This window comes from Monodelphis domestica, chromosome 1 (assembly GCF_027887165.1).
Source record: "Monodelphis domestica isolate mMonDom1 chromosome 1, mMonDom1.pri, whole genome shotgun sequence".
Taxonomy (NCBI): Eukaryota; Metazoa; Chordata; class Mammalia; order Didelphimorphia; family Didelphidae; genus Monodelphis; species Monodelphis domestica.
In genome coordinates this window covers 484,971,348-485,101,999 of record NC_077227.1, presented here as the reverse complement: position 1 = coordinate 485,101,999, position 130,652 = coordinate 484,971,348, and the positions used below count along the sequence as shown (strand labels likewise).

Below are 130,652 nucleotides of genomic sequence, written 5' to 3'. Positions count from 1 at the left end.
TAGGTATTACCTGTGTCCTTGATCAGAACCTATTTGTTATTGATGTTTGCACTAGGGTGATCATTTAGAGTCTATATCCCCAATCATATCCCCCTCAGCCCATGTAATCAAGCAGTTGTTTTTCTTCTGTGTTTCTACTCCCACAGTTTTTCCTCTGAATGTGGATAGTGTTCTTCCTCATAGATCCCTCAGAGTTGTTCAGGATCACTGCATTGCCACTAATGGAGAAGTCCATTACATTGGATTGTATCACAGTGTATCTCTCTCTGTGTACAATGTTCTCCTGGTTCTGCTCCTTTCATTCTGCATCAATTCCCGGAAGTCATTACATTGAGGAGTTATTTTAAAGTTGTTTGGAGGGGAATGTTGAGAGGACTAAATAAACTGAATGCTTTCTCATCTCTGCCATTTTGGCTCCAGCCCTGCAAATCCCATATTCTGCTTTCTGAACAACCACTCCAGAGTAGCTCCCTTGTTCCTAATCATTCCTCCTCAATTCTGTAATCTCATGATCAAGATGAATAACATTTGTGCTCTTGCAGTATAAATGTTAGGGTATATGAAAACCATAATTGCTGAGCATGTGCATCATCTTGAGACCATCATGAACTATCATAAATATTCCACCGAAATGGACCTTATATTGCTATTTCTTGTAGTATTAAAGCTCTTTTCTGATTTAAACATCCTTATGCTTTTTATAAAACATATCCTTTGCTTACTTTTCTTCTATTTGCTTGATTTCTAGATCAACTTGGCTGCTCTGGTCAGCCATTCAGCTATGTGGCTCAGTGTATAGAGCAATGGGTTTGGAGTCAGGAAGATCTGAGTTTTAAATCTCTTCTACTTACTAGCTACATGACCTTGGGCAAGTCACTTAACCTGTTTGCCTGGATTGCTTCAAATATAAAATGGGGATAAAAACAGCATCTGCCTCCTAGGGTTGTTGTGAGGATAAAATGACATCACATTTGTAAAGTACTTAGTACAACAGTGCCTGGCATGTGATCATTCCTTTCTTTCCCCTCTTGTCCTCTTTTCCACTTGTCCCTCCTAACCCTGCATATACTCAGCAGAGTTTCTGCCAGTGTGTAATTTATGTGTTGATGGGAAAAGAGAAGAAAATAACATCTGAAATGATTCTTTCCTTACAAAAGGCTAGTTTATATTTGAAATCTTCCAGATAATAGTATGCATATGAAATCTTGTGGGATTTTAATTCTCATAGTGTCCCACATAACATCTTAATAATTATTTTATAATCAGTTTTATGAGCTTTAGTTTTCATAATTATAGGTATAAATTTTATAATTTATACATAATAGAAATTTTAATTTGGAGGCAAAAGTTACCACTACTGTTATTGTAAACACTTAATGAATAAATCTAAAAGAATAAAATGGGAGATATATTAAATTGCCCTGGGGGCTTCCAATATGTTTTTTCAAAGTGTTAGGAACTATTGCTTTATGGGCTTGTAAATGTAAATGGGAAGCAGAAACCATCCACACACGTCCAGACAAGGAGATTAAGACATCCTGTGTCCTAATGCAGATCTCCACAGATGGATTCTAGCATTTGGAAATTATGATGATGAAACTCTGCTTCAAGTTAATTGATTCTATCAGTATAGCAATCTAATTGGCACCGTTCTCATCCTCCAGGGATCTCTGTAAGGAGGGTGCTCAGGGGTTACAAATCCTGAGAGCAGAACCCTACAAAAATGAGACAACAGGGCTATAATGAATGAATGGATAAATTGTTATGGTAGGATTTGGGGTGAGGAAAGAACAAGAGGAAAACATATAAATAAATTCTGATTTATTGTTTGGGAAGGGTAAGAAGGAATAAGGGTTTAGGAATAAACTTATACTTAATTTAAAAGCTAATATCTATAACTAACTACACTATATTACTAAGCTAAACATTAACTTCCCAATATAAAAGTCTTACACCAGGAGTCCAATTCAAATAGGGCCAGGATCTTAAGTTGGTAGATGTCCAAGTAGGTCCAGAGATCTTCTCAGCAGCCAGCAGCCAGATCCCAAACCTCTTTTCTCTGCTGGTCACGGGGAAAATCCTCTTCAAGCCCTAGGTCCTTCCAGGAGAGCAGACTATGAGATGAAACTGTTGGGCAATAGAATTTTGTCAGATCCCAAGGCTCAGGCTCCCATGTGACCCTAAGTCACATGCTTCTGTCAATCAATCTCTAAGGTTTGCATCTCTCAGTTTTTGCAACAGTTTTTACAAACCTTTCATCCTTTATCACAAAGTGAATTGGAGAGCATGTGGGAGTACATCATATCATCTTGTCAGGGTCCCATGACTGCTGACATGACCATATGAGAGTCTAGAGGAGGGTGAAGAAGAGCTTGACAAAGGTATGGTTGTCACTGACTGTACCACAGCAGCAGCATCCTTTAACATTCTTTATGCCTGAGGTCCTGGAGAACCTGGACCATGGCCTGACACATAATTTGCTAAGGGGCACACAGTACAGGGGAACACGAGAAGGGTTCAGAAAGTCAGGAAGCCTAGATGTTCAGCCCTGTAATCTTTACCGTGTCTCTCCCCTCTTTTCCATTTCCAAAACATTGAACTCTGCAAACAGTAGCATGAGCTAGTTTTAGAAATTCTAGTCTTTAAATACTGATATCTATCTAAAAAAAAATAAATCTCCCTCCTTCAGACACCCTCAGAATGGAGGAGAACTGGGTGCCTTCTTGGGACTTAATCCTGGCAGTTGGTACTTGCTTTCACAAGTCAGCTACCTTGGTTTCCTTGACGTGGTCGTGCCCTTCCTGAGCCCTTCCTTTCTTCCCCACTGCCAATGAAAACCAGCTTGGTTCCATTTTATCAGGACTCTGATGGCAGCTAGCTAAAAACATAGAGTTCTCTCTGGTCTTATTTTTTCCAGAGCCCTGCTCTTGGGTAGCTTTCCTTGAATCATACTGTTAATAGGTGATAATGGCTTAATGAGCTACACCTCTAGGGAATTTAGTTGTCCTGGAGACACAATCCAAAAGAATGTAGCTGTAGTGGAGAAATTACAGGCACAATCGCAGAACACTGCAGAAGATCTTTGTTAGAGAAGCTGTAAAGGAAGGGGATGTGAACTTTGGGTGGTGGTGGTGGGATGACCTGTGGATTAGTTTGAATAAATTAATGAATGAAAACACATTGTGTATGATTTCAAAATGTGCCAGGCACTGTGCTAAGATTTAGAAGTGCAAATACAAACCCAGAGAGACAGTTCCTGCCCTCAAGGAGCTTACATTGCAATAGGAGATACCACATAAAGAAGATCTAGAAAGGTGCCTGGGCATACTACGCATGGTGGTGTGGTTTGGAAATGGTCTAGAAGTATCATGGAAGTCTGATTTGTGGGCAAGATAAGTCAAGAGCTCGTCTATCAGATCCTAGGGTTCTTATGGGAGAGAAATGAGAAGTCCAGGTGGCATGATTTGGAAATAGTTGAATTTTGATTGTGAGGTGATGGAAATGGTTCTATTTTTTTTGTTTGTATTTCCTTGTTTTTTCTTTGATAGAAGAGGTGAAGTTCACTAGAGAGTTACAATAACTTAAGGTTTACTTAACTATATAGGCAGGCCACTAGAGTCTGCCCTTTCCATCAGGATACTGCTGAAAATTGCTGAGGATAATCCTTGGATTGGAAAAATGGGCCAAAAAAATTGGTCCAGGGAGCCCAGTTGGATGAATCTCAAATTTGACAGGGGTGGATAAACATGAAGACAGAATACTCCAAAGTGGCATCCCTTAGCAGAGCATTGGGGGTAGTCACAGACCTCCAAATGGATTTGAACCCTATCTCCCAGATGAGGATTCTGCAAATATCTCTCTTAATGGGTAGAAGGGTTCAGTTGTCTCTTCTCTTGCAAAGATTGTTATTTTTCCACTTTGAGGAAAAGATACCTTTTGGGGCAATAAGGGAATAGACGCAAAGTGTGTCAATCACAGTGGAAGAGAATCTGGAAACAGGTTAAACCTGGGGAATTATCCAGCAGGGTAAATTAAGAAGTTTAGAGTCATGGGGGCAGCTGGGTGGCTCAGTGGACTGAGAGTCAGGCCTAGAGATGGGAGGTTCAAATCCAGCCTTAGACACTTCCTAGCTGTGTGACCCTGGGCAAGTCATTGCCTAGCCCTTACCACTCTTCTGACTTGGAACCAATACATGGTATTGATTTTGAAACAGAAGGTACGGGTTTAAAAAAAAAGAAAAGAAGTTTAGAGTTAGGACAAAGTGGTCTTCATTTCTGTGCTTTACTAATGACCTTACTCATTTTAATTCTGAATTTTTATATTCTTTTTAATTTTATAATTAAACCCCAGAGAGCACTGCCCTATGATCTGGAAACAAGGAGAAGGAAGGTGGATGTTTGGAACAGAGACAGGAAGCACAGGTAATTATGGTTGAGGTGTGGCAGATCTGAGTCTAGGAAGCCAAGCTAATGTGGTCCAGGAAAATTCACTGGTCTCAGGGACTTGCATGTTATGATGCAGGAGTGTCCTGGAGTGAAAGTATATAGGCTCCTGAGGGTTGACTGCTAAATTTTCAGTGTGAATATTTATACCTCAGAAAGCAAACTTTGCAAACCAGGTTTTGACTTTCTGTTTATTGTCCATACTTAAGAAAGTGCCAGAGAAAATGTTAATACAGATTAAATTTACCTGTGTCTGCATATGTATATTTTTGAAAGTCTATTATTGATAATTTATCAATATACTCCTAGGTTTATGAATTGTGGATATTTAGTTTAGGGTATAAAGTATAACTAAAGACAAAGACCCTTGGACCAGCTTTGAGGGAAGCAATTAAGCTTCTGGGTATCTGATGCATGCATGAATGAGAGAAAGAATGAATGAATGAATGAAAATGACTTTATTAAGCACTTATTATGTGCTAAGCAGTAAGATAAGTCTCCAAGCCTGGAGTCAGGAAGACCTGAGTTGAAATCTGACCTTGGGATGCTGACTAGCTGTGTGACTCTGGACAAGTCACTTTACCCTGCTTACCTCAGTTTTATCATCTGTAAAATGAGCTAGAGAAGGAAACGACAAATCACTCTAGAATCTTTGCTAAGAAAACCCCAAATGGGGCCATGAAGAGACCTATGAGTCTGGAGTTACTGAACAACAAATGTGCCAAGCACTTTGCTTAGTTCTGGGGAAAAAGCTCCCAGGGAGCTCACACTCTAAAAGAGAATTCAACTGCAGAGCATATATAAGGAAAGGTTGAGAAATCCTAAGGGCAGTAGGACAAATGGCAAGGTCTAGCAAGCCAGATGAGTGTTAGGGGGTCTGGAGGGTGTAGAGGCAGCATATATGATTTTTGATGCCCCATCTCACTGAAAGAATTAGAGCTGGGAATTTCCAGATCATTCCAGCAATGTGAGTAGGCTTCCTGCGTGACTTTGTAGGAAGGGGTCTGGGCTACCCAAAGATTTAGGGAGAGAGTGAGGGAAAAGGAAAGTAAGGGGAGAGGCCATCCTTGGTGGTGGGTTATGCAGATCAGTAAGGTCCAGGACCTAATGATGAATCTTTGCTTCCATTAAGGTAATGCCCTCCTGAGTGACCTAATACCCTAACCTTTCAAGAGCACACTCTACTCACTGAAGAACCACTTAACAAGGAATTTAGAGGAATATTTGCACTCATTGTTGTCCTGCTTTGTTTATAAACCTTTCTTCCAAAGATTTCAAAGTGCTGTAATGGTTAGCATCTCATTTGTCTTTATAGTAACTTTGTAAATGGAAGAAAGAGTTGACCTTATTGTTGTTATTTACTAGATGGGATAACTGAGGCGTAGATGAGATAGATCACATGGGACCTGCCGGGAGAGGAAAGATGTTAAAGAGGATCTAAGAAGAATTTAAGAATCTACACACCAGGCTGTAGTATGGGAGTGAGTAACCAAATGGAACAATGACTTGTATGAAACCAAAAGTCTAACATGAAAACCATATTTTAGACTCTGGCAATATAAGATCATTCCTAGCATCTGTTTGGTTTTCCTTATGTGGAATTCATAGTTTCATTGCTTTTGTTTTGGTTCTTATACTCTTTTTATAACTGAGATTTCTGACCGTTAATATTTCTAATCTCTTCAATTTAAAACTGGCCTGTGTAGTTAATGACAGTTTAGGGGCCCTGCCTTCTAGGCTCCGACTCCCACTGGACTACCCTCATTAGCTCCCTGGCCTCACTGATCATGACTCCGTTGCTTCTGGGAGCTTTGGTGAGTCAGAGAGGACCAGATGTGTTCTGTGCTTTTAGGAGGTCTTTGTTGCAATTGCTTCCTCATCACTCGGGGTAAAACTTCCTGTATGTGCTTTGAAGATTGGCGCAAAACTCTTCAAGATTTGCTATTAGGGAATAGCCCTTTTTTACTCATAACCTCAAATTCCCAGCTCTGTGGATTTCTCTGGAAATCTCCCACTGTCCTGTGGTGGCTCTGGATTGTGGAAAATAGAGGTTGTTTTCAAGTTATGGACCTGTGGGGGAAGCTGGTAGTTGTGTTTGCATCTTTACAAAGAAAAAACTTTTTCTTGAAAGACAAAATGGTCCCAAATGGCAATGACCAAGTCAGGTAATCCTTAGACCTTCAAAATGGATTTGGTCATTACATCCCAGATGAAGATCTCTTCATGGCCAGAAGGTCCAATTGTCCTTTTCCCCTTGCAAAGACTGGCTACTTTTCTACTGTGGGAATGACATTTGATTCTCTGGATCTCAGCCTATAGATACCTCAATGCTTCAGTGAATCCATGATGCTATTGGTGTAACTATTTCTTTGATTTGTGTAGCTCACAACTTCTCCATACCTTTTCATTTTGTGCAATTCTCATCTGTCTGTTTAGCTATAAATCCTCCAAAGAGACTCTGTTCTATGCACCAAAGGACTTCTGGTTCTTTTAACATTTCCCAAATAGGCAATCCAGCTCCCACCTACATGATTCCTTTTGGGCTTTAATGAAGACTTTTGCTTTTACATTTTACATACAAGTTACTGTTGATGACCTGTTATAGCCTATTGATACCTTATCTAGGTTTTGGGGACACTTTTCTCCCTGGACTCTTCTCCCAACTCTTTGATCACTTCTCACTCTTCTTTGTTGGAGCTTCATCTACTTCATGCCTGTTACCAGGGCTCTGTCTCTTTTCTAATTGTACTCTTTCATTTGCTGATTTCATCTGCTCCCACAGATTCAACAATCATCTCAAGGCTGATGATTCTCAAATCCATTTGTCCTATGCTGATCTCCAGGCTTGTACCTCCACCTGCCTAGTAGACACCTTGAACCCTTTGTCCTATGGGAGTTTTAAATTCAGCTTGTTCAAAACTGAAATTGTCTTTCCTCAAAAGTCACTCCTTCCAAATGTCTTACTGTGGAGGGCACCATTATCCTCCGAGGCACCCAGATTCATAACTTAGGTATCATCCTCAACTTCTCACTCTCCCCTCACCCCCATAATCAAATTTGTTGCCAAGACTTAAAGTTATTAACTTTGTAACATCTCATATGTCCCCTTCTCTCTACTGACCCTGCCACTGCCCTGTTCAAGCCCTTCTTACTTACCTCATGCCTGAATTATTGTAATAGGCTACTGACTGGTCCACCTGCCTCATGTCTTTACTCTAGCTTATCCTCCATCAGATATAAAAGCGATCTTTAATATGCAGGTTTAACCATGCCATTCCCCCATTCAACAAACTCTAGTGGTTCCCTATCACCTTCAAGATCAAATAAAAATACTTTGGCATTCAAAGCTCTTTATAACCTGCACTATCACCTTTCTAGTCTTTTTAACTCTTATAATCTCCTTCCCTGTCCCCTGCATGCACTCTTTAATCCAGTGACACTGGCCTTCTTGCTGATTCTAGAACAATATACTCCATTTTCCAACTCCTAGTATTTTCACTAGTTGTCTCTCATGCATGGAAGGCTTTCCCTTCTCATCTCTGTGTCCTGACTTCCCTGGCTGCCTTCAGCTCTGAGCTAAAACCCTATCTTCTACAGCAGGCCTTGCCCAAATCTCCCTGAAGGCTGGTGCCTTCCCTCCAATGACAGTCTCTAATTTATCCTGTACATATTTTATTTGAACAGAGTTGTTTTTATGTTGTCTTCCCCATTAGACTGTGAGCTGCTTGAGAGCAAGGACTGTCTTTTACCTTTCTTTCCATCCTCAACACTTAGCAGAGTGCCTGTCACATAGTGGGTGCTTAATAAATGTTTGTTGACTTACTGACCACGTGTCCGTCCATCGTTTTTGGAGCAATAGGATCACATGATAGATTTAGAGCTGGAAGGAACCTTGGAAGTCATTGAGTTCAATTCCATTTTACAAATGAGGTAATTGAGGCTCAAAGAAGTCAAGGGATTTGACCAAGGCCACACAGATAATATATTACTGATCAGGGATTTGAACCTAGATCTTCTACAAATCTAATCCCCTTCCCACTGTACCAAGTGCCTGCAATTGTGGTTATTCTGAAAGCATGATTTTCTGTGACAAATATACTATATATGTATTTAGATTTTTTTACTTTTTATTTCTGGTATTATAAGGCTATACCAGCAGAGCCCAAGCTCTAGTGACTTCTACCATATTGGAAAGGCTTTGAATACTCTCTTGACCACAGAATATGTTGGTTTTCCAAGGACTGCCCTCACTAAGTATGGAGAGCCCCAACATCCACATACTTGTCACTTGGTGATGATTTCTTTGGTCAATGCAACCATAAATCAAAGCTTTCTCACAGCACCAACAGGATTCACATTATACTTTTGCCTTTATTAGAGTGTCTGTTAAGTTAGTACTTCTTATGTGTACATTTTAATTAATTTTAGTTGTGATATTTTGATGTTTTGCCATGTTTTTATATAAACAACTCTGATGTTTGTGCTTTGATCTCCATGAGTATAAGGTCCCATCTTTGGTTTGTTTCCCTTTCGTGTCTAGGAGAGTGCAGGGCATAGGAAGGAATTTAGCTGAAGATGTGAATAGCCTGACTATATCTTCCAAGCAGGCTCCAATGGATCTGAAGGTCTTCAGACCTTTTCCCAGAAAAATTGGTCACCATCCTTCAGAGCATGCTGTTACAAGTATCTCTTGATAGGTACAGGAGCAAAGACATTCCATCTTTGCCCATGTTTATCAGTGCCAGCTCCATCTAATCCCACCCATTCAGTTTTCTTCACAACTGACTGAAGGGAGACTATTCTACAAGGAGCTACTCTGATGAAATCCAGATGAAGAAGAGAAAGAAGGTGCACCACCTGCTTTGGAAAACCATAGCCTGGTGTGTGTGAAGACATGTATCTTTGTGATGTGAGTTGTCAGGATTGAATTTAACCTTGGTCATATCATGAAACTAAATAACATGAAATCCCTCTCCATTTTCTTACTAGGTCATTCTCTCTCAAAGTTCTTCCTTCCTGCTCCCAAAATGTATTGTGACATCCAAAAAAGCTAATTCTATCTTGGACTGTATTAAAAGAAGTCTTATTTGTTTCTCAAATGAGGGAAGCTCTGCTGCCTTCTGCTTTTGTTTGTCTACCACTGGAGTTTCAAATTCTGTTCTGGATACCATATTTTCAAAAGGACACTGGTAAATTTTGATAATTGTGGCTGGGATGGTGAAGAAGGCCACTAGAAACCATGTCATAGCAAGAAGGTTTGAAGGAATTGGAAGTGTTTACCTGGCAGATAGGGTAAGGAACATTGGCTCATAGATTTGGAGCTAGTATAAATCTTAGACGTTATCATATCCAATTTCTTCATTTTTTTACGAGGAAGACTGAGGCCCATAGATTTTCTCAGGGTCATATAGTTATTAAATAGAGCTGAGATTCAATTCCAAATCCTTTGACTCAAAATCTATTGTTCTTCCTCCCACACTGCATTTCTGCCTTCAGATAGTTGAAGGCTTTTCCTTAGATTTACCTCTCCATGTACTCTGACAATTATAATTTTTATTGAATTATGATATGAAAAATTGCATTTATTATTTCTGCTTTTTTGCATTTGTTTGCCATGTTTTTATGCCCTGGTACATGGTCAATCTTGTGAGTGTACCATGTACTGCTGAAAAGGTGTATTCCTTTTTGTCCCTATTTATTTTTCTCCATATATCTATTAACTCTATTTTTTCCCAAGATTTACTCACCTCTTTCTTATTTATTTTTTGGTTTGATTTATCAAGATCTGGTAGAGGAAGGTAAGGTTTTCCATTGGAAAAGGTAGCAAGTAGACATTCCGTGTAGCTCTTGAGGACAAGACTTATACAGAGAGGTGGCAGTCACAGGAAAGCAGATTTCGTTTCAGCATAAAGAAGAGCTTTCTAACCACCATAAGGGACCAGCAATGGAATGGGCTGACTCTTGGGATACTGCCCTTCCCATCACTGGATGTATTCAAGCAAAGACTGAATGAGCTACTGTTGGACATGTCAGAGATGACTCTCATATGGAATGGGAGGATGAAGTTGGTGGCCTGTAATATTCCTTCCAACCTGGAGATTCTAGGAATCACACTGACTTCCATTTGAAATTTTATTTTCACAAAACTTTTCACATCATTTCAATGGTAAGAACATAGTGCAGAATTGAGTTTCATATCACAGTGTTTTGAATTGAGAAAAATGCTCAACAAGGAGGATTCTTGGATATCCTCCAAGCCTAGGGACCAGGAAGATTAATTAAAAAAACCCCAGAATTACTGTCTAATGCCCACCATTTTTTGGAATTAAGTGCATTTTATCTATTGATTCCCCTTTCTGATTAACTGTAAGTCTTGTCTGATTAGTTGGTCTATGACTTTTCTCTCTTGCCATCTTTCTTTTGTAAACTATAGTATTACCATGCTTCCCCACTAGGTGGTAGACCTAGACTATGAGAAAAAAAACCCAACTTCTTAAAGTGTGTAGAATTCAGGCTAGGCTTTTTTTTTTTTCAATTTCAGCACCCTGGCTGCCCCAATTTTTGCTATTTACAGGAGACCTTTCATCTACACAAAAGAACTGTTGCTTAAATGTTACATGCAAATTGAATTTTTGAAACCAAATCATTTTTAAATACACAAGAACACTTTAACCTCTCTTTAGAAGACTGTGTCCAAGCAAAGGCTGGGTATCCCTTGTCAGGATTGTAGTAGAAAAGAGGGTTGTGGTTTGTTTTGGGACTACATGAGGTGACTTCAGAGGTTTCTTGTAATTAGAAATCCACGCGATTTTTTTGTATAACAAAATTTAGTTCTTAACGTAATTTTTTTTTAATAAACTCACGTTTTTTTACCTCAAATCAGAGACATCTGGGTACCACATACCCCATTCCAAACAAAATCACAGAGTTTCACTTAGAGTGGAACTCAGAGGTTGTCTAGTTCAATTCATAACCAAACAATAATCTTGTTTTAAATGCCTAATCAATGGTCATCTAACTTTTGTTGGAAGATCTCCAGTGAGGAAACTTTCTTTACTTTCTTGCATATTTATACCAAGATGTTCTGCTAGCACTTCTAACTCAACAAATCCAAAATTGAACTCATCATTTCTCTCCCTTCCCCCAAATTGACCCTCTTCCTAACTTTTCAATTTCACCTGGTGGTATTTCATCCTCCTAGGCTTCCAGGCACAAACCCCTCAGGATCATCTTTGACTGAACCCTTTCTCTGCCTTCTGTGATAGAGTTCCTGAGAGGTTCGGAGAACAAAAATGAGGGTAGAAGATCTGGCCAATATAAAAATCCAGGGAGCCCAAATCCTCTGAAATGCAGCTCTCATCAATAAGAACTTCTTTTTTTGGCCAAGGAGATGAACCATCACATTGTGGTTTTCATTGTAGGTTTGAAAACTTATCTAACAATTCCAGCCCTCATTAACCTGCCTTCCATTGCACTCCTTAGAGCCCACACCACATAGTTTAGCCTTTAGTTTGTTGAAATGAAATTGTATTGTATCTTGATTCTTTCTTTTTCCCCCCACATGAGTCTTGTTTCACCAGTCAGACGATGAGCTTCCTAAGGGTAAGGCCCCTGTCTTATGTCTCTCTTAGAATGTAGGCTAGCACAGGGCCATGAATATTACTACGCACATGGAAGGTGTATAATCAAGACTTGTTGACTTTATGGGAGAGAGTCTAAATTGTTGGCTTCAATGAGGCTTTTGGACTCTGTGGATTTTATTAGTCTCTACTCTCAAATAGTACCTTTGGATAATTGAGAGTTGGTAGAATCAATAAGGTGCGAGGAGCAAATTGCAGCCTCAGATGCTGTCATAGGATCCTTTTCTTGTAGAATGATGGTGAAGTTTTGGAGCCAGAAGCCATCTCTATGTCTGACCAGTGGCCACTATGCTCTTGTTGACTCTCTTCTCTGAGAGGAAGGCAGATGGGTGTCTCTAAGCTCAAAGAATAGCAGGGATGTGAATAGCAGCACTTTCTCTTCTCTTTTCTTTCTCCTTTCTTTTTCTGTCTCAGATTTACCTAGTCAGAAGCCTTGGACCATCTACCTCCCAAATCCATTCAATTGCTATTTGACTTTTCCCTAAGGGAAGAGAAGACTCTAATTACTGATTCCATGAATTAGACTCCAAATCTTCAGCACCCTGAAGGCTGGACATAGATGTTGGTGGAAAAAAAAGCTCTCTACTTTGAGAGAAGGGTTGAGTCTCATACATCCTTTGCAGACCTTTCTATTCCTAATGCTCTTTGCTCAGTTATCATACTGTTTCTTCTTCACACAAGAATCTCCCTGTTATATGCTCATAGTCCTCAGAGTTTACAATCAAAGACTGGTCGTTTTCATTTTACTTAAGGATGGAGGCCAGCGGTATTACTGAATTTTTGTGCCATCTCTTTTTTGCTGAGCTGGTTTGTGTTTTAGGACTAGTTAAGATTTACTCTGCTTATCCTTTCCTTCCTACAAACCAAGTATTCATAATGCCCTCTACTAACCTTTCTCTGTTCCCTTGGGAGAAGTGTGTAGTGATACTGAAATCCAGAGGGGATGGAACTCACACAGTCCGAGATTGCTGGCACTTTTGGGTCTGGAGATGCTGGACTTGGTCACTTGACCATTTTATGTCAAGTTGCTTTTTCTGTATCTTTATAGAAACAAAATTTCCCAAATTCCCATTCATGGCCCACTCATAGATGTCTCTTCTGAGGTCCCATTGCTTGAAGTAGGGCTGGGATTGTCTTCTTCCTTTGGACTTCCCTCTTCTTCACTTGGAGCAGAGACCCCTTTCAGTCTCCTCCTTCCTCTTGGTGACTTCTTGGCTACTGCAAACAAGAACCAGACACTGGAATTAACATCAGGGTAAGTGGAATCGTTCAGAATAGGGGTTATGTGGGTCATCATATATGAGAGACACTGGGAAGATTGGATGCTAAGCTAAATCAGATCTGAAATCAGGGTCTTCCCCAAGCAAATTGCTGAGCAGGTACCTGTCACATACCTTCTCTACTGTCTGGCAACCCCCACCTTCCATTCTCCAGAAGTCCTGGGCTTTCTGCTACTCCAAAGCAACCTACCTAGGACTGTCTTCTCTCACCGTTTCCACTATTCTATTTTTTCAAATTACCTCCTCAGTCACAACTCCTAGACTCTCTAAATAGAAACTCAGCCAAATATCAGGAGAAAAGCCTTTGATAATGTCTTGCTAAGTTGTGAATGATCTATTATCCAATTCTTCCACGAGTATTTGAAGATAGGAGGCTTGTTAACTTAAAGAGCTTCATAACTGGTACCACTTAAGGCTAGAAAAGTATAAAGAATATCAAGCATTGTGGAGGAGATCCTTTTGAGAAGTGCAACCAGATATTTAGTTCCATGTTTCCAGCCAATAAGCATCATTAAGTCTTCTGAATTGGGGAGGCAGCCATTTCTGGAAGGGCTTTAAAAACTGTCCAGGGATGGAAGCATTGACTCAGGGCAATGTATTTTCCTGAGGTAGGAGTATAAGAGGAAGAAAGGAACAGTAGAATCTTTGCATTTTAGAGCTGGGAGAGTCCTGAGAGGCCTTTAAATTCAGCCCAGACCAGAGCAGAAATCTCCTTCCCTCAAATGTACTAAGTCAGTCTGGTCTGGATTTGGTTTTATTGCCTTAGTTTGGATATCAGTTCCAAATTTGGGGGCTGGATATGTGGACAATTGTATGGTAAGTTTCCAAAGAAAGAGATGACAAGAAAACCCATTCAATGTTTAAACTCTACTCAAAACAAGTCATTTTTCTTTGCATAATTGCAAAGACAAAGAATAATTCCAAAGGTCATCTTTCTAAAGACCACACAAAACACACAAAAGCAACCTAATATAGTGGGAAATAATGCTGGATTCAGAATCAGAAGACCTACCTCTGCCATTTTCTGGGTGACCCTGGATAAGTCACTTAACCTCTTTGTCTTAGGTTGGGCTAGATGACTCTTTTAGTCCCTTCCTGATATAGTCAGATTATCCAATCTGAACTTTCTAGTTATTTGGATTTTGGATAAATGATAGTTTTGCTGTCAAAAAAGCCCTTGGGGCCACCAAAAACATAGTGAGGTACTTTCTCTGGAGGTTGGGCCTGTCCCTTTGGTGCTAGGCCCAGGCTAATTTTCCATTGGCTTAGGTAACTTGTTTTCCTCCTTATCATAAAATTTCCCTTTTTTGGAGTAAGGGACATCCTTACTCAATCCCAGATTGAGAGTCTTTTTAGTGAGCCCTGTTATTGATTTACATGATGTAGAGAAGTAATAATTTCCCCTGGCCACTTAGGGAATAAGAGGTGTAGGGCAGTTAGCATTTATTTTTCTGCTGCTATATGTCTAGGGTGTCTGTGCAGGAAGAATTTTTTTGAAGGTTTGCCTAACTTTGGAGATGTATCTAGGGGATTAGTGGCATCTGCTGACTCTTTATGCTTCCTGTGTGGCAAGCCAGGGCCCCTCTGTCTCAGGGTGAAGGCATCTACTTCCATGTCTGTGGTTACCTCAGAATTTAATTACAGCTCCTGACTCCAGAGTCCCTTATAACCAGGGAAATGGTGAAGAATGCTTGTTGGTAAGACATTAGAGAAGACTCCCTCATAGTGCAAGGGGGCACATACTAGGGGCTTGTGTGGCTAAGGACATGGTATGGGCCCTTCCTCAGCAAGAAGGAGCAGCCGTGGCCTGGGCCCAGGGACACTGCTTCATGGTGCGGTTTTCAGGGGATATGTCAAGCTAGCTCTATGGGAATCCTACCTGGTGGTACCCAATTATCTTTTTCTCTTAATAATATTTAGTTTAAATGAGAAGCAAATAAGAGGTAGTAGATTGAGAGCTACTCTATATTAAAATCTTGTCCCTGTTCCATAGAAGCTGGGTGGTAAATCATATAATTTGTCATTGCCCCTGGAAGCTTTCTAGGATTACTAGGTTTTCTAGGTTACTGATGAATTGTTCATCTCTACCAATGGAGGATGTTTCCAAACTGGGAATTACCCTCACTGATGAAAAATACCCATCTGGACCCCAAAAGAAAATACTTCAAATACTCAGAGGGGAGTTATAAGCAAGTCAAAGGGTAACCCCACATCAGAGGCTGACCCCAATTGCTATCACTGTGCAATCAAGAAACTCCATCATGACCAAGATTTCCCAGATTGAACCAGGAATATCTTGTCGGTATCCCATCCTGAATTGTACCAAAGCAAAAAACTGGCTCAATAAACCCACAGCTTCCCTACCCACGGCCCCTCATGGCTCGTCTGTATCATTCTGCAAAACATCTGGTTTGCATGACAAGGCAGGATACGGCCACTGAGCTCGGGACTGCTCAAAGCTTGGTCTTATCAAGGCCAATTTTCTGCTTATTCACCAGTAGGAAATAGCTGTACAACCCATGCCATTGTTGGAAAGTCCAACTGCTACAGCCGGTCTGGAAAATAAACAGAAGTTGCATAAAAGCTTTCTCCAAATGTCAATAGCTTATTGTGGAGTGTGTGGCCTCTGCTGTCAATCCATGTTTCTGGGTATTGCTTGGATAAACACTGAGGGACTCGTATATATTAGCTTATGTGTGAAAAAGGGCCCTTTTAGAACTCTGGTTACCAAGCCTGGGTGGCTAACCATTAGCAGGAAGTTCCCTGGGCTGGAGAGATACGTGGGGTTCCCAATGTACAGGGGACCGTGTCTTATCACAGGGAACTCAAACCCCAATAGTATCACCCTAGGCAAATGTTTGAGCAGCATGAACTTCATGCGGTGGGAACAAACAGTCAGGCTTTGCCCTCTGTAGCTCTTCCGCTTTTAAATGGAAGTTTAGATCCTAATCCATCAAGCCCAGGGTCTGGGCCCCAGACTTCTGGGAAGGGACGACAATAGTTTCTGACACTTGATTTGGAACCTTTGTTACAGAGCAGGGTAATGGTAGCAGTGATGACAATAAATCTCTTTGATGCCTTGACGTTTTGGTCTTAGAAAGATTATTTCCATCCATTTTTTCCCTCCCTTCCATAATACTTTATATCCCTCCAGGTGGAAGTAATCATTCAGGCAAAACTTCTTTTCTAGGTAAGGAAACTGAGACCCAGGGAAGAGAAAGGGCAGCCTGGCATGATGTGTCTTGCTTGGTAGAATGCAGTTTCCTTGAGGATTGGGTGTGTCTTGTTTTTGCAGTGTGTATCTCCAGTGCACGTGCTTATTAAGAGGTCTACTATATACTAGTTCCACAAACACAAAAGTGAGACAGTGCCTTTCCTCACAGCATTTATATTCTACCAAAGGGGATAGACTCTGCTTAAAGTGATTTATAGCTGATGAAGTTTGAACTCCTCAGCCCTGGCCCAGGATTCAGTTGACAATGCATGCTGGGCTGCCTCACAGTGATTCAGGTGGTTTTAGCCATACCTTTGAGCAGGCAGATAATAAGCATACCCAGAATCTCTATAGGGTAAATTCAAACATGATTAGAAACCAGAAATAACATTTGCACCTGAGGCCTAGCTCTTCTTTCCCCATCTGATCCCCTCCTCTCTCTTCCATAATGCTCTTTACTCGCTTGGGGAAGTCAGCTCTCTGCACTTGGCCCTTTTCCCTTATACCTTTACTCCATGGATCTTGTTCACGTTTGCGTTTCTTGGGCAATCCCTGTATTTTATCCTTTACACAAAAATACCTGAGGTCTTCTCCCTGGATTTCTTGCTTGGTTTCTGGGTCATAATTAGGAGCCACCTGGAGCAGATGAGAGACATTGCTTAGTTCAGGACAGAGTACCCTTTAGCCCAAGACATAGTATTAGAAAATTTGAGCTAGATGAATTTAGAGATCAAGGAGTCCAACCATAAACTATGGTTTGGAAAGGGTAAATATTCCAGGGTTACAGAGCTGGGATCTGAACTGTTCTTCTGGCTTCAGATCTATTGCTTGGTTCCATCCTTTCTTTCATGTTATCTTCCCAAGTCATTCTCATTCAACTCTCTTCCCTTTTGGTATCCCTAAGTCCCAGGAGGCAGGTACAAACCTCACTGTCTGAGGTATCCAGCTCATCAGACTCTGTCTTTGTGGACTCCATATGGTTGGTATCTGTAAGGAATGAGAAAGAAAGTCAGGCTCTTGCTTTTAGTGAATAATGGCTTACAAGGTCAACTCTTCAGGTCCCCATCCTATTTCATTGCAACAACAGTCTTTAACTTCATCAGAATCATTTACTATAGAAATCTCCACTGTAAAAGATCCAACAAGTAGTTGGTGAGAATCAGGGAACCTCTCTAGGTCAAGCAGGATAAGTCTAATTTTTATTCCATATGACAGTCTTTGAAATAATTGACCACAGCTCTTATGTCTCTCTGGGCTTTTCTTCTCCAGACTAAACATTCTTCAACTGATCCTCATATAAAGTGGACTCAAGACCTTCACCATCCTAATTTCTCTCTTCTGGACAGTCCAAAGCTTACCAATGTCCTTCTTAAGCCACAGAGCCCAGGGTACTCTAGTGACCTGACCAGGGCACAGTAGAAGGTGCTATCATCTTCTTCCTGGAAGCTATGCCTGTCTTTTTTTTTAACCTTTATCTTCCATCTTAGAATCAATACTGGGTATTGGTTCTAAGTCAGAAGAACGATAAGGGCCAGGCAATGGGGGTTAAGTGACTTGCCTAGGGTCACACAGCTAGGAAGTGTCTGAGGTCAGATTTGATGCCAGGACCACCTGTCTCTGGGTCTGACTCTCAATCCACTGAGCCATCAAGCTGCTCCCAATGCCTATCTTAATGGAACCCAAAGCTAATGCATTAACTTTTTAGTTCCCCCATTATATTGTTGACTCATATAGAGCTTGTAGTCCACAAAACTACCTATTTCAATTTTCAATCAGACTATTATCTATCTGACATATTTATATCTATATGTCATATGTCATATATCTCTATATCTCAGACTATATCTCTCTGTTCTTGTGCTTGTGAAGTTTGAATGATCCCCTCACCATTGCAGGCTATGCTGGATGGTAACCTTTATCTCTATCCTTCTGTAAGCCTATTTCCAAGTAGGGTCCACTCGACATACAGAAGGTTCTCCTCTCATTGCTTCTGTATCTGGGGTAGAATAGTTATTATGTCATGACATGTCCAAAATGGAATTCATCATGTTCCCCCACAAAACTCTTCTTCCTTCCTAACTTCCCTGTTACCAAAAGTGCTTCTATCCTCTCAGTCACCCAGGATGACCATCTAGGTATCATCCTTGAGTCTTCACTTTCTCTCAATGCCCCAAGCCCCTATCAAATCTATTGCCAAACTATTTAAATTTGAAGTACTTCTCATTTTATAGTCTCCTCTCCATTGATTCTGTCACCTTTGACAATGTCTCCACTGATAATTCATGTTCTCTCCATTGATACTATAAACACCCTAGAGTGGATACCCATAATTTCATGTCTGGATTATTAAAATAAGCTGCTGGCTGGTCTCCTTGCCTCTAACCTCCCCTTCTCTCAGTTGTCAAATAAGTCTTCCTAATGACTTCCCAAAGAGTGATCGTATCAGCACCCTGCTTGAAAAGCCAAATGATTCCACATTATCCCTACTTCCGTATTCTAGTTCCAGTTGTGTTGGTTCCCTCCAGGGGAGGGATCACCACCATGATCAAATGTAAAATATATTCTGGCATTCAAAACCCTATATATCCTGACCCCTTTCTACCTTTCTAGTCTTCTTACATCTTAATTCTTCCCCATACCCTCTGTGATCCAATGACATTGCCCTCCTTGCTGTTCCTCAGCCGAGACCTTCTAATTCCCTACTCCATATTTTTTTTTAACTAGCTGTCCCCTTTGCCTGGAATTCTCTTTCTCTTTTCACTCCCTCCTCCTGTTTTTTTTTTTAAGTATTAGTTAAAAGAGTGTGATAAAGGATGGAAAGGTTATTGCAAACATTTCAATCCCTTATCACAAGAGGCAGCTAGGTGGTTCAATGGAAAGAAAGCCAATCCTAAAGATGGGAGGATCTTGGGTTCAAATGTGAACTCAGATACTTCCTAGCTGTGTGACCTTGGGCAAATCACTTCACCCCAATTGTCTAGCCCCGACCACTTTTCTGCCTTGGAACCAGCGCTTAATATCAATTCCTAGGCAGAAGGTAAAAGTTTTATTTAAAAAATTAAAAAAGGGGGCAGCTGGCTCAGTGGATTGAGAGTCAGGCCTAGAGATGGGAGGTCCTAGGTTCAAATCTGGCCTCAGACACTTCTCAGCTGTGTGACCCTGGGCAAGTCACTTGATCCCCATTGCCTAGCCCTTACCACTCTTCTGCCTTGGAGCTGTAAACCTCAAAATTTCTTAGACTTATAAATGTTGGAAATTTCATCATTGGGAAATTTCATACTTGAAAAATTTCCTATTGATAGTGGGTCTTGACTATTGGAATGTGAACCCCATTGGCATGGGAGGTTCCTTCTCCTCCCTTCTTAAGATTACTTTAGGACAGAAACCTTTTGCTGAACAATGGAAAGGACTTTGACCTATGCTTAAGCATAGAACAGGAATTTCTTTGAGTCATGATTGATTTTAGAATTGATACAATGGAGATACTTGTAATCAATCTCCACCCTACTCAGTCCTAACAGGATTGAATAAGGGCTGCAGCCTAGATCAAAATTTAATTATTCCAATCTCTACCCTACTCAGGTTAACAGGATTTAGAAAGGGCTGTAGCAAAGGATCAAAGATTTAATTATTTGAAAATATGACCTTCAACAGACATGTGCAAAGCCAGAGACCTCTGGGAGGTCCTGGGTTAAGCTAGAGCCTCCATTGGCACAGGGAAATTGATGGACAGGTGATTGGTAGATGTGAGGACTGAGGGGAGGGAACTTGGATGGTTTCCCTAAGGATAGGGGGGTCTGAAGACTGGAGGGGTGGAGGAGTTTGTGGGAGTGGTTGCGGTGTGCTCTGAGAAGCTTGCTCTGAAGGAAGCTGAAGGTGGGGGCCCGGGAGACTGTTTCTCCATTTTTGGTCACGTGAGTAATAGGGACTGATCTCCTTTCATTGCCCCAGCTATCTAAGGGCTTGGGCCGTTTGGCCCAGCCTAAACAGAAGGGGTATTTAAGCCCTATTCCCTTCTCTCCCCTTTCTCTCTCCCTCTATCTCTCTATCTCTAATTCCTTTCTTCCTCCTGTTTGTAATTAAAACTCCATAAAAGGTTGACTGCTGACTTGAGTTTTCATTAAGGAATTACATAGCTGAATTCCTTGGCGACCTTAAATTAATATATATCAGTCTTTTAAAAGTGATTTCCTTGTCACAGAGCCAATACACAGTATTGACTCCAAGATGGAAGGTAAGGGTTTAAAAAAAATTTAAAAAATACTGTCTTAGCTAAAGTCTTACCTTTTGCAAGGTTATTCTCAGTTCTCTTTAATTTTAGTTCCTAAGATGACTGCCAGTTCCTCCTGTATATGTATCTTGTTTGTACATAGTTGTTACAAATTGTTTCTCCTTTTAGACTGGGAACTTCTTGAAAGCAAGGGCTGGGGTTTATTAATATTATTATTTGTCTTTCTTTGTAACAGTAGTTCTTAGTACAGTGTGTTTCAATGGAAGTGCTTAATAAATGCTTGTTGACTTCAATTATAGGGTCTCCTAAATAAGATTCACAACCATTCATGAGAGTCCAACCTAATAATCTCCACAGTAATACCTTGAGAGTATGAAGAAACACTTCTTATCCGGGTTAATATGTAGCTGGAAGAACTACCAATTGAGTTGGTTCGGCAGTATAAATACCACAGATGGACATTTAATTAGGTCCAGAATTGAGTAGCAGGAAGAATAGACTGGATTTCATTTGGGAAATTGCCCAGCCTTTTAAATGCCCTTGTCTTCCTTTTGAAACAAAAATCAACAAGTTAAGTCAACAAACATTGATTTGGTTCCTATGATGTGTTGTATTATGTGCCAGGGATAGAAAGGAGGGCAAAACCAGCCCCTGCCCGCAAGGAGCTGACTCACAATTTAATGCAATTTAATGGGGAGAAAATATACAAACAATTAAATATTAACAGGATACCTACACCATAAATCAGAGATACCCAGAAGAGGGGAGACTTCAACATTAAGGAGGCTTGGTAAAGGCTCCTTACAGAAGGTGAGATTTTAACTGATCCTTGAAGAAATAGAGGGAGGCTAGAAGGCAGGGGCTGAGACAGAATTCCAGGCCTGGGAAGGGGGCAACCAGTGAAAATTCATGGAGTTGAGAGACTAGAGTGGTTTGAGGGAGGAATGGCATCTATCATGGCTAGAAGAGTATGTGGAAGGCAGAAAAATGTAAGAGGACTAGAGAAATAGGAATGAAGGTGATGAAGGGCTTTAGAAGTCAAACAGAGGAATTTATATTCTATTTTGGAGGCAATGGGGAATTACTGGAGTCCATTGAACAGGGAAGAGGGAGTGACATTATGAGATCTTCACATTAGGAAGGCCAGTTAGACAGATGAGTAGAAGATGGACTAGAGAAGAGAGAGACTTTAGACAGCTTTTGCAATAGTTCAGGTGTGAGATGATGAAGGCTTACATCAGAGTGATGTTGCAACAACAGTGTCAAAGCAGTCTTATTCCTAGAAGCAGTGACTAGAGGAAGGCACCAGCACACTTGGTCAAACGCTGGAAAACAGCTGTTTTATCACCCTTGAATCTTTTCCTCTTCAGCTTAACTAGTTAGAGCTCCTTCAGAAGATCATGATTGCAAAATTTCAAATCCCTTTATTACCTTTGGTGTCTGTCGCCAGTTTATACTACAATTACATATACAATGACAACTACAATGTCAAAGTAATTACTAAAATGAACCTAGAACTGAAGCTAATAGTCTTGATTCACCTGGTTTTAAGTCTCAGTTTCCCATGAGACTTTTTAAAACTGATGCAAAGTGAAGTGGGCAGAACCAGGAAAACACAGTAACAGTGGTTATTGTATGATGATCAACTATGAATGACTTGGTTATTCTCTGTAATACAGTGATCTAAGACAATTCCAAAGGACTTATGATAGAAACTATTACCTACCTCCAGAGAATGAATTGATGGAATCTGAATGCAGATTGAAGTATACCTTTTTTAGGCTTTCTTTTTCTTTTTTTAAAGTCTGTTTTCTTTTATAATGTAGTTAATATGGAAATATGTTTTATATGACTGCACATGTATAATATATATAAAATTGCTTACCCTCCCATGGAGAGGAGAAGAGAGGGAGAGAATTAGAAACTCAAATTTAAAAAATTACCTTCTGTCTTAGAATTGATATGAAGTATTGGTTCCAAGGCAGAAGAGTAGTAAGGACTAGGCAATGGGGGTTAAGTGGCTTGCCCAGGGTCATACAGCAAAGAATGGAACTCAAGACAAAAAAATGTTTAAAACTACATATAATTGAATAAAAAGAAAAAAAGTATTTTCTACACCACCTTCTTAATGCTGATGCCTTTCCTCTGTTGACAATCACCAATATATCCTGCATCCTGTAGGTATCTTGTGTACATAGTTGTTTCTATGCTGTCTTCCTCACTAGACTATGAGTTCCTTGAGAGCAAGAATTGTCTTTTACCTTTCTTAGCATCTTCAGTGCTTAGTACAATACCTGGCGTATGTTGACTACTTTCTCTCACTCTTACTACATAACCAGCCCACCTCCCTTTCCAGTCATCCTTATCCTAGGCTATGTCTTATTATTCTTTCATAACCAGAATGTCAATATGGATGTGGTTCATTTCCTCCAGCAATATGTCAATTCACTGACCGTTGGCCAAGTAGCTCACATTAAAAATATGAACAATTAAATTAATGTTTGTATACTGTATAAGAACCGTGTAAATAGTACCTTCTGTACCCTGATTCATCATTATAGAAGCCAAAGGGAGAGAGGAGCACCTAAGACTGAGGACTATTTTGTATTCTATTTCCTAGGTTTCAGTGCTCTCCCCTGCTCCCTGCAAACAGTCATCATCTAGTGGGATGCCAACTCTGGCAGTGCTTCTCCCTGCATGTAGCTAGGATGGCAGATACAGTCTCTAGGTTCATAGTATATCTGGATAATAATAACAGCCTTTCTCTCTGTCTTGTAAGGGTATAGATCTTGATAATGGTTTGCAAAATGTCTTAGAATGAATGTGTATTCTTTACTAGTCACAGTGTCACCTGATCTACACTGAAGTAGACAGGATAGAGATAATTATCCTAATTTTACAGTCACTCTTCTACCATCCATCTCTTAGGGAATCCAGCCTTTTGCTTTTAGACACCTTGCTAGATTGGAATGGGATTCATCCCTCTCTTGGGAAATATAAAGCCAGACCAAAGAAAATCTGTAACTCAGGAGAGGAGCTTCCTCATTGACTTGCCATTCACTTGACCTCAGTATAAAATGACATATCATTCCCATTCCTCAGAGTGGCTTTTGGTATAGGAAGAGGGAGGGCACCTGGAGAACAGGGGGCAAAGGCCCAGCACCTAGGAAAGGGGGACCTAGGAAAGTCAAAGTCAAGTTTTCCTGATTTCCCAGTTTGCTAAGTGTTGATACAACTCATGACCTGACATCCAGGCAGATGGCGTGGGGGATTCTACTAACAGGAGGAAATCTCAAAGATGGGAGAGGCAGAAAGAGTATTCTAGAGTCTTGGTCATATAACATAATGCTGAAATCCAAAGCTGAAAGGCCATCTGATCTAGCTCCCTACTAGCCTGGCTAAGCTACTCAGGCTACCCTTAATGAGTTGTATCTTCGTCCTCTAGTCACATGGTATTTGTATAGTACTTTATGTTTTTCAAGCAATTCTACTTACAAAAAATACTCATTGCTTTCCAAATACATTTATTTACCTCTCTGTTATCCAATCTTCCCAGTACCTACATGAGACAGGCAAGATAGATTTGTTCTTTTTCCCATTTTACAGATGATGAAAGAGGCTTAAAGAGTCAACTTGTCCAAGATCAGTGTTCTTTCTGATATTACTCCTGCATTACTTTTCAATTTTATCAGGGTCATTTGGAATCTTATCCTCTGTGAATGTGTGAACTATTATTCTTTATGCCATTGTTTTCATCACCAATAAACAGATTGAATAAGGTAGTTATTACTTTAGTTAATTTCAGATATTCCTCTAGGTTGACCATGACTCACTACTAATACTTCATCCATGACATGAATGCAGTAGTAATATAATTGTCAAGAATATTAGATTTAAATCAGGAGACAAGATTCTTATTCTAACTCCACCATTTTCTACCTTCAGCAAATCACTTTATTTTTCTGAGCTTTAGCTTCCTCATCTGTAAAATGGGGATGATTATAATTGTACAACCTAGGAAGGTAGCAAACCACAGCAGATGGAGTGGTGGACTTAGGATCAAGAACACCATGGACTCATGGGCATGTTGTTTGACCCTTGGACATGTTGCTGTCTTTTTGAGGTTCAATTTCCTCATCTCTATAATGGGGATAATACCTCTAGTATCTAGAATGTGGTTGTGAGGTCAGATGAAATAATATATGACAAGCACTCAGTGAGCTTGAAAATTCTAAATCAATTCTTATTATTATCTATTTCTAAGGGATCCAGTGAAATCATGTATATAAATTGCTACAGAAATATAAACATTATTATTACTATGATACTTTCAATCAATATCAGTTCTTTAATGCATAGATTTCTTAGGATCATAGGATATCAAAATTTCAAGACACTGTAGAGATCACTTGGTCCATTTTATAGTTGAAGAAACTGAGTTCCAGAGAGAGAAGACAGGTGGATTGTCCATGGTCATCTAAGGAGTAAGTGGCAAAGACTATCCTCTAAGCAATTGTTTTACATTTTAGCAAAAGATCATGGTTTGGCAGAGGGAGGCAGAGCTGTCCCGGAAATGGAACTATAACCAAAAGGGTACCAAGCAATGAATTTTTTATTGTTGTCCAATAAATATACTAAATAAAGCTATTTAAAATAACTAACATATCCACAATATTTGAAAATAATTTGAAAAGAGATTTACATTTGTCATCTCATTTTGACCTCACTCCAACTGGTCATGAAGACATAATTATTTCCATTATTTAAATTTGGAGGCAAGTGGTGGCTTAGTAGATTTAGCTCCAGGACAGGAGTCAGGAAGATGTGAGTTTGAATCCATCCTCAGACACTTACTAGCTATATGATCCTGGGCAAGTCACTTAATCTTTCTCAGTCTCATTTTTCCCAGGTTTATTGTGAGGATCAAATGAAATGATAATAAAATGCTTAGCAGTTACCTGACACATAATAAGCTCTATATAATAAACATTGGTTATTATTTTGGGGCAACTGCAGCTCCTATAGGTTAAGTGACTTGCCCAGGATCACACAACTAGTGTCAGAGGTGGAATTCTGAACCCAGGTCTTCCAGACTCCCAGTCCAGCAATCTGTCTGCTGTGTCCCTTTATTTGTTACTCTGATGACTATTAGTAGGATTACCTGGTTGTCCATCTGCTTCTTGTTTCCCGAGAGATAACCGCAGCCTGATTCCGGGTTCTTGTTCAGCCTCATCTGAAGCTAGCTTGCTGGGATGATGACCTTGTGGGGAAGGCATTTGCTCCTATGAGATGACACAGAGGACAACAGTACTTAGCACTTCTGGTGCTTTGCGAATCCCCCCCAAACTGGAACTTACAGAAGTGTTCCCTGATCTTCCTGCCACCCCAATCCTTATTGCATAGCAGGAAATCCCTGGGCTTCAGACCCAGACAGTATTTAGTCCCATACTTGATATTATTTCAATGACTGTCCCTTGTTATAAGATATTTCATAGGTTTTTCATGGAATTTTACAAGTCATAATCCTTAACTGTTATAGGTGATCAAAGAGATAATAAAAATGGTTGTATAAAATATTCATAGCTGAGCTCTGTGGTGGCAACAATTGGAAAATGAGGGGGTGTCCTTCAATTAGGGAATGGCTGAACAAATTTTGGTATCTGATAGTGATGGAATACTATTGTGCTGTAAACTGTAACTGCTTGATTTCTATATGAACTGGAAAGACTTCCATGAACTGATGGGGAGTGAAATGAGCAGAACCAGGAGAACATTGTGCACAGTAACTGAAACATGATGGCACAATCAAATGTAGTTGACTTTGTTACTAAGAGCAATGATCCAGGACAACCCTGAGGGACTTAAGAGAAAGAATCCTATCCTCCTCTAGAGAAAGAATTGTGGGAGTAGAAACGCAGAAGAAAAACATATGATTTATCATTGTTTATATGGGCATATGATTTGGTTTTAAAAGATTACTCTATTACAAAAATGAATAATATGGAAATAGGTTGTGAGTGATAACACATGTATAACCCAATAGAATTGCTTGTCAGCTCTGAGAGTGTCAAGGGAAGAGGGGAGAGAGAGAACATGGATCATGTAACCATAGAAAAAATATTTTTAAAAATGAATTGTTATAGGTGACAAAGCAGATTGACTGAGGCAAATGGCAAAGTTGAGGTTTGAACTTTTGTCTTCTGACTTTAGTCCTACCACTCTTTCCACCAGGGTGACTTGTAAGTTCTCTCTCCAAGGACTAGATGATCACCAAGGGATTTTCTAACTCTGTGTAGCCATGCTCCTTTGGTTCTTGGTCTTAGTCATTTTGCTTTTCAGTGATGTGGTCATATTTTTTTAAAGCTCTTACTTTCTCTCTTGGAATCAATACTGTATATTGGCTCCAAGGCAGAAGAGTGGTAAGGGCTAGGCAATGAGGGTTAAGTGACTTGCCCAGGGTCACATAGCTGGGAAGTGTCTGAGGTCAGATTTGAACCCAGGACCTCCCATCTCTAGGCCTGAGCTACCCAACTGCCCCATGTTTTTAAGGAGCCTTATGAGATGCTGTTTTAGGCACAGGAAATTATACTTACTTAGAGAACAATCAATACAATAGTCTAGAAATCACAGTGTATAATTTAAGAAACTTAGAGGCCCTAAGGCACAGCAGGATTATTTTTTTTCAACAGAGCTACCATTTAGCTGTGGTAGTCTCTAAACCAGTCCCTAAGTCTCATAGCTATTATAGCAAGGAGAATAAGGAGGGTGGCAAGCAATGAACACTTTTTCATATACTATCTAATTCTCTAATATTTCCTGTATGTGGGAAGCTTGTCTCATGGTTAGAGAGACAAGGACTTCCCATATACTTCCCAAGGACAGAGAACATGGATTCTTCTGAGTGCAGGTTCTGTAGATTTCTGAGCACATGTCAATGGGGTGGGGTTGCAGGTTGTGGAAAAACTTGGCTGGCTGATCAAACAGGCCAAGAAGAACACGAGACTTGAAGTCAAAAGGCCTAGGTTCTCTTTCTAGCTCTGCCACATAATAACAGAATCCCCTCCCCCCTTTTTTCCAAATCTCTTAAAAACAAAGCATTTTCTTTTCAGCTACTCCTATGAGGCAAGTCGTGTGCTATTCTCATTTTATAAAGGAGGAATCTAAGACTAAGAAAGATTAAATTGCTTGTCCAAGATCACACAATTAAAAAGTAGTAGACCAGGGATTTGAATACATGTCTTCTCACTCCAAGTCCAGCAAGACTAGCTTCATAACATTTTACTTTGTGCCTCAGTATCCATCACTGTAAAATAAGTGAATTGGTCTATTTGACCTCTCAGGACTTTCCTCTTTGCAAAATTCTATTATTCTATAAATTAGATTAGTCTAAAATTCTATTATTCTATAAGCTAGGCCTAAACTACAAGGGGTGAGGTCTTAGATCCCATGACAAACTTGTGGATCAGTTGGATGACAGTGGAACATGGATCACAATGGGAGCTTGATGGGGAGAGAAACTCCACTTAGAATGGCTTCTTTTTTTATTCTTTACCCATCCTTTAAAGTTTGAATCTCCCAAAATTACTCTAGCCCACACTAAACTTTCCACTCTCTAAGCTCTTATGGTACCTGGAGTTAATACCCATAGCACGTCATTGTTCTTTGTGTGTGTGTGTGTGTGTGTGTGTGTGTGTGTGTGTGTGTGTGTGTATCTCTTTTTTCCTAACTAGATAGTTGAAGCCATACTTGAATTCTCCTACAATGTCCCCAACAAATGGTCAAGTCTTTGCCTGAAGACATCTAGGGATGGAGGAGATCCACTACCTCCAGAGGCAGCCCTTGGCATCTTTGGATAACATTTATTGTTATAAGGTTTTCCTTTTTATCAAGACTGAGTCCTATCCTCTGAAGCCTGACAGAAAAGTTAAATCTATCATCTGAGTGATAGCCCTTCATATATGGGGTGACAGTGTTCCAAGTTCCTTGATCTCAGATTCTGTTTTCCCTAGTATCAGCCTGTCATTCTGTCAGCATTCCTGCTACTTGTCTTGTCTATGGATCACCCATGTGATGTGCCTTAAGGATGCTTTGAGACAAGATTCTGAAATGTATTATAAATGGATGGTTTGTGGACCTCTCAAAATAGAAGGCATGGTCATGAAGAGTCAGAATGGCTGTACTCAAAATGAGGTCATTTAAAAAAACCTAACTGCCCTTTTTGTGATGATAAGAAAACAGAAAGAAACTAGGGACCCATTGATTGGGTAACAAATATCCAAACAAGTTGTGGGAAATGAATGTAATAAATATTATTTGTTAAATAATATTTTTAAAAGTATGCTTTAAGCATTTTAAGAAATGACAAGTATGGGGAAATTCAGAAAAGTATGGGAAAACTTGTATGAATTAATGTAAAATTAAAAAATAGAACCAGGAAAATTATTTCTAGGACTTCAATAAAGTTTAAAAATGCTAAAAGAAAGCTCAACAGCGTGTTAAATGAAATGACCTATATTGTTTCCAGAGGACAGATAATGAAGCACATTTCCCTTTTTCAGTGGAGAGGTGATGGATTATGGGTTGCCACATGTTACATAGCCTGGCAGATGAGGAGGCCACCCTGCAGGTTCATTTTGCTTCTCTGTTTTAAATTGTTACAAGGAAGGCCTCTGTCATGAAGTGATAGTGATGTACAAAGCAAAAGGCATTAATAAAACATTAAAAAAGGTCATGTCACACTAAAATTACTTGCCTATTGACAGGAGAATGTAGTGGATATATTAACCTAGCTATTAGCAGAGTGTCTGATAAAGTCTCATGTCATCTTGTGGAAAAGATGGAGAAACATGACTAGATGATACTACAATTAGAAGTATTTAGAATAGACTGAATGAATAAACCCCCAAAATAGCCATCTTGCCAATGTCATCTTGGAAGGAGATATGCAGGGGAGTATCTGGACATCTCTTCCTGGACTTGGGTGGATAAATATATATATTTTTTAACCAATGATTTGCATAGAGGTTTACTAAGTGGCTATAGATGGCTAAAGGGAAAGGGCTGGCTTTCAGTAACAGACAAGCATTAATTTTCTGTGCCATTCAATTAAACAAATGTTGACAAATACTGAAGCCATAGAAGTAAAAGTCCCAGGGACTATCTCTAGAGTTTGCAGCCACACAAGAAAAGTGAATATAATATAGGGGGGGAAAAAGGACATTAAAGGCTGCCTGTTACCTAAAAATCTCTAGAAATTCCATTACCTCTAGAATAAAGTAATCTGGTGTGTAAAACTCCTTATAGTGTTCTCCAATCATTTTTGTTTCCTTACATTTTACGCATCTCCTGGCACTCTGAGGTCCACACCTACTTGCTGTTCTTCACTGCCCCTCCTCCCCTCCAATGATGCTCCACATCCTATCTCTGTGACTTTGTACTAGGTTGCCTCCCCTGTCTGGATTGTTCTCCTGCTCTTGGGCCTCTTCGAATCCCTGGCTTCCTTCAAGATTCAGCTCAAGCAGTCACCTTCTGAGGGAGGACTTTCCAGTCTTCACCCTCTTCTCCTGTTCCCACCTCAGGTGCTAATGTCTTCTTTTCCTACCATGCCTTGTATAATGTCTTCTTTGTATGCATCTTGTATATGCCTATTTTGGCACGAATTGTCCCCTCCATTAGACTATAAGTTCCTTGAGGTCAGGAACTGTTTCACTTCTCTTTGTGGCCCCAGTGCTTTAGCAGGGTACCTGGCACTTGAAAAACGAACAGCTGCTAGCTTGTTGATTGATTTGGAATGTAGTCTTACAGAATAGGTAGGGAGAGAGTTGTATCCAGGAAGACTTCTTAGGCAAACAGATATTAAGCTTGGAGTCCTTTGTAGGGGTGAGGGTGGTCCAGGGTTGGAGGAAGCTCAGCAAGGAGGAGAAAACTTGAGGCCCCTGGTTTCTGAGCTCCTGGATGGACAGGAACCAATCACACTCTAGTCTGAACCAGTTGGCTAGCTCTTTAGCCTTAGCTGATTATGCTGAGGCATAGGCTGCTAAGTTCACTCTGCTGGAAGGCACAATGCCAGGCTCCTTGAGGCCTCTTTGAAAGGCAAAAAATACTTTTGATGGGTTGCATCTCCTTTGGGGACTCCTGTGCTCTTGCCCTGAAGAATCTGTTTTGGTTTTAGAGAAAAAAAAAATTGACCCAGGTTTGTTTCAAAAGACTGGGAGTTACTGAATAGTTTTTCTAGCATTCATCAAGGTGCCTGGGGCAGTATCATAGCTGCCATATGCCATCTCCACCCCACCAGGTGGTTCAGACTAGAGTGTGATTGATTCCAGGAGCTCAGGTACCAGGGGCCTCAGGCTTTTTTCTCCCTCCTGAGATTCCTCTAACTCTGGACCACCCACTTCCCAGGGCTCCAGCTCAAGGTCCATTTCCCTAAGAAGTCTTCCTGGATACTGCTAGAGCATTTTACTAATATAAATGAAAATGGAAAAAGGTCTTGATCTATGACACATGTAAAACCCAGTGGAATTGTGCTTCTGCTATGGGAGGGGATTTGGGGGAGGGGAGGGAAAGAACATGATTTTTGTAACCCTGGAAAAATACTCTAAATTAATCAATTAAATAAAAATTTAAAAACCTAGATATATTAAAAATAAAGCATAATTAGAAAATAAATGAAAGTTTTATTCTTGGGTTAAAAAATCAACTTCACAAGTACAAAAAGACAATGGTGTGGCTAGATAGCAATCAATCTGAAAACTAGGTGTTTTAGTGCCCAGTGAGCTTACTAAGGAGTCAACTGCATTATATAGTAGGGAAGAAACATTATAAATGCAACCTTAAGTTTCATTAACATAGGTCTGGTATCTTATTTAAATAGGGTCTGACTTTTGTGCAGATATAGCCAAACCACACATATCTCTTCAATGGATTGTTTCCTGATTGCTTAATGCAGCCAGAATCTTGGACAGTGCAAAGCACATGATAGGTGCTTGATAGAGCTTGCTGATTCATTGATAGAGGGTACTTGATTAATGTTTGTGCAATTTACTTTGGTTAAGCTTCTGTCTCTCATCAAAGCACAAATATATGTTTAACATATCTGTTCCCAATTGCCAAGTATACAAAGTACTTGTCAGCATTATTAGGCATTGACATTGACATTAGTTTATCACTCATTCCTGCTAGCTGACCAAAACAGGGAGGGAGAGGTGTCAGGCTGAATCAAGGGGGAGGAGGGGATCCTATTTCAGCAGATGAGTGGCAGTGGGTAGGTACCTGGAAGGGGGTGTTAGGGTAAAAGGATACTCTTAAATCAGGCCTGAAGACCTCAGCGATCTGAACTGGTCCACCCTCTGGCTTGTGAGTGACACTTAAAAGGGGAGCTGAACTCTGTCAATCACCGGGTTGCTTAACAAGGCTTTTTCCAGAGGCAGGATGTAGAGAAGAGACACCAAGTTCTGGGCACTTACCAGAGTTGCAGGGGGCTCATCTCTCTCCTGGCTGCAAACTCGATCTGCACCTCTACGGACATCTTGGGGGTTGGAAGCTGGAAATTTGCTTAAGGTCTCCGGAGCCAGAAGTGGGTAAATCCCTTTGCTCTTCTGTGCTGGAGGTCTTTCGCCCAACCTTGGACTTGGACTGCGAGTCTCCGGGGAACTAGGGGATTTGAGCCAGCCCGGGAGTCTAGAGCCTTCCCGACACCGGCCATAGTCGGAGAGGTCCAAAGGCTTGTCCAGGGCATAATTCCGGATCATCTCCTCCTTCTCCCTTGGCTCTGAGCAGTCGCTGCCCACTAGAAGTGGAGGTCTCACTGTCTCTGGGCAAGGCTCCCTGAGCGCATGCTTCTCTTCCCGCCTTGTCTCTTTCCCCCCGGAGTCTGCAGCCTGCTGGGGCGGAGAGGACTGCTTCTCCTCCAGCTCCGAATCTCGGTCTCTAGTGCTCTCCACTCGAACTCGGAGCCCGCGAAGCTGCTGCTGGGCCAGGAGGTACTGAAGCTTTTCCCTCTGCTCCAGGAACTGGAGCGTGCCCTCCAGTCGCTGGTCCCGCATGTACACGATGGCTCCAGGCAGGTCCAAGAAGGCCTGGCGGTCCTCCCAGTCCTCCTGCAGCCGACTTCGGACTTCCTCGCCCTCTCCTCCCTTCAGCCCGCCACGCGAAAAGCTCTGAGCCCCGGTGGGCGAAGGGCAGTGACTCCGGAGGCCAAAGCGATGTAGGGACAGGTGGCGGTTGAGAAGACAGAGGTGCTCACTGCGTGCTGTCAGCTTCAGGGATTCGTAGGAAGAAGCTGTCTCCCGGGAGTCCTCCTTGTTCGTTTTCAGGTAGCTGAGCCCAGCACGGAGAGAAAAATACAACACAGGGCATTTGACCAAGTGGATATGAGGAGAAAAATGGATGTAAGCCCCCTGTTCTCAGTTTCTCCTTCCGTAAAGTGAAAGCCTTGAGGTTCCTCTCAGCTCGGACACTGTGTTAGAGGAGTGTGATATGAAAGGCACTTCTCTTCACTACCTACCCTTGTGGACTATATCTATCCAAAGCCAGAAGGGACCTCAGAGGTCAACCCTCACATTTGACAGATGGAGAAACTGAGGCTCAGGGAGTTCAAGTGACTTACATTACACAGCGATTAAGTGAGATTTGAGCCTCCGTACTCTCTGATTTCAAGGCCCATGCATTTATAAAGTACTGTATTCTAGGTACCTGCAAGGTCGTGAATCTCAAAGCTATCCGTGCCCTCCCTCTAAATCATCCTTCATAAGGTTGCCAGGCCTTTGGTCATGCTGCTCTGCTGAAAAATATGTATTAAACAGAATTCTGTGATTCTAGGTTCAGGATTCAAGGAAGTTAGTACTGTTCACCCCTGTTGGGAGTCTATTGAAGGCTCAACAAGCACATTAATGAGTGTCTCCACCCCAATAAATATTCCATCCTCCTAAAGTATGAGAAAACACAGTTGATACTTTTTTTTTTTTTTCTGTATGCCTAGTGTACTGGCTAGAAGGTTAGCATTGGAGTCAGGAAGTTCTGGGTTCAAGTTCTGCCTCTGACAAATGCTGGCTATCTTTTGCTGGGTATGTCATTTGACATCTCATTATTCCAGACATCTCCTTAAGCAGGGGGCTGTAAGTTGCAGATCTGGAGGGAGTTTCTGAGGAGACCTTCACTCTGACGAAATCTCAGGTCTAGACTTCTGTTGCCTTCCCACACATCCTACCTCTGGGGTATTGTAAAATGACAGAATATTAGATAGAGGGAACACAGAGTGATGAGTTGCTACTGCCACATGTAACTTCTCTCAGATTAGAATGTCTTCCCTGTTCCTTTCTTTCTCTTCAGAACCTATTACATTCCTTAAGAATCTACCCAAGACCCATAAAGCCTTTTCTAGGAAACCCTTAATGTTCTCTCCCACCGCTGAGTTTTTAGAATTCTTAGGGGGCATTTATTGTCCTTACTGTTCTTTTATTATTAGCTCTTTTTTTACTAGTGAGATTTTTTTCCCCTCCAAGTAGACTTTGAGGCCCCTGAGGGCAGGAACTGTGTTTTCTCTTTCTCCTTTCTCCCCCTACACAGGACCTTGAATTCAATAAATATTTGTTAATTGGTATTAACCGAGTTTGCAGTCTCTGAATCCATTTGAGGGCTGCATCAACTTGAGGTTGTGGAAACTGTATGTTGGGGAAGTGTTACCGGGGAAAGAGCTTATAGGTAAATTGTCTTTTCATAAAAAATACCTCCAAGGAGGAACTAGATGTAGATAACTGAGAACTGAGAATACAAAGAGAAAGAAAAAGAATTTTTTTTGGGGTGGTGGTGGGAATCCATTTAAGTTCAACTCTCATTTCTGCCAATACCTTAATCTTTTCAAACAACTAATTATAGAAAACAAACATCTAGTTTCTGGTGGTAGACTTGGAGGAATGTAGAGCAACAGGAATGTTTACTTTCATTGGGAACAATTTTTACCACAGATGTAATTTACATCTCTGCATCCCTGATGGATTCTACAGACATAATTTCTTTCTTTCTTTCTTTTTTTTTTTTTTGGTGTGTCTGTCCCTTTCTCCCAGGGGGACAGCTCACAGGAAGGAGTCATCAGGGATGCTGTCTAATGAGAAACAGCAGCCTGGGCTTTCCCCATAATTTAGTTCTTAGTTATGCAATGTGGCATCATAGGGTCAAAGGGGAAGGAAGTAGACTTGTGATTTCATTGGTACAGGGAACTCCAAGGTGGGGACACCACCTCTATGAATTCAGGTCAGACCTTTTTGTAACTTATAATATTATGGTGTAGCCTACATAAATAGCTTGCATAGGGGCACACAGTCAATATGTGTCAGGGGCAAAACTTAATATTTAAGTCTTATTGGCTAAGGATAATTGCCCCCACTCTGCACCAGTGCTTTTCCACGGGATTATAGATCAGAAAGTAGAAGGTTAGAGCTGGGGGGAGACTTTGAAGGTCACCTAGTCCAAGCCCCTCATTCTATAAATTAGAAAACTGACATCCAGCAAGAGGAAGTGACTTGCTTAAAGTAACACAACTGATTAGCAAAATCCAGTATGGTGGCAGCCTCATCACATTTAAAACAGGCTCTTTCCTCAAGGGCAGAAAAATTAATTTGGTTATTTGATCACAGGTGACTTCTCTGCTCATTCAGAACTTCTCTGCCACTGTATAAATTCCCCAGAATTGGTTGGAAGTGATTGAGGCCAGCTCAGTGGAGGTAACAGTCTTTCAGTCAATAAATATTTACTGAGTACTTCCTGCATGCTCTGGTCTTTTCATGGTGCCATGTGTTTGACAAGAAAAGAGAATGGTCTTTGCCTTTGGAGAGCTCACTGGCTAATTGGGGATAGAATATGTACTCATACAGGGAACTAGTTTGTAGTATGCAGTGTAAAGAGTAGTGGGCTGAGAGAAAGGAGATTTGGGTTCTCATCTTAGCTCACATACAGCCTCAACATGGCCTCAAGAGATAGGAGATCTCTGGGAAGGAGGGAGGTGAAGAAGATAGTTTCTAGAAATCTCAAACAGTCTTGGTTTGATTTGGAGAACCTTGTTTTAAAGTCTCAGACTATGAAGGAATTGACATAAGGACAAAAGAGGCAGTTATTTCAGGCTCCCAGGTGTTGGGGGCTCCAAAGGCCCTCTTGGAATTAGTGTGTTCTGGGGGGCTGGTTCTGCTTCTGATCTCCCCTCCATTTTCATTTATTCATTCTTCCCTACTCCTTCATCTAATCCCCAACCCCTCAACTCAATCAACTTCATCAACCTAGGGACTAATAGACAACACAAGATACTATTAGATTAGGTTTACTTTGTGTAGTCTGGAATACCAGGTCTTTTGGGAGAGAACAGGGACTGCTCCACCAAAGGGATAGAAGCTTGGCTCAGGGCTGAGATGGAGATTCCTATTCAGGAGAGTGGAAATGATGGTGGATATGCTACAAGAGGCAGCTTCTGGGAGACTCCTAGGAATGAGCAGTTCCTTCAGCATTTCCTCCTGCTGTCTTGTTCCCTATTTGGATAAAGCAGCACTTCTTCTGAGGCCTTGGCTTTTCTGATCTTCTCTCACCCCAATACTCCCTCCTAAACCTAGGTTAGGTGCTCCTTTAGTGCTTTCAAACTAATTGCCATGGAGGTGACAGTCTACTTTGGCCTGGACATTTGGGATAACAACTGGATTGCTGTGGGGATGGGACCCTCACCCTCAGAAGTGTGTAGGGGGCAGGTCAAACCCTTCCCCACCCCGATTCACTCCATTTAATATATGGGAGGGGGTCCCAGATAGTAACTGGGTGGTTTCAGGATCTTAGTTACAAGATTAAAGATTGAGGTCAGCTGACAGAGACCTTAGGGTTATCTAGTTCAGTTCCTTTATTTTAGAGGCAAAGAAACTGAGTGCCAGAGGTTAAGCAATTGGTCCAAGGTCTCTCAGATAGAAAATGGCAGAGCTGGGATTTGAACCCTTGTCCTCTGATCCAGTGATTTTTCTGATGTGACTTGGCTGTGATCTGCTCAGAGACAGAGATAGGTGTGTGTGTGTGCTTGCAGAGGAGATTGAGGAAGGGGAGTTCCACTTACCTGTCCAGGGTGTGATTTCGGTCATAGGGTGGGGATGGAGGGCTGCTTCTTGGAGGGGGTGGAGTGGGTGCCTCTGAAGAGCTCTTTTCAGAGAGGCAAGCCCGGGAGCCTGGCCTGACCACAGCTATGGTCCCATGTAGCTGATTAGAAATCCGCTGGGGATTCTGAAGAGAATATGGGAATAGCAGCAGGGTTATGATATTCATTATATTAACCAAAGGCACATGGAATCCCATGCAGACATGCTCCACTTAAGAGACCTTGGTATATGCAACTAAGACAGAAACTGCTTATTCACATTACAAAAGGAACTTATACTACAAAAGAGAATGATCTAATCCTTACACTACTGACTTATGATGTGATTTTGGACAATCATTTAACCTCACTGGCCCTAAGTTTTCTCATCTATTAAATGGGCATAATGCCTGCTGTATCTCAAAAAAGTTTTGTGAGAATAAAATATGAAATTTCTTTGAAAGGTACAGAGCTCTATAAAACTTGGGCTTTCATCATTAATATTATTCTTTAAATTGTAAGTTCCTCATTGCATTTAAGTGTTTGTTTACAGATTACATCATAGAATCACTGAATCTTGGAGCTGGATAAGACCATAAATCTCATCCAGTACAACCTGTACTCAAATAATGAATTCTATCTGTAACATCCTTGGCAAGTGGTCATTCAGCTTCCACAGGAAAACCTCCAATGATGTACAGGATAAATGGTTGAAAATGTCCAACTGGTAGCAGTTGGTGGGGTGGAACTAGAATTCAGGACATAGATTAGGGCCGGAAATAGAGACCTAAGTTATCTATAAAGAAATGTTAGTTGAACCTAAATAGAGATTACCAAGAAAGGAAAGAAAAGAAGAGGAAAGTCCCAGGATAGAACCTTGAGGGTTGGGCATGTATGACTAGGGAGAGAGAAGAGGATGGGGATCTAGCAAAGGAGATTAATAGTCAGGGTAGTGAGAAGAGAACCAGGAGAAGGCAATGTCATGAAAGCTGAGGAATAAGAGAATTTAGTAGGAGAGAATGATCAATATTGTAAGAGCTTCAGAGAAGAAGCAAAAAGACTAAGAAAAGGCTGTGAGATTTAGCGACGAAGAGTTCCTTGGTTGGAGAGGGCAGTTTCATTCAGTGGAGGGATGGCCTGAAAGTCAGGGGTGATATGGGAGTGAAAGGAGAGGAAGTGATAGAGATAAGTGTACATCATTTTTGTTTTCTAAGTGTTTGTTAAAGGGAAGAGAGATATAGGACAATATAGCTAGTTTCCAATTAGTGAGAATAAAGAATTCCCTGAAGTTTAACACAGGCTTAAGTTTGCACTTTTCAAAGTTAAGTTATGTCTCACACTTTGTGAGTGCATGGATAATAGTTATCCATGGCATTTTCTTGGCAAGAATATTGGAGGGGAGAAATTTGCCATATCCTTCTCCAGGGCATCCTTTTGTCAGATAATCAGAAGTTAAGCAACTTGCCAAGGCTTGCACAGCTAGGAAGTGTCTGCAACTGGATTTAAACTCAGGTCTTCTTACTTCCAGATCGAGTACTCTATCCATTGAGCCACCTAGCAGCTTTCTTTTTCAAAGTTATAAAGTTATAATTATATAAAATATGATCCTTAGTTCCAGCTTAGTGGAAATATTGGGACCAAGCCATAGCTTTCTATTTTATTATTTATTATTTCTATTTTAACTATTCTTGCTAACTGTTAGATATGTAGGTTTGTGTGGTAAGTCCAGTTGTACTCTTGACTTCCAGTCTCTTCTTTCTAATAATCCATCTTCCACTAGATGTAATACTAGTCGGCCAAAAGCACAAGTCTGAACACATTGTCCCCTCAATCTGGAATCTTCATGAACTCTCTATTGCCTTTTTGGATAAAATACAAACTCCTCCATTTGGTATTTAAAACTCTTCCCAATCTGGCTTCAGCCTATCTTTCCAGGCTTATTTCACATACTTCTCTTTTGTATATGCCGGATTACTTGCTATTTCCTATTCTCTCCAGTCTATCTTTTCCCTAGGTAATCAATATACAGGCTGTCCTATTCTTTAAAAAACCCCTTCTTCACTGCTGCCTCTTAGAATCTCTTTCTCCAAGGTTCTAGCTAATGTGCCGCCTTCTATAGGAAGACTTAATTTATCCTTCTAGTTATTAATGATTCTTCCTTCCTTAACGAATGCTTCCTTCCTTGTTATTTCTATACTTATCTATTTACATTTCATTTTTCTTCCCCAGTGAAATTAGATCCCTCCAAGACAAGGTCTTATTTTACATTTTGTTTTTGTAGCCTCAACCTCTACATGAATGCTGTTCACATAGTAGGTACTTTTATTTATGCTCGTTGGCTTTAAATGGATTGGGGAACTCATCATTTAAAATTTTAAAAAATAATCCTTACCTTCTATCTTAGAGTCACTGCTAAGTATTGGTTCCAAGGTAGAAGAGTGGTAAGGGCTAGGCAATGGGTATTAAGTGACTTGCTCAGGGTCACACAGCCAGGAAGTATCTGAAGCCAGATTTTAGCGTAGGACCATCCCATCTCTAGGCCTGGATCTCAATCCACTGAGTCACCTAGCTGCCCCAAACTCATCATTTTTTAAAGCAGCACATTCCAATTTACAATAATTTTAACCATTAGAATGTTTTCCCCTTTGCTGATCCCAAATTTGTTTTCTGGTAGTTTTTAACTATCATCTCTCTTTGTGTATTGTGAGGAGAGGTCTAATTACCTTCTATATGAAAATCCTTCAAAGATTTGAAGATAGTTATTATGTCTACCAGTTAAGCCTTCTCTTGTCCAGGCTAAACATCCATAGTTTTTGTTTTGTTCTTTTTTGTTTGTTTGTTTGCTTTAACCCTTACCTTCCATCATAGAATCAATACTATGTATTGGATCCAAGGCAGAAGAGCAGTAAGGGCTAGGCAATGGGGGTTAAGTGACTTGTTCAGGGTCACACAGGAAGTGTCTGAGGTCAAATTTGAACACAGGGTCACATCCATAGTTTCTTCAAGTCTTTTTTGTATAGCATGGTTTAGATATCTTGCTATTGTGATTGTCTTCACCTGGATATTCTTGAACTTGTCACTCTCTTTCCTCAAATGTGATTCTCCAGACTGCTATACCTCTGGTAAAGGTGAGTGGGACTTTAACTTCACAAGTTATCACAGATAGATGGGTTCTTGTCTAGTCCCTGACATTTTACAGGAAAGAGAATTGGGGCTAGAATTCATGCTTCCTGATTCCTAATGGTGTGATAGAACTTTTGGATTTGGAACTGGGAAGACCTGTTTAGGTCTTGCTGTAGATACTTCTTAGCTATGTGACCCTGGCCAAGTCATTTAATTTCTTTTGGTGTTGGTTTCTTCATTTGTAAAATGAAACTTTATTGTTGTGAGAATTAAATGAGATATTATATGCAAAGTGCTGTGGAAATACTAGCAACTCTTCTTCATTCTACTATATCACATTACCCCAGTCTAGTTCACTCATTCATTCATTCTTTCAACAAATAGTTAATTTAATTAATAATAATTTGAAATAACTATTTGTTCAGTCAACAAATAAATAATTTAAATGTATAAGAATTTGTGTAAAGTGCTGAGGAGCAGACAAAACTGAATAACTCTCAAGGAGCTTACTCTTTTGTTAGTCTCCCTAACTGCTTTTCAGGGTAACTGAGTTAAGGAATCTAGTTTAACTTTCAGTATTGGGGCAGAGCTAAGGCACAGTTACCTTGGATGGGGTTCCATTTAGGCACTGGTTCTAGCATCAATTGATAGCATTTAAGGATTATGAAGGTCTTCTGTGTGCCACCATCTTTCCTTTTGGTCACATGGTACATTGTGAGCACAACAGTCTTAGACCAAAAAGATGGACTTCTTGGAGGATGAGGCCACCTGGACAGCTCTTTTAGCTCTGGGGAAGGGGGTTATAAAAGATGGCTTTGATTAAAGGGCACCATTTTGCTAGTCCAGAAGAAGAGGTATCATTCCAACTTTCCCATTCCTCACCATGTCCAGAACCCGCTGCTCCTGCAAGTTTGAGCCAGGAGGGATTTTAGGGATTGGAGAAGTCTGGTATCCTGTTGACTTTTCTGTAAGGAAAGAAAAGGTAAGAGAAATGGTGAAAGAGGGTATCTGAGTTTCTAATGTGTGTGACCAGCTAGATTTTAATTAGTTCTCCCCAGTGCATAAATGTGTATATTTATGTCCTGAACTTCTCGTGGATTATGTGTAGAAGATGTGCTTTTGGTGGGCAAAAATTTCCCAATTGAAATCTCTCTCTCCTCCCCACCAGTCTCCAGTGGGGTAGAACTAGTGAGCTTAACTGAAAGGAAGGAAGCTCCTTCCTCAGTGCCTCTTGTACCTAGCTAGGATCCCATCCATTTCTCTCTGTGCCCACATCCTCAGACTCTGTGTGTTCACTCTTTCTTTGCTCTATCTGCTGTATGGTCTACACTGTACCTTCTCCCAGGGGAGTGTGGGGAAGATAGTCCTCTTCTGTCTCTCGGCTTGGTGGTGGTTTCTCAGTGCTAGACTTTCGCCCCGCTGGGGACAATAAGGGCACCGGTGAGTCTGGACTGGAGCTGCTTTCCCTGGACATAGCCCGGTGGTGCTTGGGTCTGTCTCTAGGATGAGAGAGACAAAGAAGAACGAGGATGACACCAAACTATCATGGGGTAATTGGGGAAGGTAGACTAACCTGAGGCCTCAGCATAGTTATGTATGTGGTGGCACACATAGCACAGTTTTATGAATGTTGTTGGGAAGGTACGTCTGCCTACAATGTCATAGACTCAGGGCTTTAGAAGGATCATAGGGAGCACTAATATAATTACCATAATTTACAAATAATGTAGTTCAAAGCCAAAGAGGTGAAGTAATTTATCCAAGGCAGGGTGGTGGCACAGTGGATAGAGCTCTGAGGTCAGGAAGTCCTGAGTTCCAATTTGGCATTAGACACTGTGAAGATTGGATTTGGCTCTCTCCTGATTGTAACAATGAAGGTACTTAACTCTTCCTTGATTGTGGAGATTAAATTGTAATCCCCTGTATATTTTTATATTTTAATCACCAAAGTATAAAGCACAGTACTTAAAGTTGAGTGTGGAGATCTACCCATTTTGGAATTTAACCACAAAAAGATGTGAACACCCATTTCATACATTGAGTGGGAGGTCTGTGACCCATGTGTGAAAGAGTGGGCAGTCCTGGAGAGGAGCATCTGCTATGATTGGTAAACATAAAAATTTAGGGGAAGTGATACAAGAGAAAAAGGTTTTTAAAAGTGGAAACAGAGACACACACACACAGATTTGAAGGGAATCACTTGGAGTGAAGAGAGACTTGGAGTGAAGACGGACACTTGGAGTTTGAAAGAGACACATTTGGAGTGGAGCCTGCTGGAGTTGAGGCTGATAAAAGAATCTGCTGATTGAACTGACAACTTGGTGAGTGTAAAGGCTGACTTCCTTCCTTGACCTTTCAGAAAGGTCCATTGTCTTTCCCCTGACTGGGACCTTAGAATTTCTACCTGGCTTAGAGGAAGCCAGGGATCTCTCTGTCTCTCTGTCTCTCTGTCGTCTCTCTGTCTCTCTGTCTCTCTGTCTCTCTGTCTCTCTGTCTCTCTGTCTCTCTGTCTCTCTCTCCTCTCTCTGTCTCTCTCTCTCTCTCTCTCTCTCTGTCTCTCTGTCTCTGTCTCTCTCTCTCCTTCTCTCTCTCTCTCTCTCTCTCTCTCTCTCTCTCTCTCTCTCTCTCTCTCTCTCCTCTCTTTCTCTCTCCTCTCTCCCCCCTCTTCCCCCCCTCTCTCTCCTTTCTCTCTCTTCCCTTTTCTCTCTTCCTTAAGATCTTCTCTCTATTGTAAAAATAAACTATCATAAATTTAATTTTACTTTAGTAATTCATTTTTGGGATTTAGAAATTAAATCCCTGATGACCAATTAAATATTCAGTCCAACCATAAAACTAACAACATTTACCAGTTGGGTGATGTTGGTCAAATCACTTATCCTCTGTTTGCCTCAGTTTCCTCAACTATAAAACAGGGACAATAATAGTACACCCCCCCCACCCCGGTTGTGAGATAATGTATAAAAGTGCTTAATATAGTACCTGGCACATAGTAGGTATTATATAAATGCTTATTCTTTTTCAAGTTCACACAAGTAGTAAGGTGAAATGTCAGAATTCAAATCTAGGTTTTCTGACACTAAATCCAATTGTTCAGTAATTAGTTGTTTCAGACTCTTCATGACCCCATCTGGAGTTTCTTTTGGCAAAGATACTGGAGTGGTCTGCGATTTCTTTATCTGACCTATTTTACAGATGAGGAAATTGAGGCAAACAGGGTGAAGTGACTTGCTTAGGGTCACCCAGTTAGTAAGAGTCTGAGGCCAGATTTGAACCCAGGAAGATGTCACCCTGACTCTAGGCTAGGCACTCTATTCACTGCAGCACCTAGCTGCCCACCATTATTATAATCTTAACAAATTCATGGTTAATGGCAGCTAATGAGGTGACTAAGGCACTGTCTCCCAGGATGGTGGTTCAGGGTCATTTTGCCCAGATGTTGATGAATTTGAGGGAGGGTGGCTCAGCCAGTACTCACTCAAGGCTTCGAAGTCTCTTCAGTTCTTCCTTCAGGGCTTTGTTTTCTTCCTTTAACCCGTTCATTTCATTGGCTATGGATAAAGAGGGACAAGGTCAGCTTGGCTTGGGGAGGTAGCAGAAGTGGAGAAACTCTGACCTCTCTGGCTCAAGGAGTGAACTGTCCACTGGGATCAGTCATATACTTTGAAAGGCACCATCACTCTCTATTACAGGTCATTTGCCAGAGAGTATGACAGCAGCACTCAATCAGTGGGATGGTATCCATTATTTTGTCTTGGGCTCTGAGCCTCAGTTTCCATATTTATGCAATGAGCATTGATTTTACCCATTGTGGGGACCATATTGAGCTAGATTCTCTTTTCTTTTTTTTTTTTCTGAGTAAATCATGGCAAGTGGGGTGAGCCAATGGTTGAGATGATCTTAGAGGGCAAATGGCAATTCCAGTAAAGAAGATTTCTAGAGAAGCCAGGAATCACAGAACTGTAGAGTTGGAAGTTGTCTAGTCCAGCTCTTATATAGTTTCCTCTTGTCTGACTCCTATTGAAACTCTTGCTATCTTTTAATCCCAATCCCAACACGTTCTCCTATACGAAGTCTCTCTTGATCCCCTACCACTAGAAACGGTCTGTTTATCCTTTAAAATATACTTGCACTCATTTTTATCTTTCCTGTGGATTCAACATGCTCTACTTTTATTGGAGTTATATGTGATGATACCTTATCCCCCTGATTTCCCTGGGAGCTCCTTGAGAACGGGGCCCATTGCTTTCATTGTCTTCCTCATGAATGTTTTTGCTCATTTTGAATTCTCAATAAATATCTAAAGAGTCAAGGGGCTAAAAAAGTATATAGAGACAGAATGAAGAAAAAAAGACATGACTCCAGCAGCCAAGCGACTTCCTCTTATTTTTTGTTCTTTTTTTTTGTCTATTACACAAATGCTCCATGATGTATACAAGACACATACTTATGTATGCTTATATACATGCAGACACACACACACATATATGTGTGGACATATACCTGGCATACTCACCTATTTTCACACATCCATTCTCCACTCTCTCTTTGTTTCCCATAGACACATAGGCATAGATTTATATACACAGACACACACAAATAGGCACTCACAGGGTTATCAAAATTGTATGCATGGGGCAGCTGGATGACTCAGTGGATAGAGAGCCAGGCCTGGAGATGGGACATCCTGGGTTCAAATTGGGCCTGACACTTCCTAGCTGTGTGACCCTGGGCAAGTCACAACTCCAATTGCCTAACTCTTACCGCTCTTCTGCCTTGGAACTGATTATCAGTACTGAATCTAAGACAAAGGTAAAGGTTTTTTAAAAAAGAAATAATATGCATATGACAATACCATAATTATAGATATACATATATGTAAATAAATGCTTTATATTCGTGATTTTATTTGAACCTCATAACTCCACGAGGTATGTGTTACAGGTATTTCTTATACAGATGAAGAAACATGCTCAAGGAGATTATAGGATTCATTCAGGGTCCCAGAACTATTAAGTGGCAGAATTTGAATACAGGTCTTCCTGACTCCACATCCATTTATCTTTCTACCTCATTCTGCCCCCTCTCTACAAACGAACCCTTCTATAATTGCAAGCACTAATAACATGCCATGAGCATCCAGTTATACACAGGCACACCATCACAATACAGCCCCTTATACTTAAGCACACAAAGCCGTATGCCCTTAGAGCCTCACACATGCAGATGTGGGCTTATTTGTACTTATATAAGCAGGATACAGGCTCATATCTACACTGATGGCATACTCACACCCTTGCACACATCTTTGCCAATGGGTACGCCAACAGAAGTTTTACTTTCTCAACCAAGACTTTTCAGAGAAGCAGCACAAAGTCATGACTTCTGTGGAGGATGGTTGGGAGTTGAGGAGAAGATCCAGACCTATCTTCACCCCTCACATCCTGTGCATGAGGTTCTTCTTTCAGCTGACATTCCTGGGAATCTCCTCTCAGCTTAGGCAGAGTCTTAGTTGCACAGGGAGCCTGCCTAAGCTTCCCTTTTCCTTTGCCCTTCTTCAGCAAGGACTTTCTCAAAACACGGGCCCGTGACCGTGTTTGTGGGATCAAGTCAGAATGGAATGTCTTCCCAAGTTGGGGCTTGGAAGATTTTTTCCTGGTCCCTGGATCATCTGGGCTTTTGACTAGAGAATGTTACATGACAGAGGGGAGACCAATAAAGACAGAGAACAGCCCTTGGCATATTTTTTAGAAAATACTGAAACTAGAAAGCTTCCAGGAAGGTTGGCTGCACTGTCAAAGTGGTCTTCCAAAATCACAAATCTGAGCACTTCTCTCCTACTCAATAAGCTCTCATGTCTCCCCGTTACCTCTAGGAAATAAAATTCTTGTTTGACATTTAAAACACTTGACAACTTAGCACTGATCTATCTTTTAGGACTTAGTGTATATTATTCTATATATGTGATAGTTTGGTCAAACTGGCCTTCTTACTGTTTCTTGTGCATCACACTCCATCCCTCCTTCTCTGTGCCTTTGCATAGATTTCCCCTTTTGCCTGGAGTGTAGTCACCTCTGCCTCTTAGAAGCCCTTGTTTTATTTAAAACTCAGTTCAGACACCGCCGAGTCTGCCTCACAAGTCCCAGCTCTGAGTGCCCTCATTCCAAAATTATTTTTTTAAAACAATCTTTATCTTCTGTCTTAGAATCAATTCTAAGTATGGGTTCCAAGACTGAAGACTGGTAAAGACTAGGCAATTTAGCGACTTGCCCAGGGTTACACAGCTAGGAAGTGTCAGGTCAAATTTGAACCCAGGGCTCCTATCTCCTGACTCTCTATATAGTGAGCCACCCAGCTGCCCCACTTTGTGTTTATTTTATATAATCTTACATTCACACGTTAATACCCGCAATGTTTCACTGTACAGAATAACTTGAGGGTAGGGACAATTTAATTGTATTATTTATTTTCTGATCTCCCAGCACAGTGACTGGCACTTAGTAAGCACTTAATAAATTCTTTTTGATTGATTGATTGACTTACTGAGGATGAAGATGTGCTGCAGACTCTGGAGATGAGAATTCTCATATTCATGTTGTTTCTTCTTGGCCAGCTCCTGGGTCACCATACACCGGTCACAGAGTCCGGCCCTCAGCCTGAAATGGGATTAGCCACCTAGCTGAGTTCCTCTATCCCAAGGCTGTACCTATCTTCCCTCCCTCCCTTCTTCTCAGGTCTGGTCCATTGGGTGCACCTTTGTCTGTGACCATTTCAGTCTGGGAGGAATCCCAGGTTGGGACAACCCAAATACAGTCTGGAACTGGAAAGGGTCCTAGAGTGTGTCATATTGAATTTTGGTTGTTCTTGATAAAGAGGAAGGCAAGAAGGGGCACTGTCCTAGCTGGGTGACCCTGGACATGTCACAGCCCCAGGTGCCTGTCCCTTACCACTCCTTCAGCCTTGGGACCAATACTTAATATCAATGCTAAAATGGAAGGTAAAGGTTTTTTGTTTTTGTTTTTTAAAAGGAAGGCAAGACATGAAAGGAAACCTTACTGGATGGGTTTCCTCACTGTATGTTCTATAGGTGTCTGAAAAGCTATGTGTAAATGGATCTCTCTGTCTCTGTCTGTCTGTCTGTCTCTGTCTCTGTCTCTCTCTTCATTGAATGAATTCTATTTAAAATACAACCAGAGTTCTTAAGTGATAACATTTGTACAACCCAGTGAGAGGGAAGAGGTAAGGGAAAGAAATAAGTCATGTAAACATGGAATATTATTAAAAAAAATAAAATCACATAAATATGGAAAGATCTGAATAAATACATAAATTAAAAGAAAATTTAAAAATAGATAAAAATAAATATAGGTAAATAAATGAAAATAAATAAAAATTAGAAAGATTTCTTTGGAAAATTTTCCTCCAGGGAATCCACTTGTATTCTGACTAAGCTAATCACAGAGAGAGGGTGGTGCAATTGAAGCTTGAATTTGATTTCTGAGTCTGCCACTTACTCTCTGGGCATTTTCATCTTGTCAATATTCTCATCTATAAAATGGGAATTACTACTACTTGGACTACCAGCTTCACAAAGTAGTTGTGGGGATTAAGTGAAATTATGTATTTATTTACTAGCATTTTGAATCCCTAAAATGCTACATAAATTATTTATGTTGTTATTTAGCCATTTCAATTTTGTCTGACTCAAGATCTCATTTGGGGTTTTCTTGGCAGAGATTTGGAGTGGTTTGTCATTTCCTTCTCAAACTCATTTTGCAGATGAGGAAACTGACATAAACAGGATTAAGTGACTTCCCTAGGGTCACATGGCTAGTGTCTGAGGCCAGAATTGAATTTAGGAAGATATTTCTTCTTAATATCAGGCCTGGAACTCTATCCACTGTAACACCTAGCTGCTCTGTAGATTATTTATAGGCAACTTTCTATATATATGATAATAATTGTAAACAATAATTAGAATCACCTTTATTTAACTGATAAAGTTGGATTTTCATGTATGAAAATTATTGGAGAGAGCCCTGAATTAAGAATTAGTAGACCAGAATTCTAGTCCTTTCTTGTCTGATGATGTAACCTTGGACAAATTGTTTATCTTTGGGACCATAGTGTCTTCTTTTGTTTAAAAAAAAAAAAGAAAAAGAAAAAGAAAAAGGATAATATGTTTACTATCCTCACAGGGGATAGTAGAGATCATATAAGTGGAATAGCATTTTTAAATGGTAAAGCTCTATACAAAGATGAGGTATAAAATCAGATTGTTAGAGCTAGAAGGACTTAAATTATGGTTATATATCAGAGTTCCTTAAAGTGAAGCCCATCAGGCCTTTTTTTAAAAAATGTTTTCCTTTAAACATTTTTTTATTCAAAGATATTTTATTTATCCAATTAAAAGGAATAACAATTTTCACCATATGTTTTCCAAAATTATAAGCTCCAAATATAAAATCCCTCCCCCTTTGAGATGGTAAACAATTTGATTTGGGCTATACAGGTATTGTTATGCAAAACATACTTCCATATTGGTCATTGTTGTGTACAGTTAGAACTGTCTCCCCAGAAACTCTCTTTCCTAGTTTCCCATGTTCCTTCTCTACATTAGGTGCTAATGTAGGGAGGATATAAGTTTTGTGGGGTTCTGAGAACATGGTTGGGAAAACTTTCTTTACTCAGGCTTTAACCTTTGTTCTTTTATCTCTTCTACTTCAAGTGATTATTAATAAATCTTATAAAATATGATACTTGGAGTTATTGGATATTACTTTTAATCTTACATTTTAAAAGGATACTCCTAGAAAACCCAAACCTCAGAATAAAACCATAAATCCATCACTGCTTTCAAGAGGCTTTGTGTTCTTAGAAATCCCTCATGAGAAATCATTTCCTGGTCATGTTCTTCCTAATAAATAGAGATCACTTTCTTTAAATAGAAGGACCCTGTGGGGGGCCGCTCATTCTGCTGGGTCCTCTCAGTAAAAGGTTTGTGTTCAGGACTTACCTGTTCTCTAACACCTTCACATTCTCTTTCAGGGCTTTCTGTTGTTCCCGAAGTTGGTGGTTTTTGGCAAATAGTTCTTCAATTCTCTGGGCATCTCTAATTCGAGAAACAGAAGGAGACAATGAAAATGATCCTTTGCCTTCAGTAGGGAAAATTACCCTGGAGAGGAGGAGGACTAAAGACTGGGATTGGGGTGGGGGAGAAAAAAAAGAGGGGGATCTACCTATGAGGCAATCCCAGTAGCTCAGGCAAGGAGTGAGCAAGGCCTGAACTGAAACCAGAGGATTTTTGAATTGGGAAGGATCTTAGAGACCATCAGAATTAGAGGGATGGTAATGGAGAAGGTAAGAAAGGGATGAATAAGCGAGATCTTTTTTTAAGAAAGCATGTACAGGACTTGGTGATTGTGGAGATGTGGCAGTTGAAGGGGAGAGAAGAGGCAATAATGAAGCTGAGGAAGTATGGTATAATGGGCAGGTAGGTAGCACATTGGATTAGAAGCAGGAAGACTTGAGTTCAAATGTGACCTCAGATACTTATTGGCTGTGTGATCCTGGAGAAATCACTTTACTCTGTTTACTTTAGTTTTCTCATTTCTAATATGATCTGGAGAAGGAAATGGCAAACCATTCTATCGTCTTTGCTAAGAAAACCCCAAATGGACTCATGGAAAGTCAGACACAATGGAAATGATAGAACAACAACAAATGGCATTATGGAAAGACCACTGTCCTAGGAGTCAGAGAATTGGGATTCAAATTTTAACTCTGCCACTAACTTGCTGTATGACTTTACCCAAGTTGCTTAGTAGCATGGAATGTAGAGCTATAAAGAAATCATTTAATTCAACCATTGGCAGATGAAGGAGCTGACATGGAGAATAATTAAGTGACTTGTGCCAGGTCATGCACAAAGTAATTGGCAGTGCTGGGATTCAAACCAGAAATTCTACTTTTGCACCCAGGATTCCTGCCACTACACCACAAACTGTCTTTTCTTAATTTCTCTGGTCCTCAGTTTCCTCATCTGGAGAATGAGCAGATTGGAGTAGATGATCTGTAAGGTCCTGACTTACTTAGAGGTCTTATGATTTCTATGTGGTTCATATGAAGGATAGAGGACTATTTCCAATTTGCAAAGGATGGTTTGTCTCTTCTGATTTCCTATCCCTACATGTCTTCCCCCCCTTCATTATATTATATTATGTTGAGCTTGGGACCCCCAGACTACACCTTGAGTCATAAAACTGAGGGACCAGCTAAGTACCCTGTTTTTTTGTCTTTTCAGTCTGATTCTTCATGACCCTATTTGGGCTTTCTTGGCAAAGATACTGGTGTGGTTTGCCATTACTTTCTCCAGCTTATTTTACAGATGAAGAAACTGAGACCAGATTTGAACTCAGAAAGATGTCTTCCTGACTCTATACCTAGTGCTCTATTGACTGCATCACCTAGTTGTTCCCAGCATCTTACAGGCTTCATATATCTTCTGGGACTGGGTGAGGCACCATATAGAGGGAAGGGTTTTTCTAGATCCTGACAAATATTTCCTTTGAAAATTTCCTCTGGATCTTTGGAGAGAACATCAAGGCTCAGCCCATACATCAATAGGGGGCCCCCTGCACTGTTGAACTCACCGGCACTTCTCTGTGTTGAGCTCCAACAATTTGTTCTGCAATCCTACAAGAAGGAGAGGATATTAGGACACTGGGTGTTCCATTATAAAACCAAGACACTGTCTGCTAAGTGTATGGGCACCTCAGTTGGTAGAGGGGCCATGGAAATGAAGAAACTCTGTCTCTTTTTATGGAAGGAGCTTTGAGCTGAAAAGGGGTACTAGATTAGCAATGACTTTTCCTTTTCTTCTCACGGATGGCAGGGACCTTTTCTGATTGTCTTTTACAATGAATTACTGTGCTCACCTATCAAGGTCCTGCCTGGGCATTTTCAGAGGCCTCCCTTACCATTCCTCCACTTATCCCTTCAGCTCAGGTACTTAGGGAGGCTTCTTGCTACAGTGATAAGGGTCCTGGAATTCAGTGATGGGAGAGAGACCCACACAGGGAAGGTGTGTTCTCTTTTTATAGGAGAGCTGTTTATTTTATAACTAACAAATGACTTTATGAGAGGTTAGCTTGGGGCCCAATCCTTTTGACTCCCCTGTATATGACACGGGCATTTAGAACCATCTTTTAGTCAAGGTGCCATGGGATCAGGAATAGCTTAGATGTTTCAGCCCTAATGATTGCACAGCCCACCCTGTGAACTTGCTCTTGTCTCCCTGGAGGCTGGTCATACCAAGGACTTCTTTCTCGTGGACATCCTTCAGCTTGTTCAAACTTTCGGTGAAACTGTCCATGGCCAGGATCTGGTCCTGGGAAGCAGGGGACCTTTCTTCCCCCACTCTTCCTATGGCAGTAGGAACTTTCTCCTTGGGTCTTATTTCATGGTAGTCTCTGACCTTAAAAAAACAAAAGAAAACCAAGTCAGTCATTACATACAGAGAATGTGAAGGGTAGGAGCCACCCAGAACTCAAATGAAATTTTTCTTGACTTCATATGAGATTAAAAGTGAGAATCTAGAGAAAGGAAATATTACTTCTGGTGCTGATGATCAGCAAAGATTTCTGGGAAGATAAGGCTTTCTAGCTATGCCTGTCTACACAGGCAACGTGAAGTGGATGGTGAACTCTATTTCCAAGGCCCTCCTATCTCCCCTCTTTATCCCCAAATTCCTGAGTGTAACCCATGAATCACTGAAATGGGGAGTTGTAAGATTAGCTTTAAATAGCAACTCCACCCCCCCCCCCCATTACCTGTGTGACTGTAGACAAGTCCTTTAACCTTTTTTCTTTAGTTTTCTCATCTTTAAAATGAGAGGATTAGGTTCTGATCTCTGAGGTCTTTTTAAAACTCCAAATGCTATTTTCCTATGGTCCTCTGATAGAAAACCAAGCTCTTGGTCATGTTATTAGCTAAACATAGAGAGGATGGATCTGACTGGTAGGCTCATTGGCATGATAAGTCTCATAGAGGGAAGAAAAGGCATGCCCTATTTCTTAGGTAATGAGACTTCTCATTAAGAAAGAAAACATGTCACACACACATACACACACATTTAAATGCTCTGCTGCCAACTTTAGTGGTGTATAGTAGGGGAAGACTGAAGTAATGTCTGTTCATCCTACTGGATCAAGGCACCAAAACCTTGCCATGGGTCATGGCTGATCTTTTTACTTCAAGTTCTTAGTTCAATGGGGTTCAAAACAGGCTTGTGACTTGATTGTTGAACCTAATTAACTAGTATTTGACAACACAGAGAAGTCAGCTTATAAAATCTCTTTTTCAAGGCTCCTTTTGGAAACCCACACTGAAATAATGCCAAATTATAGCAGATATATGTGGGAAGCTGTTTTATAAGAGTGGGGATCATTTTGGTCTAGTTCAGACTTCATTGTGGCCATTCATTTATTCATTCATCTATTCATTTACTGAAGAAAACATTATTGAATACCTCCTATATTCACAGATTAATGCTCTTAGAAGGGGGAAAGTCGGAAGGAAAAGATACAATCTCTGTCCTCAGAGAGTTCACATCTAGTAAAGAAAGACATAGTTTGGTAGAAAGAACACTCTTAGCCCTAGTTGTTTGGCCCTGGACAAGTCACTTAACCCCAATTGCCTATCCCTTACCACTCTCTGCCTTGGTACTAATACATGGCATTGATTCCAAGTTGGAAGGTCAGGATTAAAAATGATATTCTGTAGCCAACCCACATCTTTTCAGTGATACAATTGAAAGTTGCAGATCTCACTGAACTTATTTTTAGTAGATATAAAAATACCACTTGATTAAGAAGAACAAAAAGCTACATTGAAAGTATTCTTCTAACAAGCTGTCCTTCACATATATTTTTAAATCCATACATAGCTTCCTAAAAGAAATTAATGGCAGTAATAACTTTGACACCTTTCTGATTAATATTAAGTAAGGCATAAAACAGGTATGTACTCACCAAATATATTTGTTACAATGAGGTTAAAGATCAAATCAAAGAAAGATTCTATAGATTGTAGAATCTTCCAGATTTCCTGGCTGTAGATGACAGTGTGTTGATTGCATTAAAATCCAGAGCATTGCAGAATCTCCTCAGTGAGACTCATAATCTGGTAAAAGAGTATGGTCTAACTATTCACATAGGAAAAACCAAGTGGATGAAGAATGCCTATTATAAAGATCATTATATGTAATCAGCCCATCAGATGGTATATTATATGCAGTTGGTCCATTCAAAGGTCCATTGGTAATATGTGTATACATGAGTATGCATGCATGCACACACATAAATATGTATATATGTGTATATATGCATATATCTATAGATGTAGATATAGTATATGTCTTCTTTAGACACTTTGTATGGACAATGATCTGAATCTAGAATTAAACAAGAATAATAGAGGAAGATGGATTAAATTTAGGAAACTGAACAGCGCTTTTAAAGACTCCAAACTCAAGGAAACTAAAGAATATATGGTAGTAATATGAGTCATGGGATATCATGTTATCTGAAGAATTAAATTTGAACCTTATCCAAGTGGCAATAGAGAGGACCATGGTGGGTACAAATAGGCTATAACATATCACCAATGAAAGAATTATACAATAAGACATTTCTAAAGGACATTATTTGATGAACAAAGGTGGTAATCTTTCATATAACCTAAGGACAGTCTGCCTTACTTATTTCATTCATAATTGTATGAATTAAGAGAACTAGAGTTAGGCACCCTTAACATTGGTAGAAGCCCTAATGGAGGACTTGTTGAAAGACATATTTGTAAAGGATGAGCAAGCATTTTTGGGTTACCACCTTTATCATTGGAACAAAAATAATGACATCAATGAAGTCACAGATCCATTTAAGTAAGGGACTATCCCTCCTCTTTCTCACCATCTTCCCCTATCCTCTGTGAACACTGCTTCTTCCCATCCCCACTGCTTTAGGAAGAAACCCCAAATTCCTATTCTACCAGGATCCTTAGGACTACTCCTTTCTTCTCAGTGGTGGCAGACTGGGCTCTTCCAGGTTCTCTGCCCTGCAATACAAAATATTACTGCTTACAACATTTGGATGGGTTGGGAATAATCAACCATAATCCTTCTGAGAAGATGGAAGACTGTCAAGTTTTACCATGCCCAGCCACTATGTCCTCAGAGCCTTCTGATCTTACAAATTGCCCTGTCGTTATGCCATTCTGATGCCCCACCACTTCCACCTGAAAAAGAATCCTCAAGACCAACAGTCCTTGGCATCTATCCAGCTCCTGCAGCTGTAGTGTTTATGAACCTTCCTAGCCATCTTGGAGTTGCATCCTCCTATGTTGTCTTTACCACCTGGAGTATGAGTTAGAGAGGAGGGACTGTCTCATTTTGTATTTCTATCTTCAATATTTAGCACAGTGTTTTGTACCAAATAAATATTTAATAAATCAATTTTCTTTCAGTCATTCATTCTGTAAGTTATTGTTATTATTAATACTACTATTAAACAATTATATATTTTTTTCTTCTTAATTGGTCCTATGGTTTCATGGAAACTTTCATTGAGGAAACTCCTACCTAAGCACATCACCTCATCCTTTTAATTTAGGGTCTTAGAGAGTTGACTGCAGTACTAAGATGTCAAATGACACACAGCCAGTTCCTGTCAGAGATGGCCTTGAAACCAGTTTTACCTGACTCTGAGTCCATGTCTCTATCTGCTATGCTATGCTCCCTCCACAATGCCAATATAAGCCAAATGTAGATGTTTGGGGTCTCTATTTTATCTATGCTATTGGAAGTCCCTTTTTCACAACTGAATTCCAGGTTCAGCAGGCTAGAAAATCCACTGGGAGACTATCTAGTTCACTCTCCATATCCCCAAAGATATCAGAGAATCATAGATTTAGAACTGGAAGGGACCTTAGAGGTCATCTAGTACATCTTCATTTACAGGGATGAAACTGGAGCTCAAAGAACTACAATGACTAGTCTAAAGTCATAGATAGCAATCAGCAGAGTCGAGATTTGAATGTAGCGCCTCTGACTAGAGGAAGTTAGGTGGCACAGTAGATAGAGTACCAGGCCTAAAGTCAGGAATACTCATCTTTCTGAGTTCAAATCTAACCTTACTCTTACTAGCTGTGTGATCCTGGGCAAATCACTCTACTCTATTTGCCTTAGTTTCCTCACCTATAAAATGACCTGGAGAAAGATATGACAAACTATTGCAGTGTCTTTGCTAAGAAAACCCCAAATGGGGTCACAAAGAGTCAGACAAGACTGAACAATGACCTCTGACTCCAAACTCAGTACTCTTTCCACTATAGCATATGTTTGAGTCTCACTTTACTCAGACATAACTATCTTTTCTTTTAACAAATGTCCAAACTAGAAGTGGAAGAACTTAGAACAGACTTGAAGGGGACACTAGAGCAGCAGCATTTTCTTTCTTTCTTAATTAATTTGACTAGTAAGACCTTATTAAAGAATGAAAGTGGATTGTTAGATTTTTTTTTTGCCTCTTATTTTGTATGTTTTTCTGCTTGCTTTTGTTGATGGTCAAGTCTACAATTAAAACCCAACACTTTAAAAAAAGAGTCTAGAGATCCACTGTCTAATTTAGCGTAGGTGGTTTTAAGTTTGTGGTCTTCAGCTCACTCTGGGTCAGAATTTTGGAGCTCTGCTTTGAAATGGTACAGTCCTAAAATAACTCGATGTTGCCATAGGTCTTTTCTTCTGAGTATCTCAAAGTACTTTACAGATTGATTTCCTTGATCTTCCCACTGACCTTCTGTAAGGAGGAAGGGAGGTGCCAAATACACAGTCCCTACTTTTCCTTTGAACTTTTTCAAAGGTAGACTTCCTTCATTATAAATGCAAGGTGTGATCCTTATTAATTTTATAGCCTAAAATGCCTGACCATATACCTCCTTCAAGTATAGCATTTTAAAGTTCACAAAACACTTTCATATCCATTAACTCACTTGATCCCCACAATACTTCTTTGGGATAGTTAGCTAGGGCAGGAATTATTATCCCCACTTGATAGGTGAGGAAGTTGAGGCTAGGAGAAGTGGAATGACTTGGCTAATTTCATATGGTTGTGATAGATCTGGTCCTACCTCATTGCCGCTACTGACTAAGCACAGATCAATTGGGGTACTTTAGAAGAGGACAAACCAGAGAAGGCACAGTTCTTCAGTTATTATCTGGGCAGGAAACTTTTATAAGTAATGGCACCCTCCTTTAAACTGACCACTGCATGCATGTAATCTAGCTGTCACCAACTATTGGTTGAAGTATGTAACTTCACTAAATCAGATTTTGGGGGGTACAGAAATTCCTTAGCTCCAAGAATTATAAATCTCAGAGCTGAAAAGGCCTTTAAAAATCACCTAAACTGATTTGTTCTCCCAAATAGCAATTTCCTGTAGAACTCCAAAATGTGTTTGAAGTTCTCCTTTGGTGTGGATCTCACAAACCCACCTCCAGTAGCCCCTTCCTTTCACTTTTGGGAAACTCAAATTGTTAGGAAGTTTCTCCTTTCCTTGAGCCAAAGCCTGACTGCAAATGTTCACCTTCTGGTTCTAGTTCTATCTGAAGAGGTGTGGTGGTGGAATTTTTGTTGAGACAAAGGAAAGGAATCTGCGTGAGGTAGGCAAGTTATAAAGAAGTGATAATTGCCCGTAAAAAGTTTTAACTAGGTGTTTAAGGTTGAGGTAGAAACATTCATGAGTAGTTTCGAGAGACCTCAATCATGATGGGGCATTTGTGAAGTAACTTGTATTGAGTATGAAATGCTTTTCTTTCCATCACAGCCTTGTGTCTGTTATCTGTGTGATTCCAGAGGAAGCTGAACTTTCTCCCAGAAGGGAAGGTAAAGAAGTTGGAAGAATGTCTTTGTATATCCCTGGTTGTTAGAATGAAGATTAACCAAAGTAACAGATACAATGCTTCTAAGGGGAGAGGGCAGGTGGGAAGAACCAGAGGTGGAGAATGGGAACTAGCACATACTATCTGGTATAGGTTGGAGAAAGAAGAGTAGTAGCAGTTGGTGATTCCTTGCTCAAGGATATGAAGGCAGTTGTTGTGGAACCTACTAACAAAAATAGAGAAGTCTATTGTCTTTCTGGAACTATTAAACAAGGTGTAACAGAGACTTATCCACATAGATAACATCTATCCACTATGGGGGGACAGCTAGGTGGCATGGTAAATAGAGCACTGGGGTTAGTCAGGAAAACTCATCATTGAAAGATGGCCTCAGACACTTACTTGCTGTGTGACCCTGGGAAAATCACTTAACCCTGCTGGCCTCAGTTTCTTTATCTGTAAAATGAACTTGAGAAGGAAATGTCAAACCACTCCAGTATCTTGCCCAAGAAAACCCCAAATGGGGTCACAAAGAATCAGAGATGACTGAACAACAACAATAATAGCACCTACTATGGGAAGTACAACTCAAGCACAAATGATGTATCAGAAGAACCTTGAAAAGTATTACCAAATGATTATAAATCCTTGGCAAGAAACAGAATATGACAGGGGTATGGATTATATTTTTCTCACTGTTATCTATCAAGGTTAAGGAATGAAGAAGAGAAAAATTAACTTGGGAAGTGAACAGCTGTCTGCAAAGGCATTTCTGAGAATGAGATTTGGATTTTTCCATCATGGGTTTACAATATAAGGTTGACAGATTCTTGGCCAGAGACTAAGTATATTTAACAAAGACTGATGAGGATGTTTTTGTCAGATGTCTTGCAACTTTAATCAACAAGCCCTTAAACCAAAAAGGATGGGGTGGTTTGGGTATGGATTGTGTATATATCCTTGAAAATTTGATAGGATAGAGAGAAGCCTCAAAGAAGGCAGCCAGTCAGTTGGCAAACTAACTCAAATCAAGCATGTACTACATGTCAAGTATTGTGTTAAGTGCTGGGAATACAAAGAAAGGCAAAACAATAGTCTTTGCTATTAAGGAATTCATAGTCTAATGGGGAGGTGATGTGCAAATAATCATGCACAAAAAGATATATACTGTACAGGATAAGGAAGGTATTAAGATTAAGGAGAATTGGGAAAGACTTCTTGCAGAAGGTAGGACTTTTGCTGAGACTTAAAGGAAATCTGGGAAGCTAATTGGTGGAGATGGGGAAAGAAAGTGTTCTCAGTATGGGAAATCTTCAGTGAAAACACCCAAGAGTCAGGAGATGGAGTGCTGTGTGTGAGGAACAGCAAGGAGGACAATGTCACTTTGGAGAAGAATAGTGAAGTTAAGATCTACAAATCAGTAGGAAAACCCATGGCCTCAAGTTTCTATCTGTAAATATCTGAAGTTTGGGCAATTAACAAGAAAAGCCAGTGTTCCTAATTCAAGTGGGCAAATTTGACCTCAAAGATGTTACTATTAATTGATGTACTGAAACTTGTGACTGGACTATGGCTTCAGAAGAAGCACTTTTGGTAAACCAGACAAACATTACATATTTAGAAGGAATACATATATGTAGAAATCTTGGAACCAGAGTTGGGAAGTATGATGGAGCATTTTGGGTGACGGTCAAAGGCGGAAGAAGAAATGATTTTTGTCACCAAAGTATCATACAGACTACCTTGACAGAAATAAGAAATAAATGAAGAGTTTGGGAAACTAATCACACAATGTAGCAGTGATGGGAGACTTCAACTATTCAGACACTTTCTGGAACTCTCTGACAAAAGCAGATTAGCTAATAGTATTTAGACTTGCCTTAGTGATGATTTCATTCTTCAAAAGGTAGAGGAAATGATAATCTGCATCTATTTTTCACTTATAGAGAAGAACTACTTACTGGGGAGGAAATGATGGAAATATATGATAAGTGACCACTAGGATTCCATTCTAGAATTTATTCACTTATTTCAGTTGTGTTCAATCTTTGTGACCCCATTTGGGGTTTTCTTGGTAAAGATACTGGAGTGATTTACCATTTCTTCCTCTAGTTCATTTTACAGATTTGGAAACTGAGACAAACAAACTTGCCCAGGGTCATACAGCTAGTAAATGCTGGAGGTCAGATTTGAACTCAGGTTTTGTTGATTTCAAGTGTGGCACTATCCACTGTACTACCTAGCTGCATTTATCGTAGTAAAGAGGAAACTTGGGTATAGTCGATGCATGCTTGATTTTGGAAAAGCAGATTGCAGAAGTTCAGAGAAAAAGTAGTTAAAATGTTTCAGGGGAAGTCAGCCCAGGAGGGATGGGAATGCTCAAGAATGAAATTCTGAAAACACAAATGGAAATATAGTAATTCAAAAAGGAAAAAAAATGGCATTTGTTTGAAGAGACTCATGTATGCATGAAGAACTCATGAACCAACTTAGTTTTAAAAAAATGTACAGGAAGGGATACCTGGGTGGCTCAATGGATGGAGAGCTAGACTTAGAAGCAAGAAGTCCTGGGTTCAAAACTGACCTCAGGCACTTCCTAGCTAGGTGACCCTGGGCAAGTCACTTAACCCCCATTGTCTAACCTTTATTGCTTGTCTGTTTTAGAACCAATATATGGTATTGATTCTAAGGTGGAAGGTAAGGGTTTATTTTTTAAAAGAAGAAAATAAAATAGAAAAAGTGTACCAAAAATAGAAGTTGGGCCAGACAACCGAGGGTGAATATGAGTTTAATGCAGATGTATGAAAATGGTGGCAGTAATGCTAATGTTCACTTGGTTAAGGAATCTAAGGAAAATATAACTTAAAAGTTATTTTGGAAGAAAAATGAGGATCACAAAAGGGATAGATCTTTTGCTTGGGATGGTTTAGGTGATGATAATAAAGAGGAGGTAGAGTTACTCAATTCTAATTTTCTTTCTGTTTTCTAGGCAATGTAGAATTATATCTACATTGAAAACATTACAAAGACACCCAAGATAAGTAAGGAGATAATAAGAGGACGCTTTTATCTGCCTTTGCTAAAGTCAAGTGATCTTGCCCAGTACATCTCTATCCTTCAGTCCTGAAAGAATTGTCAAATAGGATTGCTGAACTGTTATTAGTGATATCTGAAAGATCATGGAGATTGGGAGAAGTGCCACAAGACTGAAGAAGGGCATATATCCTATTTTTCAAAAAAGGAAAGGGAACAGAATCTTCAAACTATGGGCCTGTGAGTTTGACTTTGACTCCTGGGAAGATTCCAGAAAAGATAATTTAAAAAATGATAGACTTGGGGGCAGCCAGGTGGCTTAGTGGATTGAGAGCCAGGCCTAGAGACAGGAGGTGCTAGGTTCAAATTTGACCTCAGACACTTCCTAGCTGTGTGACCCTGGGCAAGTCACTTGACTCCCATTGCCTAGCCCTTACCACTCTTCTGCCTTGGAGCCAATACACAGTATTGATTCTAAGATGAAGGCAAGGGTTAAAAAAAAAGATGGACAAAAAGGGAATCAATGATTACAAAAATCCAGCATGGCTTTGTTAAGAATAAATCAACTAGACTTTGCTTTTTTTAAAAAAATAGATTCCTAATGAAGCAGATGAAGGAAATACTGTGGATACAGTTTATCTAGTCTTTTCCAAAGGTTTTGAGCAAGTATCTCATGCAATTATGGAAAAGATGTTTTTTCCATGCAGTTATGGAAAAGAGGTGTTATATGATAATATAATCACATAGATCAGAACTGCTTGGATGGTTGGACTCAGAGCTGTTGGTAACGTTTTAATTTTAGCAAGGCAGAAGAGCTCCAGTGTAGTGCTCTAGGCATCTGTACTTGGCCCTGTACATTTTTGTTAATGACTTGGATAAAGATGTATAAGGTATGTTTTATTTATTTTTTTAAACCCTTACCTTCCGTCTTGGAGTCAATACTATGTATTGGCTCCAAGGCAGAAGAGTGGTAAGGGCTAGGCAATGGGGTTAAGTGACTTGCCCAGGGTCACCCAGCTGGGAAGTGTCTGAGGCCAGATTTGAACCCAGGACCTCCCATCTCTGGGCCTGGCTCTCAATCCACTGAGCTACCCAGCTGTATCCTCAGGTATGTTTTATTGCATTTTCAGATAATAAAAAGCTGAGAGGGATAGCTAACACTCCAGCTAACAGTCAGACTCCAAAAGGACTTTGACAGGCATCAGAACAACTCTAATCAAATGAAATTCAAAAGGGATTAATGTAAATTGCTGCATTTTAGTACAAACATCAACTCCATAAGCCTAAAATAAAGAAGACCTGGATTGACAGCTCTTGGTTTGAAAGATGGCTGAGGCCTGAGGTGGATTGCAAGGTCATTAAGAATCAACAGAATGATGGGACAGCCAGAAAAAGCTACCTTAATCTTGGGCAACTTAAGAAGGGGCCATAGATTCCACAAACAGGGAGATGATTGTTAGATGTCATCTGTGGCGTTGTGTTCAATTCTGAGTGCCACAGTTTAAGAAGGACATTGACAAACTGGAGAGTATCCAGAGAAGGCAAACCGGAATGGTGAAAGGTCTTGAAGCTCCTGAAATATGAGAATCTGTTAAAGCAACTGGGTGTGTTTAACCAGGAGAAAAAAAGACTGGGGAGGGGTTGAGATGGGACATGATTGTCTTGTTCAAGAATTTAAAGGGCTCCCAGGTGGAAGAGGATTATATTTGTTCTGTTTGGCTCCAGGGGACAGAACTGGAGCCATAATAGGCAGAATTTGTTAGAGGCAGATTTTATATCAGGAAGAACTGCTAACAATTAGAGCTGTACGAAAAGGGAATGGGCTGCCTAGAGAGCTGGTGGTTTTCTCTCCATTCTAGGTCATTAAGCAGAGATTAGATGACTACTTGTTGGGTGTGTTACAGTAGATATTCCTTTCATGTATGGATTAATCAAGATGACTTCTAAAGTCCCTTCCAACTCTCAGTGTCTGTGATTTTGTGATTCTGGAGGCAAATAAAAAAGTCCAGTCTTACTTCCCCATGACACCCCTTCAGATATTTGACAATAATCATGTCCTCCTTAAATGACTTCTCCAAGTTAAGCATTCTTAATTTCTTAAACTGTTCCTGCTTATCAATATCTTTTTTAAAATGGTGCTCAAGAACCAGAAGAGCATTGTGCACAGTAATACCAATATTGTATGATGATCAACTATGAAAACTTGGTTACTCTCAGCAATGCAATGACTGGGACAATTCTGAAGGACTAATGACAGGGAATGCTATCCACCCCCAGAGAAAGAACTGTTGGTGTCAGAGGGGTGTGGATCAAAACATCCTGTCTTTCACATCAATGTATTTTGGGTTATATTTTGAGGTTTTGGTTTTGTTGGAGTGTTCTTACAACAATGACCAATATGGATTTTGCATGACAATAAAAAATTCTGGTGCTCAGAACAGAGCCTGGACCCATTGGAATCTCAGGGACAGTATGCATTATAAACTGTTATCAACTAGAACAAAGAAGTAGAATGAGATCAGTCAGGATATTTTGACTTGAATGTTTTCAAAAATTCACTGGTGAGGTAGAAATGGATGAAATCTTTATTTATTTATTTTTTTAACCCTTACCTTCCATCTTGGAGTCAATACTGTGTATTGGCTCCAAGGCAGAAGAGTGGTAAGGGCTAGGCAATGGAGGTCAAGTGACTTGCCCAGGGTCACACAGCTGGGAAGTGTCTGAGGTCAGATTTGAACCTAGGACCTCCCATCTCTAGGTGGATGAAATCCTTATTGAAGAAACTACTAGTTGATTTTAAACTGGATTCCTTTTTCTCATGAGAGAAAGCCTGATTTCTAATTCTGTCCTTTGTAAGGATCGAATAATTTTCAGAGCAATCTCAACTTTTGAGACCATGTCAGTTAGTAGAGGTCTGTGTACTACCTTGCAATTTTGAGATCAAATAAGATGATATATGTGAAACAGGTTGCAAACTTGAAAGCACTATGTAAATGCTATTATTATAATTTTCTTCTTGGTGTTATAATTGCAAGAGTAATAGGTTTGGGTTTGAGTTTTAGCTTGATTACTTATTGGTTGTGTGGTTTTAGGCAAATCACTTCCTGATAATTTCTAATGTATATTCTAATTTTTAAGGATATAGCTCCACATTCTTCTTAATTTCCACCTTCACTGGTCTCTTTTTCAAAAAGAACAATAAATATTTTTTACTTTTGGCTCTGTTCCTGACCAATTGTGTGACCTTGGATAAATCATGTCTCCTTCTTGGATTTCTGTTTCCCCCTCTCTAAAATGAGAAAGAAGATGTCAGAAGACATTATTTTAAAGAATTCTTCCAGTTCTGTCATTCAATAGATAAATGATTTTTGACAGTTAATCAACAAACAAACTTTCATTAACTTTGTCCAGCCCTGTGCTGGATTCTGTGGCAATTTCAAAAAAATAAGCTCAAGTATAGGTCCTACTAGACCATCCCCTAATCAAGAAGCTTCAAAGACTCCCTTTTGCCTCAAGGATTAAATATTGAGTTCCCTGTTAAAGCCCTTCCCCTGGGGTCTTAATAATTAGTCTTAGTTTTGCCACCTATGTACCCTATATAAGACAAGAGGCAAAGGGATACAGTTGAAAGAGCACTGGCAAGGGCTTAGTCTCCAAGCCTGGAGGTGGTCCTGGTTTAAATTTGACCTCAGATACTTTTTAGCTGTGTGACCCTGGGCAAGTCACTTAATCCCCAAAGCCTAGCCCTTATCACTCTTCTGCTAGAACCCATACTTAGTATTGATTCTTTTTTTTTAATTTTAATTTTTAAAAAATTTTATTTAGTCAATTTAGAACATTATTCCTTGGATACAAGAATCATATTCTTCCCCTCCTCCTCTCACCCGTTCCCATAGCTGACTTGCAATTCCACGGGGTTTTAAATGTGTCCTTGATCAGAACCTAGTTCCATGTTGATGTTTGCACTTAGTATTGATTCTAAGACAGAAGATAAAGGTTAAGAAAGAAAGAAAGAAAGAAAGAAAGAAAGAAAGAAAGAAAGAAAGAAAGAGCATTGGTCATATCAAGAGACCTGGATTTGAGTTCCAGTTCTAATACTGTCTGCCTTTGAGTAAGTCTGAGGATTTCCCTGAGCTTTAGCTTCTTAATCCACAAAATAAAAGACAATAAATTTTTCACTAGAGAGGCAACATGAAGGAATGTCCAAAGGGCCAGCAAGCCTGGAAATCAGGAAGGTGTGGGATCGAGTCTTAGCTTTGGTACCTATATACTAGCTGTGTGATCATAGGAAAGTCACTTAACTTTTCAATATCACTGGCAACTTTTAAAGACTAAATTTCAATGTAAATTTAAAGACAATTAAAAAAATTTAAAGACAAATTTCAGATGAGATGCTGATTTTGTTAGGACAAAATAAATAAGTAAATCTTTGCATTAAGTGCCTCATGGGGTTATTGTGAAGAAAGCATTTATAAACTGCAAAGTGCCAGTCAACTAGGTTTTATTAATTACCTCTTGTGCTAAGTGCTGGAGATACAAAGAAAGACAAAAAACAGTACTGAATCTTAAAGAGCACATGATCTTAATGGAGGTGCCAACTTGCAAACAATTATCTGCAAGCAAGATATAGACAGGAAAAATTGGACATAGTCTCAGAAGGAAGGCACTGAGATTTAAGAGTCCTGGGAAAGACTTCTTACAGCAGGTTTTTAGCTGGGACTTAAAGGAAGCCAGGCAACCCAGGAGGTGGAGATGGAGGGAGATCTTTTGGTATTCCTTAATGGAGAGCCAGGAATGTTAGATAGTTAGAAATAATCTATTTCAGTCCCTTAGTATTACAGATGAGGAAACTGGGATGGAGAGAGGTCCAGAGATGTATTTAGCATCATACCACGAGTCAATGGCAGAGTGAGGTTTTTTTTTTTTTCTTAAACCTTTACTTTCCATATTGGAATCAATAATGTATACATGTATGTATATTGGTTCTAAGGCAGAAGAGTGGTATGGGCTAGGCAATGGGGGTTAAGTGACTTTCCCAGGGTCAATTTGAACCCAGGACCTCCCATCTCTGGACCTGGCTCTCAATTCCCTGAGCTATCCAGCTGGCCCTGAAGAGTGAGTTTTTAAAGCTAAGGGTTTGGATTCCTGGTCCAGTGGAATTTTCACTATATCAGACTGCCACTGACAGTCTGAATTTCTTCATATGAATTCTTTCTGGGCATGGAAACCTCATGAATCTTAGAACTAGAACTGAGTTAAATGCAAGAGTCTTAAACTTACTAGGTTTGTAGGAGTTTTTAGTCTGCCTGAATTAAGTCACTTAGCTTTTCTGTGCCTCAGTTTACTAATTTTTTTTTTTAAAGAGGAGGCTGGACTTGATGGCCTTTAAAATCTTTTCTACCTCTAAATCTATGATCCTATCTAAGATCAGATGTTCTAGGGAAATTCCCTTGACATTTTCCACAGCCTCAGAGCTTTACAAATAACTTAATTTCCAGATAATACCTTATGGCTGAGAATAATTCCCATTTTTCTCCTCCTCTATTTCTTTCTTCTCTATTTCTCAGAATCCCTAAGTCTATAGGTTTGGGGTGACTAAATCGTGGTCTCTAACACCACCCTTTGTGCCTGGAACCCCCTCTCTATTCCAGATATCAGAAGGTCATATGGGAAACTTCTCCATGGTTTATGGGCTAATTCCTTTAAGAAAGTGGCCTGCGGCTGAGTTCCTAGCTGCTGGGAGGTGATGGAAGCTATAACATGCTTAACTGGGATATCAGGGTGATTGCTGTCCCCTAACGATGGAGCTGAGAACAACACCCACCAGTCAAAGACCTGAAAGAGTCTCAGCTGGGAGCTTAGCCCCATAGGGGATAGGGCAATATGCACACATCATGCCTCTGCTTGCATTCACAGGCAACCCAGTCTTACAGAGCAAAAGACCTGCATGTGAGCAGATCCTTAAAGGTATCTGAACCATGGAGAACCCTCTAGAGCAACTGTATGATTCTAGAGAAATGCTTCTTCCAGTTTTCCTTTTTTAAATTCAAGGTCCCTGTTAGAGAACATTCATTCATTCATTCATTCATTCACTCAACAGGCATATTTGTTAAATATCTGTTATGTGTATTCTAAGAATACAAAGACAGATTAATTGGATCATTATTTAAAACGGGAAGGGACCTTAACTGTAGAAATTTTCCATCTAACCCCCTTATTTTATAGATGAGGAAACTGAGACCTAAAGAGCTGTAATGACTTACCCAAAGTGACATAGGTAGTAAGTTAACAGAGAGAAGATTTGAATACAGAACAGGTTTTTTCACTTTAAACTTGGAAGGAGTCAAAGGATTATTGTATAGGGCATAGAAAACTCTTCATTGGAAGATCCTTTTTTCTCCCTCTTTTTTTTTCCTGAGGTAAGCAGTTTCTCAAGCACCCCAAGATCTAGAAGGGGACATTTCTGCAACCCCTCCCTCATATTTAGTTTATAGATGTAAGCGGCTAGATGGTACAGTAGATAGAACCAGGATTTGGTGTCAGGAAGACCTGTGTTCAAATCTTGCCTCAGGCACTTAACAGCCATGTGATTTTGGGGTAAGTTTGTCTGCCTCAGTGTCCTCATCTATAAAATGGGAATAATAAAAGTAACTTCTCCCCAGGATTGTTGTGAGGATCAAATGAGATAATATTTGTTAAGTGATTTGCAAACCTTAAATTCTATTTAAATACAGACAACTCTTTGTTCACCTAAATAGTATTTAAGCTAAGTTTGATTTAGTCCTGGGGCTTATAGACAATAACAATGGAAAGGACCTTAGGGATCATGTAGTCTTGTGGTTAGAAACATTTTTTTGTTGTTGTTGTTTTATATCCCCTTTCAACAACAACATGTTGTGAACCCCTAGGGTAATTTAATATACTATTTGTAGTATTCTGCAATTATTTATTGCATAAAGTACCATTAAAGAATTTTTTCTTTAGTTCCTTGGACCATCATCCCTAAACCAAGCAGTTGGACAACCACTCCATGGGAACCACTGGTCTAGTCCAACCCTTTTCATGAAGGTAGTGTCTTGGGAAAGCTCACAGAGTTAGCTGCTGGTAAGCACTAGGGCCAGAATTGGAATCCCAGTCTTTGGTTCTAGGTCCCATAGTCTTTCCACCAGTATATGCTGCTGCCTTGTACTTCCTCTCCAGGGTTTTTCAGGATGTCATCACTGAGCACCCGTGTGGCTCAGAGGAAAGAATATTGGATTTAGTCAAAGGATCCAGGTTTGAATTCTGCCCTTGCCCCTTTCTACCTTTAGGCAAGGTACTTATCTACCATGGCCCTGAATGTCTTAATTTATAAATGTTATAAAAATATTTATAAAATGTTGTTATTGTCATTGTTGGTGGTGTTGGTGTGCTTGATGGTATGGGTGGTATGGGAGGTGTTGGTGGTGTTCAGTCATGACTCTTTGTGACTCCATTCACTGTTTTCTTGGCAAAGATACTGGACTGGTTTGCCATTTCGTTCTCATTTGACAGATGAGGAAACTGAGGCAAACAGCTCTCTATGCACTTCACCACTTAGCTGTCCTCTATAAAATGAGCTAGCTGACCTTTGTCCTCTTTAATAACTGTGAGATTGCTCCTGAAGGACCAGTATGTTATCAAACTATTTTACAGATGAGCAAACTGAACCTTGTCTAATAAATATCAGAGGCAGAATTTGAGCCTGTCACTCCTACTCCAAAGCCCACTGCACCGTGCAATCTGTCACATTGCCTTCCATCCTCTATGCTGTGGGGAATAACACAGACGCTGAAAACAGTCTTTGGTAGGGGTGTGTTGGGCCAGCGCCTTTGGGCAAGTCACTTAACCCCAATTACTGAGTCCTTACCACTCTTCTGCCTTGGAACTGATCCTCCGTCTATATACTAAGGCAGAAGGTAAGGGTTTGAACAAAAATAATGAAGAATAAACTTAAAAGTGTGTTCTGCAGTAAATCCCCTTCCTCTCGCCCCTCTCCCGGAAAGCCACTTGTTTACTAATATGCCCGTGGGGAGGATTCATTTCCAGCAAAGCTCGGGTGGCAAGAATAAACCTGGCTCCTCTGTCAAATCACAAATTGAAAGGTCCTAGGAGGCTACCTCATCCAACCCCCTAATTTTCTGGGTAAGGAAGCTGAGGCTCAGGAGAGCTGAGCGAGTTGCCTAAAGTCACACAGGTGGTGAGGGGCAGAGTCAGGAGAGTTGCCAGAGAATAGAAAGCTGGTTAAATGTCAGACTGAGGAAAAAATAAATATCACGAGGATCCTTTTTGGGGGGATGCCCAGGTCCGGCGGGTAATTGGGTCCCGGCTTGCCCGGCCCTGGCTTTTGGCGTGTCTGTTTAGCTGAGTCTTTGCCCCTGTGTCTGTCCGCGCCCATCTCTTGGATATCCCCGGAAACATCTCTGAGTTCCAGTCCAGGTTTAGTTGGTGCCGGGGGCAAAGTCTCCACTTCAGCACTATTTGCTTATAGAAAGAAGTTTATTAGTTATGGGTTGAATGAACCCAAGTCATTAAAAAAAAAAAAAAGCCTCCGCCCTTTCCATCCTCCTGCTTGAAGGAACAGCCTAACCAGTTTGGCAGAGCTTGGCGGGTTTTTCCTCTCCAGGCATGTTCCGATCAGCTTTGCAGGATCTGGGGCCTTGCAGAGGGTGTGACTGGTGTGGCCATGTCCATGAGCTAAGTTAGGCAGAGTGGGGGTGGGGTATAGCCCTGGGGCTGGAGCTTTTAAAAGGGCAAAGGGATTTATAGATATATATGTATTTTATATATTTATTTTAAAATACTTAAATATTTATTTTTATTTTATAGACTTATTTTCTTTTCTATACATATATTCTATATTTTAAATATTTCTGTATTTATTTTATTTCTATATTTATATATAAATCCCCATATACATTATATATAAATCTCTTTACATATATAAAAATCCCCTTATATATTATATATCTTTGTATATATATATAATCCCTTTATATATTTATATATATGTGTATATATATATATATATATATATTTTTTTTTTTCTTTCTGGGCTCTCAGTGTTCTCAGCTAATTAGAAAGATCATTGAAGGCTTAATTTCTGCCCTCAGCTCTGCTACTTTCTGGCTCTGTGACCTTAGAAAAGTAATTTCTTCTCTCTGGGTCTCAGCTTCCTTCTCTGTAAAATGAGGAATTGAAATGATCTCTGAGTCTTCTTCCAGTTCTAATATTGCATGGCCTGTGTGCTCTAAAAGCTTTAGTCTATCCAGTGTATATTCAATTTGTGGAACCTGGACCTAGCTCAGGTTCAGTCCCCCTGGCCTGGACAAAATGATCCTAGACAGAGGAGGATATACCCTGGGAGAGGGCAGGCTTTGTGTTGGCTTATCTTGGCTCCCCATTCTCTCCTTTAAAGCCCTCTATTCACCCCCTTCGTCCCCTACCTTCCCTGGGCTGTGTTGTGCTCTAGGAGACAGTCTGGAGGATACAATGTAAAGCCCTGATGTAACAGAAGGGGTCTAGGACAGGATTGATTTTCCCTCCTTGTGTTCCAAATATTATTACTGTGGGCTTTAGGGTATGAGACCTTTCCTAGATTGAAGGGGGCTCCCGTGGGCTCAGATCTAAATGGAAGAAGCATGCAGGGCTATTTAGATGTAAACAAGGAAAAATTATTAGTCTAGAGATTCAGATCCCTGTTGGTAGGCTGGGTATAAGAACAATGGAGTGAGGAGACCTGGGTTTTAGTCAGCTAGTCAACAAGTATTTATTCAGGGGCTTAGTTGTGTTTCATACTTTATACTTGTACTCCCTGAGCAAGTAGCTCAGTAGCAGAGTGGATAGAGTACTACATTTGGATTCAAGAAGACTTATAGTCATGAGTTCAAATCTATCCTGGGGACAACTGGGTAGCTCAGTGGATTGAGAGCCAGGCCTAGAGATGGGAGGTTCTGGGTTCAAATTTGACCTCAGACACTTCCCAGCTGTGTGACCCTGGGCAAGTCACTTAACCCCCATTGCCTAGACCTTGCTATTCTTCTTCTGCTTGGAACAAATACACAGTATTTTTTCTAAAATGGAAGGTAAGAATTTTTTTAAAAAGTATTTATTTAGGGTCAACTATGTGCTAAGTTTGTGTTCAGCTCTGCTAGTTACCTTGGTTGAAGCATTTCTTTAAGCTCCCCAGTTACCTCATTTTTTCCTATCCTTCAGGAATCAGTTTAAATGGATTAACCAATCTCTCAGGAAGCATTTGTAAATAATTTACAATGTGCTAGGGAATGCTCTCAGTGGTAGGGGGTACAAATTATTGTTGTTCAGGATTTTCAGTCAGGTCTGACTCTTTGTGACCTTATTTGGGGTTTTTGGGGCAAAGACACTGGAGTGGTTTGCCATTATTTTAGTCAGGTCATTTTTACAGATGAGGAAACTGAGACCAAAGGGTTAATTAATTTGGACAGAATCACACAGCTAGTAAGTATCTGAGGTCAAATTTGAACTCATGAGGATGGGTCTTCCTGATTCTAAACCTAGTGCTCTATCCACTATGCCACTGAGCTGCCCAGGGAGTACAAATATAAAGTATGAAACAGTCTCTACTCCCTAGGAACCTCTGTATCTTCTCCTCCATGGTGAGGCCTTCTTTGAAGCCTTCCTCTTCATAAATCCTTTTGTAGTTCATACCCTTTTTCTTTATCCCACCATCTAAATACCAATGAAAACTTTGGATAAAAATAAATCTATGGTACTGAATGTTATAGCTTATGCTATAGTTATCTCTGTTCTACCTCTCCTACTAGTATGAGAAATCTCTGAAGAATGAGTTTGACACATTGGGAAGGCCATGAAGAATAGAGTAAGAAGTCCAGGGTTCAAATCCCACTCTGCTACCTGCCTGATCTCAGAAGTCACTTGCCTCCCTGGCCTTCAATGTCCTCATTTATAAAATGATTAATTTCAATGGGATGACCCTCAAAGTCCTTTCCAACCTTAAGTCCTATGGGTTTATGAAAGTAAGAGTCTCATTCTATGTGTTGAGCTTGGGTCCCCAACTCATCAGTAATTGATCATCAGTCATCAGAATGAATGAACAAATCTTCTCACTAAGGGACTTGGACTAGATCTCTAAGTTATTTTTAGCTGTAACATGTTGAGATTCTAAAAAGCACGATGTCTGGCCTCTTCATTCCTTTCTCCCTACCACCTCAGAGATTTTCCTTGGGTTGGGAAAGGAGACTGAAAACTCCTTTTGAAACTGGCCATTTAGAAGCTGGCCATTTCACCTTGAGGCTGGTCAGTGGCTGCAGCCTGTCCTGTTTCTTTGCATGCTCACCAGCCATGAAGGCCAATGGGGGATTGGGAGTTTCAGAGCCTCCCAGCTCAAGTAACTGAGCTGGGTCTTGGTTTCAGATTTCCTGCCCTTCAGGTTCTCTTCTGGAATCCTCCTCCTCCTTCTACTCAGCCCACTATTGTTTTGCTCTAAGTTCTTTGGGTTCTCCTTTTAAACCCCCCATTTCCCAGCTGCCTTGGCTCTTGGGAGGGGTGTGTGTTGGACTTGTGGAATGTTGTGGGGGGTGGATCATCCCCAGTACAGCCTCCTTAGGCAACAGGATCCTCATCTTAGTGGGCACTCCTGCAAACCTCCTGCTCTGCCAGACTGCCTTAGCCCAGGCTGGCTGGGAGTTCATGCAAAGTCTGCCCACAGATATCTGGAGACTTGGTTCTCATTGGCTGCTTTTTGTCCCATTCCTGGGGCCTGGAGCAGTTTAACCTTTAATGAAAAAATTCACCTTAGCCCTGGGAGCACTACACAGCTTACTGAAGGCTTGGTGGCTGGATTTTCATCTTTTTTTTAAACTTTCCTTGAACCAACGGAAGATTTTTGTTTTTGTTTCAAAGTCACCAAAATCTCAGACTGGGATGGAATGACCATAATAGGAGACAGGCAGGCTCACCCCAAGAAGGTCAATTATCTAGGTGGCCAAAGGAAAGAATCCATAGGATTCATTCATTCATCAACTATTTGTTTGTCCTTGACTCTTGAATGATCCATTGTTCTATCTTCTTTACCAACCCAGACTTGATTTAGGAGTATAGAACCTATTCTCTGGTAATCTGCCTTTTCCTGGGTCAGATTTATAGGTCATTTCCAGAAAGAATCACATTAAAAAATAATAATCAAACAGTACAGCTAATAATAGGGCACTGAGACTTAAGTCAGGAAAACAAGAATTCAAATCCAGTCTCAGATGTTTTCTAGCTGTGTGATCCTGGGCAAGCCATTTAAATCTGTCTTTCTCCGTTTTTTTCATAAAATGAGGATGATAATAACACCTCCCAGGATTGTTGTGAGGATCAGTTGATAGAATCTGGTATATAGTGGTGCTTAATAAATGCTTATTCCCTTCCTTTTCCCTTTCCTTCAATGACCTTCAATGCTCCGTATATTTTTCAGCTGTACTCTTCCCAATGGCTTTCTCCATTTATTTTGGGATGTGAATATTTTGCAGTTTGGCTTTAGTTCCTTTGGGCCTCTTAGGTTCTCCTAAATTTGTTTCATCTATATAGGAGCATGTGTATTATGAGCCAGGGCCCTAAAATTTCTTGGAAATGTATTTAATTTAAATTAATTTACATATAATAAATTTAAATAAATTTAAATTTTAATTTACTCAATATCTGTTTCTTAAAGATACCAAAGAATCTCAGAGCTAGATGGACCCCAGAGGTCATCTAGTTTGGCTCATGTCTGAGCATAAATCCCTCCTTTAAGTTTCTACTTGATGACCTCTGGTGATGGAGAACTTGTTTTAATATGGAAACTTATTGTTAGAGGTGGTCTATTTTTGGACAGCTATACTTACTAGGAAGCTTTTTTTTTTTAATCTATATTGAGCTGAAATCCGTGTCCCTGAAGCTTCCACCTATTTCTTCATTTCTGTTTTATGGGACTAAGACAAGCTTACTCACTCTCCATATGATAGCTCTTCAAATGCTTGGAGACAGACAACAGTGGGTAATAATCATAGCCTATATTTATATAGATGTTTATAGCTTACAAAATTCCTTGGATGACAATTTTCAATGCCCTCACACCATTCTTATCAATTCGGGCTTTGAATACTTCTTGGCCTTTTTAATGTTCGGTATCAATATCCTGCCCTCTAGTCTTCTCCTTTTTCTTTTAGGGAATTCCACACTTGCCCTCAAGACTCAGAAGATTCTGAACAGGAGTCATCAGGGGCTCAAATCTCCACATTACAGAAAGCTTTCAAGTCCCAGTGGACCACTCTCTTATTTCAACACAACAACATCCCAACATGAAGAAAGACATTTCGATGGTCCCTTGGAATTTGCTGTAGCAAAATAAGGACTGACTTTTTGACACAAAAGCACATTGAGTCAGCAGGTGAACCAGGAATAGACCCAAGAAGTCTATTCCTCTGCTTTGTCTCCCTAATGTGTTCAACAAAGTTCTGTTCCCTTTAATAAAAGGGAAAGTACAGAAAAGCTCCATCCTCTTTGCACCAGGGAGGCTCTGTTTGTTAGACAAGTGTGAAGTCTGTCTGAGAATAGACAATAGCAGCAGTATCCTGGCCCTACAAAGCCCTTCACTGTATTTGGATCCCTATGTGTGTGAAGTGTTCCAATGCGCCTCTCAATAGGGCCCTGTATTTGCCTGCTGGAGTCTGTATTTGCTTAGGAAGAAGAAAGGTTTCTAATTACCCTTTCTTGCCCTGTCCCTTAGTTGTAATATTTTTCCTAAACCAAAAACTAGAAAGCCAAGACAAGTTTTTTTTTTTGTGCTTTACTGTCTTGAAGCAAAGGGAAGACAATTTAGTGAATTCAATCTGTTTAGCTCTCACCTACCTTCCTCTCATTCTTCCTCTCCTTCTCCTTTTTTAAAAATCTCTTTCCTTTTCCTGCTTACTCTTTTCTTCTTCTCCTTCTTCTCCTTCTTCTCCTTCTTCTCCTTCTTCTTCTTCTTCTTCTTCTTCTTCTTCTTCTTCTTCTTCTTCTTCTTCTTCTTCTTCTTCTTCTTCTTCTTCTTCTTCTTCTTCTTCTTCTTCTTCTTCTTCTTCTTCTTCTTTCTTTTTCTCCTTCTCCTTCTCCTTCTCCTTTACCTTCTCCTCCTCCTTCTCCTCCTCCTCTTTCTCCTCCTCTTCCCTGCTTCCTCCTCCTTCTCTTCTTCTTCTTCCTCCTCCTCCTCTCTCAGTCTCCACTCTTTCTTTGTCTGTCTCTATTTTCTCTCTTCTCTTTCTCTCTCTCTGTCTCTGTCTTTCTCCTCTTTTCCTTTCTCCCACATAGATGGAGCCCCTTTGGTAAGAAGATCACTTGAAGACAACATGGCTTAAAATTGTACTTTCAGGATAAAAGTGGACTAAAGGGATCTCACTAGATGTTAGACTTTGTCTGGTCTATCTTGGTCCAGGAACCTGTGCTTAGCCTTATGCTGGGTAATAAGAGATTGACAGGAGGAGACAATTCCTTCTTGCCCTTGGGGAGTTTGCAATCTGCTTTGACAGATAATTCTCAAAGCCATGGAATAGTTAGTGAAGGATATAGAACAATGTGATTGTGATTAGATGTTTAATTATATGATACAGACATTTAGAGAATAGGGAAGAAAGCAATAACATGCTAATTGTGTGATGCAGACAAATGTCAAAGAAGTCAAAGAAGGGAGGCAGCTTGGTACAGTAGAGAACTGGAGTCAGAGGTTTTGGGTTAGAATCTCTGGCACTTACTACCCATTTGACCTTGAGCAAGTAACTACCCCCACTCTAGGTCTCAGTTTTCTCATCTGCAAAATGAAGAATTTGGACTACATGTGACTTTTAACTTCCCTTCTGGTGCTAAATCTACAATCATATGAATAGATGTCCATTATTCCAAGTGTTCGGTGGTGCGCTGGATCGAGTGCCAGGCCCGGAGTCAAGAAGACTCAACTTCCTCAGTTAAAATCCAGCCTTAGGCAATTACTGTATGACCCTGGGTCAATAATCTCTTAACCCTACTTACCCAAGTTTTCTCATCTATAAAATGAGATGGAGAAGGAAATGGCAAATCACTCTAGTATCTTTGCCAAGAAAACCCCAAAATGGATCACAAAGAGTCCAATTTCACTGAAAATGACTGAACAACAATGACAATGAGCAGAGCATTTGGCTCCATGTCAGGAAAACCTGAATTCAAGTTTGACCTAAGATACTTTCTTTGTGACTCTGTTACTTAACTTCTGCCTGCCTCAGTTTCCCTAACTATTAAATGGAGATAATAATAGCACCTACCTCTCAGGGCTGTTGTGAAGATCATCTGAGATGATATTTATAAAGAGCTTAGCACAATACTTGGCACAAATTAATGCTTAAAAATACTTGCTTCATTTATTCATTATGACTAGACTATCAGGCCATTCCCAATTCAGATAAATCAAGAGTCACCTTGTTACACCTTCCTTTCCCCTTCTTAGATGACTTTCTCTTCCCAATGAAATGAACTGAGACTCAGTTTCCTTGCCTGCAAAAATAGGGATGATTATGCCTATCTGTACTACCTAACCTCTCAGGACTTAATAGAAGGAAAGGACTTTGTAAACATTAAAATCCTGCAGAAAATTGAGTTATTTATACATACATTCCCATGCACACCTATAAACACACCGATGATACAGCTGCAGATGCCTACACATATACACATGTGTAGCTTTGACCACATAGGCAGATAATGTCTTTTCTCCTCTGGCTGGTACAACATGCATGCCTGATAGCACACATACATGAATACCTCCACTCAGAGACGTGCCCATTGCAGGTGGCTCATATACACATATACACACATATAGGAACAATGCCGGATTGAGGACCTGAGGTGTCAGCTTGCTCTCCTGTCCCCTGCAGCTCAGGTAACAGAAACCACTGCAACCTGACTCCTGGGCCAGGGTGAAGTCAAACAGCTGCCTTCGGGGTGGAGCACAAAGGATGGCCTGGCGTGAGAGCTGGGGGCTGGGTGGACACAAGGGCAGACTCGGTGGGATGTAGTCCCAGGAGCTTGCAGGAAAACAATTAATTCACTGGTGCTGGATAGGAGGGTTAAATCTCTAAAATGGGGTAAATCTGGAAGCCCAAAGCAAAGTCATTTCCAGTTCAGAGAGCCATGGCAGCTTTCCTACCCCTAAACGGGAATAATGTGGAAAGGGTGGAGATGGGAACACCTTTCCCTCCTCCCCCACCCAGGTCCCATAGTTCCTCTCCCTCTCCCAAATAAGGGGTTTGGGGACATCTGAGCTAGTACCCAACAGAGCAGTGCCCTTTATGCTATCTGCTTGTTGCTCTCACCTCGCCATAGTCCCTGTCTCAGACTGGGGATGGAAAGAGAAGCAAAGGAGATTTGGGGTTCTACTCAAATGACTTCTCAAAAGAAGCTAGGACTGACATCCAGCTTTCCTGAGTTCTCCCACTCAGCCTAGTGGCCCTCCTTAGAGAGGACGCTATGATTCCCTCCTCCAGGTCCATTTAAGGCAACAATTTCATTCACTACTGTCCAGCGGAGGCAGCTGGGGCAAACTCCAGGGATTCTAGCCCTTCCTTGCAAGGTGGGGGTTGGGGTAAGAAATCACTTCTTGGTAGGGAAAAGCAAACCCTCTCCTGCCAACTGAGCAACTAGAGAAATGTTTTGGGATTCCAGGCTTGGAATAGACCCTGTTCAGGGAGGGGAGTGGAGCGGAGGTAGAACCCTGTTTCCAAAGAGAGGCAGCCCCCTGGCCTCCCTGAGGATAGCGCCTGGCACTCAGCTCCCTCCCACACCGGAGGAACCTTAAGCTCCGGAGATCCATCTTCCTTTCTCTTCCTCCCCAACAGTTACACACCGAAGTCAGTGCTCCTCTCTGTTTCATAGACATTCCTGAGTCCTAGAGCATCAGGGCGCCGGCAGGCCCCTGGTACTTACATCGTGGCTCTGCCCCTCTGGTCTTCTGGTGCCCGGTCCCGGCCTCTACCTTTGAGTCAAGAAATGATCTCCTGGTACACAGGAGAGCTATAAAGGAGCAGTGTGTGAACTTGCACAGACAATAAGCCATAATTTTTGACCAAACTCGCTATACTGGTTTGCGTTTCTTCAATCCAGAAGCAGAAAGGAGGGAAAGCCAAGCCGAAGTTGCTGAACAAGTTCTGCTATAACACAAAAAAGTGGTAAAACGGGTAGGGTGTGAACTCAAATAGAGATCTGATTGTTTTCTCATAATTACGGCTCAGCCTGTACTGTTGGTTGAAGTCAATCCAGTTAACAAACAGGTCCAGTTCAAGAAATGCATTCTGACTTTAAGGTCACTTCTGTTTTGGGCAGTGGGGAAAACATGTCCCTGCTTGGGTGGGAGGAAGAAAACTCCCTAGCTCTGTCTCATCTCCCAGAACCCCATGATGCCAGAAGTGAAAGGAAAGAGGACCTCACAGGTCGTTACTATTTTACAGAAGAGGGAGCTGAGGCTTAGAGATTAGCAAGGTGGTGCAGTAGCCTGAGCACTGGATCTGGAATCAGGAAGACTAGAGTTGAAAGCTGGCCTCAGATTCTTACTAGCTGAGTGCTTCTGGACAAGTCACTTAACCCTGTTTGCCTCAGTTTCCTCATTTATAGGATGAGGATAGCACCTACCTCCCAGGGTTGTTGTGAGGAGCAAATGAGGTAATAATAGTAAAGTGCTTAGCATAATGCCTGGCATTTAGTAAGCACCAAATAAATGTTAACTATCATTATTATTAGTACTAGTATCATTTTAATTTTTATCTGTAAAACAGGGATAAAAATAGTACTTACCTTATAGGGTTATTTGAGAAATGAGAAAATTTGTGTAAAGCACATTGTAAACCTTGGAGTGTTGCTTAAATGTCAGTTATTATTATTTATTAATCAATCAATCAATCTAGACAGTTATTAAGTTCCTATTATTCGATAAGTGCTGGCAAAACAAAAAGAGACAAAAGACAGCCTTTGTCCCCAAGGGGCTCACAATCTAATGAGGGAGAAGATGAATAAACAAATATATACAAACAAAATGCATACAGGAGAGATAGGAAATCATTAACAGGGAAAGCAGTGGATTTAAGAGCTGAGAGGAAAAGCTTTCTGTAGAAGGTAGGATTTTAGTTGTGACTTGAAGGAAACCAGAGAAGTCATCAGCCAGGGATGAGGAGGGAGAGAGTTCCAGGCTTGGGAGCAATCAGAGAAAATACCCAGAGTTTCTTGTTCTAGGAATAGCAAATAGGCCAATGTCACTGGAATAATGGTAGGGAACAAGGTATAAGAAGGTTGGAAAGGTAGGAGGGAGTTAGGCTGGGTAAGCCAAGCAGAGGATTGTATATTTGATTCTGGAGGTGAGGGAGCCAGTAGAGTTGATTGAGTATGGGGTGACAATACACAGTTGGATCTGCACTTTAGAAAAATCTCTAAATTGCTGAATGAGGATAGATTAGAGTAGGGAGAGATTTAAGGCAGGCAGATTCAACAATAGCCTCTTTCAATATCTCAGGCATGAGGTGATGAGGATCTAGTGGTGACAGTGTAGGAGGAGAGAAGGGGCTGTAATTGAGAAATGCTGCAAAGGTAAAATTGATGGACCTTGGCAAGAGATTGGATGGGGTGGGGGGTGAGAGACAATGAAGAATTCAGGATTACTTCTAGGTTATGAGCCTGAGCAACTAGGAAGATGGTGATGCCCTCTACAATAATAGGGAAGGTAGAATGGGAATAGGATTTAAGGGGGAAATGTAATGAGTTTGGTGTTGAACATATTGAGTTTAAGATATCTGTCTCCTGGATGTGCATTTCAAGATGTATGAAAGGGAATTGGAGATGTTGGCGTTAGAGGCCAGCAGAGAAGTTAGAGTATGATTGATAGATTTGAGAATCATCAGTATGTAGCATATAAATCCATGGGAACTGATGAGATCCCCAAATGAAGGAGGATAGAAGGAGAAGGAGACCCAGGACTGTTCTGAGGGTATGAGTAGAGGGTGTGATCTGGATAAAGACCAACCAAAAAAACTGAGAAGAAGCAGTTAGAAATGTAATCCCAAATCATAACCCTTACCTTCCCCCCACCAACAGAGAGTAATGTCCTGAAAACCTAGAAAAAAAGAGAATATTAAGGAGGAGAGAGTGATCAACTGTGGCAAACAGTCATTGGATTTGCCCACTAAGATCATCAGTAACTTGAGAACTGTTCTGGTGGGATGATAAGGTCAGAAGTCAGACTGTAAGGGGTTAAGAAGAGTCTGAAAGGAGAGAAAGTGGAGCCACCTATTGTAAACAGCCTTCTCAAGGAGTTTAGACACAAATGGCCCAAGAGAGATAGGACTATGGTTATCAGGGATGTCAGGATCAAATGAGAGTTTTTTTGAAGATCCAAGGAGACATTGGGCATGTTTTCTAGACAGTAGGTAATGAGTCAGTAGACAGAGAGAGGTTGCAAATAAGTGATAGAACTGGAATGACAGAAGGGAAAATCTGTTGAAGGATATAGAAAGGAATGGGATCACCTGTGAAGGTAGAGGGTTTTGCCTGGGTAAGGAGTAAGGCCACTTATTCATGTGAGAAGGATGAAGGATTTGATGGATGGCAGGAGAAAGCATCCTGAGTGATATTTTCATGTCATGGGGGAAAGGGAGAAGAGGGAGCTCAGGACATGGCCTTAATTTTTTCTGTAGCATATGAGGCAAGAGCATGGAGGTGGAGGGAAAGGGTGCCATGGGAGGTCTGAGGAGGGATGAAAAGGTTTGGGAGAGTCACTGAAGAGAAGCATAGTGAGTTGATAAGGCAGGCGTGAAAGAATTGTCTAGCAGCAGTGAAGGCTTAATTGAAGTTGTGTAAGATAGATGTATAGTGGACCCAGACAGAATGGCTTTATGGTTGTCTCCACCTTCATTCAGCAGCAGGTTTTAGGAGTAAAAGTAGCAAATGATGGAGGCAATTCAAGGCTGAGGGTTGAGCCTTGGAAAGGCAGCTAGTGAGTGGCACAGCTGCCTGGAGTTAGGGAGACCTGAGTTCAAATGTAGCTGTGTGATCCTGTACAAATCATTTAATGCTGTTTCCCTAAGTTTTCTCATCTATCTCTCAGCTGGAGAAGGAAATGGCAAATCACTCCAGTAATTTTGCCAGGATAACCCCCAAAGGGGTCACAAAGAGTCAGATGTGGCTGAAACAATTGAACAAAAACAAGGACAAATTCAGCTAAGTGATAAAGAGACTGGGATATATTTATTTATAAACCCGTAACTTCCTTCCATCTTAGATGTGATATTGTTTATTGGTTCCAAAGCAGAAGATTGGTAAGTGCCAGGAATTGGAGGTTAAGTGATCTGACCACAGTCACACAGCTGGGCAGTATCTGAGGCCAGATTTGAACCCAAGACCTCCTATCTCTTGGCCTGGAAGTCTATCCCTTAAGCCACCTACCTGTCCTCATGACTGGGATTTATTATTATTATTATTGGTTTTTCCAAGGTCATAGTTAATAGTGGTAGATCTCAGGCTGGAGCCCAAGACCTTTGGTTTCGTATCCAAAATATTTTGCAACATAACACACTCTCCTGTTGAAGGAGATGTCTGGATGGTCACACAGAGCAGTTCATGAGTAAAATGTGAGAATTATGAATCTCTTTTCTTCCATGTGATATTAGGAGAGAGTGATCACATTCTCCATAAAACTTCTTTCTAAGACAAATAATAATAATTCCTTTAGCCAGTCATATAGCCTTGCTTCTGGGCTCTGCATCACCCTAGCTGACTTCCTCTTGTCATTTTTCAGCTTGTCAATGGCCTTAAAATGTGGTGTTCATTTCTGAATGCAATATTTCAGACTGAGTCTGAACAAGACAGAGAACAGCAGGTCTATGCCATTGCCTCCATTATTTTAGATACCCTCCCCCCTCTTAATTCAGTTCAAGTTAAATTCCCTTCCCCCCTTTTTTGATCACCCTTGCTCATTATTTACTCATATTGAATTTACTATTCACCAGAACACCCAATTTTTTTTCACACAAACTCTTGTATAGCCATGTCCCTCTAATCTTGTATTTGTGAAACTGACTTTTTGAACCAAAGAATAGGGTTTTATGCATATCTTTATTAAATTTCACCTAATTTGATTTGGTTCAGTCTTTTCCCTTGGGGAGATCTTTTTTGGGTCTCAATTTGATCATCCAAAATATTAGTTATCCCTTTCAGCTTTGTGTCATCTGCAAATTTTATAATCCGGCCAACTATGACTTCATTAAAGTCTTTGATAACAGTGTTAAAAAGAACAAGGCCAAGGACAAATCCCTGGACTAGTGTGCTTCCAAGTTAACACAGTCCCATTAAAGACTATACTTTAGGATGTCATTCAATCAGTTCTGAATCTTCCTAATTATATTATCATTTAACCCACTTCTTTCAAACTTGTCCACAAGAGCAGTGTGGCAGACTTTCAGTGGCTTCATAATTCTATTTCCTTCAATACCCTAGAATGCTGTTTTTTTTCTGTACCCAGCGACTTGAATTTGTTGAGGTGTTCTTTTTAAAATATCCCCCCCACTTTTCTTGAATTGCAACTGATAGCTATTTTTTTTTGTTCTATCTTTCTGAACCAGAAAATCATTCTCTTTGGCAGGGAAAACAGAAAAAAAAGTGCTGATTTGTTCTACTTTCTCTGTATTATCCATCATCATTATCTTATCTGTTCTAAGTAGTTAGTCTTAGCCCTTTTCTGATGCTCCTTTTGCTCTAGCATAGCTAATCCCATAGATATCTTTCTGTTGTCTTCAGTGTTTATTACCTGCCTTAGTTTATTTTAGTCTTGCATGTAACAGTCTCTGTTCTTCCAGAGAGAATATTTTATTATTGTTTTTGTATTCTTGATTTCTATGTATTCTCTTTTCTTTAAAATATTTTCTTGATTTCATTTATCTTTACTTCACAGTAATTTCCCATCCCTGCTTTATAATGGGCAGGGATTTACATTGTGACAGACAACTACAATATACTATTTTGTATTGTTGTACTATAATTAAATGACATGATATACAGTATATATATATAATAGATTATACATGTGGTATATATATATATATATATCATACATATGAGATCTAACGAGATACCAAATATAGAATGCTTTGCAAACCTTAAATACTATATTATTGCTAGATATTATTATTAGTGAACAAAACATTCCTGTTTGATGTAGAGAATCTGACAGCATTGGAAAAATTCTGTCCAATTAGTTCCCCATCTCTCTGATATGAGAAAGTTCCTTTCCTCATCTCTTCCCCAAGACCTTCAAAATTATTATGTAAATCTTGACCATGTCTTTCTATTATACTCTAGAGAGAATTTATGGAGATTTTCTTTTGGATTTTACTATTTCACATGTCCTACTTTATCACTTGGATCTTTTTACCTATCTCTTGCAATAAATGACCCTCAATAAATGACAATCATACATTTCTTTTGGGAAGACAAGCACACTGATACATTGTTGGAGGAATTGAAAAATGGTCCAGGAATTTTTAATTTCAATTTGGAATTATTCAATAAATGTGATTAAACTACCAACATCCTCTGACCTAGCAACCCCACTACTGGACTTGTATCTAGAGAAGTCAAAGACAGAAACAATTGTTCATTATATACCAAAATTTTCTATCAATCATATATGTCTTTAATAATGTCTTTGTTGCCATTTCCCCCTTTTATGAACTAACTGCATCCAAAGTGGATTAGATTGTGGGGTCTGGAGCAAAGAAAGAGCTAAACAGGGCTACTGTTGGCTCCCTATAAAAGGTTTCTCTGGCAGAAGAGGATGGGGGGGGGAGTTGGAGGCCATTGACACATTGGTTTTATTTATTTGTCTCTTAAAATAAAAACAGCAGCACAACTCATGCAGAAAGAAATACACTCTGAGAAGATATCAGAAAGCTTCTGCCAGTTGCTCTCTCTCTTTCTCCCCCTTTCCCCCCTTTCTTTCTCTCTTTTTAAAAGGAGAGTTTAACTTTTTAATTATGTTGTTTCACTAGTCATTGGCACAGGATTCAGGAGAGGAGATTAAACAGACTACAGGGGTCATCTTGACCTCATGGCAGGGACTGATGTTCTCAGGATCCCCTGAGAAGGCTGGATGGAAGGAAAAACTTCCTGAACTGTCTCCTCTCATATATTCAGGGAAATGTATTTTCTTCCATTTAGGACTCTGGGACAATTAAAGGCCTGTATTCCTTAGTTTCTTTTGTTGTGTGATGCTTATCTAACCAACTAGATAGAGATCTTTTAGGATAAGGATCTGAGACATCCCCAGGGTCCAGGCAAACAGATTGATGGCCTCAAGCTTCGAAATTTAGATAGCTCCACCCTGCTGTGACAAGTGGCTACACTGTCAGTGGGAGGATTTGGGAGAGAGGTCCCGTCTGGCAGAGGAGGAAAGGATAGCTCCCTCAAGTGGTACCAAAAAAGAAGACCCACGGTCAAAAGAAAGTGGGGCTAGAAATGGAAAGAACCCTGGATTTTTGATCAGAAGACTTGGTTTCTTTACTTATGCTGACTCACTACCTGAGTATTCTTAGACAAATCCCTTTACTCCTTTGGGTTAGTTTCTCCATCTACAAAATGAGGGGCTTGGAGAGGATAATTTTTATGATAACTTTTTTCTTAGGGTTTCTGTGACACAAACCTTTAAACCTTGTTCCCAAGGGAAAGTGAGTAACTATTTCTCTTACTACTCCCAACCCTGGACATATGTTTGTGACACATTCTCCTTGAAGGCAGCCCTTGATATTTATTTTATTCTCGTTTCACCTGCACATAAATATTGGGGAGCAGAGCTTGGGAGCACAGAGGAGTTTGCTCTGGATTTACCATCTTCCTAGGAAAGATGTTGCTTTTCCTTCCCTCTAATGGCTATAGTGCCCATCTCCATGTTTAAGAAAAACAGATATGCATTCATTCATTCATTAAACATCATTAAGTATCTATTAAGCGCAAAGCCCTGTGGTAGGCAGTGAGGAGAATACAAAGATGCATAAAATACAAAGCCTTACATTTCAAGATGCTATAAGATTTTGAGCCATAACCATAGTATAAGGAAGTAGAGTATGAAAAATATATAAGATAGGTACAAAGGGAGGTGGGGGGTTCAGAGGATGGAGGGAGAGATCAAGGGGATAATGGAAGGCTTCACAGAAGAGGAAATTGAGTTGGGTCCTTAAAAGACTCCAAAAGGAATGAATTTCAAGAGGTAGAGGAGGCATAGGCATGGGAGGAGTAATGTTGGAAGAGGAAATCAACCTGAGCAAAAGCAACAGGAGGAGGGGATGTGAGTATGTGTATGGATTGGCAAGTAGTCAAGTTTGACTGGAGTAAGGGATACATGAAAAGGAGTAGACAAAGCTGAAAATATAGATAGGAGCCAGGTTATGTAGAGCCATGTATACCAATCTCCTTAGTATATATACTAGTTGAATCAGTCATTATTGTTTGCTACTACCTTGAAGAATAGACTCCTGGGGAGGAAGGGATAATCTGTAGAGAGCCTCTGAGCCACTTCACTTTTTCAATGATCGTATCACTCAGGGTGATGAGTATGGCCAAATTCCAAGACCAGGGAGGTTAGTCCTGGAAAAGCAGTCAATAAAAAGCAAAACATCACTTTCTAGCTGAGTTTGGTCATGAAATCCCAGATCCCTGGGCTGTTGTGAAATCCTTCTTATAGACCTCCCTGTAGTTAGCTGTGTTCTTTCAATAGAGTAGCTGAAGAAAGAAGGAAGGAGAAAGGTAAAGGAGTAAAGGAAAGATATACCCAACTGAATGCAGAATTTCAGAGAAAACCAGAGAGATAAGAAGGTTTTCTTAAATGAGCAATCCAAAGAAATAGAAGAAAACACTACAATGGTAAAGATAAGAAACCTCTAAAAGAAAATGAAAGATATAAAAATATTTCATGCAAAAATGGACATTATAAAAGGCAAAAATGGTAAGGACTTAATAGGAGACATTAAGAAGAGGTGGCAAGAAAATATAAAAGGATGATACAAGAAAAATCTTTACATTACTGATATCTATGATGGTGTGGTTACTGATCTAAGTTATACACCCTGGAAAATGAAGTCAAATGGACCTTAAGAAACATTGCTAATAATAAGGCTATCAGAGGCAACAGAATTACAGCTGAACTGTTTAAAACCCTAAAAGATGATGCTGTTTAAGTGCTTTACTTAATATGCCAGCAAATTTGGAAAACTCAAAAGTGGCCACCGGATTGGAATAGATAAATTTATGTTCCAATCTTAAAGAAAGGCAATGCTAAAGAATATTCAAATTACTGGACAATTACACTCATTTCACATGCTAGCAAGGTTCTGCTTAAGTTTCTGCAAGCTAGCCTTCAGCAATATGTAGACTGAGATTTTCTAGAAGAGCAGGCTGATTTTTGAAGAGGAGAGGAAGTAGAGACCAAATTGCCAACATTTGCTGGATTATGGAAAAATCAAGGAAATTCCAGAAAAGACATCTATTTCTGCTTCATTGACTACACTAAAACCCTTGACTGACTGAATCACAACAAAACATGATAAGTCCTCAAAGAGATGGAAGTACCAGATCATCTTACTTGTTTCCTGAAGGACTTGCAGGTATATCAAGAAGCAACAATTAGAATCAAACATGGAACAACTGATTGGAAAAGGAGTACAACAATGTTGTATGTTGTCACCTTATTTAATTTATATGCCGAGTACATCAGATGAATTTGCCAGGTTGGATGAATTGGAAACTGAAAGGTTGCCAGGAGAAATATTAACAGTCTCAGATATTCAGATGACACCATGCTGATGGTGGAAAATGAAGAATTAAGAAGCCTCTTGATCAGGGTCAAAGAGGAGAGTGTAAAAGCTGACTTGAATCAACTTTTATCAACAAAACTATCAACAAAAACTAAAATCATGCAACCGGTTCCTGGCAAATAGAGGGAGAAGAAAGGGAAGCAGTGTCTCAGATTTTATGTTATTGGGCTCAAAGATCACTTAAAAAAGTGACAGTAGCCATGAAATTAAAGTATGCTTGCTCCTTGAAGGAAAACTAAATCTGGACTAAAAACCAGACATTATCTTGCCAACATAGGTCTGTACAGTTCTGCAATGGGTTTTCCAGTAGCAATGTATGACTGTGAGAGTTAGACTATAAAGAAAGCTGAGCAACACAGAATTAACATTTTTGAATTGTGATGTTGGAGAAGACTTTTGAGAGTTCTCTGGATAGTAAGGAGATCAAATAATTCAGTACTTAAAGAAATTAATTCAGACTATTTATTGGAAGATCAAAGACTGAAGCTGAAACTTAAATACTTTGGTCATACAACAAGAAGACAGGACTTAGTGGAAAAGACCAATGTTGGGAAATTGAAGGCAAAAATAGAAGGGGGTGGTAGAGGATAATATACATAGTGTCATGGAAGTAACAAATATGAGCTTAGATAGATTTCAGGAATTAGAGGAATACAGAAGGGCTTGGCATGCTAAGGTCCATGGAATGACAAAGAGTCAGATACAACTGAATGACTGAACAAACAAAACCAAGGTGATAGCCATTCTCAGGGCTGGAAGGCTCTGTGAGGCTCAAATCTCATAGAGGGTATTAAAGTTCAAACTTGCCTAAAGCCTGATTTCTTTTCTCTGGGAGCATGTGGTCTATGTGTCTGCAATGATATATAGAATTTTAAAGCTGGAAAACTGTTAAAGAGGTCTGGAGAGGGAAACTTCTCTGTTGTGTTTATGTGTATTTGTGTGAGAGAAAGAGAATATATGTGTGTATGAAAGAGAGAGAGAGAGAGAGAGAGAGAGAGAGAGAGAGAGAGAGAGAGAGAGAGAGAGAGAGAGAAAGAGAGAGAGAGAGAAAGAGAGAGAGAGAGAGAGAGAGAGAGAGAGAGAGAGAGAGAGAGAGAGAGAGAGAGAGAGAGAGAGAGAGAGAGAGAGAGAAAGAGAAAGTATTGGTTTTCCATCTATGAATGCCAGTTTCTTTTCTTCCTTTATAAAATGACGAATTTGAACTCAAAGGCTTGTAAGGTACTTTTGTTCTGAATTCAATCTAGAGGAAGGGGAAGAAAACTGGTTTTTTAGTGTTTGAATACCTGTTCTACTTACTCATGTGCCATACTCTGGGCCATGGCTTCCCTCTCTGGGTTCTAGGCTCCTTTCCTTAATGCAAGGATGCTAGATTCATTCACTTTTCTAGCTCTGGCTCTGAGTTCCGTGATTCTGGTAGAACAGGACAGATTGAATTTGGTAAAGCCCTGAAGGAGGACAGTGTCACAATAGAGAAGTGACAAGGCCTCTGGAGGGGGCTGATAAGGTGAGAGTGCAGTCAGACTCTCCCTCTCTGAGGAGGTTATCTTTTTCTTAGCTGCACAGTTAAGAACATATGTGAATATGCATAGCCACAATATATGTGAAATACAACTTTTGTTTTTATCTCTTAGTTCAGATAAAAATAAAGCTCTTTTGCCTGTCCGTGATAATGGCATTTCCTGGGAGCTTCCTTACATGAAGGCAGAGTGCTAGAATGGAAAGGACCATCTGGCTACAGATCAGCTCTATCATTAATCTACTATGTGACCATGGGCAGGATGCCTATCTTCTCTGGACAAAATAAAGAGATTAGGCAGGGGTTCTTAAACAGGTATCCATGAACTTGTTTTTGTAAAAAAAAAATAAAAAAATATATAATTGTCTTTCACTCTAGTTTTCTTTGTAATCCTGGGTATTCTATTTTATACATTAAAAGAAAAAGTTTGGGGGCAGCTGGGTAGCTCAGTGGACTGAGAGCCAGACCTAGAGACGGGAGGTCCTAGGTTCAAATCTGGCCTCAGACACTTCCCAGCTGTGTGACCCTGGGCAAGTCACTTAACACCCATTGCCTAGCCCTTACCACTCTTCTGCCTTGGAGCCAATACACAGTATTGACTCCAAGATGGAAGGTAAGGGTTTAAAAAAAAAAGTTTCATCAAGCTTATTTAAGAGCTCCATGACATACAAAACCAGTGAAAACAGAAGCAAAAAGCCAAATCCTTAAGATTAGATCATCTTTAATCTCTTTCAGCTTTGACATTCTAAGATACTCTAGGGTGGCCTGATGACCAGAGGGAGCCCTTGTTGCGCTGGCAAAGCCATGTCACGCATGCACAGCCAGCATTCAGGGAGCTGCCCCGCTCCCCCTCTTCTCGGCATGGGAGGACAATTTTTGCATGCCCCACCCCTCTGTCCAGCTGCCTAAAGCTTGCACTTTCTCCCTCAACTCACTCGGGGAATTCTGGGGCTCGCAGACCGTTTGAATTTGCCCTGTGGGTACTGGAACTTGGAAAAGGTTCTCCAAGGAGGCTTGGGAAGAGCCCCTCCCCAAAGCAGCAGGGCTGAGGGGAGCTCAGAGCTCTGCTGCACCAATGAACTGTCCACTAGAGGTCACTGTTCAGCTACAAAATGGAGCCCTAGTCATTTGTTCATTCCCTAAAAATCTGGGAAAGTTCAAAGAATTTTCTCTTAGTAAATTCTTCCCTTGAAAAGAGACCCATTGGGACTTAGACATTGTTAAAATCTCCCCACACCCACATTCTAGATTCCTGCTTCTCTTAGTAGGTGAAAGGAGGTAGCAGCAATTCAGAAAGACTTCCCTAATGCCATGGAAAAGGGATGAAAGATTCCTGATACTCTAACGGGTTTTTTTAAAAATAGATTCATGATTTCTTCCATGGAGGGCATTCCTAATGAGGAACGTCACATACCAACGTGAATCATCACCTTCTCTGCAACCTTCCAAGTATTAGAACACCTTGAATGCAACTACTGCAATAGCTTCCTGATTGGTCTCCTTGCTCTTGTCCTCCATCTATCCTCCAAGCAGCTGTCAAAGTCATATTTCTAAAGCACAGGTCTGATGATGATGGTCTTCTGCTCAAGAAACTTTAAGGCCTCCCTGTTAACTCTAGGATCAAATGGCAGCAAAAGCCCTTCACAACCTGGATCAAAGGTCCTCCCCAGCTTTATTGGTCACTGAGAGGTTAAGTGATACACTTCACCAAGATCTCTATGTGACCAAGGGGCTTGAAATTAGGTCTTCCTAGACCAGCTCTCTATCCAGTAAGTCCCAATAACTCTTGGCATTTTCATCAGTCAATCATAGACTCAGGGAATGATAGAATTAGAAACTCCCCAGGACATCATCTAATCTCTTCATTTTATTATTAAAACAAACAAACAAAAACCCTTCCCTTCATCTTAAAATCAATACTCTTTATTAGTTCCAAAGCAGAAGAATGATAAAGGTTAGGTGATGGGGATATGTGACTTGCCCAGGGTCACACAGCTATGAAGAGTCTAGATATGAACCCAGGATACCCCATCTCTAGGTCTGACTCTTCTATCCAAAGAGCCACCTAGATGCTCTCCCACCTCCAACAACTTCTTCATTTTAAAGATGAGAAAACTGAGTACTAGAAAAGGGAAGGAACTTGTCTACGGTCATATAGTTAACCAACTGAGAGCAGTTACAGTCATTTGTGCCTAAAATGTTCATTGAACTTAAGGGATTCATTTTAGTTCAGTTAGATTAAATTCAACTTAGTCAATGAATAAATATTTACTCTTCTCCCATGTTTTCCAGAAACTGTGATAGTTGTAGAGAATTTAAAGAAATTAAAGAATTAAAGTGGGGGATACCTTATGTGTGGTAATTTGGTGGGGAAGCACTAGCATCTGGGGAATCAGGAAAAGAGTCAGGAGGAGATGGCATTTAGTCATCTGGGACACTGTGGTGTACTAATATTGGACATGGTATCAGGGGTACCTGGGTTTCTGAGGTAATTTTGTCACTTATGAGTATGACCTTGAGTAAGACACTTAAGAAAACTAGGAGTTCTAAGAGGCAGAGATGAGGATCAACTGGAGATATGTGGAATATTCTAGAAAAAGGAATGGAGGTAGGAGATGGGACATTGCGTGTGAGGAACTTCTAACAAGCAAAGCTGGACTGAACTGCAGAGTGTGAAGAGACTAATAGATGGAGTTTTCTAAATATCTTAGTTCAAGTATCTTTAAAGAGATTTTTAAAGCTTTTGAGCTATTAAATCTGCTTAAAACCATACAGAGCATTTCAGGACATTCTGTACAATAAAGCTAGAAAGGAGGTTTGATTCATGTTGTGAAGGGCTTTTGCTGCCATTTGATCCTAGAGTTAACAGGGAGGCATTAAAGTTTCTTGAGCAGAAGACCATCATCATCAGACCTGTGCTTTAGAAATATGGCTTTGACAGCTGTCTGAAGGATGAATTGAGGAAGAGAGCAAGGAGACTAATCAGGAGGCTATTGCAATAGTTGCATTTGAAGTGTGTGGAGTGTTCAATCTATGACGTGAGGGACTGCAGAACTCTTTCGGGGCTGTTCATCCACTGTCGGTGTCTACCTTTCATCCAACTTTCACCTGTGGCTCCAAGAAGCTGGAACATGGGCAGTGGGCACACCCTAGTAAAACTATCTTGGCAGATGGGCTAAACCAAGTTGAGGCTAAGCTGCTGGCCTCAAACCCATCTGTGAGTTAGGAGCATTCCCTCCCAAGCATGCAAAGACTTCCTCTGGCAGAATGGGCTAATGAGGACAGTTTGTTCTAGGGGCCATGAAGGTAGCTGAAGTAGTTGTCATGGAGCTTAGTTAAGGTGTTGGACAAGTCAAGCTTGTCTACTGCATCTGGGCTGTGCCCAGTCAGCCCGATTTTTGCCTCACTACTGGACCTTGATGACTCTGGAAGAGAGAGTGAGGCCAACAACTTTGTGCAATTCTGCCTCACTTCAATTCAATTCATTCACAAGTCTAGACATAGCCTATAATTGCTTCTCTTTGGAAACAAAGGATGAACAACTAATATTGCAAGAGTCCAAGTGAGAGGTGCTGAGGGCCTGAACTAAACTAGTGGTCAAATGAATAGAAAGAATGGGGTAGATGATTGTGGGAATATTGTATACCTGAGTTCCTGCCACATAGGCATCTGGCACTATTAGATGTTGAAGAAGCCAAATGGAATATTAGTCTGGTATTTGTCACCTGGAGCACTGCAGTCTACTACTTTGAATCAAGGCCACGTGGATGTCTGAGATGATTCTGTTACTTAAGAGAGTGACCTTGGATAAGATATTTCTCCTTAATCTCCTCAGTTTCCTCATCTGTAAAAATGGAATACTAAACTATCACTTACTTCAAGAGACAGTTGGGGGAGAACTTCAACACTTTAGGAATCTGTGATTTTGTCGGTTAAGATGGATAGTCCCTCCCCTGATGCAGATGACGGTCTCTCTCTGTCTTAATAAATAATCTTGTAGCATTTCTGGGGCTGAAAAAATTCCTTAACCTATGGCTATGTTGGTGATTAGCCTCCTTGTCCTTGACCAGGCTAGTCCTTGCAAAGCAGACATATAGATCATTACCAGTCCCGTACTCAAAGCTTTTCCAGCTTGGCCCTGCTTATGCCCCATTGGCCTTATTTTTGAGAACTCTGGGCCACCTCTATGTCATAATAAGGGATTGGGATAGGAAGTTAGTGGAGACTGGGGGGGGGGGGGAATTCTATGTAAGCAATTGTTATTATTCTAGTGCTAATGGTCTGTGTGCATCTGAGAGCTCACAATCTGGTCAGGGAGACAAGTCATTTGCATCCCCCTCTCCTCTGAATGACACAAGTTTTCATATGGCAACGGCAGAAATTGTCATTAGAGCATATGAGAAGAAAGGGTTCTTCAGTAGTACTTTTCTAAACCCTTTTTTTCCTTATTAAGGGCTCCTGCAGAACAAACATGTATTGCATCTCAGAGTAACCGATTATCAGGCTGGTCCTTCTATTGTTCTTTACACAGCTGTCAACTTGATACTTCTAAAGCACAAGTCTGAGCACATCACTCCTTAGCTTAAGAAGTTTCAGTGGCTCCCTGTTGCCTCTAGGATAAAATGCATCATCCTCTATTTGGAATTTCAAGATCTTCCAGTTTGGTTCCAACCTATCTTTCCAGTATGATTAAATAATTTTCAACCTCATTTAATCTATACCTCAGTCAGACTAGCCTACTTGATGTTCTTAGTTTGTACCATGCCATCTGTCTCCATTCTCTCTTTCCTTACCACCAGCTCTTGAAATTTCTAGTTTTCTTGAAGATTAAGCTTACCTGCCACTTCCTTCAAGGGTCTTTCCCTGATTCCCCTGGTTGTTGGTTGATTGACTGATAGTAATAAGTAGTTTCTCTTCTTTAGCAAGAGTAAGAGGAAGTGGGTCTTGAGATAGGCTTTTGATGTCCCTCAGGAAAGAACTTCCTAATAGTTAGCTAGGACTGCCAGATTTTGGAATTTGCCCTAAAGGAAGGTTAAACATCCCCAGTCCATCAGCCAATAAGCATTTATTAAATGCCTTCTATATGCCAGACACTATTCTAAACACTACAGATACAAAAAGAGGTGAGACAGTCCCTGCTCTCAAAGCTCACATTCTAATAGAGAATATGCAATATTATACATATATGAATACATATAGTATAAATAAGTCATATATGGGATATATAGGACATAATTAAAAGAGAGAAGACACTAAAATTGGTAAAGATTTCCTGTAGAAGATGAGATTTTAGTTGGGACTTAAAAGGAAACCAGAGAAGGCAGGAGATAGAGATGAGGAGGGAGAGTGTTCCATACGTGGGAATAGCCAGAGAAAATGCTCAAAGTTGAGAGATGGATAGTTCTTGGAATGGCTAGGAGGCCAGTGTCACTGGATCAGAGTATTTGGAAGAGAATAAAATATAAGACTGAAAGGTGGGAGTGAGGAGCTAGGTTGTGAAGGGTTTTGAATACTAAGCAGAGATCTGGTCTTGTGAGTGATAGGGAGCCACTGGGGTTTATTGAATATGGAGTTACATGATTGGATCTACATAGGAAAAACACTAAATGGCCAAATGGAGGATGGATTAGAGTAGGGGAGAGAATTGAGGCAGGCAAGTTCTCTAATAGGCTATTTGAATAGTTCAGGATTGAGGGTCTGTGCTAGACTAGTGACTCTGAGGAGAGAAGGTTTTTTTTTTTTTTTTGAGAGATGTTCAGTGATGAAATGGACAGATCTTGACAACAGATTGAATATTGGGATGAGAGATAGAGGGGAGTCAAGGATGTCTCTCAATTTATGAGCCTGAGACATGGGAAGAGGATGTTTCCTTCTACAGAAATAGAAAAGGTAGGGAGAAGGAAAAATTTAAGGGGAACTGGAATGAATTTGATTTTAGACATGTTGAGTTTAAGATATCTACTGGACATCTACTTGAAGATGTCTGAAAGGCGGTTGGAGATGTGATTTTAGAGGTCAGCAGAAAGATTTGGGCAGGGTAGATAGATTTGAGAATCATTAGCATAGAGATGATAAATAAATCCATGGGAGCTGATGAGATCACCAAGTAAAGTAGGATTAAGGGAGAAGGAAAGAGTGCCAAGGATAGAACCCTACGAGACACCAGTTATCAGAGGGTATGATCTGTATGTAAATAGCCAGATAGGTAGGAGGAGAATCAGGACAGAGTAGTGCCTCAAAAACTTAGAGAAAAGAGAATATCAAAGAGGAGAGAGTGGCATCAAAGGCCACAGAGTGGTCAGAGAGAATGAGGTTTGGGAAAAGGCCCTTGTTTTGGTAACTAAGATCATGGTCATTTTAGTGAAGTTTCAGTGGAATAATTAATTTCAGAGGTTGAACTATAAGGGTTAAGAAGAGAGTGAGAGGTAAGAAAATGGAGACATCCTATTGTAAATAAACTACTCAGTGTTTGGTCAAAGTGGGCAAAAAGAATTCTATGATGATAATTATCAGGGATAAGAGGATCAAGTGAGTTTTTTTTTTTTTAGAACAGGGAAGACAGGCATGTTAGTAGGAAGTAGGAGGTAGCAGTGGAGAGGGAGAGATTGAAAATAAATGATAGAGTGGATATGACAGGGTGCAATCGATAGGAGAGGAGGGGGTGGAATGGAATCACCTGTGTAGATAGAGGGCTTTCCTCTGGTAAAGAGTAAGACCTTGTCTTCGTGTGAGAAAGGGATGAAGGAGGAGATAGTAGCAGAAGGCACATGAGCACTATGACATGAGGAAGAAGGGAGAAGGATACAGAATATCAGGAAGACCTTCCTTGAGGCAGGGAGCTGGAGTAGATGACGTCTCAAGTCACAAAATCAGAATCATAGAATTTAAGAATTGGAAGGGACCTTGGTGGCCATGTAGTAGTGAGTTCATTCTTCAACATTCCTGACAAGGGGTCATCCATCCTTCGCTGAAAGAACTCCAAAGAAAGAGAAACTTACTCTAGTCTAAGGCATCCAATTCTACTTTTGGATAACTCTAATTGTTAGAATTTTCCCCTTACGTCAGGACTAATTTGTTCCTTTGCAATTAATACCATTGCTCTTATTTCTTCATTCTAAGGTAAGAAGAATGATTTAAAAACCTTTCCAAGATGACAGCCCTTCAAATATTTGGAGTTAATTTATGATGATCCTAAAGTCTCTCTTCTCCAAGTTAAATATATCCCTTTCCTTCAAATGATCCTCATATGATATTAACTTAAGGCTCTTCACCATCTTGGCTGCCTTCCAAATGATATCTGAGAACCAATGAGTTCTAGTGCAAAATATCCTGGACCTGAATACAGCAGATCCTAATTTCAAGCTCTAATGAATCTACTTCCTACCTGTCTGACCTTGGACAAATTACCTAACCTCTGGGCCTGTGTCCTCATATTTTAAAATGAAGGGGTTGGACTCATTGTCCTCCAAGGTCCCTTCCAGCTCTGCCTCTATTGTTCCATGATCATAAATTTCCTCATCTGTAAAATGGGAACAATCATAAGGATAGGAGTTGGTCCCTGACCAACTGTTTTCCTCTTCTACATTCTCCCTTCCATTCTAATTTTTGCTGTCCCCAGAAAATCAGTCAGGATGCTCTACTTACCTCAGGGAATTTTTTGTGAAAAGAAGAAACTGTAGAGAAACTAGCTACTATTTTGAGAAATGTACATATTCTTATTTTTCAAAGTACCTTCATTTCATATACATAATCTTATTTGTTTCACAGCAACCCTGGAAGTATGATCATTTCTATTATGTAGATGAATGAACAAGGTGAGAAAAGTTAAGTGACTTGCAATCACTAGTAGAAAGGGTACTAGGACCCTGCCTTTTCCACTGTTGCACACAGTCCTCTTAGAGTCAGCCTATGTTACTGGGACTAGCAGCAGAACTTCCTGTGTATAAGCTATGGTGCCTCATTGGGGAAGGAGCAATGTGTTTGGGTTCATTTTCCCTTAGCTCCCCTTTCTGGTCTGGCAAAGGTGGAAAATCTCTATAAGAATATGTAGGCCAGAGCCAAGATAACTCAATTGTTTACTGTTGACATAAACTTTTGAGTAGCATTGTGTTTTATTGTCTGCTGTAGTCGATCAAGTGGTGGGGGCAGGAGAAGGCTGGGATAGTTTCTGAGCTTCACATAAGCAATGCTGTTTAAAGGAACAATACCCCAGTCATGGGCAACCCATTCCCAGGTTTTATCACAGCAGAGAATCAGGAGCAGCAGAGGAAAATGGACCTATGCTCCTACATCACCAGGATTAGGTCCACATCCTGTATTTGTAAGGGTTTCCTGATGGTGCATGATGCCCGTCCCCCTTCACTACTTCTGGGCTGGCTGGGTCTGTGCTGACTGGTACAGGGGCAGACAGGGTGTGTAGTCAAGGGGGTTTAACCCTTGATCAGCCTCTGCCTGTGTCTGGGCTTTGTATCCTTGGGGAAGCAGAAGTATTAGGGGCTCTGTCCTTCCTCTTCTTCCCACCAAACAGATCTTGGCCCAGGAGTAAAGAGACCCAGTTCTCATTCCTGCTTCCTTTCTCATTAGCTATGCTCCCTGAGCCTCAGTTTTATCCTTTGAAAGAATTTAAGACAAAATGGATTCTAAGGTCCTTGTTAGTTTTAAAATTCAGTTATTCTATGATCTGGGTATTTTAGGACCCTTCCACCAAAGTATATTTCAATTTGGACAAACTACTTTCTTTCTGGGGGCTTGGTTTCCTACTCTCTCTCCTCTTTTTATAGGCAATGGGGGTTAAGTGACTTGGCTAGGGTCACACAGCTAAGAAGTGTCTGAGGCCATATTAGTACCCAGGACCTCCCATCTCTAGGCCTGGCTCTCAATCCACTGAGCTACCCACCTGCCCCCAGTTTTCTCCTCTCTGAAAGGCGAGGGCTAGATAAGATGACTTCTAGAGTCCTTTTTTCAGCTCTATGCTTGAATAATGGTCTAATTTCTTTCCTTCACCACTTGTGTGGGGAGAGAGTCCTTTATTCTATTAAGCATCTCCTTTTGGACTATGGCTCCCTAATCTGATGGTCTAAACATTGTTCAACTCTATACTTCCTTCTTGTGGGTGTCTCTCCTAGAATAGAGCAAAGAAGGTACCTGACACAGTTAAGCTCTATAGACTCAGGACTTTGCTAGTTCCAAGATGTATCACTTGAACTTGAGTCGTTGGTGGTGGTGATGAGAATGGTGGTGACAATGATAATGGAGTGATGATAGTGGTGGTTGTAGTGGTAGTGTTGCTGGTCATGGTGGTAGTGGTGGTGATGATGATGATGGTAATGGCAATTCTCTCCCGGTGAGAGGTAGGTAGGTAGGTTGTATGGTGCATAGATTTCTAGACGTGGAGTCACTAGAAGACTCTAGTTCAAATCCAGCCTCAGATACTTACTTGCTGTATGACATCTCTGTTTGCCTCATTTTCCTCATTTATAAAGTGGGGATAATAATAGCACCTACTATACAGGGTTATTGTAAGAATCAAACTAAATAACAATTATGAGGCACAGTGCTTGCCACATTCTGTTTATGTTAGTTACCAAAGTGCAATGTTATAGTGTTGATTAATATTAGTTATTAATGGGCAAATGTTATTTATTGTTATCTGCCTTAGTTTCCTCATCTGTAAAATGAGGATAAAAGTAGTACCTTCCTCCAAGGGATGTTGTAAGGATGAAATGAGATAATATTTGTAAAGTTTTGTAAACCTTAAAGTGCTATAAAAAGCTATGATTATTTTCTGGATTGAGGGATACCAGAGAGGCACAGAGGTGGTTCCCTACACATGGGAGATCAGAAATCCAAACCAAATCTCCTTGATGGTTAAATCTGATTGACCTTCTCCATCTTTGAGGCCAATGTAGCTTATTCACCAGAGTAATAGGATAAAACTTTAATAGAAATGAAGACTACTGAATCATTTATAAGGATGGCTGCACATTGTCTCAGAAAACCACCTATTAATGTTATCTGTGTTTTATTATATTTTTATTTATTTTTATTTGCTTTAGGTCACACTCTGCTTTAGGTGTTGTGGTCTGCATTCATCCCATGTGCAGCCTGTTTGATCTTTCTGGACTAGAGGACTGCATTTGGCATCTGGAAGATTTGAATTCAACTATCCATATCCAGAGGAAGAACTGTGGGAGTAGAAACACAGAAGAAAAACAACTGCTTGATCACATGGTTCAAGGGGGATATGACTGGGGGTGTAGACTCTAAATAATCACTCTAAACATTATTATTGCAAATCATAATATGGAAATAGATCTTGATCGATGATATGTAAAACCCAGTGAAATTGCTCATTGGCTATGGGAGGGGGGTAGGAGGAGGGGAGGGAAAGAACATGAATCATGTAGCCATGAAAAAATATTCTAAATTAATTAATTCAATAAAAATTTCCAAATTAAAAAAAGATTTGAGTTCAGATCCCACCTCTGATATTAGTTGTGTGACATGGGAAAGTTCCTTAACCTGTCTGGGCTTCTGGTTCCTGATAGGTACACCTGTGGTTATTGAGAGCATCAATGAGATAATGCATATGAAGTGCTTTGCAAACCTTGAAATGCAGTATGAACATAAACTGTATTATTAATATTCCATAAGAATATGGAAGAGTTAAAAGAGTTAAATAGTATAATGCTCTGGGTCTGAAGTCAGGAAGACCTGAGTTCAAATCTAGCCCTAGACACTTAATAGCTATGTAATCTTGGGCAAGTCATTTAACCTCTGTTTAACCTCAATTTCTTTTCCTGTAGAATGGGGATGATAATAGCACCTACCTCCTAGATAATTATTATAAAGTGATTAGTGCAGTGCCTGACAAATAGTAGTACTTAATAAAATGCTTGTTCCTTTACCCTTCTCATAATGTTATTTTAAGGGTTTTTGGGTAAAGATGCTGAGATGATAATAAACATATATTTTTGGGAGACAATGCAACATTATTATTATTAATTTAAATAACTCACTTTTCTATATTTACCTAGGGTCAACAAGGCACTTTGTTCACTATTTGAAGAAGATAATATAAACATTCTTTTCTCTATTTGTTGTGAGGACCACTTGAGATATTATTTTTAAGGTGCTTTGCAAACTTTAAAGTGATACAGAAATGTTGTGATTAATATTGTTGTTGTTGTTATTTTATAGGTGATGAGTTACCAGAGCTGTGGCTCATGCAAGCTGTCATTTGCCTAGGATCTCCTAGCTAGTAAGGGTCAGAGCTGAGATTTGAATCCAGGCTTCCAAATTTCAAGCCTGCCAGCCACTCTGAACTACAAAATGAATCAGAGTATCTAGGTGTTTATAAGTGGATAGAGTGTTAGACCTGGAGACAAGAAGATTCTTTTTCCTGAGTCCAAATCTGACCACAGACACTTCCTAGTTATGTGACCCTGGGCAGGTCACTTAACTCTGTTGGTCTCAGTTTCCTCATCTATAAAATGAACTGGGCGGGGGAGGAAATGGCAAAACACTTGAGTATGTCTGCCAAGAAAACTCCAAATGGGATCATGAAGAATTAGTCATGTCTGAAACAACTGAACAGTACTGATATCAGTTCATCATTCCCCAAATAATTTTTTAAATCACAGTCATTAAAGATAGCATAGATGATAAGAATATCAATTAGATAAGGTCCCTGTCTTTAGCCATCTTGTGGTCTTGGATGGAAGATAAGTCAATTATACCAAGGGATGAACTAAAAATACTTAGTATACCTGAAAGATACAGCTCACAAATGTCATAGAGTTAAGATGATGAAGGCATCTGGGGAAAATGTCATGGAAGAGATGATGGGACTTGAACTAGGTCTTTAAAGTTGGGTGCATTTTAGAGAGGCTGGGGGAACAGTATAAGCAAATGCAAAGAAGTATGCATGTCAGGCATGTGGAGAGGAAATTAAGGAGTCTAATGTGGCTGGAGTGGAGTATGAATATTGGGAAACAGTGAAAAATAAGACTAGAGAGACCAGGTGAGATCCCCAAGTCAGGGTGGAGAGTATGTAGGCTCACCTACAGCCTTAATAGGGAGATGAAACCTACATAGGAACAACTAAATAGGTTCTTTTTAAAAATGAGTTTTTGTTTCACATAAAATATATGCATACATATATATCTATATATCTCATATATATTTTCCAATGTATTGCTTCCTGCTTCTCTCAAAGAATCATTCCTTATAACAAAGAATTAAAAAGGAAAAGACTCGGTTCAGTAAAACTAACCAATATTATGAAAAAAATATGTAACACATATTATTCTGTATCCCATAGTTCCTCACCTCTACCAAGATGCCCTAGGGGAGGGCCTCCTCCTATCTCTTCTTTGGTACCAAGAGCATTCATTATAATTTCACAGGAATTAGTTTTGATGCCTTGGGTTTTCTACTTTCCATTTATAGTGGTATAGTCAGCCATTGTGCATATTATTTTCCTGTTTGGTTAATGTCACTTTGAAACAGTTCATTGATGTCTTCCTATGCTTCTCTATATTCATTCAATTCATGGCCACTTCCTTTTTTTAAACTGTTACCTTCAGTCTTAGAATTGATACTAAGTATCGGATCCAAGGCAGAAGAGTGGTAAAAGCTGGTAGGCAACAGGGAGTAAATGACTCACCCAGGGTCAAACAGCAAGATTTGAACCCCGATTCTCCTTATTCCAGACCTGGCTCTCTATCCATGGAGCCACCTAGGTGACCCTTATTCATTACTTATTTCAGCACACACTAACTAATATCCTGTTACATTCATGGGCCAAAATTTGACTAATGAACAACTCTCAATTGTAAGGCAATATGTACTATTGGGAAGATAAAACCCTTAAACACAAATAAGCACAATATAATAGGAGAAGGAAGAGGGAATGGAATGGAATAAGCATTTAGAAAGAATCTACTATGTACCAGGCACTGTGCTGGTTTTTACAAATATTATCTCATTTGATACTCACACAAACCCTGGTGCTATTAGGATTTTCATTTTACAAATGAGGGAACTAAGGCAAATGACATTTAAAAAACTTTCCCAGGGCCATTCAGCTAGGAGAGGTCTGAGACTGGATTTGAACTCATGTCTTCTTGACTTCAGGTCCTGTCATCTATGTACTATGGTGTCATCTACCAACCTTAAAAGAGCACTAATGACTTAAAGGATCAGGGAAGACTTCCTGTAGGAGTTGGTATTTGAGTTTTGAAGGAAGCTGAGGAGCTTAATGAATAAATTAATCAATTAACAAACATTTATTTATCACCTACAATGTGTCAGGTCCTGTAATAAGTGCTAGAAATACAAGAATAAAGATTGAGACAAGTAGGAAAAAAGTATATAGTTTTTTGTAGGTGGAACAAACAGCCAATGTAAAGCTACAGAGAGGCAGGAAATGGGATGTTGAGTTTGAGAACTGCAAGTGAATCAGTTTGGTTGGATCAGAGAGCTGTGAATGAGAGGGATAGAAAATAAGTCTAAAAAGGAAATGGGCATCAATTTGTAAAGAATTTAAAATTATGAAATAAATATTTATTCCAAGTTTTTTTTTTAAAAACTGACATTTCACAGTGATCATTCTTTCTACCTATAGAACCTTTCCTCAAAAACAAAGAAATAAAATGAATCAACACCATGGCTACATCTGACGCCATCTCCATCCTTTGACCCTATGTTTCACTGTGCATCGTCCAAGATTGGTTACTGGATTGAATGGAGTTCAGATGACTTTTAACGTTGTTGAGATTATTTAAATCATTGTGTGGATTGCATCCTTGTATCTAGTTCATGTAAGTCTTCTCAAGTGTGTAAACATTTTTGTGAATGCCAGGCTGAAGAATTTGTATTTTATCTTAGAGTTGTTAGGTACTTACTGAAGATTTTTGAGCTGAGGAATGATATGTTCAATTATGAACTTTAGCAAGAGTATTTTGACAGTCGACCTCTCCTGTCTTTAATCACAGAGGATGGATTTAGTGGACAAAAGGGAAAGATGTTGTGAAGGGAGAACTGACGAGGTTTGGCAACTGCTTGGATATGAAGGGTAGGTGAGAGGGAAGAGTCAAGATGGCTCCAAGTTTGTGAATCTACGTGACTAGAAGGATGATGATGCCTTTAAAATAAATTGGGAGTTTTAGCAGAGGGATAGCAAGAAAATGGGTCCCATTTTGGACATTCTGAGCTTGAGAAACCAATGGAATCTGAGATAGATGCCCAGCTACTTGTTTTATGCCTAGCAAGGCTTGCCTGACATTGAAGGGTAAAAGATCTCTTTACTTCCTAGCCCTTTCTTCCTCATATTATCAAGTATATACCTATCTGTTTGGCATCTTGGTGGCTCAATGAATAGAGGACTGGGCTTGGAATCAGGAAGATTCATCTTCATAAGCTCAAATCTGGCCTCAGACACTTACTAGTTGAGTGACCCTGGGCAAGCCACTTAACCCTTCTTGCCTGAGTTCTTCATTTGTAAAATAATCTGGAGAAGGAAATGACAAGTCATTTCAGTAGCTTTGTCAAGAAAACCTCAATTGAGGTCCCAAAGAGTCAGTCACAACTGAAATGAGTGAACAACAGATACTTATCTGTTCATGTGTTGTATCTCTCAGTATAATGTAAGTTCTGGGAGGAAAGGGAGTCTTTTTACTTTTTTTTTAAACCATTACATTCCAGCTTAGAATTAATACTGTGTTATTGGTTCTAAATCAGCAGAGCAGTAAGGACTAGGCAATGGAGGTTAAGTCACTTGCCCAGGATCCCATAGCTAGGAAGTGACTCTATTTACTTTTGTCTCTGTGTCCCTAGTGCCTTGTGCAATGCTTTGCAAAAAGTAGGTGCTTAATGAATTATTTTTGGATTGGAGATGACTTATGTGTATATATATATCTACACATACATGTGTGTATATACATGTACGTCACATAAGATTTTATTTTCATATATTATATTTATTATAATTATATATTATATCATATATAATATTATGCATATTATATATCCTAAGAACATGTTAGATATATAATATCCTACACATGAGGATGATAATCAAACCCATTGGAATTGATGAGATGAGAGAGGATGATAAAGAGAGGATGCAGAGAGGGAAAAGAAGACAGAGCCCTGGGCGAGACCAGTAAAAGAGACCATTAAGGAGAAATCAGACAATTAGAAGGAGAACCAGGAGAGAAGTGTATTGGAAAGCAAGGGAGGAAAGAATATCCCAGAAGAGGGAGTAGTTAGCATTTTTAAAAGATGCAAAGAGGTCAAGAAGAATGAAGACTGAAAAAAAAGGCCACCAAATTATTCACTACCTTTGTGGTCTTAGGTAAATCATTGGCTCATAGATTTAGAGATGGAAGGAATTACAGAGGCCATCCAATCTACCTACCTTGTTTTACGGAGCAAGCAACTGAGGCCCCAGGAGGAGATTCAAGTGACTTGTTCAAAGTTACATAGATACAGAGTCAGAGACAGAATTTGAATCTGCATCCTCTGATTCTAGAGCCAAAGCCTTTTCTACTGTATTACATTTCCTCACCTCTGACCCTCAGTTTCCTCTTTTGTAAAATGAGAGAATGGATTAGATGAAAAGTTCTTTATCCATCTTGTGTCATAGACTGCTTTGGCAGTCTGATGAAGACTATTGGTCCCTTCTCAGAATTATATTTTAAAATGCATAAAGTAAAATACATTGTATTATAAACCAATTATATTGAAATAAGGAAATAATTTTTCCCTATCCAAGTTTTTGGATCCCCTGTAATCTACCTGGAGTTAAAGAGCATGTAAATCCTTGAAGTCTCTTCTCCTCTTTTACCCTTAGTTTCTTCATGTGTAAAATGAGTGGGGAGAGTTTGAACTAGATGACATCTAAGGTCCCTTCTAGTCCTAACATATTCCTGTGATGTTTTGTGATATATGTTCTGTTGGGTAAACTGAGCCAGATGACTGGTTGAGGGCTCTAGGGAGCTGAAAAGAGCAACCTCCAGTTCTCTTTGCCTTTGTGAGTGAGGGAGATAGACCTCTTGTCTTTGGACCAGTATCTGGGCAGGAAGGGAAGGAAGTCTCAGCCCTGGGGTATCTCTTGGTTAGTTTCAAGCAAGTGCATATATGCCACATACTACTAAATAGGTAGCTCTCTGAAATGAAGAGGAGGGAGAAAAATGTGTATTAAGTGGGTTGGAGAGGGTTACAGTTCCCAGGAAAGTTTTTTTTCTTCCATTTGCTTTTCCAGGAGTTAATACCCAACCCAGTGACATGGCCTGGGGGAAGGGCAGCACAGTTATCCAGCCTGGCTTCAAACTTGACATTTCAGTCAATATTTATTGCCACATGCTCCACCTGCTAGGTGTTGTGGAGGAGATGGAAGGACGGAATATGGCTTCTTTCTTCAGAGAATTCAGAGAATCAGGAAGGCTTGTGGGCAGCTTCCTCTGACACACTCTGACCATATGACTCTTGGCAGGTCACTGTCCTCTCACTACCCCAGGCACTCCCTAGGACTAGAGAGATGGTGGCAGAGAAATTGTTGAATTGAGGAGGTGGAGGGAGTTTCCTCCTTGGTAGTTAGTTCCTCATATCAACCATATGACAAGGCCAGTCTTTAAAAAAATGTATAAGACACCATTCAAGGTGCTGGAGAGTGTTATTGTTTTTGTCATTTTCAGTCATGTCTGATTATTTTTTTTGAAACTCGTACCTTTTGTCTTAGAATCATTTTTGGGTACTAGTTTCAAGGCAGAAGAGTGGTAAGGGCTAGGCAATGGGTGTTAAGTGACTTGCCCAGGGTCACTCAGCTACAAAGTGTCTGAGGCCATATATGAACTCAGGAAGTTGAATCTTCTTGACTCTAGGCCTGGTACTTTATCCCTGTGCTACCTGGTTGCTCCTAGAAAATAACAAAATGTGCCCTGCTTACAGGGAGCTTACATTCTACTGAAGGGATACAGCATGTACCTAGGTAAGTATAGTGCAATGATAGTTGAGGTATAAAGAGAACACTAACGGGGAGGGAAGGCTTCCAAAAGGAGGAATTTTCTATGATGAACCTTGAAGGAAGAGGTTTTTATGAAACAAATATTAGGAGAGAACACATTTCAGGGATGGGGAAGTTTGTACAAATGTAGCAGGGAGGCAGGAGATTACTGAGTCAGGGGAACTAATAATGGTCCAGTTTGAAATGTAAAGTTCATAATAGAGGATAGTGTTAAATAAAGCTGGAGAAATAGGAATCAGATTATGGAGGGTCTGAAATGCTAAGCTGGGGAATTTGGGGTTTACCCTACTGCCTATGAGGAGCCACTGAAGGGTTTAGATCCAAAGAGCAACAAGATCAGAGTGTTGCTGCAGGAAAATAATTTGGAAGTTGGGTAAAGCATGGATTAGAGCGGTGAGAGAGTGCAAGAGGAGGTCAACTCGGATACAGCAATGGAAGCAAGAAGTGATGAGGACCTGAAAGAGAGTGGTAGCTTTGCGAATGAGTGGAGAGAAGGAGGTAGGAGCAAGAGATGTTGTGAAGGTAGAATGGATAAGACCAGATAACAGATTGGTTATGAGAGGTGAGAAAATGGGAAGAGTCAAGGATGACTTGGAAGCTATGACCCTGGGACTGGAAGAGTGGAGGGGCTCTCAATAGAAATAGGGGAATTTGTCAGTTTAAAAAAATTTTTTTAATTTTTTTGGAAAATATTTTATTTTATTTTCCCAATTACATATTCATTTTCAACATACACTTTCCAAAATTATAAGAACCAAAGAATCCTCCCCCTATCCCAAATAAGCAATTTGATCTGGGTTATAAATGTATTATCATGCAAGACATACTTCCATATTGGTCATTGTTGTCAGAGAATATTCATTAAAAAAAGCCATAGTTCTAAAGATCATGATGAGTGACTGAACTGAAGGGTCTGTAAAGCAGAGAGACCATGCCATCTCTAAGGCCCTAATTTCTCACCTGTAAACCTGAGGATGGAGGGGAACATATCTGAGGAGACCAAGGTACTAACAGTTAACTAGAGAGAACAGAAACAGAAACAAATGAAGATAATAAAAGCTATACCTAACAATTATATGACACTTAAATTTTTTTTGAAACATTCTTTCCAGATTACATGTTGATACAATTATAAATGATCATTTTCTGACATTTTGTGATTTTTTTGTCCTTTCCCTGCTGCCTGAGAAGGCAGGCAATATGGTATAGGTTGTATATGTATTATTATTATTACATAATACATATTTCAATGTTTAATATGTTGTGAAACAAGACACATATTGCTTTTAATAGTGAAAAAAATCAAGGAGAAAATAAAATGAAGAATGGTATGCTTCAAAAAAAAAAGAAAGAAAGAAAGAGGGAAGTTTGGATCTCCTAAGGACAGGAGGGACTGGATCCAGAGATGCTCAAAGAATTTTATACAAGTCAATATAAATAAGGTGTGTTGAGAACTGGTGTGATCAGGGAAGGTTCTTAGAGGACATGGGCCTTGAACTTGGCTTTGAAAAGAAAGGAGCAATTGAGGGGTGGAGAGGTGGTTGGAAGGTCATTCCAAGTGGTAGAGGCCACATGAACAAAGGCACAATGGAAGGAAAGGTTTTGGTCTATGTGGGGAACAATTAGGAAACCAACCTTGTTGTGTGGCAGTTCATGTAGAGGAGCAGTGAGGAATTGGCTGGGAAAGGCAGGTTGGAACCAGATCATGGTAAACCTTAAAAAGGTCTATCCTGTGGGCAGTTCGGAGTCTCTGAAGAATTGTGAGCAGGACATTGCAAGATAGGTCTGCCATGGGATCTAGCCCTACACTGGTCACAGATAAGGGCGTTTCCACATTGACCAAGATGCATAATAATTAACTCTTTAGAGGGAGCTGGAAAGCTGAGGATAGCACTGTGTTAGAGAAAAAATTTGATTTGGTGTCTGAGGATCAGGATTAACATTCTGGCTCTGCTACTTATTACCTGGGTGATCTTAGACAAATCCTTTAACTTCAGGACCACAATTTTCTCATGTATGACACGAATTGTTTGCATTAAATGATCTCTGAAGTACTGTCTAACTCATTTGGTAAATTCATAAAGAAGAAAATAGTTATCTTTCCAAAAGCTCAAAGCCCTTCTGCAGGTCTGACTCAGCTTCCTTTTGTAACAAGAAATTTGAGGACAACCTAAATAGTAGAGAATAAAAGAATGAGGCATTTTCAGTGTGGAAAGATGAATGTGGAAAGATGAGCTGGGATTAGTCCCTAAACTGTGGAAAATAGAGAATATACCAAGAACTTTGTCAAATACAAAAGAATATGAGTCATTTTCCAATTGACAAATTGTCAAAAGATAGGAATAGATAATTTTTTTGGATGAAGAACTCAAAGCTTATATATAGGCATATGAAAAATGCTTTATTAATTAGAGAAATACAAATGAAAACAACTGAGTTATCATCTTATATCTATCAGACTGACTAAAATTATAAAAGGGCAAAATGATAAATGTTGGAGGGGATGTGGAAAAAATGGGAACACTAATGCATTGTTGGTGAACTGTGAACTGGGCTTACCATTTTGGAGAGCAATCTGGAATTATTTTGAGTTATAAAACTATGTATACCTTTTGACCCAGCAAAACCATTATTGGCTCATTTCCCAAGGTGATCAGGGAAAATAGGAAAGAACTATATGTTTTAAAATATTTTTAACAACCCTCTTTGTGGTGGCAAAGAACTGAAAAATGGAGAAAGTCCATCAACTGGGGAATGGCTAAACAAGTTCTGGTATATGCTTGTGATGAAATACTACTGTGTTATAAGAAATGATGAACAGGTTGATTTTGGAAAAATATGGAAAGATACTTGAAATTATGAAGAGTAAAATGTGTAGAACCAAAACAACATTATATATTTTTATATATATCTCAACTAAAATATTGTTTGAAGAATGATTCACGTATGTCTACCTCCAAAGAAAGGAGTGATAAATAGAAATGAGTAAAACATAGTTTTACATATACACATATCTTTTTGTCAAGTGATGGTTTCTTTAATGGGGATGGGGTGGGGTGGAAGAGAGGGAGACAGTTAACTGGGTATTTAAATGTAACAAATACATTTTAAAAGAAGAAGAAGGTGGAGGGGAACATGATCTTGGCTTTGGTCATAAAATCCTGGGACTTGAGATTAGCAGTGGACCTGAGGGGCTTTGAAGCTTGAAGGAGGTAGTGTCAGGACAAAAGAAGGGTCATCCAGCCTCATTTGTTAACCAAACATTCACACAGTCTGAAGTAGTAACCTTACAGGGGACTTGGTCCACTGAGAAGCAGCATATGGCAGAGACCATAGTGGACATTAATATCAACCATGCCTGGGACTGTGTTAATTTCCACCAACATCTACCACCTGCTATGCTCTATGCCAGGTTCAGTGGGACGGACAAAGATGAATTAGTTATGGACTCCTCTTAGAGTCCAGTTGGGGATTTGACAGGACCATAAGCAACTCTAATAATAACCAGAATATGATAAGTAACATCCAAGGAATACACAAAGTACTATGAGGAAGGCAAAATCAGATTTGACTGAGGGATCAGGGGAAGCTTCAGGGAAGAGGTGACAACTTTTTGGGCTTCAATTTTCTCATCTGTAAAATAAAGAGGATGGATTCTTATTGACTGATCTTCCTATAAGCGTAAAAATCCTATTGTATCTACTTGTTAGGACAGCCTTGGTCCCAGTAACTCCAGATTGGGTAGAATATTTGGTAGTTAATGAAAATCCAAAAAAGAAATGACAAGCAACATTGTATGACAGGATATTGGGAATGGCATAAGAAGGTTTGGGTCTGATCCTGATTTGTTCACTTATTAGTTGTGTAACATTAAAGTAAATCTCCATTTATGACTCAATTTCCCAATATTTAAAATAAGGGAATTGTACTAGATGATTGCTGGAGACCCTTTTAGTCTATATAATCCTATTTTTAAAAAAGATAAACAATGTGATTTTCTGGACAGTGGGGAAGCCAGCTAAGCACAACCATTAGAAAAATTCTAATCCTCACTGGACTCTTGCCTGTTTAACCTTTGGAAAATTGCTCTCCCTGTGACCCTTGATTTCTTTGTATGCAAAACAGAGACATTGCCAAATTAACTGTCTGTGACATCAGAAAGGAGGGTATACTAAGTGATTATGAAGTCCTTCAGGAAATTAATGACTTACTATCCAGCTCCATGCTTTGGTCCAAAATTACCTATCTACAAAGCATTATTCAGAGTTTTTCCAATTTTCCAGGGTCCTAATATTGATGACTTTGATGGCTTCAAGTGTCAACAACAGTAAAGAAAGTTGTTTAAATTTCAGGATAATAGACTTATAGGTGAATGGGATCTTAGAGATCATCTGGTCTAACATTTATATTTTATAGAGGAAGAATTTGAGATCCTGTCTTTCCCAAGTGCTTTGTTCAAGGTCACATAGGCAAAAAGTAGCAGAGATAGGGACTCAGGCATTTGGATGCCAAATCTAGTCTTATTTCCAGTTAATTCTGCCTTTCTTCCTTTCCTGAAGCCTGATTTCTACATTTTTTGTAGGCCCCAGGGGCTGGAGTCTTTTTAAATAATAGAATTTGGAGCTGAACTAGATCTAAAAGATCTAATAAAGAAACAATCTACTAATAGAAATCATTCTAATTCAACTCCTTCATTTGAAAGAGGAGGAAAATGGTGCCTAATGAAGGAAAGCAACTTGTCCAAGATTCAGACTTCATATTTCTTTGACAAGTATTCTTTGATGATTGTGTCCAATTTTTAGTGCCACATTTTTGAAGGGTTGCTAAAATGTCTAGAGAATAATGAACAAGGTTGGTAATTGTACCTTGAAACCATGCTACTGCTCTCTTGTATACCTATGACTAAGTGGGGAAGGGAAGAGAACAAGCATTTATATAGTACTGACTATGTGCCAGGCACTGTGCTAAGTGCTTTTACAAATATTATTTCATTTAATCATTACAACAATCATGCAAAGTAGATGCTCTTCTTATCTTCATTTACAGTAGAGGAAACTGAGGCATTTAGAGATTAAATGACTTGCCTAGATTCATATAGATCAGATTTGAACTCAGGTCTTCCTGATTCTAGGCCCCAAGCTCCATCCACTGTGCCACCAGCTGCATTCTCAGTCAAGCCAAGATACTCTTTTATTTCTCACCTTTGCTTCACTTCAAAATGCTTTCCTAGACCAGTGATGTTTTTAGAGAGTAACTAGGTCTTTTCAAGAAAAAGAAACAAAATAAGAACACAAGAACCACCACTTTCCAACCACATTCCTACTGAGGGTTGTGAGGAACTCACTGTGGTGGAGCCATTCTTCTAACCCCATATCTATGATCCGAGGAGAGAGAGGATGATTAGATCTTGTTCACTAATGTAGAGGAAACTGAATCTGGATTCAGGCCATTTGGGTTTGAATTCTGGCTCTCTCTCTTACTAACTTGGGTGAATCAATTCTCTCAGTCTCCTTATTTATAAACACGAGGAGCCTAGGTGATGCCCAAGTTCTTTTCTATCTCTTGGATTCTTCATTCCTCTCAAAGCCCAGCCTAAGCTTGGCTCTGCTTTCCCCTCTGCCTCTGGTTTTCTCTTTTGCCTTCTGTCTCGTCACTCGACTGCTTTCATTTTTATTAAGCAATTTGTTCTCATGCCTGCCAAGGGCTTATCAGTTTCAGCATGTGTTCAGGCAAGCCAGACCCCATGACTTTGGGAAGAAGGAGGGGAAAGGGTTGATTCTTTTTTTTTTCCCAGAAGAAAGAAGGGGGAAAAAAGAATGAATGAAAAGTCCCAGTGAAGGGCAATGGAGCCTGGCATTGAATGAACGTGTCTGGGGCAGCGTTTCCTGATCTGAGAGCAGGGGCCAAGGCTGCCAGGGTCAATGTGTGCATGTGTAAGGAAAGGGGGTGGGGGAGGATTTCAGGGTGAGATGGAAGGCCAGGGCTGGGCTATAACAATTCTTGTCTTCCTCAAAACTTAACTCTTTAGGGAAATCACCATTCCTTTCCTCCTCCACTCCTTTTAGAGATGGAAGTTACTGGATCTTAGATTTAGAACTGGAAAGGACCTCAGGGAGGTGGATAGTCCAAATGATTCATTTTCAGACAAGGAAATTGAAGCAAACAAAGGTTAAGTGACTTGCCCAGGGTCATACAGCTAGTAAGTGTCCGAGGCTGGATTTGAACTCAAGCTTCTTGACTTCAGACCTGGTGTTCTATCGGTGCTCCATCCAGCTGCTTCATGCATCCAACCTCTAAAGCCCAGTTCAAATTCCATTTTCTTGTATTTTTTTGTTATTTTTTCAATCTTGTCGTGATAATTTTCCTTCAATTTACCTCATGTGACACTTTCTCTTATGCCCCAAAGAAGTCACTTATCACATTTTTTTGCTTTATAGTTATCTGTACATATATTACATAGACTGTAAACTCATTGAGGGTAGGCCCTATGCTTTACCAAAATTTTGTCTCTCTTTCAGGGCACAGCATAGCACTTTGTACACTGTAAATGCCTACTTCATGTTTGTTGATCAATTATTTCTTGTTTGTATTTTTCAAGGAAAATTGGGCCAAGACTTGCCCTCCTCTCCCCTGCTTGTTCCCCAGACTTACATCATCAAGGTCCTTGGGGTAAGGAGGAAGAATTCTTGTCTTAGTCCATCCAGTCCAATTAGTCAGAACCTTTCTGTATGACTAGCATGGAGGTGGGAAATGGTAGGTCTGTTAAAGTTAAACTGCTTAGGTTTGTTTGGGTTGCTCATAAGTAAGATTTAGTATGATTTACAGGGTGTTACAAAGGACCTTGCTTCAAAATATCCTTCTTAACCAATACTTGAAATTCTATCACTCATTTAATTAATGGTAAATATTGACACCCCACATACCTTTTCACCTTTATACATATGGTCTCAGAGTCAAGAGTCTTGTATTATAGTCTCAAATATGCCACTCACTTGCTGTATGACCTTGGATAAATCATTTAACCTCTTTGGGCCTCAGTTTCCCTTTCCATAAAATGAGGGTATTGGGCTAGGTGACTGGAGAGTATTGGTTCCAACCCACTTGAGGAAGGCTCAGGGGAAGCTAAGAGCTAGGAAGCAGCTTCTCTGACATGATGGTAATCTGGACTTTGTGCTTGGCCTGGGGGTTGTGAGCAGTGGTGAATCTTGAGCCTGAGATTGGCAGCCCTTCCCTTTACTCTTCTACCCCTGCCCATTCTGCTTCTTGGCCCTTGCCTTGAAGACGAGTCTTCTCTTCTCTCTGGTGGCTGCTTAGGTGCCCTTCCAGAGTTGTACTAATGAGTGAAACGTCTTGGGGCAGAGGCAGCCCCACTGGGGGTTTTATCAGTAGAGGAGAGCGGGCAGAGATAAGGCTTCAAAGAAAACACACTTTAAATACACCTTTAAAAGCCTTCAAAATGTAGTTTCATAAATGTTTGTGTTACTTGATTGATAGATAACACAGAAGAGTATTGCTGAACTATAGCCCAACTCAAGACACCCAAACGGCATTGTATCCCTATCAGGGAAATGGATTACTTATTAATATGGACTGGGGACCAGAGGGTGGGTTTTGTCACATTTATGACTAATCTTGGCTATACAGCTTTGGCCTCAGGGACTCCTCCCTTGCCCTCTCCTGAAGTGCCACCCTCTTTCCTAAGATTCCCAGGCTTTGGGGACCAGAGAAGCAATGCGATTTCCCAATTTAAAAATAAACCTTAATTCTTCTCAAGATATTCTCTAGACACAATAACCTCTTTCAAGTGAACCCAACCAAAAATCAAACCCAATCTAACCTCAGGGCTCTCCTGGCTGAAATAGGCCATCCCCCTTAAAGTTACAAGTTTCCTACACCAGTTCTTAGAATTAGAAGGGACTGGAGAGTTCAAATGGTCTGACTTCTCTTTGAATAGAAACCCCCTTTATAATATTCTAAGATGTCTTCATACAATCCCCACTTGACTATCTTCAGTGTCAAGGAGTCCAATTTATTCTGTGATAGCTCATTTCATTTTTGGATAGTCCTAATGGTTATCTTGTTAGTCCTACCTTATGGTGAGCTGAAATCTGCCTCTCTAGGACTTCCCCTCATTGCTCCCAGTTCTGCCCTTTGGGACCAGGCAGAACAAGTTGAAACTGTCTTCCACAATGGCAAATTTTCAAGTATTTGGAGAGGACTCTATATTTTTTCTCTTCATCAACTTAAGAACCCCCAGGTCCCTCAAGCATTTCCAGGCCATCAATGTGGCATGGTGGAAAGTGCTCCACATTTGGCACCAGAGGACCTAGATTTAATGTCTGGTTTGCTACTTCCTCACTGTATGACTAAACAAGTTTCTGAACATTTCTGGGTTTTACTTTCCTAGGCTTTAGACCAGATAATTTCTAAGGTCGCTCCTAGGTCCAAGTCTATGATCTCCAGAATTCTTACTATACTGTGGTGGTATTCTATACTGATTGCTTTCTTTTGAACCCACATCTAGTTTGTTATAGTTTTAAAAATGTAATGCATAGAGTACAAAACAGTGCATCAGGTAGCGTCTGAGCAGGAAAGGTTACAGAGACATTATCACCGTGTCTGTGATTCTAGGCATTATACTTCCATGGATAAAGCCAAAAATTGTCACCTTTTAAATTTTTTTGGCTTGTCATTATTGGCTCATATTGAGCTTAGACCTTAAGCCCCTTGACTTTTTTTGCACTAACTGTTGTCTAGCCATGCCTCCTCTATCAGGTAATTGTTTATTAATATCATCACTGCCAATGAATTAATCATTTAATTATTAATGTCATCATTAATCTGTGCAGGTACTTTTTGAACTGAAGTGTAGGAATTTATACTTAACTATTCCCTATCTTCTACTATTTGACCTTCCCCCTTGCGCAATACTGCTTAATCAAGAAGTTCTCTACATTGTAGGAGGCAGTTGGGTAGTTCAGTGGATAGAGGGCTAGCCCTGAAGTCAGGAAGACCAGAGTTCAAATGTGGCCTCACTTATTACTCACTTACTTGGAATTAGAGGACCAGAGAGTCCAATTAGTCTGACCTCTCCTTGAATAGAAAACTTCCTACAATCTCCACTTGAATATCTTCAGGAACAAGGATTTGAAGCCACTTAACCCTGTGTGCTTTAATGTCCTTTATACCACAGGGAACATAGCAGAGATGTTCTGAGAGTAGAATCAACAGGCTTGACTCTGAGGAGTGAGAGAGAGTGTTGTTGAGGATGACTGTAAAAAATTTATGAGAAAGGCTTTGAAAAATATAAAGTGCTTCCTCACAAGTGTGTGGTATTAAGGAGAAAGCAGATGGCACACTGGAAAAACTCTGGAACTTGGCAAGTCCTTCTCTTCTGTTTGGTCTCAGTGTCTACATCTGTACACATAATTAGAGAGTTGGACTAGATGGTCTTCAAGGGTCATGTTTCAAGCAAGAGGGCTGACAGGTGCCAGCAGTCATGACAGCACAAGGGGCTGGGGAAATGGGGTGGGATTCAACGAGATCCAACTGAATGTTAGTTGAGGAACTGCAGGGCAGGTGGGTTGTCATAGTTTCTTTGGAGTGCCTAAACCCAAATACTTGGGATGGAATTGGGAGACTGGTTGCAGGAGCAACAATTCAGTGTAAGGCATTAGGAACAGATTAGGAGATAAAATGGAAGGAATGCTGACGTCTGACTTGGTTTGATTCAGTCCTTCCCAAGTTTCATCCTTTTATGGTGGACGCAGGCATTCTCTGATACTGCCCTGCCCTGATTTGTAGATGGGGTAACTGCCAGGGTCTGCCATTGCCTCTCCTGACCTGGAATTTTCAACATATACTGGCTGGGTGACATCATGCAAAGACCAAAGCTCAGAAACTAATGTCCCTTCCAGCTCCAATACTTTCTGATTCTAAGCAGCAGTCTTCCCTAGTGCCATTTAGGCAGTAGGCACCTGGGAGGCATAGTAGACACAGTGCTGGACCTAGTCAGAAAGACCTGAGTTTAAGTTCTGCTTCAGACACTTAGCTGTATGATCCTAGGCAAGGAATTTGGACCGTGTCTCAGTTTCCTCAGCTGTAAAGTGGGAATAATAAGAATACCTATCTTGCAGGGTTCTTGTGAAGAACAGATAAAATAATTGTAGAGCTCTTAGTATAGAGCTTGGCATACAGTAGGTACTTGATAAATGCTTGTTTATTTCTTTTCTTTAAAATGCAATCTGATTTCCATATGGCTTTTCCAGAAACACATGTATTTCAAAAGCCAAAGACCAATATTGCCCTCTAGGGCAGCGTGTTTTCTGCCCTTCCAAAGCTTGGCTCAGGCTTACATTAATATGTCTTCCTTTCCTCAGACCCTAGAGAGCCTCTAAGTGAGTAATTCATGTCTAAATAATAGACTACAAGATGGATATCAGTTGACAATGTGACATGGCAGCCAAAAAAAGCTAACAAGGTTTTACATTATGTTAATAGGGGAATAGTGTTCAGAAGGTGGGAGAGTGTAGGTTTGCCATGTTCTGTTCTAGTCAGATCACATCTGGAGTATTGTACTCAGTTCTGGACACTACACTTTAAGAAGAGCATTGACTAGCTGGAATAGGATGACCACAATGCTTAGGGGGACCTAAATTACCCCTGACAAGCATCAGTTAAAAGAATTAGGGATGAAAAGACTGAACTGGACTATGAATATCATCTTCAGATATTTGAAGGGATAGACAGTGTAGTAGAGTGGATTGAAAACTGTCCTTAGAACCAGGTCAGGAAGGAAGAATGGACAGAAGGAAAGAAGATAGGAAAACCTGAGTTCAAATCTTACCTCTTATACATACTGTCTGGGGACCTTGGGCAAATTACTGAAATAAGTCTGTAAGTTACAGAATAATTGGTGATTCATATTGGTAGAGGGAATTTCCATACCAAGAGTCCCCTACATAGATAAATGTGAAATAAGCACAATTATTATTATGACCCCTAGTTTTGCAGATGAGGAAACTGAGTCTCAGAGAGGTTCAACGAGTTGTCTGACGTCACACAGCTAGTGTCTAAGGTTAGATTTGAATCCAGGTCTTTCTCATTCCAAGTATAATACTCTCTCCTCTTCACTGAATTTCTTTGAATCTAGAGCTATTGTACCTTACAGCTTACATCCTATTATTATATCCACAGTTCCCCAAATCTTACTGCTATTTTAAGCTTTGATAACTTCAGAAGTATAAAAGCTGCAAGCTTAAAAAAACATCATTATAAGATTAATTATTTAAGTGTTTAAAATATAGATGTATTCTTTATTTCATGTCGACATAACTACTATCTTGTGCTGAATGTGACTGAAAGTATAGCATTTATAATCTTAGATTTAAGATCTTTCAAAGAGTGGCTTTGACATGATCCTACAAGAAGAGATCTAATGGAGATAGAACAGGTGACCGAGATGTTAATTCTTTTGATCCACTACTCCAAAAATGGGTCATTCAGGAACTTGATGCAATTAATGTCAGGGTTCCCTATCTTGTTAAAATTAGAATGTATCAAAATGGTCAAAAATTTACAAAGTAAATACATTTAAAAGAAATTTAAATAGTTATAGTGATTGGGAGGGAGTAAGTTTGTAGCATTTAAATTATGAAGTTTTTAAAACTTAAAATTCAAGACTTTTGGGATACCCTGTATCTCTCCAACCCTTCACAGACAATCTCCTTGAAGAAGCTGTTTACATTATCGATAGTCTATTTTGTATATTCTGTGTATACTTTCACTTCCTCTCTTCACATTTCCATCTAAATCTTTTGCAAATTGGTATCCATCCTCATCGTTCAGCAGAATTGTTCTCTCCAAAGTTACCGATGATTTCATAATTGTCAGATCTATTCGTCTGTTCTCAATCCTGGTCCTCCTTGACCTCTTGTAGCGTTGATACTGTTGATAACCTTCTTCTTGATAGTTTTTCTCCTCTCTGGATTTTCATGACTCTGTTCTTCTCTTGGTTCTCCTCCTATCATTCTGAGCACTCTTTCTTATTCCCCTTTGCTGGATTGTCATCTTTGTTAGGCCTTCCTAACTCTAGGTGCCCCCCTCCTCCTCCAAGGATCTGTACTGGTCCCTCTTCTTTTTATTTATGCTCTTTCACTTGGTGGTCTCATTAGCGCCTTCTTATGGGTTAAATAATCATCTTTATACACATGACCTCTGTGGTTTCTATGTGTTCAACCTAATCTGTCTTTTAAACACCAGTTGTATATCACCAAATGGCTATTTTGCACATTTTGATGTTTTGGGCATATTAAACATTTTCAAGTGGATATCTTTCAGATATGTCAAATTCAACATGGCCCCAAAAGGATTCATTATCTTATTCCTCCCCCCCCCCCCATATATACTCACTCTCTCTTTTGTACTTTCCCATTACTGTTGATTTATTTTTCAGTTACATGTAGAAACAACTTTTGACAGTTGTTTCTGACATTTTAGGATTCAGATGGTCTCCCTCCATCCTTCCCCCACTTCCACAAGGCAGTTAATAATCTGATATAGGTTATGTCAGTGTCTTCATGCAATACATATTTCCATATTGCTCATGTCATGATAGAAGACATATCACACATACAATAAAAACTCACTAGAGAAATAAAGTAGAAGATGGAGTGCTTTGATCCACAATCAGATTCCATCAATTTCTTCTTTGACTGTGGATAGCATTTTTCATGAGAGGTCCCTTGGTCCCTTGTGTCTATAACTTGGGATCTTGCCTTGCTGATAACTATTATTGTTGACGTCACTTCTGTCCTCCCAGATTCACAACTTTTTGGGCATCCTTTGTTTTTCACTCACCCCACATATCTAATCAGTTGTCAAATTCTGTAGTTCTACCTTCATAGGACATCTTGTATATGTTCCCTTCACTCCTCTCATATAGCCACCATCCTAGTTTAGGCCCTTATCACCTCTTACCTGGACTATAAAACCTTACTGATTGGTCTCCCAGGCTCAACTATCTTCCCACTCCAATCAGTCCTCCATACAACAGCCAACCCGATTTTCTCAAATCCATGTCCATGTCACTGTTTATCAGTAAACTCCAAATCAATAAACTCCAGTGACTACTGTCTCCAGGATCAGATATAAGCTTCTCTGGCATTTACATACAGTTCTTTACAAACTGTCCCTTTCCTACCTTTCCAATTCCATTTTGCTTCCCATCCATGCACTCAACAGTCTAGTTTTTTTCAAAACCCTTACCTTCTGTGATTTGATTCCAAGGCAGAAGAGTGGTAAGGGCTAGGCAATGACTTGCCCAGGGTCACACAGCTAGGAAGTGTCTGAGGCCAGATTTAAACCTAGGACCTCCCAACTCCATGCCTGGCTCTCAATATACTGAGCCACCCACTTGCCCTCTCAACAATCCAGTCTTAATGAGCCATTGTCCATCTCACTTTCTTTGTACCTGCTGTGCCCCATACTTGGAATGCTATGCCTTTATAGCCTCTTAGAATCCCTGGCTTCTTTCAAAGCTCATCAAGGCCTCTGGAGAAAGTTTTTCCAGGTCCTCTTTCCCCTCCTATTTTTCTTTCTCCTTCTTCCATCTTCTCTACTACTCAACCTTTCTCTTTGCTCTCCACACTAAAGTTTTTCCTTCTAAAATCCCTCTAGATCTACTCTACATCTTGCATTTACCTAATTGTTTCTATGTTGTCTTCTCTGTTAGAATGTAAGCTTCTTGAGGGCAGGGCATCCCCAGGATATGGAACAATGTGTGGGTCATAGGAAGTGCTTGCTGATTGATTGTTGTCGTGACTTGAGAGCTTATGTTTAGAGAATTGATCCTCCTTTTTAGTGATAGATCCTTTTGCACTTGGCTCTATGCTGAGGTATAGAGAGGCCCCAAGTTAACATAGTGAAAGATTAGTGCAATGAGTACTATAGAACCTGATGATGAGCAACTTTAGATGCAGCCCATTTTCCTTGAAAAGTAAAAACAGGGAAGGTTCTCCTTCAGAAACAATGTTACTTTACTTTTCTAAATGAAATCTCCAGAGGATGAGGGAGGAAAGAAAGAAACAGTATGGATAGTTTCTATCTTTGCCCACATATCCACTCCCCTTTTTTTGTCAAGGTTAAAACATCATAAGATTCTAGAGTGGGAGGGAGTCTTAGAAATCATCTGGTCCAGCATTTCATGGATGAGTAGGTGGAGACCCAGGGCAGCGAGGTGGTTCACTGTACAGAATGCTGGGCCTGAAGTCAGGAAGACTCACCTTTCTGAGTTCAAAGGTGGCCTCAGACACTCACCAGCTTTGTGACCCTGGGCCAGTTACTTAACCTTGTTTGCCTCAGTTCTGCATCTGCAAAATGAGTTAGAGAAGGGAATGGCAAACCACTCCTGTGCCATTGTCAAGAAAACTCTACTTGGGGTCACAAAGTATCAGAAACAACTGAAACTACTCAACAACAACAAACAATAACAACAATGCAGAGACCCAGGGGGAAAGTGATTTGTTTAAGGTCACACATTCAGTAACAGAACCTAAATTTATATCTGGGACATCGGATTCCAGATATAATTAATTCTCTTTCTACTATACCAAGGACCTGGAATGGTGCTAAAATAGATTCTTCTTCTCTCTCTTTTTTTAGATTTGAAAATTTTTATTTAATTAATTGATTAGAATATTTTTCCATGGTTACATGATTCATGTTCTTTCCCTCCTCTCCCCTCCCCCCATGCCAATGAGCAGTTCCACTGTTTTTTTTTTTTTAAACTTTAATACTGTGTATTGGGTCTAAGGCAGAAGAGTGGTAAGGGCTAGGCATTGGGGGGTCAAGTGACTTGCCCAGGGTCACACAGCTGCGAAGTGTCTGAAGTCAGATTTGAACCTAGGACCTCCCATCTCTAGACTGGACTCTCATTCCACTGAGCTACCCAGCTGCCCCCCTCTACTGAGTTTTACATGTGTCATTGATCAAGACCTTAAAGTAGATTCTTCTTGCTATTCACTTTGCTTTTTTAAAAAAATTTTGTTTGGCAGATCTCCGGAAAAACCTTCCCGACCGATCTCAAACGATAAGCTCCTAAGGCGCCGAAATTCAAAACGATCAACAGCACAGACCCTGGGAACCCTCCTCCTGGACCTGGACCCGGTTCAAAAGGTACGGCTCCCCTCAAAAGCCAGAACCCGAGATCCCTCGGACCTCAGGGGTAGGAGCGCAGAGTCCAAGGCTCCCGGAAGCCGCAGCCCTGCCGGCTGGGCTCAGAGAGCAGAACCCTCAGGGCCTTCTACAGTCCCGGTGAAAGTTACTGCCTGGGGCTTCCGCTGCAGAGAGCTGGTCGAAACAACAGCAACCCTCAGGGCGGGCAAGACAGCCTCACGGGCTGGATCCTGCTATCCAAGTCTCAGTGAAAGTCCTTGCTCTCGGAGCTTGGGTTAGCTGCAGCCCATCCCCCCCGCAGGCCGACGAAACAGCCTCACGGCCAGCGATTCTGAAGGCAACTTCCTGAAAGCAACGTGGTCCGACCCTTCCATTCCAGTTCCAGTGAGGCATATTCAGTTTAACCCAGGGAAAGTCATAGAACCATCTGCCCAGGACTAAAGCCTCTGAACACCAGACAGAGACAAGAAAAGCCAATCCTCCACATTCAGAGATGGAAAACTCCACAGAAGCACAAAAGCCCCAAAATACCAAGAAAAATAAGAAGAAAGGGGTGACTTTGGACACATTCTATGGAGCCAAAATACAAAATACAGAGCAGATAGAAGATAATATAAAAGAAAATGCTCCAAAACCTTCCAAAGGAAATGGAAACTCTCCACAAACCTATGAAGGATTTGAATCAGAAATGACCAAAAAGATGGAAGCCTTCTGGGAGGAAAAGTTGGAAATAATGCAAAAGAAATTCACGCATCTACAAAACCAGTTTGACCAAACTGTAAAAGAAAACCAGGCTTTAAAGGCCAGAATCAGGCAGCTGGAAGACAACGATCGTGTAAAAGAGCAAGAATCAATAAAGCAAAGCCAAAATACCAAGAAATTAGAAGAGAACATAAAATATCTCAGCGACAAGGTGATAGATCTGGAAAATAGGGGGAGAAGGGATAATTTAAGAATAATTGGACTCCCAGAAAAGCCAGAAATAAACACCAAACTGGACATGGTGATACAAGATATAATCAAAGAAAATTGCCCAGAGATTCTAGAACAAGGGGGCAATACAGCCACTGACAGAGCTCACAGAACACCTTCTACACTAAACCCCCAAAAGACAACTCCCAGGAATGTAATTGCCAAATTCCAAAGCTATCAAACAAAAGAAAAAATCCTACAGGAAGCCAGAAAAAGACAATTTAGATATAAAGGAATGCCAATCAGGGTCACACAAGACCTTGCAAGTTCTACTCTGAATGATCGTAAGGCATGGAACATGATCTTCAGAAAGGCAAGAGAGCTGGGTCTCCAATCAGCTACCCAGCAAAACTGACTATATACTTCCAAGGGAAAGTATGGGCATTCAACAAAATAGAAGACTTCCAACTTTTTGCAAGAAAAGACCAGAGCTCTGTGGAAAGTTTGATACCGAAAATCAAAGAGCAAGGAATACCTGAAAAGGTAAATATTAAGGAAAGGGGAAAATGTTATCTTCTTCTTTTACTCAAACTCTCTTCTATAAGGACTACATTTATATCAACCTATGTATACTAATATGTGGGGAAAATGTAATGTATAAATAGGGGATAAAGAAAGACCAAATAGAATAATCATTCTCACACAAAGATTCATATGGGAAGGGGAGGGGAAGAAAACTCCTATAAGAAGGAGAGGAAGAGAGGGGGGGGGGATTTACTTAAACCTCAATCTCAGGGAAATCAACTCTGAGAGGGAAAAACATCCAGATCCATTGGGATCTTGAATTCTATCTTACCCAACAAGGGTAAGGAGAAGGGAAAACCAAGGGGGGGAGGGGGAGAGGGAGAACAAAAAGGGAGGGAAAGAGAGGGGGGAAGGGGAGGGAACAAAAAGGGAGGGACTAAAAAGGGAAACATCAAGGGAGGGGACAAGTGGGACTGTTTCAAAGTAAATCACTGGACTAAAAGGTAGAGCCGAAGAAGAATAGGTTAGAATTAGGGAAGGAAGACCTGACCCATATGCAGCCTTAGACATTTACTAGTCATATGACCCTGAACAAGTCACTTAACTCTATTTGCCTCAGTTTCCTCATCTCTAAAATGATCTGGAGAAGGAAATAGAAAACCAATCCAGAAGCTTTGCCAGGAAAACCCCATATGAGGTCACAATGAGTTGGACATAGCTGAAAATGACTGAACAATAACAACAATCTAAAATTTAGTGTTTTCTTCAACTAAGAATATAGGTGGGACATCTGGGTGGCTTAGTAGATTGAGGGCCAGACCTAGAAATGGTAGGTAGGTCCTAGGTTTAAATCTGACCTCAGTACTTCCTAGCTGTGTGACCCTGGAAAAGTCACTTAACTCCAGTTGCCTAGCCCTTACTGCTCTTCTGCCTTGGAACCAATACACACAGTATTGATTCTAAGTTAGAAAGTAAAGGTTTATAAGGGGGGGGAAAAGAACATAGGCAACAAACCACAGCAGTATTAAGCTTCAAAGAGGTCTAGGACAAAAGAGTTTTAAAATTTCTGATTTAGAGGCATGGTATAATGCCTCAGATACATACAAGCTATGTGATCCTGGACAAGTCACTTAATAACCTCTCAGCTTTAGAAAGCTCTAAATTTCCTCATCTATAAAACTGAATTCACTGACTTGTAGGATTTCTTCCAGCTCTAAATGTCTGTGAAAACACCCTGGAGAAGTTGTGGGATAGAATTGTGATGGAATACTGTGTAAGAAATGATGAGCAGGTCAATAAAAAAAACCATGGAAAGACCCAGATGAAATTATAAAAATGGAATAAGTAGAGCCAAGAAAACATTATATAGAGCCACAGAGTTAGTGCTTGAAGAATAACGTGTGAATGTCTACCTCCAGAGGAAGAACTGATAAATAGAAACAAAACCCAAACAAGACATATTTTTTAACATAGATTTTGTCAAGCGATGCCTTCTCTAGTAGAGGGAGAAGAGAGAATCTGGAAATTTTAATGTAACCAACCAACCAACCAACCAATGAATAATCATAATAAAAAGAAAGAAAAATCTTGGAGAACTTAACCAATAAATTGTACTGGAATCAAATCATCATCACGGACCATACTGTTGTCCACAATTGCCCAGTCATACATATTGATCCATAAAAACTCAAAAGCATTGTTTTCGATAGATGTGATCATCTCAAGCAGTCATATTCACCAAACTATATGGACCCCAAGCTTTCAAAATATGGAGACTTGGCAAAGGACATCCAAATTACATGGGAACAGGATGAGGTACATACCACTGATGGCTTGTCTACGACTAACATTGTACAGAGGAAGGTTTCAATGAGCCCATGGAGGATGAGCTTACAATTGGATATTTTATTCAATCACAAAAGATAGATGCTTTATCTGCCCATGCAATAGCATATAGACTATTAAATATAAATGAATAAAAGCAGGATAGCAACTTGTCCCAAAAAAAAAATGTTGTTTGGTGAATTCAGTACTTAGTACAAGATTCAAGTGGGATAATACCTGCAAAGCACTTTGTAAACTTGCTAAATAAATGTTAGTTATCCTCACCACTATCATCATCATCAGTCTCCTTCCAGATGGTTCAATTTTTCATTCAATCTGAAAGCTAGGTAGGACATTTCTCAGAAAAGACTCATAGATCAGACTTTTGATTCTTTTAGCCCCAAACCCTGCCTCTGACAAGAAGGCATTTTGTGATTCTTTATTTAAAGGAAAGGAAAGTTTCCCAAAGCTCTTACTTTTCTTCATTAATAAATCTGCCATTGAAACCCTAACTGAACCTGTTTCTAGTGGCAACTCCAAATATCTTCTTGGTTGGTAATCTGGAGAGCATCCAGAGGAAGAGTAGAATCAGGCTGAGGATGAATCTTGAGTCTAAGACATACTTTGGTGTTATTATTATTCTCATTTTATCAGTGAGGAAATTGAGGCAGTCAGAGGCTAAGTGACTTTCCAGGGTTAGACAGTTTGTAAAAATGAGGAATTTTTAGCCTGGAGTAGAGAAGGTTCAGGTGGGACATAACTTCCTTCACGTATTTGAAAACCTATTGTGTGGAAGAGGGATTGATTAGACTTGTTCAGCTTGGCCAGAGATGTTAGAATGAAGTAGGAGTAATAAGTAGAAGTTGCAGGGGTAGATTTAGGCCAGCTTTTGTAACGGTTAGAGCTACTCTGAACTGAAATGGGCTGTCTCGGGATTTCATGAATTCCTTCTTTCTTAAGATTTTCAATTACAAGTGAATGATCACTTGCTGGATTTGCTGTAGTGAAAACTTAGGGATGTGTGTGGCAAGGAGGTCATAGAATTGAACTGATGGCCTCTGAGGTCCCTCAGATTCTAAAATTCTATAATCCTGCAATTTTCCCCTTAATAAGTATTTATAGTGTTTACTTTGTGTAAGGCTCTTGCTGAATGCTCCAGGGGATACAATGATGCTTATAAAGTACAATTGCTGCCCTCAAGAATTTTGAATCTTCTAGGGGAGACTAAATAGCTATGCCATCAGTTATGCAGTCCTTGTGCCAAGGGCTGGATGAGTTGGCTTTAAAAATCATTGAGTAGAGGGATAGCTAAGTGGCTCAGTGGATCAAGAGCAAGATGTAGAAACAGGAGCTCCTGGATTCAAATTTGGTCTTGGACACTTCCTAGCTATGTGACCCTAGGCAAGTCACTTAACCTCAGTTGCCTAGCTCTTACTGCTCTTCTGCCTTGAAACCAATACTTAATATTGATTATAAGACAGAAAGTAAAAGTTTAAAAACCCAATGAGTAAGCAAACCAATCAAGAAAACACACCAGAGTAAATCCTGTTGGGGGAAATAAAAAGAAGTCACAATGGTCTTGTGATTTTTCCAGACCAGTTCAGTATAGGGAGACAGACAGAGATGTCTGTGGACTTCTTAGTAAGGGAAAAGGTTTGGCCAGTAATATGTTGTGTGAACCATTTCAGTTCAAGAAAGAGAATATGTAATAGGGCAACAAGAGGTCTCAGATCCAAACAAGGCACTGGGATGGAAAGAGGTTCCAACTGGTACCTTTGTTGTTCATTACCAAGTTTCTGGTCACAGAATTGGAGAGGACTGAGAAGAATTCCTTCACCTACTAGTGAGATTCTGGGAGGAAGGAGTAGTTGCAGGCCCTAAGCAGTATTCAAAGAGAACAAGCTCAAAAGGAATCATGTAGCTCTCAATTTTAGCTTTTAGTTCAGTCTGAAGACTGGAGAGGAATAATCAGGGCTGGAATCCCAGATCAAAGGGATGTCTACTGTTCTGTCCCTGAATTATCAGAATTTCCCAGCTGTCTGAGTCTAGTAGCTGCCTACTGTGGTTCAAATCCAGACTCAGGATAGGAACTTGCAGTTTTGTTCAGTGATCAGACTTTGCCTAAATCAAATCACTGTAGGGGCAAGGAAAGCTTCTAGATTCTAAACCTGAGTTCTCTCTGAAAGCCTATAATAACAAAACATTTAAAAGCAAGAAAACAGCAACAAAGAAGAGAATAAGCCTTTTTAAAGAGACTGTAGCTGTGGCAACACCCCGGGCAACGGCTTCGACAGGCCGGCTAAACCTTGTGAAGGTAGCCATTGGGTCGTAGACCCCTGGTGAACCAGGGCTTTGCTCACCCAGCATGTGAAGACTGCTTCGGCTGAACAGACAGAAGAAACCAACAAGAAGGTTCAACGGCTTAGAGGGCGATGCAGCAAAGCACTGTGGAGTGCTTAGGGCATGTTGGAGCACAAAGGATAACACGGCTATCCAATGCAGCTGAGGAAGTCTCCAGGTGTAACGACTTTTCGTGCCACTGGACCCAGGCTTCCAACGCTGAGAGAGTGGGACTGTCTCTGTGCGTTGGCTTTTCCACTTAAATCTCATTCACGCACAAGTGTCTTTGTGTACACTCATCTATCATAGATGAAAGCACACAAAGACAATCATCATCCTCGGTTACCGAGAGTACTACTACTACTACTACTACTCTATCCCAGGCACTGTGCTGGGTGCTTCTTATGAATATTATCTTATTTGATCTCATAACAACCTGGGAAATAGGTGATTTTATTGTCTTCATTTTATAGTTGAGGAAATTGAGGCAATCTAATTGACTTCCCAGTTTGAAATATTTGAGGCTGGATTTGAACTCAGGTTTATCCTGACTATACGTCCAGTGCTCTATCCATTGAACAACTAATTGCCTCTTTAGGCCTCTCTCTGGGAGCATGTAGAATATAACCACAGTATCAAGTCTGAAGTCAGGGAGCAAACTGGAAGCATCAACAAACAAATGGGAAAAAATCCCATCACAAAAATACTTTTATGATGACAGGGACACTTGAGACACAAACCCAGAAGAGAATGACTCCAAAACATCCACAAGCAATGCCTCCAAGAAAAATACAACTAGACTCTTTAGAAATTCAATTAGAATTCCTGGAATAGATGAATCAAGAGTTTTAAAAAGACTTAAAATGTTTTTAATAAATAAAATGAGTATTAGAGGGAAAATGAAAAGAAATAAGAGTTATAGAAGAAAGAATTAGAAAGAGAATAAATAATTTTGCACAGAAGTATAAATGTTGCCCAAGCAACACATTCTGTGAAAATTAAAATAGATGAAACAGAGCCCTATGACTCCATCAAATAACAAGAAACATTAAAACAAAGTCAAAAGACTGAAAAAATGAAGAAAATGTAAGGCATTTTATAGTAAAAACAATTGATAGAAAATATATCAAGGAGAAAAAATTTAAGAATCATTGGATTATCTGAATGCTATGACCCAAAAAGAGCCTAGAAATTATATTTCAAGAAATATTAAAGGAAAACTGCCAAGATTTCTAAGGGAAAGTGAGAAATCCTGAGATGAAAACTCCTAGGAACCTTAAAGCCAAAATCCAGTTCTAGCTCAAAGAAAAAATACTGTAAGCATTTGGGGGTGGGGGAGAAAGCACCAAATGTCAAAAAGTTCCAAATAGGATCACACAGAATTTAGCAGCCATCATTATCAAATAGTGAAAAGTTTAGAATATTATATTCCAGAAGGCAAGGGATATAGATGTACAGCCAAGGAGAATTTACCCAGTATGACAGATTAATCCTAAGGATGGGAAAATAGATCTTTAATGAAATAGAGGACTTCCAAGCATTCCTGGGGAAAAGATGAGAGCTATGTAGAAACTTTTGAAATTCCAATGCAGGAGTTAAGAGAAACATAAAAAGGTAAACACTAATAAACAATGATAAAGGACCAAAGATAAACTTACATTCTAATATGGGGAGAAGATGCATAGCCCCATTTGAACCCTATTATCATCTAGGATCATAGAGGGAGTCTAATTAGACAAGGCCTGGGGGTGGTTCCTGTTCTGTTCTCTTTTCTGTTCTCTTTTGATGGACTTAAGAGAAAAATAGAAAGAAAGAAAGAGGCATATACTATTGGGGGAAGGGAAAAGAAAGTTAAAGAAAAGTATATCACATTATTAGGGTATGCAAGTAGACACGTATCCCAAAAGGAGGAGAGAGTGTAGGGGAGAGCATCTGATACATGAACCTTTCTCTTGTCTGTATTACTTAAAGAGATGAATACCCACCCCCACCCCCCATACACCAGTTTAATACAAAAGTCCATTTCACTCAACAGGGAAATAGGAGGGAAAGGGAAGAAGAAGAGAGAAGGAAGAATTAGAGGGATGGTAGGTTGAAGTGTCCTAAGTAAAACTAATTCTAAGAAATAATGTACAAAACATTTATAATTCTTTTTGTGATGGCAAAGAATGGGGTTCTTAGGGGTGCCCATAAATTGGGGAATGACTGAAAAAATTATAGCATATAAATATGATGAAATACTATTTTGCTGTAAGAAATTATGAAGGGGATGGAGGTAGATAAACCTGGAAAGACTAGTATGAAGACACAGGTGGTTTTAAAAGCCATGAAACTAGAAAGCAATGTGAGGTGGAGGGAGGGAGGGAGTCAGATATTCATTGGATAACAGCATTGGGATCCAAAGATATTCTAACAGACCAGAACAATCCCTGAATTGATTAGATCATGGAACACAGCATTCTTTTAAAAAAACAAAAACAAAAACAACCTTACCTTGTGACTTAGTATCAATTCTAAGACTGAAGAGCAGTAAGGAAGGGCTAGGGTTAAGTGACTTGCCTAGGGTCACACAGCTAGGAACTATATGAGGTAAAATTTGAATCCAGGTCCTCCCAAACCCAGGCCTGATGATCTTTCCACTAGCTGCCCCTGAACATAAGAGTCTTGAAAAAATTAAAAATCAATAACACATAGTGTAATGGAAAGAAGTATTGTGGGTATGAACAGGATGCAACAAATGGCACAAAAAAGAGAACTAGTGTAAACAGTATCATGGAAGAAAAGATTGACCTTGTGAGAAGAGGCATCCTCCTAATGTAAAGAGAAATTGAGGAAGACTTTTAGCATATTGGGGTAGACTCCTTGTGTCAAGGATGTAGGAAGAAAAGGATAAAAGTCATACAAGAAGGGCATATATGGTTAGATTGTCATCTTTGTTATTGGAGGGAGCATTTACATTGATGATCACAGATACATCTGAGTACTTCAAATCTTTTATATATTTTCATGATATCTTTAGTCAAAGATGCTACAAAGGCTTAGGAATGGAACTGTTGGAATAAAAGGAATGATTCATTTTGCTACTCTTATATGTTGGCATCAATGTTTTGAGATCCCTCTCTTAGCACCCCTACAAAAAATAACAAAGACCCATCACACACAGACACAGACACAGATACCCAGACTCACAGACACAGACAGACTCACACACACACACACACCCTTGATTCCTAAAACAGCACATAAAGCATCTTGCTAAGAAAAAGTCTTGGATGTATGATATAAAAATACACATTTCAAACAGTAGTAAAAGGTTCATCATGTGAATTTTCAGAAGCTTTTATTACTGTGAAAATCAATTTATCAGACTTTCATTTACTGCAAGAGTTAAAAAAATCTAAATTCATTGGATATTTGTGGAGGCTTGATTTCTTAGTCAAAAGACAGAGTAGGGGCCAGTTCCAGGGGCCTCAAACAGAAATCAATATATTTGAGAGGGGGTGATTGGTAGACATGGCCTGGAAGTGCCCTCTTTGTCACACCATCTTTTAAAAAGTCCGTATGAAAGAGAACAATCAGATTTTTCTAAAGTGCCTATTATTCACTCAGAGATTGAAGAAAGTTATTTTCTTTAACATTTAACCCTGAACATCTAATTTAATAGCTGAAGTTCTCTCAGGTTCTTTGTATCTCAACCAGTTACATCCATTTTGCAGAAGGGAAAACCAAGGTTATGAGGGTGTTTTATAATTATTTATGCATAAACATAGGAAAGAAATCCAAACCAACATTTTGCCTCATTCATGAAGACTGAGTAATGTTGGTCCAAAAGATGCTTTTCCACTCTGTGATACATTATTTCTCTGTTTTTCTTCCTTATCTGGGGGAAACTTGTAAAGAAAGGTATTTCTCTTGTCCTTTCCCACTGGCTTTGCTTTGTCCCTTTCCACAGTCTCTTGGGGTTCTTGCAGACGATTAGGTAGATGAGAAATCTGTTCCATTCCACAGAATCATTGACAAACAATAAAGTATCATAGTTAGAAAGCTAAACTTCTGACTATGAAAACTTGGGTTCAAGTTCTGCCTGTTTTTGTGACCCTGCACATCATTTAACTTTTCAGAGTTCTAGGCAAGGGTCTATGATTACAAGTTACTGACAAGGTACCTTACCAAGTTGACTTGATCGGTATTGTGGATTTAACAAATTTGCTGTTGTTTAAGAGGCATTTACAGGTTGCATGGGAAGGCTCCCACTGGAGACTCCTCCAGAGCATTTCCAAGCTAAGAGATTGGGATTTGTGGAGCAAGTTCTTTGGGAGGATACTAAATGCTAGTAACGAATCCACCATGTCTGTTCCGGGAGAGCTTAAAGAAGAAACAAGTAGGGTATTTGTTGACTCTTTTCAGAGTCAGTTGGATAAAGCTTTATGGAAAGTGGAAAAATTTAATCATCTGAGGGGCTTTGCTCCACCAACTTGGTGGGCTGTTACTAGGTCTATCCCATTCTCCTCCCTAAAGATAAAGGTTGATTTATGTGGAAAACATGAACTGCAATATGATTTACTTTAGGGCTGGAAGAGGTGGGGCTTACTCATTATTTAGGAATTTCCCAAGTCCCTCAGTGAATAGCCACCTGGAACCAGAAAGACTTCCTGAGTTCAAATTTGGCCTTAGAAATTAACTAGCTGTGTGACCCTGGGCAGGTCACTTCACCCTGTTTGCCTCAGTTTCCTCATCTGTAAAATGAGCTGGAGAAGGAAATGGCAAACCACTCCAATATCTCTGCCAAGAAAACCCCAAATAGGGTCACAAAGTGTGGTACATCACTGAAAAATGATTAAACATCAGCAACTACACAGATGAAGTCACAGGTCTGGTCCCCATCCCACTGGACCAAAAGAATTTTTGCTTCCTGGACCCTCCCTCCATCCAGAATATTGTCTTTAATGGAGGTACTGAAGATAATTTTGGGAACTAGCCTTATGACATTAACCTCATGTCCTCTGACATTATTTCAACAAATTATAATTCAACAAAATATATAGGGAGTAGCTACTGTATGTGTCTAGCACTATATTAAGTTATGTGGGAGATACAAAAGAAACATGGCCTCTGGCATCAGAGAGCTTATCGAATTCTGTCTTGTGGTGATTCATTGTTTGTGTCCCTGTCTTTTTGGCCCTAATTTATTGATTGTAAGTACCATATGTTAACCTTATAGATTGTTAAGTGCTGAAGGAATTCTGAAGAGGCGGAGATAATTTCTGGTTGTAATAATCAGGGAAGTCTTTCTGGAAGAGGTGATAATACTTACTTTCCTTAATAAATAAATCCATTATAAATCAACTAGTTAGGACTGTAGAAACTACCCCATTTATAAATTTCCCAGCATGAAAACCTTTAAAGTTATTTCTAAAAGGTGATGTATTACAGTGTAAAATTGGACAA

The 130,652-nt window shown here is 40.1% G+C and overlaps 1 protein-coding gene across 4 annotated transcripts; it reads right to left on the bottom strand.

Moving 5' to 3' along the window:
- Positions 1–11,268: 11,268 nt before the first annotated feature.
- Positions 11,269–91,538, bottom strand: RBBP8NL (RBBP8 N-terminal like). 4 transcript variants are annotated; one of them, XM_016428483.2, is made up of 14 exons: positions 91,277–91,538; positions 51,343–51,505; positions 50,682–50,724; positions 49,046–49,141; positions 46,573–46,685; positions 43,508–43,580; positions 41,365–41,528; positions 40,912–40,994; positions 36,889–37,052; positions 32,273–33,125; positions 25,969–26,089; positions 17,502–17,563; positions 17,083–17,212; positions 11,269–13,300 (listed from the first exon to the last, which is right to left on the bottom strand). In XM_016428483.2, the coding sequence occupies exons 2-14, from the start codon at positions 51,401–51,403 to the stop codon at positions 13,155–13,157; spliced, it is 2,109 nt and encodes a 702-aa protein (XP_016283969.2). In that variant the 5' UTR covers positions 51,404–51,505; positions 91,277–91,538; the 3' UTR covers positions 11,269–13,154. The 4 variants fall into 4 exon arrangements, with proteins under 4 accessions (XP_016283969.2, XP_056668848.1, XP_007475664.2 ...); XM_056812870.1 differs by lacking the exon at positions 91,277–91,538 and adding an exon at positions 76,967–77,784 and having other exon boundaries at positions 17,157–17,212; XM_007475602.3 differs by lacking the exon at positions 91,277–91,538 and adding an exon at positions 76,967–77,780.
- Between the last annotated feature and the right edge of the window lie 39,114 nt (positions 91,539–130,652).

Coding starts and splice junctions, on each gene's coding strand:
- RBBP8NL (XM_016428483.2), bottom strand. CDS start 51,403: ATGGACAGTTTCACCGAAAGTTTGAACAAGCTGAAGGATGTCCACGAG. Junction 49,142..50,681: donor CTCAACACAGAGAAGTGCCG/GTGAGTTCAACA, acceptor TTCTCGAATTAG/AGATGCCCAGAGAATTGAAG. Junction 41,529..43,507: donor AAGAGACTTCGAAGCCTTGA/GTGAGTACTGGC, acceptor CTCTCATCCTAG/AGACAGACCCAAGCACCACC.